The sequence below is a fragment of the Mustela lutreola genome, chromosome 6, assembly GCF_030435805.1.
Source record: "Mustela lutreola isolate mMusLut2 chromosome 6, mMusLut2.pri, whole genome shotgun sequence".
NCBI classification, from domain to species: Eukaryota; Metazoa; Chordata; class Mammalia; order Carnivora; family Mustelidae; genus Mustela; species Mustela lutreola.
Window position 1 is genome coordinate 38,712,711 of NC_081295.1, and position 144,179 is coordinate 38,856,889.

Genomic DNA, 144,179 nt, shown 5'->3' on the forward strand with positions numbered 1-144,179 from the left:
TTTCTTCTAATCCATTAACATGAAATATTTTCCATTTCTTTATGTCCTCTTCAATATCTTTCATAAATATTCTGTAGTTTTCAGAGTACACATCTGTTACCTTTTTCATTAGGCTTATTTCTAGGTATCTTATTGTTTTTGACCCAATTATAAATGGAATGTATTTCTTGGTTTCACTTTCTGCTGTTTCTTTATTTGTATAAAAAGATGCCACAGATTTATGTACATTGATCTGGTATCCTGTGATTTTACTGGATTGTGTATCAGTTTTAGCAATTTTTTCATGGGGTCTTTCAGGTTTTCTACATAGAGTATCATGTTGTCTGTGAATAGTGAAAGTGACTTCTTCCTTGATGATTGAGATGCCTTTTATTTATTTTTGTTGCCTGATTACTCAGGTTAGAACTTATAGTTGAATAACAGTGGTGAGAGTGGACATCTCCATCTTATTTCTGACCATAGAGGAGAAATTCTGTTTTTTTTTTTTTCAATGAGGATTACATTAGTTAAAGGTCTTTTATAGATGGCCTTTGTGAGGTTGAAACTGAAACATGTTCTTTCTATTCCTACTTGTTGCTGAAGGTTTTTATCAAGAATGGATGCTATATTTTGCCAAATACTTTTTCTGCATCTATTGAGAGGACCATATGGTTCTTAGCTTTTCTTTTGTTAATGTGGTTATCATGCTAATTTATTTGCAAATATTGAGCCCAGGAATAAATCACACTTGATCATGGTGAATGAATTTTTTAATGTACTGTTGGGTTCAATTTGCTAATATTTTGTTGAGAAAGGTTGCATCCTTGTTCATCAGGGATATTAGCCTATAATTCCCTTTTTTAGTGGGAGAGTTTTTGATGGGAGTTCTCTGTTCCTCCTAGTTTTGAATGTCTGTTTCCATTCCCAGGTTAGGGAAGTTTTCAGCTATAATTTCCTCCCACAAACCTTCTGCCCCATTTTCCTCCTCTTCTTCTGGGGCTTCTGTGATACAAATGTTATTACACTTTCTGGAATCGCTGAGTTCTTTAAGTCTACATTCATGATCTGATATTTTTCTGTCCTTTTCTTTTCAGCTTCATTATTTTCCATAATTTTATCTTCTATATCACTCATTCATTCCTCTGTTTCTTCCATCTTTGTGGTCATTATAACCAGTTGGTTTCACATCTCAGTTGTAGCATTTTGTATGTCAGCCTGACTGGTTTTTAGATCTTTTATCTCTGTAGTAAGTTACTCCTTTGTGTTTTATATGCTTTTCTCAAGTCCTGTTAGTATCCTTATAATTGTTGCTTTAAATTTTTGATCAAGCATATTACATATATCTCTTACAAGTAGATTTCTGACCATGACCTTTCCTTGTTCTTTCTTTTGAGATAAATCCCTCTGTCCTGGCATTTTGTCTAGGTCTCTATCATCTTCCCTATGTTAGGAAAGCCTTGTATGTTTCCTCTCCTGAGAGCAGTGACCTTACAAAGAAGAAGTCATATACTGTCCAAGGCCTGGCACTTGAGGAAAAATCTCTAGTGTATGCTATGTACACTTTGTTTTGGCTTCATTTCCCCATCAGGTCAGTCTTCTATAGAGTTTCTCTTTGCTTCAGTGAGTATTTGGACCTTGGCTAGAGTGTAGAGTTTTAACTTGGTGTGCTCTGATCTGTTAGTTAAAAGAACCCTGATGCTATTTCCACTACAGCTGAAGCTTTGCAGCACTCTATGGTCAATAAATGTGTGTGCTGGGGTGGCAGTTTATGCTAGTCTTCAGGGGGTGGGTCCCCCAAAGCATACTTTTCCCAAACATACTTACCTGAGAAATAGGAACCTGCAAAGCACAGATGGGAGGGGTTTGGTATGAGCCGTTTATGCTTCCGTTGGTGCTGTGCTGTTTACTGAAGTTAGTTTATGCTGAGGGGCAGAGGCAACCTGCTTGCTTCTTTGTTTCTGAAGAAGCAATGCCACTTCTCTCAGATACACTCCAAGAAGGGGAAATCATCTCTCCCAGTGTATCCCAGGGAATCCTCAGATCACACCATCTGCCCCCCTCGACTATCTGCCCTTTTTCTCCACTGCATCGCCCCTCAGGCTTCCACATCTGCTCTGCCACAGATGTCCAAAACTCCAGTCTTTGAGCCCTGTGGTTGTAATACTCATGAAAATCAAACCCTCTTATTTTCCCACTCAGTGGCCTTGGGGAAATGCTTTCCTTGTGTGATTCCCTGTGTGCTCCTTTCTCTCTCCTATCTCCCTTCCCTCTGCAGCACCCATGATCCACTTCTCCACCATCTTCAGCTCATCCTGTTTCGTGTATAGTTTTTAGAAAATAAGGATATTCTCTAACATCTCCTACATAACAATAAAAGTATAAAAATATAAAGTATAAAATATATAAAAATTAATATACAATTAATAGTGACAAAAAATTATAATCTAATTATAGCAAGTATACTCAGATTTAACCAACTCCCCACAAAGTCCTTTAGAGTATCTATTTGGGGGTTTAGGATCCAATCTGGGATTACTGGTTCCATTTAGTATCATATTACTATAACCTTTTATGTGGAATCATCCCATATCTCTCTTTGTCTTTAAAGACCTTGAGATTTTTGTCAAGAAACAAAAGTCACTTTAAAAGAAGTATTTACTCCAAAATTACACATTTTCTAATAAAACTAATATGTTACCCACGTGAATTTTGTGAAGAGGACTGAGTTAAGATTTTGAAAGAAAGAGATCATGGAGTTGAGTTTAAATTTTTATTTTATGATCTTCTAGATCCATTATGATTTGTCATTTAGAGTATGAGACCAATTTTGATTTCCATGTGAACACATGCTGTTTGTACTCAGTACATTGATAGCTTCCAGGGTGATACAGCATAAGAAAGGAGGAAGAAGAGAGAAGTGCAAGAGGAAGAGAAAAAAAGAAAACAAGAAAGGGCACCTGGGTGGCTCAATCAGTTAAGTGTTCGAGCCTTGATTTTGTCTCAGGTCCTAATCTCATGGGTTATAGGATTGAGCCCTGAGTTGGGCTCCATGCTCAGTAGGGAGTCTGCTTGAAGATTCTCTCCCTCTGACTCTCCCCACACTTGCTTTCTCTCTCTTTTTTTTTTTTTTTAAAGATTTTATTTATTTATTTGACAGAGAGAAATCACAAGTAGATGGAGAGGCAGGCAGAGAGAGAGAGAGAGAGAAAGGAAAGCAGGCTCCCTGAGCAGAGAGCCCGATGCGGGACTCGATCCCAGGACTCTGAGATCATGACCTGAGCCGAAGGCAGCGGCTTAACCCACTGAGCCACCCAGGCGCCCCGTTGCTTTCTCTCTTAAATAAATAAATATTTTCTTTCTAAAGAAGAAAACAAGGAGGAGGAAGAGAGAGAGAGGAGAAGAAATAATACAATTCAATTGACAATACCTCAGAAAGAGTTTTCATATTTATTTATCCAAGGGTTCTCTTAATGCTTTTCCACTGATAGAGATATATTCAACAAATATTCTGGACATTTTTCTTTTATTTTCCAAATAAGTAAATTAGTAAACTACAGTCCTCCAGGTCTCCCAAAAACACTGTAGGAAAGAATATTTCTCCCGTATTCCAGTTCAATTACTTTAAGAGTGTTTGTTACAATATTTCATGGCAAATGCAAGTGCCCTAGAGATTTAAAAACCTGTTGTGGAAAAAAATGGTGAGGGGGGCTTGGTTACTTTTCACAAATTTTGTGTAATACTAATGAAACTACAGCTGTGCTTTGAAAAATGTGAAGTCCCTATGCAACCATACCAGGTAAGACTGGTTTAAGAAACACTGGAACTTACAAAGATACAGGTTATTTATTAGAAAGCATTGCTGTTTGTGTATAAAAACATGTATATTAGAAAAATAATGCTGACATTATGCTAGTCACCTGGGATCATGGTAAAACATCTTAAACCAAATCAATTAAATTTATTTCAGTGACACAGTTCTTTGATTTCCACAAAAGATAATTAAAGCATTCTCTTTACTTTTGGGACAACAGAAAGAACAAAATATCTTTAATTATTTAAAGCTGGGGACACTTGTGTGGCTCAGTGGGTTGGGCCTCTGCCTTCAGCTCAGGTCATGATCTCAGGGTCCTGGGATGGAGCCCTGCATCAGGATCTCTGCTCAGCAGGGACCCTGTTTCTCTCTGCCTGCATCTCTGCCTGCTTGTGACCTCTCTCTGTCAAATAAATAAAATCTGTTAAAAAAATTGAAAACTGAATTATGAAATAATTTTAATTTTTCTCTCCCTTTTTTTTTCTCTCATTACACTATGAATCTTCTAGTAAGGTTCAAGACCAGGTCAGTGATTCATTTTTTTTTTTTTTTATTTCAAAGATTAAGCATCTTTCAATAATCATTGAGAAAAGTTAACTTTATTCTGAGAATTGTTCTGAAAAAAAAATTTCTACCTTGTTCTGCTTATATTTCTTAACTGTTTTAGGAGTTAACTTAGACACTGAATAGTCATTTTGTTAATATATGCGATTTCTCAGCTGAATATCTCTTGAGAATTGCACTTAAGATGCAGTAATTATTTTTGTCATTTTCATATAAATCAGTAAAACACATATTTAGTGTTACTGACATAGTGCTGCGGGCAATTAAAAAGACAAACACTGTTGATAGCTATATTTTAAAAATAATTTTTTAAAATCTGTACTGTTTACAAGGTTTGTCTGTGTTTCAAATATCCCTGATGTACAACTGTAAAAATATTGGCTCAAACCTCCTGGTGGATATAATGACCTCTCTCACCTTGTCAAAAGGGCAAACTTGTCAAGCTCACAGTAGTCAATACTCTGAAAAGCATCCCTTCAGCCCAGAAACATGGACCAAGCAAGGACTCCAGAGTGCAGGTACTGAGATGTGCAGGCTTGACAGAGACAAACAGTATTCGGACTCACCAGCTGATCAAGGACGAAGGGACATTCAGTTTCTGAAGCTGACGTCCACTTAGATTTCTCCTGTATCACTTAATGATGTGAACAGAGACTTAATTCTTTGAAGTCTCTGATTTAAGGAGCCGAAGAGCAAAGGAAGCCTTTTGCTTGATCTGATCCTTGTTATTAAAAGAAGCAGAGGAGATAAAACACTTTCTATTTTTATCCATTGATGTATTTTGAGGTCAGTATTTTAGTCTGTTCGTGCATATTTTGCCCTCTGCCCTTATTTCAAAGTTTTTACGCACTTCTGATTAGACTATCAATTAATTTGTTGATACATTCTTTAACTGATTACAGTTAACTATTGCCAATTTGAAAAAAAAAAACTTTCATTTCAATTGACTTATCATTCATTTTGCATTTCAGTTTGGAATTCTAAATGAAAACCTCAGAAAATTTACTGAAATTAATCTGTTTTGATATTCTTTCCTAAGTGTGTAGGAAACCTGGATTATCTTCCTCTTCAAGGATAGTCCATCCTCCAGTGTTTTTCAACAAAAATTAAGACTTTTTTTTTCTTTCTTACTCAGTTTTACTTTGTATCACCAAAGTTCTAGGTAGTATCAATTGGAAAGCCATTGTACATTATAGAATATCAATGACCTTCTGAAAATTTCTGCAAATACTCAAGGCAATAAAGGATTATGGCTTATGGTCCTCTTTGTCTTTGACTTACACTCCTACTTAATCATGTTAGTTTATAAATTTTATTGAAGTCCAGTACATTGTAGCTCTGTTCTTAAGGGTATCTACAGAAATGTAGTCTTCAAGCCTCTTCCACAAATATTTTACTCTGGCATGACCTTTGTATGAAGTACCTACATATCCCAAAGGTTTTGAAAATATATGGAGATTTACAATGTAAATATTCTAATAGAACTATGGTATTAATCATCATGTTTGAAACTACTGCATCCATAGTATTGTACTTCTCTGAAATTAATCCCCTCATCTTTCCCATTTTCCTCATGACTCTATTCTTTCTCCAAACTGCTATTAAATTTTTAATACAGAAAAATCATGGATTTCTATTTTCATATTTTGTTCTAAGCCTACTCATTTCAATTGGCATCTGAACTTCTATCCCAAATGGCTTATTATCATCAACATTTAAAAAAATGGCTTATTTTCTTAAATAAGAATATTTCCATCCTTGAAAACAAAATATATGTTAACTATGAAGAGGTTAAAACAAAACACACTTCACCATGTTTTACTACATATGGTCAGAGACCCTGATTACCAATATTTATATGATTATAGATATGTTACAGACTTTGTATTTAGGTTAGCTATAACAAAAGTTGAGCCTAAAAAGAAAATAGTACTTTATATTACTCCTTTTATCTTGCTTTTGAATTTCAGTCTTAAGGATAGCAGCAGCCTTCATTTCCTACGTTGTCATTGAGCTCCATTCTCTTGAGCTCACATACCAGCTTCAGTACCAGTATCAAAATCCTCCCTGGGAATAACAGTACAAATGGATTCTTACCTTTGGGAGGACTTGGTCTCTGTCATATATTTTTAAATCCAGTTAAATGTTGTCAGAAAAGCTGTAGATTCTGGAAGCAAACATGTCTTGTCGAAATGAAGACAATCAGTACCGATGATCTGCCTTTAAATGATACCTAATATACCCTTCACTCCTCCCCATGTTTTAATTATGCTGTTATTTCTTAGAGTATCATGTTTTCCATGAGTACCTAACTATTGCCACTACAACTGACACTATTCATATCTCAGATGTTATGAAGCAGTAACTACTGATAAACCATCTATATAGTGTAGACTATTTTTATGAACCCATTCTTGTTAATTTTCTTTATAAAGCTAAGGCATGTAACTAAGCTATTTTTCCATATCTTCACACTGGTCATGGTTCCCTTATAGCTAAAGATTAAGCGCTGAAGCCGATAGCTCACATTAACTGAGCATGTCAATCAACTGGAATGAAATTTATTTTGGCAATAGTTTCTACTTCTCTAGTTAATCGTCAACTTTTAGTTAAAAATTCCTGGAATTGGTGATATCATTTTTAAAAAATAATCTCCCCTAGATAGATCAATAGAACAACGTTGGGAAAATTTTTTAGCATTGAGGAATCTCACTTCCTTCATCTATAAACCTGGTATAATAAAGCAGGTTTCTAAGGACTGTATGTGAAATCATAACATATATGTAAAGCAAAGGTTACTAACTCAACTCTAGAAACTAGGTTGATCACATAAATTAACAAATCTAGATGAGTATAAAAGAGTAGGAATTTGTGGAACTTTTAGACACCTACCATAGACAAAGGTATCCAAACACAGAATTTGTCTTGGCTACACAAAATATTAAGGAAAAAAATCTGGCCACAAATTGCTTACTACTTGTAAAAATACTTAGTATGCAGGAGGTTCAGAAATGTTAGTTCTCTTTTTCACTTTCATTTTCTTCCTACCTTCTACTCTGACATATTAGTGACCTCAGGCTCATTAGTGGTAATCAAAGTGAAAAATAAAGATAACTAAAACACTTTCTATGTACTTAAAGATCACTGAACCTCCTGGGGAAACACATAGGAAGTAAAATATAACCAGGCAAGAACAATAATGGAAATGTTTCCCCAAAACATGACTGTTGGAGTTCGGGACATGCCATCCCAAAATATGCCACTTTGATTGTTTTGCGCTGTGGGCACTTGGAAACTGTAGATACACAGTGAGAGGCTTTCTCTGAATTCTTACCTGCCTAAAGACAGATCCTCCAAAAGAAACTCACTTGTCATAAATCTTGTCCCAAGGAGTTTCATCAACCAGGGAAGATTGACTCTTATCACAGGAAAGAAGACTAGAAGTCAACACTGCACCCAGACAACCTTTGTCATAAATATATGCATACCTCCCATCTATTCTTCTAAAGGCCCATTCATCTTTCCTAAAAAAGTTCTAAGAGGCCTGCATCCTCCTTCCCCTTTCCCTAATAAGGTAGTATTTAATCCTGAATTCTAAAGCCACACTTTTGAGTTACTATTTTCTCTGGGTTTTCTCTTGTACCTACATTAGGTACACACATTAATTATATTCTTTTTACTTTTCTCATTAATGCACCCTTTATGACAGGATATCTTGTAAGAATTCAGAAGGATAAAAGGAAAAACATTTTTCCCTTCTACAAAATATAAGCCAATTTTCTTTATATACAATGAAATCACCAAAGAAGCATTTCCCTTTTGGGGTCATCAGAGGTTTCATAGATGAGCTGGCATTTGAGTTGTATCTTATAATACAATAAGGTAGTCAGTGGGAAAAAAGAGGGGAGACAAGGATATTCCAAGTTACAGGAAATATTTGTGCAGAAATATAAAGAAATGGACATTCATGGCAATGATTCACCAACCTTAGAGTCCTGTACTCAACTAATTAGACAACCATAGCATGTATTCCACAGGGCCATAAAAATAAATAGATAATTAAAAAAAAAAAACCTAGATAAATGCTTACCTAGAGTCTTTAATTATTCAGCAATACTTTGAACTCCTAATGCTTTTACCAAAGATTTATTCCCAGCACCTAAAATAATTTGCATGGATATTTCATTATATTATGCACTAAATAAAAACTTAACCTCAGCATATTTTAATGGATTTCAACAATATAATCATTTGAGGATAATCCATAATTACTATTGGCATTCCTTATCTTCTCACTCGTGCCAGAGGGCACTAGCATTGAATGTTAGTTGTTTTACTCTTTTGGCTTCCTAATGGTTTGCTGAGTTGTGTCAGGGCCTTATTACCTCTGATCTGAACTGTTATAATATCTTGCTACTCTCAGCTTCTCTTCATCCTCAATCTACTCTGAGTAAATCTTTCCAGAACACAATTTTGATCCTATTACTTTTCTGCTCACAGCATTTAGTAATCCCCATAACCTACCAAATAATACAAATAATTAAAAAAATAAATCCTTGTTATTCAGCTTGGTTCAAACTGTCAATTGAGTCAATGTTTTGCAGGTCAAACAGAATAGGAGTGATAAGATATGAAGAAAACAGAACAAGTAGAGTGCTGATTTTAGAGTCCTAGCACCTTTTGGATATAAATTATAGTTCAATAACCACTTTTGTATGACTTCTTTGTTTGTTTGTTGTTTGTTTTAAGAGTTGCAAGGAGTTGTTGTAAAAATAAGAGATAATATAATAGATAGTCCAGTATTTATAGAAATGAACAGAACTGGATCTGGTTAAGATGACGAGTTCTGGCAGCATAAAAATAAGAATTTCAGATAAATTTGTTGAAGGAGGCAAGAAGACCCAGAAGTATACAAGGAGAGGGCATCCAGGAGGTAAACAGGGCAGGGATTAACAGGAGAACATAAAGTCAGGGGATTAATATCGGGCGGATATCATTGTAAGAAACAGGTTTAGTGAGTCCATTAGCAGGGAAAAACAAAAAAAAAAAGAGCCAGAGAAGAAATTGAGATCAGAAGTTTAATAGAACATAAAATGTCACCCTGTCTTAGCAAATGGAGTTTCCAGGGCGCAACTTAAGTATGAGGGTAAGACAGAATATGAAATCTAGGAATAAGATTCAGCTGATCCCAAGCCCCTAATGTGTGAATACATGCACCTTTGGAGCCAGATATGCTTCAGAGCTCAGAGATGGTGGAATCTACAGAGTAATCACATCTGGAATAAATAATATCACCCTGGGAATGGTATTTGGACTAGAGCAGATATAGGGACCTAATCTAGAATTCTATGTAATTTTCTTACTAAATTTGAACAGGACACACTAAGGTTTGTTAATGGTTGGGGGTTTATAATTATTCTTCTCATCTATGAAAGAGACTTCCATGGTAATAACATATTCTAGGTAGAGTCAAAAAGTCATATATATTCTCAAATATGGCACTATAAAGCAGTGGTCTATAGGCAAGAAGATAAATGTGTATCTAAGCTTCTAAACTCCAGATCAGTAATGGAAATAAAGAAACACACACTCCTCTCCCTTCTCCACAATTAAGAAGATTTAGACCAAATTTATTTAACAAAACCCTTATTATCATCTGGGAACTTTTATTAACTCCATTTTACAGATGGGGGGACTAAGAGAAACAAATTTAAGTAACTTACTTTAGGTTGTACTGATAGAAAGTGGTATAGGTAGGATTTGAACTTGGTAAGTTTGGCTCTAAGACTCCATTTTCTTTTTAAGATTTTTAAATTTATTTTAGAGAGAGAGTGAGTGAGTGGAGATGGAGAGCAAGAGAGACTCCCTAAGCAAACCCCCCGCTGAGTGCGGAGCCTGATCCAGGGCTTGATCTTACAACCCAAGAGATCATGACATGAGCTAAAATCAGGAGTCTGATGCTTAACTGATTGAGTTATGCAGGCACCCCTAAGATTTCATATTTTTTAATCAGTATGCCATCTTGGTTGTTTCTATGGTAGTTAATGATTAAATAGTGCCCATTAGAAGAAAAACGGATACCACTGAAAGCTAAATAAAAATAACTCCAAATGTATGTACTTTAGTTTTGTTAATATAATATGTATCATTTGTATAAAAAACCACCTCAAAACTTAGAAGACCTAGAACAGCTACTTATTTATCTCATGATCCTGTGTGTCAGCTGAGCCTGGATCAGTACAGCTGATCTCTGTGGAGTACTCTCAGCTAGATGGTCTAGATTATCCACACTCACAGATCTGGCAACTGACAGGCTCTTGGCCAGAATATCTTCATTCTCTTTCACATGGCTTCACATCCTACAATAGGTTAGCTGAGGTTTACTCACAGGATAGTTTAAAGATTCCAGCATGAATTCAGGATTGTGACACGAGAGAGCAAACCCCAAAATGAAAGTTTTATCATACTATATCAGAGGTTCTCAACCCAGGGACAATTCCTCCTACCTGAAGGTGATATTCCACAATGTCTAGAGAGACATTCTTGAATGACATAGTCAAATGGTTGCTGTTGGCATCTAGTGTGTGTGTGTATATATATATATATCTGTGTAGAGTATTTAAAATCTTGGTGAGAAAAACAATAATTGACAAATAGGTCAGTCCATGATAAAAACTGAGACTTTCATATAGTTCATTAGTGATATATCCATTATTATATTTCTCTCTCTCCATAAACAAAATTATTCCTAAAGGATAAATTAAAATCAACATGTCTTACTAAAAGATCAATATATCTGACCATATCATAAATAGAGACTTTCCTGAGGGAATTATTCCATTACATCCATTGTCTTTTGAAAGAATTCCTTAAATCTTTTTTTTTTAATTTTTTGTTTTTAAGAAGACATAGAGAAAGAATAAGGAGAATTAACTACTTCAACTATCTACTACTCTTTCAGACACTTTGAGCACAAAATTCAGGTGATTGGATTTTTAAAAAAATTTCACATTTGATGATTTAGTTATATTATGTAAGATACCTGGCAATAGTGACTTAATATTTTGTCAATCTGAATGTCAATATGAATATGTGAATTTTTATGTCAATTTTGTGAAAATTATGATAATTGATCCATGTCATTATTAATATAATATAGAGTTTACCTAAAAGCAACTAAAATTACAAAAATAATCACATGGACAAGCTATATAAAATTGTTGATAATTTAACCATTTTATGTCTGTACAAATTACAATAATATATGTTTCAAATTAACATCACTAACTAATTCAAAATAATCTGTATAATTTTAAAAATGTTTGGCAAATCTAAATATATTGCCTTAAAAATCTTGCTTCGTGATTTGGAGATCCTAAAATAACAGCTTTTAAAAATCTTTATCATGCCAAACATATGTGAACATGTCCCATGCAAATTAAGATTTAAAAAAAAAAGGCTAGACAGATATGACCAGAAAATTAAAAGTTAAAAAGCAGCTGTGGAAAACATCTCTAATTTTTTAGCTCATAAATTAAATACCATGGGTTCATAATCTGTACATGCCTGTAATTCATCAACAACATGTGCACATATGCCATTTTAATAAAGGATGAATTTGCTCATAGAAGTGTAAATATTACTTTTCTAGAAGAGATACAAGTTCCTCCTCAGAACATCTTTGACTCCAAATCTTAGTAAGAAGCAGAGCAGGGGGAAAAGGAGAGCCTCTGGGGCCACAAAGACAGACCTAACTTTTCATCTTTGTCCTGCTATTTATTAGCACTTGTCTAGAATTTAATTATTGATGAGTAAGTTCTTGGAGGCCTAGCTTACCATTTGTAAAATGGGATAATACTACTGTCTTGCATGCTGTTTATAAATGATGAAGAACATGGTATGTATAAAGCAATTTTAGCTGTGATAACTTCTCATATTTGTTCAATTAATACAATTACATCATTAATTTATATTATTTTTGCAAACATTTTTGCATTAGATGTCAATATATTTAAGGTGATTACATGGTGCTTTATCTCAGCTCTTTTCTAGCTCCCAATATTTCAAATTTTTTACCAAAAGTAGATAACAAGAAAAGTATTCTGGGCTTCACTGACTTTGGTTTTCCTAATCATGCTCACTCCTTTTGTTTTTCTCATCATTAACTTTTGTCTGCTCTAGATCTTCTTCCTGACTTTCCTATGCACATAACATATACTTTTTTTTTTTTTTTAAGATTTTATTCATTTATTTGACAGACAGATCACTAACAGGCAGAGAGGCAGGCAGAGAAGGAGGGGAAGCAGGCTCCCCGCTGAGCAGAGAGCATGATGCGGGGCTTGATCACAGCACCCCGAGACTATGACCCGAGCCCACGGCAGAGGCTTAACCCACTGAATCACCCAGGCGCCCCCATAACATACACTTTGATTAAAAATCCTAAACATTAGAAAGAATTCAATATCTTTAACTTATACCTTTAAAATGAAATGTTTACATTCGATAGTGGAAACCAAATCAGGAAAATTTATCTGGATCACCAAGTAGCCTGAGTTCCTGACTGAAATCTCATTTTGTATTTTGAGCACTTATCTCTAAAAAACAACACAGCTTTGGCCAGTGCTTGGAAAATATCTTCTCTGTTTCCCCAATGTCAGAGTAATTTTTAACTTTTCTCAGATGTGAGAGATAACCAAAATGATCTTAAATAAAATGCCATGTTCATTAATTCTGTCCCTAAGGAAAATATGATGCATAGCCAATATTCCTTTCATTGATTACTTATAGTGTGTTAAATAGTCACATTATAAAACTTGAAGGACAGAATTATAGATACTTGCAGACTACAAATAACTCCAAAATAAAATATTTCTGCACAAATCTTTGGTGACTGGCTATGGCAAGAAGGCAATATGAATTGATGGGCTCATTTATCTCCACCTCTTCTGAGACCACTTCATATTTTTCACCGACTACATTAATACATTCTGCATGTTTGACTATGAATAGTCACTGCTATGAGATACCTTTCAACAGCCCAGAACAGTTTAATATTATCAAGGTTACAGCTGTACTTGTTCATAAATAATTCATTTAAAATGCATTTTTTAATTAAAAAAATAGGTCATATGATTCATTTTGAAGTCCTGTGGGTCGTTGGAAGATCATCTGGGGATGATTCATTAATACCTTCTCTAGAATCTGCAGTCTGCTATCCCACATTTGTTCATAAATGAACTGAGTAATAAGCCTGTGATTCCCAGTCTTTCACTGCAAAATTCACAGAGGCACCTTTGACTAGCACCTCCATGGATTTAAAAACAATATGGGTTCATCATATTCCAATATGTGGAATACCAGCCATGTGGTACTTGGAAACCTTTGCCCATTTGTCAGGCTAAATTGTAGCTCAGATTTGGCAGCAAAGAAAATAGGGTATCATATTTTTACTTGCATATAACATTACTGGTAACTGTAAACTGACACAATAAAGTAGAAAATAGTTTAGGATATCTGTGGTTATACATATCTATTCCCGCACTTGAGGTCTTTGGGAGACATGATTTTAAAATGGAGCAGTTATTGAAAACCCTATATTCAACTCTGTTTTGAAGGATCACTGGCTGAATAATGGTCAGTAACCTGGCAGGTGAATGCGATTCTCCTAAATTTTGGCATTTGAGTACACACATAAACTATTTAGGAATCACTATAGTTCCACATCGCTCACTGCAGAACCAGTGGTATTCTAGTGGCATCGATGTTTGATGCACCTTTGAGAGCACAAGCCACTGGAGCAATTAGTTCACTGCCAGCAATTCTAAAGTCACAAGTTTGATCCCTATAAAAGCTTCTTTCCTTGTAGAGAAAGAGAAAGAGAAGCTTAGGTCAAGGCCATAGATACACACATAAATTTATCTTGCAAGGTAACCTGGCTTGGGTAATATGGTTTATATTATTTCACATGCATTTTCAAACTCTCCATTTTTACTGTTTTCTTTCTGTCTCAATATAGAAACATGTCCAAGAGTTGTTCATCTTGAAAATATAAAAATACAAATTCTCTTTTGACTTTATGTATACTAACTATACGATTATCCTTTCTTCTTAAGATAACACAAGATGGTCTCCACTTCTTTATTCTTCAGCTTATAGCAGTCAAACATCCATACCACATTGCTCCAAAGACATCCCACACTAAGGTCAATGACTGGTTTCACTGAACACTTGGTGGCATGGTCCCACTCGCAGCATTTGACACTGTGATACATATCCTCTTCTGTTTGTGTGACACCATTATCTCCTTCTACTTAAATGTCTGTGTTCCCAACACTTTGATTATTTTCCCTAGTCACTGTGTATCCCAGACAGATATCCATATTCAACTTTCTTCAGAAATAAAGAGTTGTTAAATCCCAAATATTCATTTCCAAACCATAGACTATGCTAAGATATCAATCCATTTATCCAATTGCTTACTTGCAGATCTCTACTTAGAAGCTGGATATACCTCAAACTCAATGCTTAAAGTAGACAGCATCATCATTTCCTTAATCTATTCTTCCTCCTTTCTAAGTAAATGCCATTATCCCTCATGTTTACCTGAACTACCGAGAAAGTGCAGCCATCTCTAGCTATTTTCTGACCACAGACTGCTTTCAGCCCTCAATAAATACAGATGAGTTAATTTTTCCTCCCAACAGTCCTTCTAAGTGATGAGGAATAGCACCCTCTTCTTGAGGCTCATGAGTGGCTTATAAAGTTAAGATTATGGGGAAAATTCCACAAGAGATAAACTTGATGGGTCCAAGAAATAATTTCATTTAATGAAGAACTATAGATTGGCCCACTTCTGCTGGGTGGACATTAATCTGAGAGCTAACTCCTGATCAAGGGAAAGACTCCATCAGGTACTTGTGACCAGAACAGCTAATACAGGTCTGGGCACAGGGTGAACAGTTGCAAATGATATTTCAATTTCCAAATGGCTTTGACAACTGAAACAAGACTTTTCAAAGAGATCATTTACCAAGATGTTGTCTGTATAACCCATCACTTCTAGTCTTGTCTCTAAGGACTATGAAACATGCTCAGCCCCTTTTCTCTGTTCCCTCTCTCCTCATCATAGTGTAAAACCAAAGCCAGGCAAAATGTGAACTTCCTTATGTTATCCTTCACTTTCCTTGTCTGATATGTGAATACAAAACTGTATATCTACTATAATTAGAGAAATGGGAAGAGCAGGAGGAAGAAAATCAGATAATATTTCAAAAGTAATTTTCTGCCACACTAGGAATGAGAATTACCCTAACCTTTCTACTCTGTATGCAATTGTTATTTCCTCCTTTTCTCTGCCAAGTGGTCATGATCTACCAACTTCTTTTTTTTTTTTTTTAAGATTTTATTTATTTATTTGACAGAGAGAAATCACAAGTAGGCAGAGAGGCATGCAGAGGGAGAGAGAGAGGAGGAAGCAGGCTCCCTGCTGAGCAGAGAGCCTGATGTGGGACTCGATCCCAGGACCCTGAGATCATGACCTGAGCCGAAGGCAGTGGCTTAACCCACTGAGCCACCCAGGTGCCCCCAACTTCTAGATCCCTCTGTCATCACTAACAATAGTTAACATCCAAATGTCATTGTCTATCTTACCCTTAACTCTTAATTTTATCCCAGGCAATGTCATTGTTCACATAAGTAGCTAATCCTAGGAAATTTCCTAATCTAAGACACAAAAAGGCAACTAAGAGAAATAATATAGTACAAAGAATGGTCAGGGGCATCTCCAATAGGGAAGGCCTAATGAGATCCAGAATTCTGCTCTTGAAATCGGCAACTCCAATCAGACCAGGGAGTTCTATCTATGCTAACAGGTTGCCCCAGGTGCTACTTCACCCATTCAGACTATAGAACGGAATAGTCAAAACCTTTGTTGATATAGCACTTAGTAAGTTTGAAAATAGAGAGTATTGCTGACATTCACATACAGGAAATGTTTTACTAAGGCTCTTGTGACTTCTGTCTCCACTTAGATTTCTATTACCAGCATATTTCTTTCATATGGCCATGGTCATTTTATTTTAGCAAAAACTCTCCTCCAATCTCCATTCACAATAGTAGCTCACCACCATCACTCTTTGACCTTCTCAAATCTCAAATGATATCATGATGTATCATAGTCTCTCCTCTGTTTCTCAAAATGAGTTGGTGGGTTTTTAAATTTATTTTTGTTTTTCAAATCTCTGCCAGTCTGCTTATACTTGTTAACAACCTCACCAACAATGAATTGGCAATCATGGAATATATCAACCAGATATTTGAAGATACTTCTGTAATGATATCCATGAAGTAGAAGGAAACGGCTTACCTCACCTCAAAAAGACTTAATAACTCAGTACATTTACAATACAACTTTGGTTTATATCTTTGCTACTTCTTTCTCAAAATGATACTCAGCAGAAACACAACCTGAAGAAATTACTAGCTACCAAAGGAGAACTTTTAGGCACATTTCAGATCACCAAGGACCAGGTCATAGACTGTATTAAACACCCCAAGCACGGTAAAACAAACTAGAAACATTTGATTATTCTGCATCACATTCATATAAATTGTCCATCCATAAAGAAGGACAGAGGAATTCAACTTTTCTGAACTGTGTAAGATACTAGTTGCATGACCTTATGACTCCAATTCTCTTCCATCATACACTGCACTCTACCATGTCTAAACCACTGAAAACACATAAATACAATTCAAGATTAACAAAATAAAAAGTCTAGTAAATTATACAGTTGAGCTAAGCAGTGCCACCTCCATCTCTGGTGTCTGCTCCATTGACTGACATACACAGGTTGTAACAAACTCTCAAGAATCTATCATTCAACCAAGGAATATGTAGGGACATACTTGTCTTTAAAAAAAAAAAAAAGAGAGAGAGAAGAAAAAATTAACTTTCAGAGGTGAGAGCCCCCAAAAGAGGATTTAGTGTCAAGTCTAAAATGATCACTTGAAACCCTGAGGCTATATGCCATCTGTAGCTAAGGAATCACTTAAAGGGCCAGTCAGGAAATGACACTGGGATTCACAGCCTTCTCTCTACTCTTACAGTCTTTGTCTCTGCTCTGATTTCACCAGTCTTTGTAACTTTGCCTTCTTGCCTAAAATTTTCCTTTTTATTTATATTACTCTTTATTTGATGACTTGTTTGGAAAGTCTGCATAGGTTGTGTTTTTATACTTTTCTAGTATTGCTTCTTGAATTTGAGCCAATCTGGCTAATGAGCAGGGTGTTCCATCTTCTTTTATTGTTCTAAGTGCATCTGCACATTTATCCACACAAGAAAAGACTCCACAATAGAGTACTATAGTTAAAGTTATTCAAATACCATGTTTCCTGACTAGATTTGAAAATTGAGTCCCTCACATTAAGTGATTGACCCATGATCACAACATTAAAAAGAAAAAAAAAAGACAAGAAAAGAAAAGTAATAGAAAAGGTACAGCTAGTATCATTCATAAAGCATGCTGATCTAAGGTTCTAAGTTTCAGAAAATATACTTATAAACTATGAGTAATATACAGATCTGTCCAATACTATCCTGTCTGATAAAAATCTCAATATGGGACTTGAGGATGATTATCAGATGGAAATAAACATGGACACATGTTAAATTTGAGTTTTAATCAAAACAGATAACGAGTGGAAATATCAGGAGGAAAAAGAATATCATTCCAAGAACTCTGAGAGTTTGACTTAAAAAGTCAGTATTACTGTAAAATCTAAAATATTTCCAAAACAAAACAAGAAAAGACCTAATGTATGTAATAAGGAAAACTTAACTGTTAAAGCTATACTGCTGTCATCAGCACGGTTTGAAGAGGCAACACTTGGTAGTATATACTCACTACTTCACACAGGACAGAATCTGGGACACAGGACAATCTTATTAACCTGGAAGATAAACTCTATTACTGAGCAGGGATTGCTCATTATACTTCTCCTTGACTTGGATGAAATAGATGTCAGAATTTTCCTCCAACCTGTCCTCTGAATCTAAACTCATGAGCAGACTTTCTGATATCTACTCTACTGTTCTTCATATCAAAACACCAATAAAGTGGGTGACTTCATTAGAAAGTAGACATAGTTGCACCTTTTTTATTTCTTTCAAAAAAATGTATGATTCATTGGACACACAGAAAATATCATTCTCAATGTCATACTTTGTATGTTATACCAGTCTTTGGAATTTAATAAATATGTGAGTCCAACCAACTCTATGACACTGAAAATATTACTTTTCTCAATATGCCAAGTGGAATATTAAAGATCTAAAACTGAAGTAACTTTTCTAAGAAGTCTTACTGCCTGGGTTAATGTAATTTGGGTTGCTTTTCTTAACAAATATGCCAATCTTGGGGCACACCTTTTCAAAAACAATATAGCAGACCTAGATTCAGTGGAATCCATTTGAAAAATATCTACCAAGTTAGTCAGTAATGGAACATTAATTGGTGAGTTCTAAAATAATTAAATATCGAATCACAAGAAAAAAAATAACAGTCATAGGAAAGAATACATCTGGAGGCTGGTATGGGATTCTAAAGTTATTAGTGTAACATTTAAAAGATAATTCAAGTTACTCTGATAGTTGCTTATGAATATAGCAGGGTCATCAATTGCTAAGGGGTTTTAATTTGCTTTATGTGAATCTAAAGGGACAAAGCCAAGAGTCATTAGAAAAGTAAATGGGGAATAGATTTTCCCTGCTTCAGTGAAATGGGCTGCCTTGTAGGATGATGAGTTCCCAAGATGTGAGCCAGAATTAAAGACTGCCTTCACAGATATTTTAAGGAATTCCTATATTGAATGAAAGTTGCACTACATGACTTCCAAGTGACATTCCAACTTGGAAGAGTCTATACTTAATGAGCTTAGTGGAAGATCCATTAAGGATCCTACATATTAGGATTCCTAGTCCAACCTTCTCTCTATTATGTTTTCTTCTTGTCATCAGCAGTTGTAGGTTTTTCCCTTTTTCTTTTTGTTTTTTTAGACTATGGAGGCCATCCTCATTTACCGGCTTGCTTGTTATATATTCTTTTACATAATTGTGTTCTGATTTGAGGTGCATGAAAAAAAGAAAAGAAAAGAAAAGGAGGACCTTCAATCAGGATTGAAAAAGAGCACCTTCAATCAGCATCAAATTGTTATTACCCACACAAAACAATCACTTGCATGCCAGATAAGGAAAATGCCTCCTGAGTATATCTTCTTTTCTTACTTCTATGCAGTAGTGTTCCATGGCTGGTAATTGCATGTTTGAAAACTAACTCACACAAAATATTAGATAGGCAATACTAACTGTTCATTCAAGGATTTTTTTATTAATCTGCCACAAGCAACTCCATTCCCTATATGGCAATTAGGGGATAAGGGGATAATTCATTAATCACACACTCTGGAGAAAATAGCTTATGTAGTCTGTTTTTGTATCGAACAAAGCAGCAAACACAAAAATGTTTATTGTAAAGTACACTTCCTCAAGAGAATGAAGAAAATGAGACATAAACTTAGCATTTTAATTTCTGTGGAATCCTCTTATATTTGAAACTGTCTTTATATTATCATCACTTCATGAAACACAAATCTTGAGTTCCCAAGTGATGGACTAATAGAGAGGGGGCACTAATCATGGAGGCACAGGCTATCAAAGAGTGAAAGCCAGGGTTGATGTGAACCAGTTAGCTGAAGTGAGTCATGCTAGTACTACATATCCAACACAATCCAGAAAGTGGAGAGCAGGAATTAAATCACAAAAACGTCTATGTGATCTGTGCATTTGTTAACAAATTATATCAGAATAAACCTTTCTTTTTAATAGGCAAGTGTGACATTTAACTATTTGATTCTAATGAAGAAAACATTTGTTGGTCTCTAAAGGTTATATGTATGTCTTGCCTTACGATTCAGTAGCTTTACAATATTTTTTAATGTTTATTTTAATCTCTATTTCATTAGGTTAATTTATACCATTGTGTTGCTGCCTGTGTTATTTTAAAATTCAAAAATAACATGCATTTCTTTAAATAGTATAATAAGGATTTCCTAAATTCCTTTTGATTTTGGATTAAAAATATCATTTATCGAAGTCTTATTTTGGTTAACATTTTATTATTATTATTATTAGGTTCAATTATCCAACATATAGTACATCATTAGTTTTTGATGTAGTGTTCAATGACTCATTAGTTGCATATAACACCCAGTGCTCATCATAACATGTAACAGTTTTATTTTCATATCCATGCTATCCCTCAAATTTGGGAAAATGCATTAATTACTTGACTTTAGCATTCAAAAACCTTTAGGGGCACCTAGGTGGCTCTGTGGGTTAAGCCTCTCCCTTCGGCTCAGGTCATGGTCTCAGGGTCATGGGATTGAGCCCTGCATCAGGCTCTCTGCTCAGTGGGAAGCCTGCTTCTCCTTCTCTCTCTGCCTGCTTCTTTGCTTATTTGTGATCTCTCTCTCTGTGTATCAAATAAATAAATTAAATCTTTAAAAAAAACAAACTATATATTAAGTAATTAGTTCTGCTGTTGTCAGAAGAACACACATATACACACGAGCTCACTAAAAACGAACAACAGAATCTCCTAAGTAATAATGACCACAGCTTTTGGGCTACTGTGAAATTTATAAAATAGGATTTATAGTTGTTTCCTCTATATTATTTTAAATAACCCAAAAGTGCTCCTTGCACTGTTTTGTCCTTCTTTTCATATTCCACTTCCAGCTTTGGAAAACGGAAACAACCTATCCCCTCCATTACAAGTGTCCACTTCCAGTTCCACAGCCACTGCCCCAGCCTCTGCTCCTCCAGCACTGAAGGCCAGGATGGACAGTCCCTGGACACTGTTTTGAGCTTTACTCTCCTCTTCCTGACTCCAGCCCTCTCCTGACACCCACTTTTGGTATTGGAGACCACCAAAGGCACCCACCATCTCGTTAATGTTCGGGTGTAGAGCAGCAAGGTGGCAAGACTGAAATGACAAATGTGATTGTGAATTGCACACTTTATCCTGTAGACTTCAAGGATCTATTGAAGGTTTTAAAGCAGGTGAGTTCATGATAAAAGTGGTATTTAGAAGGATGGAGTGCAGGAGGGATTGGCTGCGAAGATGAGCGTGTATAGGCAGAGATGCAAGCCCAAAATAAACCAATGCTGTGTGGAAAAGATATAGCAGGATAATGTGCTCTGCCCTGAAGTAGCTTATAATCGTATCTGGAAGGCAGAACTAAGGCATGTGAAATCATTTCTTCTGTTCTCCGGAGTTATCTGGACACCGTCACTATGAAATAGTAGTTCATCATATGACAAAAATGAGAACAATATACACACATGTTAATATTCTGAAGTGTGTGAATGAGAAGAATGCAACCTTGCTGAATGTTGGCTCTTTACCATAGATGCCAAATACAATGCAAAATAAACAAAGCCAAAGAACAAAAGACAGTAAAGCCTTTGAACAAGCCTGAAGCTCCATTATGGAATATTAGCCCTTTTACAAACCCAGGCATTTGTCTGGTGATTTCCTTCTGCATACGTTTGTTTAGGAGAAAGAAACAGGAAGCAGTTAGAGTTTAGGGTTACAAAAACAAGGCAAGGGGTTGATGCACAGAAGAGCCCATGTTGGATGGCGCTTCTGCTGACAGTGTTGTTGTCAGAATGTAAAGGATAACAGAGAAAATCAGCATGAGAAAAGCAGTCTTGTCCACAATGCTTTTATAGAAGAATAGCCCAGGTTTGTGAATAAGTGCTCTTTGTGTGTCTGTCTCAGCTATGCCTTGTCTGCTACCTAATTCAGCCCACATTTTACCTGCTGGCTGCCACCTTTTTCATACAGGCAAGTACTATTCCTTGGCAGTGCTCAGCTATGTCGCATTACCTAAGGCACCATTACGGTGTCAGTTTAGATGGTTAGAACAAAATGCTCAATAATCTAAAGTCACAGAGGGGTGGTTTAATCAGGCTGCTTGGCTTTGTACAGAAAACCTTTCCCGTGCAAGGCCTGGGGCTGTCCTTCATTCCCCGGTCCCTTAGGGACAGTGGAGTTATGCTCACACACCATCACTGCCTGGAAAGCCATTGAAAGAACCTGCTGTGACAAGAGGGTCATTTTAGGGATGTCATCCTGTGGGAAGCCCATATTATTTTTGCACTAGTCAAATTGTTTGGAGGTTTGTTTGTCTTTGTTCCCAATGCTTAGCTGTATCCTGTGTCCTACAATTTGAACAACTATTTGAATAATCTATTATAATGAGCCTGCTTCACACATAGAGGACACTGAAAAACTCTATAGCAGGTATATGCAATCACACCTGGTCCTGACCTTGTTTGGGATCCAGTATTTGTAGGTAAAGTCAAAAGGTAATATTCTTAATGACACTCTACAGGTGGCCAAAAAGCTCTATATGAGTGTTGCCCTATTTCTCACTGCCCTAAAGAATAAAAAGGTTTGCTACTAACATCCTTTAAAGACCCTTAGATTGGTTTAAAACTTGATGGTAGATTGACATCACACCCTGACTTGTACATTTCCACATGTAGGGACAGAAACACTGGATTGCCTCTTCGAGTCTGAAGTGTTCACAATTTGCACCAATGTAGTTTGCCAACATGGAGGCATGGTGGAAAAACTATTTTTCTATGAAAAGTCAATGATAAATTTTAATTATTTATGTGGCATATTTATATACTATTTATATACTATGTTTTGAAACATAGAGCCTTTATATAAACATATTAATCATGTGTATAAACTAATTATGAAATTAAAAGCTCATAGAATTCTACCTATTTTATTGAAGAAAAACAGAGTTTCAGATATATTTGAACTCAACTATAATGGTAATACAAGGCAGGCAAATAGAGTCTGCTATTTTAAACCAGATTTCATTGAATAAACACCACTTAATCTTAGAACAAAGCTAATAATCCTAGTGGATAAAAATGTAAAATATATGGAAATAAATTAGGCTATGAATTATTATTCATTTTTGTAATCAGAGAATATTGTATATAGACTGCCTTGTGCATTGTGATACCTTAATATGAAAGACCATCTAGCCTATAATACCGGAATATATAACAAATATTTTTTAAATGCATGGTTGAGTTTGAAAAATATGTTAGGGAAATCAACAGGGAACAGGAACTGCAATAAAACTCTAAGGAAGATGGAGAAAGGATTGTTAGTGTCAGTACCCTAAGATTAGAGCTGTTATCACAGAACCAGATAAAGGGGTGAGGGCTTAGGCAAGCAGAGTGAATTAGATCTAAAATCCACAAAAGAAGCTGAGAGTAACTGAGGGTCACTTCTGTAGAAACTTGTGGAGTAGAAAAGGGAAAAAAAGAAAAGAAAAGAAGAAGAAGAAGGAGGAGGAGGAGGAAGAGGAAGAGGAAGAGGAGGAGGGGCCAGCAGCAGAAGGAAATCTGTCTCTCTTGGGTTGGTCCTGCCATCCTTCAAACTTCCTTCAGAACTGCTCTCATACAGGATTTTATTGATGAAATACCTTTGTGGTTAGACCAAGAGTGAAAAGAGAAAAACCTTTGGAGGAGCTCTGAATTTGTTTCTGCCCAGTGTCCAAATACATTTATTCGTCGACTCTCGATTGCTATTACTGTAATTTTTCGGGCTGGGGTTAAGAAATAAGAAAATACATGAGCAATTTACCTTGAGCAAGTCAATCGAAACAGCTACCATGATATCATGGAAATTTCGTTTAATAGAATATTCATGTAGAGACTTCAAAATAAGACAGTGGAGGGGGGTGTCCAGCGGGGTTGGTCAAAAGAGTACACAGCTCAATTTCTTGTGAGTTGAAGTGCCACGTTGGGCATGGAGCTTGCTTAAAAATAAAATCTTTTAAAAAATAAAAGTAGAAAAGTAGATAGTACAGAGTAAGACTAGTCAGCTTCGAAAAAGTCCAATGAATCTTCAGTCTTTACAATTAAACACTCAGTAGGTGAATTAAAGAGCAGATTGGACACAGTTGAAGAAACTTTAGTAAATGGTAGAGAATTTATTTAAAAAACACAGAGATAAAAATGGGAATCTATGAAAAGTAGATTTTAAGTCATGAAAAATAAAATGACAAATTCCTGTAAAATTCTCCCAGAAACCCCAATAGAAGTAAATAGAAAATAGGGAAGAGGTAATACTTACAGTTATATTTCAGAATTGATGAAAGACCAGATTTCAGGATGAGTAACTCCCAATCAGGATAGAGACACTTGAACACAGAATAAAGACACTGAAGGACACTAAAAACAAAACAAGTTTGTAAGGGCAACATGCAAGAAAAATAATGTGGATCATCTATATGAGAAGATGATAGAATGGGTAAAAGCTAGAATAATATATTCAAATGACATATAAGCAAAGACTTAAACAGATGTGTGACTTAGAAACTTGAATTTCAGAGGGCAAGGTTAGGAGAACATTTTGGGTCAAGGCAATGAAGCTCTAAAGTTTCTAAGACAAGGGTATGCCTTGTTTGCTCATAGAAAAGGTGAGAGTAGCCAGAGCATGTAAAGACTGATAAAGAAGGTGAAATCAAAGAAGAAAGAGGCTCAGGTTATTTGGGGCCCTGTAGGCTAAGTAAAAACTTTCTCTTTACTTTTAGTGAAGTTCGAGCTATGGCAAGCCTTTGAGCAGAGAAGTGACATGATCTGATTTACCCCCTTGAAATAACTACAGTAAGAGTTTTGAGAACAATCTGTTACAAAACAAGGGTATAGTTAGGGAAACCAGGTAAGAGACTGTTGGAGCAATCCAGGCTTGGACTTTGGTATTGAAACAGTGGAAGTGGTAAAATGTGTTTGAATTCTGGGGCCATTTTGAAGGTGGAGTCAATAGGATTTCCTGATTGATCAGATACAGTATGGCTAAAAGAGAGGAGTCAAGGATAATTCAATGATTTGGGGCTCGAGGAGCTTAAAATATAAAATTGGCTTCAACTGTGATAAAGAGGCTGCGAGTGAAGCTCATTTGGAGAGAGAGTACTAGTTGGGTTTTAAGCATGTTTTGTTTGATAACATAGAATGGGACGCTTCACCAGCTCTTTATATCACTTAAACCTGGCCCCGTTTCTGTGAAGCCCCTTTCGTGAAAATCTTTTCAGTTACCTTATCTGATAGTTTTGTTTCCTGTTTCAATTATGAATGATATAATCATAAAGTGAAAAAACTGATTAATGTAACACTGCTTGGGTCCTTAATGCCAGAATCTTTTAAAGTGTATATTTTGGAATAAATGAATTTTCAGTACTATAAAAAAAATATTGACTAGATTTAATTAGCAGTATGCTACATGCATTTATCTTATATAAATTTCAAATAATGAAGATAACACTTTAATGAAATTACTTTCATGAAACTTTCACAAATAGTAAATGACTGAAGTTTCACATTTTTAATTCACAAGTCATGATCTACTATTTTAAGAATAATTATGAATAAACTATATGTGTATTTGGGATGTTTTGCTTTACTTTGTTTCTTTCCCAGACTGAAAGCCAACAATGGCTGATCCTGGCAGTTTAGGAATGTTATTGATCACATTCCTAAAAAAAGACAAAGGCTAAAGTACACATGATTATGTCCAAAATTATTATTGTCCAAAATTATTATTTTGACAAAGGGAGATTTTCACAACATGAAGCATTGGATGTTTGGGGAGAAATGGACGCAAAAATATAGAATTTATCAACCATCTCTAGAAAAATGAGAAACAAAACACGTTTAATCCTAATGGATGAATAGACTCTTCTGAGGGATAAAGTACAACTTTTATCTTCTTTTTAAAATTTTACCTGTGTACTAGTACCCACCTTCTGAGTTTTATCTTCCTCTCTCCTATGTATGGGACAAAGTGTGAAAGGGCAAGGAGAGTGCCCTGCCACATCACTGTTCTTCTAAACAAACAGATGCAGCTCATGTTCTCACACCTACTCAAGCAATGCCCCTTGTAGGTGTCATGCTCCACAACACATTTGCTTTCTAAAACTCAGAATAAATTAAAGAGAGAAAGAAATAAAAACCATACTTTTTAGAACTATGTTTATATTGAAATTTAAACACCCAACTGAAAGAGATTTACATAAAAGAATATGACCTACATGATATAATGTACATGAGTGAAAATTGCCTCTCAGTTCTTCATAAAATTTCAGCTTGACTGACAGGTACAACGTAAAAACAATATGCATTCTCTGCTTTCATTTACATTTTCACTCTCCCATGTCACATTGGATTATAAATTTTTTTTTAGTGTTTTATCACAGCAATAATCACATCAAAGCATATTAGCACTGTGTCCTTATGTGATATAAACAAATATGAGCCAGAACACCGAATTCTTGATTTAACCCTTGATCTAACATGGCTTAACATAATGATATTTTTTCCTCATTCATATGAAGAATGTAAATAGTGGTTTTGCACACCACATAAACACACACACACACACACCATATCACATAATGACAACTATTCACATAGATTAAGTCACAATTTGATCTCTAAGAATTGGGAACTAGTGTCTCTACTTAACAATATACATTTAATTCTAATATGTGAACTTATAAATATTTACTAAGTGCCTAAAACATACTGACAGGTACTAAATAGAGGATAGGTTTTTTATAGTACAGTTGGAAAGAAAAATACATAAATCATGAATGAGATATTTCCATATAGCATGTTAAGTGTTAAAATAGGTATAGACAGAGTGTGATAAAGGACCAGATAGGAGGCCTGCTTAGGTAAATCTGAAACTTCAAAGTAAGTCTCCTGAAAGAGATGATTTTATATTTTTTGCCAAACTGTCACACAAATTATACCTACAGTACTTTGGAACCCCCAAAATAACACTTTCTATTCTAGATTGTAATTTCCCAGTTTATAAAATTTGAAGTTTATTAAGTCTGATTCTTCATGAAAATTTATTCTTTCTTGAATATAATAACCTTAGAATTAATTGTAGAATTATTTTCAATGATTCATAACATAAACTGCTTTACCTTTATATTATTTTAGTGATGAGATACATTTTTTATGGCTAAAAGTGGATATGGTAATTTATGGTACATTTTTCTATTAGAATTGGGTACTTCAGCAAGGATTTCTATAAGGGCTATTAGAAAAACTAAGGTGAGAAAAATGGTAAGCCCCAAACTAGGGCAGTAAATGTAAATGGACAACCTGACTGAAGTAATCATTTGTGTTTACATGGGGATGTGAGGTGCAGGACCCTGGTGTGACTCCCATGATTCTGGCATGGTGAATAAAGCATGTGGAAGTGAGTAATGTGGATGAAAGAGTAGCTTGGGGCATGTTGAAGTGAAAGTCAAGTTGGTCTATCTAAATCATCTTATGACCTAAAGCTCAGAAAAAATCAGAGCTCAAGGAATATTTAAAGTTGGGGCACCTGGATAGTTCAGTCATTAAGCATCTGCCTTTGGCTCAGGTCCTGATCCTAGGGTCCTGGGATCAACCCCCACATCAGGCTCCCTACTCAATGGGAAGCCTGCTTCTCCCCCTCCCTCTCCCCTGGGTTAGTTCCCTTTCTCGTTGTGTCTCTCTCTGTCAAATCAATGAATAAAATCTTTAAAATATATATATTTAAGGTTATCTACATGCATGGGGAGCCTGGGTGGCTCAGTAGGTTAGGTGTCTGACTCTTGATTTCAGATCAGGTCATGATCTCAGTGTTCTGAGATCAAGCCAGCTCCAAGGCCAGTGCAGAGCCTGCTTAAAGATTGTCTTTCTCCCTCACCCTCTACTCCTCCACTCTCTCTCTTTCTCTTAAAAAAACTTATCTATATCCAGATAGGTAATAATTAAAACTATGAGGGACATGAAACCATCTATAGAGGATACACAGAAGCAATGCAAAAAGCCAAGGCAGAAGCCTAACGAACTAACAATATTTAAAAAGCAAGCAGAAAGTAGAGTATGTGTTCACAATGAGTGGAGAGAACAAGAGGAAAATAGTACAGAGAAACAAGGAAAAGCTGGAGAAAATATTGCCATGGAAGTCAAACGAATGAGAGTTTTCAGAAGAAAATCAGCACTATCCATTGCAGCAGAGATAACCAGCAACATTAAAGACAAGAAGGGACTATAAACTATCCCCTGAAACCTGGGGAATGCAGCCCAGACTCCAGCTACAGAGAATCAAAAAATAAAAATAAAAAATTGGACTAAATAAAACAAAATGAAGTCATCGGAAATTTGATGATACAGTGAAGATAGAGAGGGTAAATAGAATGGTTAATTTTAGTCACTAATTTTGCCTACTTTCAATGCACTGTAAACAAATAGATACAAGTAACAAGATTTCTTATGGAAGAATTAACGTCTTCTAAAAAAGCATGAGAGAATTTGAGAATTGAGGAAAACTCACACTGATAATGTGCCATGAAAATTGTGAAATATGAGCACAGTTCAGTGTACTTCTTAGGTATTGCTCCATTTGTTTCTCTGAAGATGTGTTTCTCACACATTACCACCAGTTTGAGAAACTGTTTTTAAATCTAAAAATCTGAAAAAGGAAGCTTCAGGAAAAAAAAAATCTCAAGGAAGGAAAAATCCCATTGTTTATTATCAGTGATGGTTGTAGACAACATCAACTCTTTAAATTGTTTTCAAGCATTTTGCTCCTCTTTGTTGTTTTTCTTTGTCAGTAGAATTGCCTTTCCAAGGGGACTATTTAAAAGAGTGAATGCAAGGACCAAAGAGAACACGTGTAGAAAGGCTAGTGCTGAGTGTAGTATAGTGAACAAGCTGCCACTTTGGATAAATATAAAGGTGTTCTTGTTCCATTTGATTTTTGGACATGAAATTCAGTGTTATTAAAAATGTTATTTTGTTACCTTAAGTAATGTTTTTCCAGACGCCTTAATGCTTCTCCAATTTAGTTTGTTTTACAACAAATGGAATTATTAGTTTAGGAGCAATGAATTTTAATAGCCTTAAAAAGTAGTATTTCTTAGAATAAAATCAAGTTGGATGTGATGCCATAATTCCCCTCCAAGAGCTGGTGCTAATGTATATAAAACATGAATTTACATAAGAGACAAATTACATGAAAGAAGAAATAAATCAGGTTAACATTAAAAAAAAATCTGCACCCCTACTTGGAGGGCTATGGAAAGATATGAGGGAATACAAGTAGCTATACAATAGCAAGTATAAATAATAGGAAGTAAAAAGCAGGGGGAAAAAGATGTCTATAAAATGTCATTGATAATTCAGAGACTTTTTAACTGGTATAATCCATTTACAGTTTCTTATACATAGCATAAATGGTAATCAGTTAAATGAAGAGATAAAAACATATGCCTTTTTTTTTTTTACTCCAGTTAATCCCTACTGATATCTTAAATAATCATTTAATTGCCAACAACTCTCAAACCTACATTCTCTATTCTCTACCTCTCCCTTGGCTATTTAACTCCTCTACTTGCCTGTCTCAAAGGTACTTCAGACTTCATCTAATAACAAACCCATGATCCTTTTGCATAAAACTGACTCTTGTATAAAAGCTCCCATTTTCGTGAATGGCATAACCATTTAATCTAGTTCACCCAAGATAGAAATCTGGGGTAATTTTTAACATCCTTCTTCCCTTTTCTATTATTACAAAGTATTATAGTAAAATGGGTATTTTATTTCAAAAGTTATTAATGTTCTGCATTTGTTTTTGATATACCCAAATAATCATTAATAAATTCTATTTCAATAGTCTCACGGCTCGCAGCCAAGCCTACAATTCTCAGTCTCTCTCTGTTCCATCTCTCCCTCACTTCTCCCTCCTTTCCTTCTAAATTCTTTTCATCCTCTCTTTCTTTCTTCTTTTTTTAATCTTTGTGGTGGCTGGAATCTTTTTAGTAGTTACATTTTTTTATGGATGGCTTATGGATCCATTCATTAATTTGTACATTCATTCAATACGTATGTATTATGCATCTACTTTGTTGATTGTGTTATGCGGGGGAATTCATGTCTCAACATAAATTACAATTCCCCAACATAATTAATTTCCAGCAATTGTGTGAGACCTTATTTTAAAATAATGATTGGACTGCCTTTCCAACGATGTGGATTCATTCATTCAACAGCCATAATGATAACAATTATGTGACCAATCCTGTATTGGGACTAGAATACAAAGATGAATACAACACAATTTATACTTCCACTATAATACAGAGAAGTAAAACAATAAAAAAAATGAAGAAACTTGGATGCTAACTATACTGTGATAAAATGGACAATGCAAATAGGAATCATAAATTCCCTGGAGAGTGAGTGTCTGGAAACACTTCATGGAAAAAAAAAAATGTTTTTCTCCTAAAGACTTGAATAATTATTCAGAAGATTTTCCCCTCTCTGGAATCCAATCACAATACTCTTCTTTTCAGAACTAACTGAGCATTCTATTCTGAAACCAGTAATTTAGTATAGGTATAAAGTGTTGTTGGAAGTCTCTCTTACATTATTTGGTGAGTCGGTTGAAGCAAAGGTCTTTACCTGGTTTCTGAAAGAGCTATGGTGATTCAGAAAATGGATACTAAATTTAACCTGTTGTGAACATTTTCTGTGACCATTACTACCAGTATGGGTAATTGTACAGTAATTGTAGTAATGTCATTATTGTTACCCAGAATTGGAATTACCCAAGCATAGAACTTAGTTGTTGTTGTTGTTTTCCCCCCTCTTCTAAGCCATTGTAGAAATCGGGGAAATTGTCAAATTATCATTATGGTCAGAAATATGGAAGTCGTATTGGGATAGGGAAAACATACCAAGAAAGCAAACTGAAAAGGAAAAACAAGGACCAATGTAAGTGGGTCTGGATATGAAGCCAATGTGGAAACCAAGATTAGAATATCCAAGACGAGTGTTGAGAAGGGCAGGGAAGTCACTTTAGATCAGAATGGTAGATTCAAAAGAAAACCACAAATTACTCATCAAAATAGAGGAAACACCTAAGCAACTTTTTCCCTAACTTTCTATAGAGGTTCATCATTGTGGAAGAAAAGCCATTTTCTTACCATTAGGTCTCAATAGGTCTCCTGAAATCAAATTAAATACTTCTGCTAGTCACAGTACTTCATAAAGTAGTTTGATATAACTAGACCAATTTTCAATTTTAGATATATAAACAATAAAAAGTATATATGATAGATCTAAATATTTACTTTTAAGTTAAAATTCAGTATTTTGAATACCCATCAATAATGTTGATATTTGTGAGTGGTTAAACTGGGGAGCAATATTAAAGGTCAGCCCATTCCCTTATTTTACTAATTGTATAACCTAGATCCAGAGAGGTAAAGTGCCAGGTGGGGGTCACACATGTAGCTAGTATTGAGACCAGGATTAAAACCTCAGTTCTGTATCTTCTATGTTTTTCTAATAAATTATTTATACATGAGTGTTTTAAGTACTTATGGACACAAGCATACTAACTACAGTAATATATGAATAACTGTGCTAAAGAGTAATTATAACAATGATTCAAATTAGTTTTAATTAATCTGTGTTAAAAAAATAAATGTCATTTCATGCTTTGCATGTACCCCAAAACCCAAGTGGGAATATGCATGCAAAAATGTAAGCTTTCATTCAATGACCATTCCAGAAACGATAATATTGCTTAATTCCATCTTAAACATTGCTTCAAACTACATATCTGTTTTATACAAACACCTCTCGAGAAATACCCTTAAACAATAAAAGTAAATAATTTTTCCATGATACAAAATTAAAAAAAAAAAAAAGACTAGGAAACGATGATGAAGAAGAAAGATCAATCTATCAAAGGAAAGCGTTGTGTCCCTCAGTTCCTCTGAGTCTGAAGGGAAGGAATGAATAAGTACAGAGGCCTTACAAAGGAGCCTCATCTCTTACCTCGCTGTCATCTCACACCTTCCTAGGATGGGACCCCCTCAGCTGCCAGCAGCTCTCGTGAAGGCAGACAAAGAGGGCAAAAGGATCAGCACCGCAGTGCTCCTCCTTGACAGGTGAATGTAAGTGGCACTTCTAATGCTGTTACTAATTTATTAAGTATTCCAAAGTTAGAATTTAATCAGAATATTTTTGTCACCTTATCCATCACTAACTTAGAAGAGATGGAATTTTCTTAAACAGCCGCGTAGTGCAGCGCCCTAGGCAGGCTTTTAGTCATTTCAGTTTGTCACAATGGACTAGTTCCATTTTAATGATTTAGTTAATTGTGTGACAAGCTATGAAAAATGGGAGTGACCCAATGCCTAGTCCAAGGAATATGCCAAGGTCTAGCGGCTAAGTTACTGAGAACCACTCTTCCTTTGCAAACAAGAGAAAGGAAAGAAAAGTTTCTACTTTTCCCTTTTTCCTTTGTAAATTTCAGATTTCATTTGTGAAGCCTTAGTCAAGTTAAAGAATAGCTGTTCATTTATATAAAGACAAGATGAACATAAAAAAGTCACATTAGCACTTTAAATGATCAAGTTAAATAAGACACAATTTAGGTGAAAAGATAATTAAGTGTTGAAAATGTAATGATCCATTTGACAGTGGGAGAATATAGATGCAGAGAATTCCAAATACAACCTCCCCATTTAAATATCACACTTAGCATTCCTCACAAGAGAATATATGCATCTGATAGTACTGCATTAACTTAATACTCAACCTATCACTTAATTAAGGCACTCTGACATTCCATAAAATATATACTTTATAATCAGGGTAGAGTAAGGGACAAGGATTTTTTTTTATAAAAATCATGCATCATAGAAACATCAATACAAAATATTAATAACTGTTTTTTCTTTACTCTGCTTTGATTTTCAACTGTCCTGTTAATTCTTTTTTGCAAAGCACTTAAAATTTTCACTCCATCTTGGCAGGAAAACAGAAAACAAAAAGAAATGACTCTAGAAATAACTCAAAACATATTTGATAAAATCTTCACATTTAAATCCAAATATCGTATTAATTTCGATGGCATTTTGAAAATAAGACATTCTGTAGAGTCAAAAGATCTAGGTTCAAATAATTGATTAAAGCAGCTTGTGAAATCTCCCTGAGCTGTGGTTTCTGCATCTGTCAAGTTGGACTAATATTATTTACTGTATGTGGTTATTGTGAAGGAAAAATGTTAATTTATGTAAAAGAATTGATATGGGTCTATATTAGTAAGGCTAGATGTTATGCTGGCAAAGACCAGGAAGTTAAACAGGCTAAAGGCAACCTGTCTGGCATATCAAAGGGGAGCAGCAGACAACCAAACATTACAAATACTGTATCGTAATCCATTCCAGGTAGGTATTATAAACTATGGAGTGCCCATCGAATGATTCATTGAAGATACTATTGCACCATTCAGGGGGAAAAATAGCACTCATCCTACAGAAACCTCAAACTATTGCTTATTTATTTATTTTTTTAAAGATTTTATTTATTTATTTGACAGAGAGAGAGGCAGAGAGGCAGGCAGAGAGAGAGAGAGGAGGAAGCAGGCTCCCCGCTGAGCAGAGAGCCCGATGCGGGGCTCCATCCCAGGACCCTGGGATCATGACCTGAGCCGAAGGCAGAGGCTTAACCCACTGAGCCACCTAGGCGCCCCACTATTACTTATTTTAAATAAAAACAAATTATGAGATACATTATTGAACCAGCAGGTAAATGGATTTGGTGAAACATCACATTTTTTGCTTCTCTATTTTTCTAATGTTGAGACAGTCTCTGTAATGTCCCAGCACTTTATCACCATGCTCTAAAGACTTTTAAATGGAATAAATGTGTATTGAGATTTAATGCTAAAATACAGACAGTGACCTGGTCACAAAAAACCAAATGCATAACAATTCTATGACAGCCCACACATCATCAGTTTGCACTGTATATTGTGCTCAGATTGTAGTGTTGTCTAAAAGGCAAAATCAAAAACAAAACTGAACAAGAGTCATAAAATATTCTTTACTATTACTGATTATTGATTACTTTTAGTATTTAATCAAATGATTCATATGAAAAGTAAAGTGGATGATGATACTTATTTATAGTTCCTTCTCTTTTTTATAATTAGAGCATTTATTCAAGTTATCAAATTTCATATACAAAATTTTTCTCTTAAAGAAAGCATAAAAATCACTATAGGAGACCAGACCTTCATTGTTTGACATTAAGCAATGTGGTTAGGTTAAAAAAATATTTGAAGCTATATTGCAAAGTGAATGTGCTCTAAAAAACAGATGTGTGTAACATCATTTTTATTTTTACAGTTTATAGGGTGCTTCTCATAGAATGAATTTAGCTGTGTATACATAATAAATTAATTCGTTAGAATATCCACATCTGCAAACAGAATCAGTTTTCCTGAGTGCTTACAAAGTCTCCAGCTCCACTATAAAAATTATGTTGAAAAGTAACTCATTAATTACTCTTAATATTTAAGCATTCTCCTTATAATCTATTTACAGCTGACTTCTCTTCCAAATTAATTCAAATGGCCAAGTGTGATCCATTACTTATTATCAATCAATCAACCTACTATATATCCAGAACCTTCCAGATGTGCTTGTTTATGCCTCATTTATACCTACTGACCAGGAATCGTGTCTTCATGTACCAATTGGAGCATTAATATATAATTATTAATGATATCTCCAGTTACTACTGCTTAAGCCCTGACATCCACTGAGGATTTCAGTCACCTTTAATGATAAGTTTATGGAATTTAGAGAAAGAAGTTTCTCTGTGGAGGATTTTGCATTTCAACTTTATTTATTTTTTAGGTAGACCATTAAGCTATTGGATAAAACATATCCTTTAGTATTTGTTTCTGGGAACCATATCTAAGCTGTTCCCATGTTATACCACTGATCTGTGTTCATGTCTTAGATGAGAGATCAGAGTAGGTAACATCCAAGACCTTCCCAGTTCAAAATATTTGACACTTAATCTGGGAGCAACCATCAAAGATCAAGTGGCACAGAAACTCTTCCCCAAATTCTAAAGGCCTAGATTCCTACTTCATCTCTCTTCTCTTCTTCAATCTTGTTATTACAAAACACTGACAGAGTGTTTGGAATCCCCAAACACCCAGAGATAGTTTCTCACTTGGTATCCCAGCTGACAGAATGAATTGTTTGGTAAAGGGAATGGCTATAAGAAAAGAAGTGAAGAAATTACGTAGGCCATCTGTTTCTTTTCCCTTAGTGACATGGCATCAAAGGAAGAGGTGGTAAATGACACTGCCAACACCATGATAGAATTTCCCCCCTCTGGTATGTTAGTTTGCTTCACGATGACTGCATATTATGTCCCCAGGTCTCAACCTCACAAAACAATGTTTCACAGAAAGAAAATTAAAACAAATAAAAATAATTAAAACTTTCAGGACTCAAAACTTGAGAGTGTATAGAATCAGCTGTGCAGATTGTAAAGAAAAAGAAAAAAAAAGTCATTCTAACATACAGCCTAAATTCTATTTTTTTCTGGGACAATGGAGAAAAATCAGAAAACTGTCAACAAGATGGAAATATAAGGAAGCTGTGAGTATCATATTGAGCAACTATCCCTTTTCCATATTACTATACACCCTCCTAAATGTTTTTAAGCCTCCGCCATCAGTCCTTACTCTTTTCCTCTACCTTGAGCCCCTTCTCCATACAGTTACCCAGTCACTTGTGTACTCAAAATTCCTGCCTTTCTCTCCCTCGCTCTCTTTTCTCCCCTTGTCTCTCTCTGTCCTCTCAGACTCTCCCTTCAAAACTACTTAGGGATGATTCATTTGCAGTATCTAACTCTTCTGAACACCTATCCATGAATGAATGACCTCATCCTTCCCTCGCCATAAATACAAATTTCTCCCTTTCTCATGGTTTCAGAATCTGCATGTCACTTGTGCTGATGTGCCAAAGAGGTGGAGTTTTTCTCCACAATAGTTAGAGAAATATTTAGGCTGAGCATTTCCCTGAAGAATGGATCAACATTATATCAATATTTCATGCATCTCATAGCCACCATCACAGGTGTGCATTCCCCTTCATGAAATTTTATTTTTATCTCTTCAACGTTTTAAGTATTTACTAGAAAAATTTGCTAGAAAATTACTAGAAAATTCAGTGTCTTTTGTGGCAATGAATAGGAAGATAAAAAGTAGTTACTTTCTTTCTAGTTCACAGTGTATCAAAAAAGTGAGAAACCTTCATGGAGACGTCAAGTAGTTGGTGGTGAAAATAGTGCATAAAGGCCAAACCCCAGAAAATCCAAATTTAAAAAGGAAAGAAAGGAAGGAAGAGCAAAAATAAAAAGATATGAGCTCATAAGCTAAAAAAAAAAAACTAGCTTCAGATCCTCTGCAGCTCACTGCTATTGCTTCCACATTCCTTTTCCATATTCTGCCAGCACTCTGGATCATTCCTTCTCCAAATTCTCCTATTATGTGGTTAGAGATGAGGACTGGGTAGTTTTGAATACAGATTTCCAAACTCTGTTGCCAAGAAGTCAACAGAGGAATATGTGTTTCCAGAATCCCCCGTTGGACTTTCTGATTCATAATCCTGCAGACCCATCATGAAACAGACCAGGTGATCCATGTAGCATCACGCATATAGAACTATACTTCAGTCGCACATGTGGGTAGGCACATTTAGGCTGTGCTGAGATCCAAACTCAGTATTTTGTCTCTGGGTTCCAAACAACCAACATCCAAATGACTTTTGAGAATTCAATTCATTGACAAACTTGGAAATTTTTCTCTGCTTGTATTCATTATAAAATTATCAAGAAGACTAATGAGGTAGTATATTTGGAAGAACTTTGAGAACCTACTTAAGAAAGCATTACATAAGTGAAATTATTGTAAAGAAGCAATGGTGGGAAATGTGTTGGCTGAGGAAATAATTGGCAATGGGGAGAGGCAACAATTCTTGCAGCTGGACAGAAAATGTTGTGAGGCAATACTGAGCCAGGTGAATGGGAAAAGGATTTAGTTTTATTGCAGGAGGATGACAAGTGCCAGCAACTTGGAAAGGAGTGGAAAATAGATTTGATTGTTTGGAAAACATTCTTTGAGAGTACCTGATGACATTTCCAGATTGTCAACTGGACACTGACCCTAACTTTCCCAAATGCCAGCTCTTTGCCCTTGAATTTGAATAGATATATGTTATTAAGGGGTATGCAAGTAGGTATTTACATTTTATGTGCATGTGTAAATTATTTATAAAAGCTAGAATCAGAATCATTTTTAAAATATCCAAAAAAGATGCAGAGTTCACAAAAAAATAATGCTGAGAGACCAATAAACATTAGACTAAGTAAAAGTGAAAATTTTAATTTGAATTAAATTTTCTTACTAATTAAAATTATATTGAATGGGGTTTTTTCTTAGACATTTTTAAAGGTTTAAATTGTTTAAAGCTGGTAACATAAATTGCTAACTGAAGTTTTATCTGCACCTGTGATATCTTACTTTTAATTAACAATGATATAACAACCACTGCAATATTCAGGTATCAAAAAAGGATATGGTCCATGGTCATTAAGTACAAATGAGAAGATTTCTCTCAGAAAATATAAAACACACAAAAAAATGTGGGCTTATTGGTAAAAAATGGAATGATGAGGAGATATATTCATTTGCCAATTTAATTTGTATTTATATGAAATAATACTACTCTCAGAATTTTTAAAAATTCCATTTTGTAACAACACATCAAAAGTTTTTTTAAGTTTCAATATTTGAGGATGGCATGGGAATGGAAACATTCTTCCTCACGCCCACTATCTCCCGGCTCCCATAATGCTTATAGTACTAACCTGCACAGTAGTCCAGCTGTCTTCCTAAAACTACCCTTGCATAGAAATTTCCTTTGTTTCTGTACTGTGCTGGACAATCTCCCTTTATTCTACATTATTCTCTGTTTTAACTGTTCGCCTCATATCAATGAAATAAAACTTGTGCAACCTCCTGGAGAAAGATGTATAAAATGTTAAAATATTAAGAATTTGTATGCATGGAATGTCTTTCTGCCATCACTCTTATTTCATCTTTTGGCATAATATAGAATTTTAAGTGAGAAATTTTCCTTAAAAGTTGAAAGCATAATTCCATTTTTTTCCCCAGATTTCAGTATTATATTTCATATATCTGATGTTCCTGTTTCCCAGATTTTTGCCTGCCCCACTTTTTCTCCTCCCTGGAAAATGTTGCCAACTTTCCTATATTCCTGGAATTTTGAATTTTAATGAAGTAAAGTATTTTAATGGATCTCCTAAATTGCTACTATGTTTATTATAAAATAATGTTACCTTTGGATGTACAAACCATGTCCTAACAATATGGATGATATTCATATATTGTTTCTTTGATAATTTCTCCCTTTTGGTTTTCTCTTTATTATTGGATTTCCTTTTAAAGTTTATACTTCTTGGACAGTTTCTTTACTGTCCTTATCTTTAAACTTCTGGGTTTTTTGTTACCATTTGTTTTGTTATTGTTGTTGTTACTTTTTATATATTTTTTTATATAATATTTCCTCAGCTTTTTTCCCCAAGCCTTCTTTAAATGTTTTGTATATACATATGTTAGGTATATGTACATGTATGCACATATATAAACAGATATATATGTTAGATATGTATATATATGCATGATAGAAATATATCCATTTAGTATGTACACTTGTGTTCTTAGACTTATGTATATATATATATATATATATATACACACACACAGTTATATATGAATTCCCTTTGGCCTATAAATGTCCCTTTTTATGGTGTCATGTTCTTATTTCATGTGTAATAAAATGGTAATTTTAATAATAACCAAAATCTATTCAACATTTAATGTTCCAGTTATGGTTTTAGGAACTTTGAAATAATTTCATCCTTTTCTTTCTATGAGATAGTTTTTTTTTTTTTCCTTCTGTTTTGTTCACTGCCTTTGTGTTCTAAAATGCATTTTAAAAAATCTTTTTCCTGGATACCTGGGTGGCTCAGTGGGTTAAGCCTCTGCCTTCGGCTCAGGTCATGATCTCAGGGTCCTCGGATCGAGTCCCACATTGGGCTCACTGCTCAGCAGGGAGCCTGCTTCCTCCTCTCTCTCTCTCTGCCTGCCTCTCTCCTTACTTGTGATCTCTCTCTGTCAAATAAATAAATAAATAAAATATTTTTCCTTTTTCTTTTATTTTTTTCATTCCCCAAATCTTCAGTGACACTTTGTATGAGTATTAAAAATTTGACTGGATACTACGTATGGAGCAGGGCTTGTCCACTGGTGAGCTAAGCAGAGAAATAGACTTCTCTTTGCAAGATGCCCGTTTTGACAGGCAGAATTATAGGAGGCCCTCCATGAATCTTTACTCCTTCGTGTTATTCCTGTATTTATGTTACATTATATTACAAAAAGGATATGCAGACGTAATTAAGGTAAAAACCCATTACTTTAAAGTGGGGAAATTAGAAAAAATAAATGCGGAAATCATCTAGGTGCATCTAACTTAATCTTATGAGCCCTTTAAAATCAGACCATTTCCTCCAGCTAGTGGCATAAAACGGGGTCAGAGAGATTTGAAGCATGAGAGGGATTTGCTAAGAAGGAACAGACCACGTGGAAAAGAATGGGGTGGACTCTAGAAGCTGATGGCAGCCTCCAGCTGACTGGCGCAGTCTCCAGCTGACACCTAGCAAAATTAGACGTCAGTTCTATTGTAAATAATGTTGCTAAGAACATAGGTGTGCAGATATCTGCTTGAGTCCTTGCTTTCACTTCTTTTGATATCTACTCAGAAAAGACTTTGAAGGATATTATGGTAGTTCTAGGTTTAATTTTGTGGGAACCACCATCTGGTTTTCTATAGGGGCTATGCCATTTTATCAAATTTATGTTGTTTTACAACACTAAGTTTCTGGTAATTTTTATTTAAGAACAGAAAATTAATATATTACCCTTCCACCAAGTGTTCATATCTATAGGATTTCCTGTTGTTGGGTGGGGGAATGGCTAGCCAATTTTTGCCAGAGAGTAATTAATTCCATGTTTAGAGAACAAAAGGTTTGACCAATGAGTAGAAAATGTAGACCATATCCTTTAATTCTTCCGTTTTCAATTTGGTTCATCTTCCCTAACATTTATCATAGCTAGTACTTCTCATTCCATTTATCCACAGAGCAAAACTTCAGTGTTTTTCTTGAATGTGAGGAGTAACTTTTAAGTTGTATGAGATGGGCAAGGATATATAGAGGGTTAATTGCTAATTATGAAGAAAATTTTTAGAAATTTAATGGTTGGCAGGTGTACATAATTGTGTTAATCATATTCGTTTATTACAAAACACTGTCATCTTTGGTCCATGCATGGGCCTCTTATCTAACTACGTATCTATCTTGAATAAGCATGCAAACATAAAAACCAAACCTTTGACAGTAACTTACATCTAACTGCATGTCCCTCCACCAACCCATTTCCTACTATTCCTTCATCTGAGGCTACTATTTCCTTAATTGCCATGTTCATAATTATTTCCACTATAGTCATTATAAATATCTGTATGTTTATAAATAAAAACATTTACATTTATACATATAAATATATGTATATCCAATTATAAATATATGTATATTTGTGTTTAAGTTTAATATCTTTATATGTACATATATGAGTGTGTATGTATATGTATTATGTACATGTGTTATATATTTGTGATTTATAGATTTTATATATATGTGAGAGTTTGGCAAACTTTTCCTGTAAAAAGACTGAATACAGCTTTGTGGGCCATTTGGTTTTTGTCCCAACAGCTCATTCTGCTATTGTGCTGCAAAAACAGCCACAGGTATAACATGTACTAACTAATGAGCTTGACTATGTTCCAATAAATCTTGTTATGGACACTGAAATATGTTTTTCAATGATTATCTGTATAAAAACCACTATTAGCTCAAGGAACAACCATAGAAAAACAGGTATATTTGGTCCTCAGGCCATAGTTTGCGACCCATGGTATACATATAATCCTACGTATATTTTTTAAGTTTATTTTTATTTTATAAGGAATGTTAAGCTCCTTGTAATCTTCTTATACTACTTTCCATGTACATATTAATAAAATGTATCCATATTTATCTATTTTAGGTACTTCATTTTGCTCAATGCTTATTTCATTTATGAGATCGTATCAGCATCCATTCACCCACATTTCTGTTGATGGGCAGTTAGGTTCCAAGCACCTGGCCCCTCAAATTTCTGAGCATCTTCTGGGTTCTGTAGAAGAAATTAGCTGCTGCTTGAAAACTTCTGCCTTGGAATCTAATGTGTTGGTTTATGTCACCTGCTGAGTCCATTCAGCTGCCATCTTCCAATGTTCCCTTGACATCACTTATCTACTGTTATCTCCTCTCCCATTCTCTTTCTATTTAGTTTTTAGGTATATTTTAGTTTCATTTCTGAGGAAAGAGAATACAGAGATAAACATTTTTTTCCATCATATTTAACTGTAATTTACTTGGATCCAGTCTTCATAGATGATTTCAGGAAAGATAAAAGGTAACCCAGAGGTTTCACTTCTGGCCTTCTGGCATGATGGAGTGAGGACATCGACAAAGTCTTTTCCCAAAAAGCAACTATGAAGGTAGGGAAAACTGTCAAAACAACAACAACAACAACAACAACAACAACAATCATCACCATCATTTCAGCCCTCTGAAAACCACAGGCATACAACAAGCTAAGGAGAGTTTATAAAATGAAAAATGTTAAACTTGGCATAGAAGCAGCAGGATTCTTGGTATCCTTCCCTAAGACTGCTACTGCTGTCCTGTTCCCCCATCCCCTATGCCTCCCTAGTTCTGTTGGTAAAGAAGTTCAATCAAAGTAGAACAGATCCAGCACCTTCAATCCCACCACAAGAAATCATTCAGTTGTTTTGGAGTCTTGTCATTTAAAGTGGAAAAGCCAACAATGGAAGACAGAAGCTCAGCTAGCTGTAGTTTACAGTACTATGTGAGCAAAGAACAGACCTGCAAACAAATGAGTGATTTAACTGGGAGTTCCAGAAGCTGTGACAACCATATAGACTTGATAAATTTCCTATCAATTTCAGGTTGATCGTAGTCTAATATACTGCAGAGATCAGAGTAGGTCAAAGTTACCCACACATTCTTGGCTGAAGGTACTTGAACATGCATACACACACGGGGTCCAGCAGTAAATAAAAGTGAGACAGATCCTCAAAAACACTCTGATCCTTGAATGTACTTCTCAATCTATTGGGTTGTTTTTGTCTGTTTGCTTGTATTTTTGTTTGATTATTTATTTATTTGTCTCCATTAAATCTGTGAAACATATCTCCTCTGAACTGTGTGGTCATTGATGTTTTTGCTTAGAGTTTATTTGTTTTCCTCTCTTGATTTAAGTTTTAAGCCCAGCTTCCCAAGGGCAACTTTTATGTCTGCATAGCTAAATGTTCAACCAATGATAGGTCATAGATTTTGGTCAAATATCTTGAGGAAGTAGGATTTCCACACTTCAACTCTCAAGTATTGGAGAAGTTACAGAGAAACTGAAGCCTTCATACACTGCTAGTGGAAAAACAAGATTGTACATCTGTTTGGAAAAACAATTGACAGTTCTCAAAAAGTTAAACATAAACTTAACATTCAACCCAACAATTCCACTGTTAAAAATCTACCCAAAGGAAACGAAAATATATGTCCATACAAAGATATGTATGTGAATATTCATGACAACTTTATTTATAGCAACCAGGAACTGGAAAAAAATCCAAACGTCCATTAAGTGGTAAATGAATAATCCAAAGGTAGCATATACATAGTATGGAATACTATTCAGCAATTAAAAGAATAAAATACGGTTATATGTTATAACATTAATAAACCTCAAAGATATAATGTTATGTAAAAGAGGTCAAATACAAAAGACTATTTGGTAATTTAGAGTCTTAGTGGAAGTATTTTCTTAAAATATGGTATTTACACAAAGGATACAAAAATATTAATTCAAAAGGATATATGCAACCCAATGTTTATAGCAGCAGCAACAACAATGGACAAATTATGGAAAGAGCCCAAATGCCCAACCACTGATGAATGGATAAAGACGATGTGGTATGTATGTACAATGGAGTATTATTCAGTCATTAAAAGAATGAAATCTTGCCATTTTCAACATCATGGATGCAACATCTAGGCCATATTATGCTAAGCAAAATAAGTCAGCCAGAGAAAGACAAAAATGATATAATTTCACTTGTATGTGGAATTTAAGAAACAAAACAAATGAACATGGGGGGAAAAGAGAGAGGCGAACCAAGAAGCTGATCTTAACTATAGAGAACAAACTGATGATTACCAGAGGGGAAGTGGGTAGGTGGAAGGGTTAAACAGATGTTAGATTAAGGAGGGTACTTATTGTGATGAACACTGGGTGTTGCAGGGTAAGTGATGAATGACTGAATTCTTCACCTGAAACTAATATTTTCCTATATGTTAGCTACCTGGAATTTAAATAAAAATTTGGAAAATTAAAAAATAATAATAAAATAAGATAATAAAATAAAAATCTGTTTTTAAAATCAAAGAAGAAAGGGTAAAAATTGACATTACATAGTATTTCCTACTTACTCAGTATAACTACAACTTACCACATTGTCTTTATTACAAAATTAGTGAATCATAGGGATACTATGAAAAATCTGACTTATTTTTTCCTTTTTGCTTTTTTACATCCAAACAACAAATGATTATGATAGAAAAAAATATTACAATGAAGAGATAGTGATATAAAATTAAATGACTCTGTTCCCTATAATGTTAAAACTATGTTAGAGAAGATGACAGAGACTCATTACCCTCACTGACCAAAGGTAGGGTACACTTGAGAAGGAAATACACAAAATTTAAAGATGAACAATCTGTTGGGCTCTCTGCTTGGCAGGGAGCCTGCTTCCCTCTCTCTCTCTCTCTGCCTGCCTCTCTGCTTACTTGTGATCTCTGTCTGTCAAATAAACAAATAAAATCTTTAAAAAAATAAAAAAAGATGAACAATCTACACAAATGAAGATGTATTTGGTCTCCACAGTGATAGTGAGCAGTGAAGGGAGAAAAAAATGTTAAAAGAGATTACATTGATGTCATACATGAGGAACACACGATAACAAGAAAAAAAAAAAAAACAGAACAAGAGGGGATCTAGAGGATAATGGTGGAAAGGGGAATATAAGCTTTTGACACATTAAGGATGTACATATATTTTAACTTTAAAACAAGAAGGAAATTATAGATTTTAAGATGCACATGAAAACGGAGAAGCTCTGTGTTGTCTATACTGTTTATTTATTAATGAAATTGTCACATATACATCTGTAACCTTTAAAATAAAGGATTCTAGAAAATTTCAGATTGTTACATTGAAGCAATTCAACCTAGGAGAGATTATCTTTGAAATTATACCTGTGAGTATGAAAATAGGAATATATCTGAGAACAAGGAGCATCAGTTACCTTAAAAATTATACCTAAACACTGAACCTTTCACCGTTATGTAAGTTTTAATTAATTAGTTAGGTATGCTTTTACTTTATAACGAACATAAATTCCAATTCGGGTTCAGGGCTAATTTAGAGCATCTGCTTCTTCCTGCGAGACAACACAGATTGGTTCACCTGTGATATGTGCATGAGACCTTAATCATGCTCAAGGAGGCTGCTTGTGAAAATAACTGACTCCATTCTTCAATTTGGCAGCAGTGGCTTATGGAATAAAGACACATGGCCATCCAATGAGCTTCCTCTGAGAGGTAAACTCTATGCCAAGAAAACTGTATCCAGCTTTGCTACAGAGATGTAGTGAGTAAACAATACAAACTGACTTGATTCATTTTGTTCTCCAAAAATACTGCCAGTCCAAAAGAAAGCCTTCTTTTTTCTTCTTTCTTTCGCTCCTTCACATCTATCTGAACTAGTATAAAGTCTTCAAATAAAGGATTATCTTTTCCATATGGCTACAAAGCATGTGAGGCTATGATTGGGAGGCAGACAAAATAAGCGACGGGGATTAAGGGGTACAAACTTTCAGCGTTAAAATAAATAGGTAATGGAGCTATAATGTACAGCATAGGGAATATAGTCAATAATACTGTAATAATTTCGTATGGTGATAGATGATAATCAATGTTATCATGGAGATCATTTCATAATGTATAAAATAATACATCACTATGATATACACCTAAAACTAATAGGATATTGTATGTCAATTATACTTTAAAAAAAGTATTCGATATTTGCCTGAACACATGTAAGAGTTTCATTCTCTAGACCATGCAACCAATTCCCCTTTGAGGATGATATTAGCTTCCTCTTGGTTCCTTGACATAATCTTACTAGTGTCAATGTGAAAACTTTCTCTATGTCTTCTGGAAGTAACTTTCTGAATCTCTTTGCCTCATTAACTCTTTTTCCCATTTCAAATGTCAACCAAATATTTTCTATTTTTTATCTCCTGTGCTTCTTAGATTATTTTTCATTCTGTTATACCTGTTTTTCACTATATACCTGTATTACTCTATCTGCAAGAACTTTGGAAAACCTGCTTTTGCAATAAAATAAATCAGTTCTATGAAGTAAACAAAGAAACAAACAAAAACTCCAGAATGTACCATTGATCATACCAACTCACAGATAGCTTAAATCAATGTGTGACCAATAGAGATGTGAAATTCAGTGAATCTTATTATATTCAAGACATGATTTGAGATTCTCCCAGTAGAAAGTAACTGACATGAGGTACATAGTTAAGAGATGGTTTTGACCCTTTACACTGATAGGAGTTTATAATAAGCTATAAGGCACACATACTTGTAAGCATATAGGATAAGTCATTCTGATAACTAGAAAGCAGATGCTCAAATATGTAGACTTACTAAACAATATTTAAATTTGTATATTAAGAGAAAGTTAAGATATATTATCATTTATAACTTTCTAATGAAAACCTTTTTGCTGATTATATATGTAAGATGTTAATTTCAAGTATGTGAGGAGAGTATGTATTTAGCATAGAAAACCTTGTAGTTAAATAGGTACTAGAAGTGCATTCCAATTCTATATTTTGCTATAACATTCACAGTCTGAGGAGCTGTTCCATCAGAAGACAACTCCCATTATGATGATGTGAAATGCTGCTCAGATTTATTTTTCAAAATATGTCAGTATTTCTTAACAGACACTCATGTACCTTGCTAATTACTGCTTCACAAACACGTGTTGTATACTTTGACGATCATAAAAGAAGTGCAAATATTTACTCATTTCAAGTGACATAGCCTCATAAAGGGATGAGAAATAAATTCTGGCATGGAGAATGAGAAACGGATGGTGGAAGAGAAGAAAGACAGAAAATTGCTACGAAGTTATAACGTGTCATTCTAATTAAGTACATTAAATGCGTTGTTTCTAGCATGCTGTAGCCCCAAGCATACCTCTGGCTTAATCCCTTCCAAAATGAAATATAAATGTATTTCAATCTAGTAAAGGAGGTTTTCTGTCATAGAAACTGTTTCTATTTTTTGAATAAGTTCAAAGGCTAAATTCACATTATAGAATGCCCAGGACAGTTAACCATGCTGGAAAACCACGACTCCATCAAAAAAGGGTATCTGTCATCTCGCATCACTATGAAATGAACAAAAGAATAAATAATACCCATGATCTGCTGATTCTAAACATGAAACAGTTTTAAACTTAAGCAGGCTTACTTGGTCGCATGCATTCCTGATAAGAAATTTTAAAATGCTAAATATCACTATACTTGGATGTACCTTTTAACTGGGCAGGGGAAATCCCCATGTTTTTACATTAGCTATGGTTCAAAAACGAATGTATGAAATATAGAAAATGCAGTAACAACAATCGGTGTTTTGCTTCTTGATCTTCCTCAAAAAGTATTATCAGAGAAAGTTACTTCAGGAAATATATGATATCACATTGTATATTTGCCTGCATTTAAGGGGAAAAAAATTAACAAGAAAAATTTGGGGGAGTTCATTTAAATTCCACTGGTGCTCATTATAGTCAAAGCATCATTTTCATGGAGTTACAACTAATCTAAATGCAATGCACACTTATTTTAACAAACTATGTATTAACTGATGCTTTCCTTCAAAATAATGCATATTAATTAAGACAAGCATTTCTAATATAGAGATAGGATTGGCATTATTTTTTACATGTGTTTTCTATTACAGGTGCAATGATGGTAAAACTTGATATCACTAAAGAACTTATTGCTTATAGGAGACTTTTCAAGCTACATGAAGATATCCAATATCAAGTAATCTTCCATTAACGAAGCAATTACTGGAACAGGCTTTCACTGGGATGCGGAGTCAAGCACACTGCTTACAGAACAACCCCTAACCAATATAAGGCCAGGGAATTAAAACAGGATGTGCTCTGAAAATGACATCTGAAGGATACTTAACTTGAGTGGCTCTTCGTCAAACTAAGATGCAATTAACTGTAATGGCGGAAAACTGCCTGATGTTTAGAGTATAGCACTGTCGATGTCCTACATGTAGTTTTATTTGATTAGTTCTATAAGAAACAAGAAGAGAGAAAGGGTTTGGTGCTGTAACCCACTATGTGTGAAAATGGTTACATGGAATAGAAACCTGAAGATAATGAATTAAAAATTGAAACCTTAATCTAATGCAAGGAAAAAGGAAAGCTTTTGAAAACACCATTACAAATTAATGGAGGAAAATATTCATTGCAAACAATAAGATTTGTCTAGTGTTGCAATGTTTGTCATGTGCTCTCCCATATAAAATCTGTTTATCTCCATATAAAGGCACACCTGGTGAGATTCCTCGTTCTTTGATAATTAAATCAATGGGACTCAACCCTCATTCAAGGCAAACTGCAGTCCTCACCAAGATCACTACAAATTCCCAGGTGGAAGGGGAGAGTTTAAGTTCTCTGGTCACTTATTTGACGTTCCAATTCCCTTTTCTTAAGTTATTTTTTTTTCAAACTTAAGAATTTACATCTAGATTTTGGGGCAAAGCAAAGGGCTTTGAATGAGACCAAGCTCCCTGTTTCAGAATCCCCCACTCTCCCACTACAGATACGCTCCCAGCCACTTCTCTTCGACCCATGTTGCTGATTTCCCAGTGTTCTTTAAGGCCCTCCTGTCACTTTTCCTTAGCTTGATACCCCCATCAACTCTGAGGCACACTTTGCATCCCCCAAATTTTATTAACTTGCTTTGCTACCTGTTCCGTTCGTTCTCAGTGGCACTGAGAGGGATTTGTGACCACTGGCAAAATGTATTTCCTTCTTCCTTCCTTCCTGCCTGCCTTCCTTTTGCCCTTCCTTCTTTCCTTCCTTCCCTCCCTGGCTTCCTTCCTTTCCTCCAAAAAAAAAAAAAAAAAAAAAAAAAACTAAAAAAAACTAAAAAAAAGGGGACACTTCAGTGGTTCAGTCGATTAAGTAACTGACTTGACTTAGGCTTAGGCTCAGGTCCTGATCTCAGGGTCCTGAGTTTGAGCCCTTCCTTTGGGTTCCATGTTGGATGTGAAGGCTGCTTAAGATTCTCTGTCCCTGACCCTTCCCCCACTCTCCGTCTCTGGGGAAAAGAAAGAAAGAAAGGAAGGAAGAAACAAAGGAAGGAAGGAAGGAAAGAAGGAAGGAAGGAAAAGAAAAAAGAGCCTGGAGATTTCCTTCATCAATTCTTTAGTGCTGGCTGGATTCTATTTTTGCTCATGGTTTATGTGTGTGTGCATACAGGGCGAGTCATGGGGAATAACATTCCGTATGTGATGTGTCCCTTCCATTGTTCTTCTTCCCCTGCAAGATGCTGTGGTTCTGCTGACACAGAGTTGCAGCAGGACTGGGAAGACAGGAACACAAAATGAGCTGAATGATTCCAAAGCTGTCTTGATGACTAAACATGCTTGCACCTCTTCTCGTTGAATGCAGATAATGCATGTGTTTTAATCCTTCCTGTATCCCTTTGGCTCTGTTCAGGAGGACAGAAAACATGATAGGTTTTCAAACTATAGAAAATTCAATTCAGGCAAAATTTGGATAATTTAGATATGCAAATAAAAAAAAAAACTGAGAATCCAATTGGACAATTTACTTATCTTTCTTTTTTTTAAAGATTTGTTTATTTGAGAGAAAGAGAGCATAAGCAGAGGGGCTGAGGGAAAGGAAGAGAGAATCTCAAGCACACTCTGCACTGAGCATGGAGCATGACATGGGGCTTGATCTCATGACTCTGAGATCACGACCTGAGGCAAAACCAAGAGTCCAGCACTTAATCAACTGACCACCCAGGTACCTTTCAGTTGGACAATTTAAAGCAAGAAGGCAATTGAGACTAACAAGAGTTGGAAGCTAGAATACTCGATGGTTAAAGGAAAAGTGGGAGGCAGTGGCGCAGCCAAATCTGGAAGCCAGGCCATGTGGTTAGGCTGCCCAAGTGGGATCTGGGCCATGAGGGAGGCAAAGCTCCTTCTGCAGGCTGCGTGGCAGAGCAATGATGAGAAGCTGTCTCCTGCCCTCCAGTCCTCCTCCCATATGCCTGCTATGGAACTAGTCAAAACCCATCGGTCAATGTTTTCCTAAAATACAAAGCAGAGCAAAAGGGTGGGGAATGGAGCAACATGCAAATAAAAGGCACGCGTGCCACAAACACCCACAGCTATTAAATACCACTACATTTGCCAGCTATAAAGCCAGTTAATGAATAACTCTACATCTCTGATATCTTAGAAAAGATGTCTAGGATATAGCAGTTATCTTCTATGATCACATTGATAGTAGTGATTAATAAGTTTATTAATATAAGTAATTAATAATTACCTATTACTTTTAAGTAAAGTAAAGGCAACTGTCAAAGCTTTTATGACCAGCATCTTGATTTTTCTATTTAACATTTCTTCTTCCTTAAGATTTGTTAGCTATGATCTGGTCTTATCATACCCTAGCTTTAAGGGCCTTTCTTTAAAGATAAGTGATGATTCATTTGGTGTGGTTCACCAGGGCGTCTCCCTCTCTTCTAAGAAATTTTCTCATCCTAAAACATGTCAGCATGAGTTTCTTGAAAACAGAAGCTGAGAGAAGGGATTTTCCAAAGATAGAGGAGAGTCTGGGAAGGACAGAAGGATGCCGGAGGAGCCATAAACACTTCCTTTGAAATGTTGCCTAAGGCAGATCGTGCCTTCCAAGACCAGACTAAAAAAGAAAAACTAGGCCCTTTTCTGAAGGTCTCAATAAGATCAAGAGTCATGGAGACCCTGTATTCAGAAACTGAAACCTACTTGCTAGGCACAGCCAAACCTGCTTGCGACACCGAATGACGCTGAAGCCATGTGATGTGGGATATGAGCTGCTCCTCCTGACAGATCCGCTCCCTGGGCTTGTAACACAGGGGTCTTATGAAATGACTTCCCTCTCTCTTCCCCTGTACTGGTTCTGACCAAATATGTTATGCTGGCTTAAGAGGCATTGGGCTTGTATTTATCAAATAAAAATGTCTACGGGGAATTTTGTTCCTGTATAGCCATAGACATTTCTTAAACTGTTCCCCAGTTGAGACAATTTTCAGAAGAGAGGCTACAGGAAAAATAAGAATTTAATAGGTTCCTTTGAATGGTTTTTAAATACGAAATATTTTCCTCATGAAAGAAGTTTTTATTAATTGAAACTGCTTAAAAGACATTCATTTTTTTTTTTTAATTTTGGTATGAAAAATCAGGTTTGAAATTGTTATGTAAACATGTCACTGAATCCAGCTGTGTTTGGAATCATATGTGTCTTAAGTGATGCAGGTGGAAAACATTTGGGTAAATATTAGTAATATTGAATGTACTTCAGCATTCTCTGCTTTTTTAAACTTCTGTGATATTTAAGATGGTAAATTTCTTCCCTTTTATTCTTTCTACTATTTCCTTTAAGTTTCTATGTATCTCAGTCTTCCCATTGTAAATAACTTCGTCAGCCTTGGTCAACGGACCATGGTTTCATTTGGGCAGCAGGATATATTATGATTGTTATATTGCTTTTCTGTAAAGAGGTTAAGATACGTTACTAAATCTAGAGATAATTTTCATAATTCTCAGTAGAGATTATATATGTATTCCAATCTAATCCTTAATACCACCAATAATCCCAGTGAAGTTTCCAAACTCGAAAATTTCAACTAGTGAATATTCATTTTCATTAAAGAAACAAAGGAAATAGAAAGTGCAATGCAACTTCACATTAAAACAAGTACTAGGGCTATGCCACATCTTGTAAACACCAACCTTGAACCTTGAAACAAAATAGATTATTAGGGATATGGTACTCAATATTTTGCTAACTAAATTTAGGAATTAACTCATTCTATGATTTGAGTCCAAATTCTGGAGTATATCAAAATAGCATATTTCCTCCGTCTGGTCTTAGTATCTATTTTTTTTTAATAATTCTTATTCTCAAATAAGAAACATACAAAACCTCATTAAACAAATGTGTAATTTACTAAATTATCAAAGGTAAATATTCTTGCAAACACCATTCACATTAAGGAATAAAACCTCTCCAGTTGCCCCAGGGGACCCTAAATAGCCACCAATTACAGCCCCTTCTCTCTCTACTGAGATACTTCCCTAGATTTTATTGTAACTACCTCCTACTTTATCACCAAACTGTGTTTTGATAGACATCAAAGTTTAGTTTAGATTAGTTTTCTTTTTTCTTCTAATTATTTTTGTTTTAATCTGTAGGATTCCCTCCATCACTTCTCTTTCCTGAAATCTATTTGTTAAAGAACCCAGGTTACCTATCCTATAATTTTCCATGGGCTGGATCTTGTTGATTGCATTCCTCTCTGTATTTTACTGTGTTCTACTACTTTGTCTCCAAATTTGTGATTGAATCTAGAGGATTATTCAGACTCAGGCTAGCATTTTTTTTTTTTTTTCAAATCAACTTTATAGCCAGTATTGTGTTCCTCATGAGATCATGGGAGGTATTTAATGACCAATTGTCTCTTCTGATAAAATTAGAAGTCCCTAATCCCTAAATCCTTTAATTAGAATTTGCAAAATGTTGAAATTGCAATTCTGTTGTTCTTTCTTCCTGTGTTTTTTTGTTTTCGTTTTTTTGAAATGTTCTTATGACACACTTTCCTTCATCTGCTATTTGGTTACCCAATTCTATAGTTCGTATAGGAAAAGTAGGATAAATGTTTGATTCTTTCCATATATATATATATATATATATATATATATGTTTATGTTTTGAAGTTGTGTTGGCTGTAATTCTCATATACTTTGGAACACAAATTCTATAACTCATCTTTAAATACCACAGCTGTGCCTTTCAAAAGAGAAAAATGCTTATTTCAGTTTTGGCCACATATCCGAGTTATTCAAAATTTTCATTCAAGATATTACACCCTGAGATATATAATGCTATCCACTTCTTTTAAAATACTACCTTCACCAAATGTAAAACGCCACCTTCACCTTCCACCAGAGTGGCCAGATAAGCACTCACTTTAATCCTCTGATTAATGGATATTCTATTATGCCTCGTACTTTCCTTCATGTTACCAATATTAAAATTTTCTTTTCTACTTCCAGTCATTAGGATGGAATTATATTAGAAGCTTAAAAAATTATCTGTTGTAACTAAATTAAGGGCTTATTTTTTCCTGAAGTCTTCACATTTTCATTTAAATCTCAAAATGGATTGTCCTCGAATTCCTGTGTGGATCAGACTGAACCCTTGACCAAGCTGATTGAATCTTACTCCTTCTGTTTTGTTTGGCTAGTTTATCTAATAGATCTCAGTGTCATAGAGAGATAAATAAGAAACTAGAAATGGGGGTCCTAAGAGACTGTGTGTGATTTCTTGGGGAAGATGATCCAATGTCTAGATTATAAATGGGATTAAGCTGTTCTAACAAAATGTGGGCTCAGAAATAAGTATGCCCATTTGGAGTGTAAAAACCTTAAAGCTGGAAGGTATGCAGTGCATGTCCCTTTAAGTAAAAGAACAAATTTTAACATTTTTCTTGGATAACTTTCCTCAAGTTTAGTGCCCTGGCTAACACGATGATAAGTTGACAGTGTCATTAGTACTAGACTCTCTTAAATATTTAAAATAATTAGTGGAACATTTTAATATAATTAATGTTTCTGAACATTAAAAAAAAAGAGGAGGAAATAAGGAGAGCAGGGATCAGATAATGCAGAGACTTATATTTTAATGATAACGTTATTTATTCTTAAAGCAATTCTTTTTATGCAGGGGAGATGATGATTACATTTCCTTCTGAGGATCACTGTAGCTATGGAAAAGGACCTAGAAGAATCAAGAATGATATGGGGAGAGATGCTAAGGAATGATGAAACAATCCAAGTTATAAACTATGATAAATTTCACAGAGTCAAAAAGAATGAAATTTATATATTAGAGAAATATTTAGTGTTCATTTTGCTCTGGCAAAATTAAAGGTTAAATTTGCAGTGTAATAAGAAGCTAAAGGTTATTTTTCTTCTACAGGATGGGGTCTTCACAATGACTTATTCAGGAAGTTGAGGATGGATCTCTCTCTCTCTCTCTTTCTCTCTCGTCTGTCTCGTGTTTTCCTCCTCCATCTTCACAGCTCCTGACAACTGTCTATGCCTTGTTATAATTCAAAACTTAGAATTTACATATACAAGGACACACAACACAAAACATTAATCTGTGTTTTGTTTGGTCTATAAATAACATGTATGTGGCAATATGACCAGATGTAGTGATGTAGACTATTCTTGGATTTTTTTTTTTTTCCTATTAAGGATCTGATCACTTAAGAAAGAATTGTGAATTTACCCTTTTACTCCACTTCATGAAAATTAGAACAACAAACACTTTTAAGACCTTATTTTGAATTAAGATTGTATAACCTGAGGTGCCTGGGTGGCTCAGTGGTTTAAGCCTCTGCCTTCAGCTCAGGTCTGAGCTGGGATCAAGCCACATATGGGGCTCTCTGCTCAGTAAGGAGTCTGTTTCCCCCTCTTTCTCTGCCTGACTCTCTGCCTACTTGTGATCTTTCTCTCTGCTCTAAATAAATAAATAAATAAATAAATAAGATTGTATATTCTGTATGTTTTCTCTTACTTAATCTTCATGATAATCCTACATATCTACTTTTGTAGATGGAAAAAAGTAAACTATAAAGAAACTCAAGTAACTTTTTAAAGATTCCCTTGCAAATAAAGAGTTGGGATTCAGACTAGATGTATCTAACTGTCCAATCCAATAGCCAAAAAACACCAGACAATATGTTACTATGCACTGTTCTTTGATATGTCGAAACGACATGTTTGTATTTTTTACTTACAGATGGACATGATGTGCTTATGTTTCACTTGTACTGATGATGAGATGTAAAAACCCACTTGCATTCACTGGCCTGGCCCCTTTTATTTATGTATTTATTAAGACAATCTTTTAGAGTAGTTTAAGGTTCACAGCAAACTGAAAAGAAACTATAGAGATTTCTCTGATACCCCTTGCCCCTGAACTTGAATAGTCTCTCTTTTATCAACACCCCCCCCCAAAAGGGTATATTTTTTATAATCGATGAACCTACCCACACTCATCATCATCACCTGGAGCCCATAGTTTACATTTGAATTCACTCTTGGTGTTGTGCATCATATGGGTCCAAACCAATGTAAAACGCAGTATAACCATCATTATGGTATCATGTAGAATATTTTCACTCCCCTAAAACACTTGGGCTCTGCTTGTTCATCCCTCCCCAAACTCCAACCTCTGACAACTACTGCCTTTTAACATCCCCATAGTTTTATCTTTTCTTGAATGTCATATAGATGGAATCATACAATATGTAGCCTTTTCATATTGGCTCTTATCTATTTAGTAATATGTGCTGAAGAGTCTTCCCCTGTCTTTTCATGGTTTGATAGTTCATTTCTCTTTAGCTTACAAATACATAAAATCATTATAGAATATTCTAATACATATTTTTCTCAACATAAAAACACAGAATATATAAACGATGTAGTAAATAAAGAAATGATTAAGAGTCACTTTTATCTCACTATGGAGTTAACATTTTTAATCATTACCTTTAATTTTTAACTTTTTTAAAAACAGTTTAACACAAGAGGTCCTGAAACAGACAAATATTTCTCTGCATCTCATATTCTACCCCAGAGGCATATCCTTTACAAACTTATAAGAGCCAAGAACATTTTCCAATAACGTAATCAACACTGGCTGCAAAAAAACAGAAACTTATTCAACTAGCTTAAGCAAAAGAAAATAATATTGGATGACAAGGGGGTCTAGTCTATCACCAAACCAATGTCAGAATCAGAGGATTAGTGACCCATAAGGGCCTGGAGTTAGAAACTGGAAAGTCTTTTGGAAGCCAGCCTGCATTAAACTCTTCTTCTTCTCCCTAATTCTCCCATTTTTCCTCTCTATCCCTGTCCTTTTTCCTCATTTATTGGTTTCTTATTTTAGCTTCGCATCCTTCATCTTTTCTCTCTCTTTTTTTAAGGTAGATTTATTTATTTGAGAGAGAGAGAGCAAGGGGGAGGGGCAGAGGGAGAGAGTCCTAGGCACACTTCCATTAAGCTGGGAGCCAGACCTGAGGCTCAATCCCATGACCCTGAGACTACAACCTAAACTGAAACCAAGAGTCAGTAGCTTAACCAAAGGAAATGTCCAGGTACCCACCCCCCATTTTTTTGGCAGATGGTTTGAAATATTTTTTTTTAAACTGTCTAATAATTTTAGAGGAACTATCCTGTCCCATTCTCAGTCCAGATGGTTCAATGGTCCTGACATCATTCCACTGTAGAGGTAGACATGTGACCTAGGCCTGATCAACAGATTACAGTAATTAGTTCAGCTATGAGTATGTGAAACATTGATTAAAATCACCAGATTTGGAGTATAATTGCTCCAGTTCAATCCCAGCTCCAACACTCACTAGCAGTAAAACCCTGTGCTAGTTGTTTCTCTTCCATGAGATTTAGAACAAAATCAAACAGTTAGTAAATGATAAATATATGTTAGTTATCATTTTCATTAATCTAATCAAGGACAGTCAGTGTTGGGATTATCTGCAGAACTACTGGATTATAATGGGACTACTGGAATTTTGGGCTGCTTGGTAGACCGAACATAAGCTTGGTATTCTTTGTGGCCATTTTGCCATCCTGTAGACACATTCAGCTTGAAAATTAAATTTATACCAAGATACTATGAGTCAGGAACGGATGGTATTACGTGAGAAACAAGGTCCAGCCCACTCGTCACTAGACTTCTCAGTGAGGTGAGACAACACTGTTTTGCTTAAGACAGATTTCTCTTTCTTGCAGTTATAGTGGCTAGTATTCTGGATTTCATTATCCAGATAATCATATAGATAATTATAAAAATAGATATTATGTACACTAGTTTGTCTGTGTAGGTCCACCCATGTACAGCTAATCCTTGAACACTGTAGGAGTTGGATGACCCTACCTCCTGTCCACATATAACTGACTCCCCAGAAACTTACCTACTAATAGCCTATTGCTGACCAGAGGCTTTAGAGATAACATAGCTGATTATCACATGTTTTCTATATGTCTTGCATTTTATATTCCTTTTCTATTATGTTCAGTTAGCCAGCATATAGTACATTACTAGTTTTTGATGTAATGTTCAACAATTCATTAGATGCTTATAACACCCAATGCTCATCTGAAAATACTTTCCTTAATATCCATTATCCAGTTACCTCATCCCCCCCTTCTGTAACCCTCAGTTTGTTTCCCAGAATCCAGTCTCAAATGGTGTCTCCCTTGCTCATTTCTTTCCATTTAGGTTTCCCTCCTTCCCCTGTGGTCTTCCACCCTATTCCTTATGTTCCTTATATGAATGAAACCATTTGATCATTGTCTTTCTCTGTTTGACTTATTTCACTTAGAATAATCACCTTCTTGCAAATAAAGTAAACTAGGGAAAGAAAATGCTATTAAAAAAGACATAAGAAAGAGAAAACACATTTACAATATTATATTTATTGAAAAAGAATCTGGGTATTTGCGGACCCACTCAGTTCAAACCTGTGTTGTTCAAGGGTCAACTGTAGTTACAATTTCAAAAAGTGAAACAGCGTATAAAATGGGAAGGCTCACAGAGGCACCTGGGTGGCTCAGTGTGTTAAGCCTCTGCCTTCATCTTAGGTCATGATCTCAGGGTCCTGGGATCAAGCCCCTCATTGGGCTCTCTGCTCAGCAGGGACCCTGCTTCCCCTTCTCTCTCTGTCTGCTGCTCTGCCTACTTATGATCTCTCTCTGTCAAATAAATAAATAGAATCTTTTTTTTTAGAATTTTTTTTTAAAGATTTTATTTGTTTATTTGACACAGAGAGATCACAAGTAGGCAGAGAGGCAGGCAGAGGGAGAGAGGAGGAAGCAAGCTCGCTGCCAAGCAGAGAGCCCAATGCAGGACTGGATCCCAGGACCTTGAGATCATGATCTGAGCTGAAGGCAGAGGCTTAACCCACTGAGCCACCCAGGTGCCCTAAATAAATAAAATATTACAAAAAAGAAAATGAGAAGCCTAACACCCAATTCCACCAAGACTCCTATTCCTAGTCTTTTATGGTTTCTAATCCAATTTTTCCATGATTATAATCTCTACTGTATTTCAAGCTTTTGTCACATTTGATTTAACTTTAGACATGTCTCTGATTCTCAATATCCATTATTGTTTTAAATAATTTAGTGGTAAACTTATATTTTCTGTTTTACACTTCTATTTCCTTAACCTATGATCTTTAGAGATTTTCTACTGACTTCATAGTATGTAAAATAAAGGAGTCGACATAGGTGTACATCCCTCATCCTTACTTCATTTTCCTATTCCTCTTATTTATGTAATCACATTGATGTTTTCAGAGTTGCTGAATCTGTTCGCTTTTCTTATTTTCCTACAGTTAAATCTTCAATGCACTGTGCCTATTGATTGATTGAATTGTGAAAGCTACTAACATTTATAAGTACACAAGTTTTTAATTGTACAGTAGTACAGCTGGAGCTTAGGAAAGGATTTAAAATCTCTACCCTAAACTTTGTTCTTCAAAGAATTGTCAAAGCATCAATGTCAGATGCCTTCTCCTTTCAAATGCTCATGAACTGTATCATATTCTAGTTTGTTTCTTATTAAGGTCATAATAGTTTTGTTTTTCTTAACTTTAATTTGCAATTCTGCCTTTTTGTTGTTGATAGGAAAGAACATGAAGAGCTAGCCTCTTAACAAAATATTTGTTGTTGTATTCCACTTTCCTATTAAAGGTATTTATTATCCATGAAGACTTCAACTTCCTGTTTTAAGTTAAGCAGTAATACTTCCTGGGACTATGTACAGCTATCTTCTTTGGATATCTTTTCATGGGAATAATGTTTCATATATTTCACATTATTCTTTATAATATTAATACAATATGCTATAGTATATATTTAATATTTTCATTAAATCCAAATGGATGCCAAGCTTTTATTACATATTAAAGTGTATGTATTGAAATGTTTTAATGTTACCTTGTTCTTCATTAATGAGAAATTCAGTGTAAACATCTACCTTCAGGAAACTTTTCCTTCAGACCTTTGAATGCCTTACTCCAATGTGTTTTCATATCTGGCATTTTTAATGCTAATTTAAAGCCAATAGGTTCTCTACTTATTACATGATTTGTTTATTTTATTTTTCTCTTTTGGTAGGCTTTTAGCTTCATTCTTGAAATTTTTGTTTTACCAACTAGTGAATATGTGTTTATTCATTCATCTAACTCATTAAGTACTGAGTTGTAAATAGTAATAGAAATCTTTAAATAACAATGAATGCCTTATTTATTTGTTTATTTACTTATTTAATTTATTAATTTATTTTTTTTGTAGGGTGAGGGTCAGTTTTCTTTCTTGGAATTCCCAAGTGGTTGTTTGACATTCTTATTCATTCCTTCCTTAATTCTTAAGTTTTTGTCTTGTTTCATACTTTTTAAAATAATTATTATAAATTTGTTCTTTCCCCTGTTCTGAGGAATCTCCACATTTTGATCTTCCAGATTACTTATTTGGCCTTCTGAAATTCCATTAGTTTTCATTTCTAGTGACTTGAAATAATTATCAGTTACATTTTAAATTTCCACTGACACCTCCTGGTCTGTTCTGCTTTGGCACCTTTCCCATAGGAGTGGCTATTTATTCTATGAATAAAATAGTCTGTTGAATTTTTATATATCATGAGAGACTATGAATAAAAATTTGTTTTTCTTATGTTTTTATTCTGACCCCAAATAATCACTTTCCTGTGAGAATATTCACTAGATCTATGTCTCTCCATTCTTCTCTTTTGCACTGTTTTCATTAAACAGTTAATGATGCTTCCTGAGTCATCCATGTCTATAAAATGGACTGGGTTTGCTGAAGAAAGGCTTTTTTTTTTTTTTTTTAAGATTTTATTTATTTATTTGACAGAGAGAGATCACAAGTAGGCAGAGAGGCAAGCAGAGAGAGAGAGAGGAGGAAGCAGGCTCCCTGCTGAGCAGAGAGCCCGATGTGGGACTCGATCCCAGGACCCTGAGATCATGACCTGAGCCGAAGGTAGCAGCTTAACCCACTGAGCTACGCAGGTGCCCTGAAGAAAGGCTTCTTTGGGCAGTTTTACTTCCTAAAGTTTTCTTCTCTGTAAAAGAAGGTTCAAAATGATTTGGGGGTCTGTTAAGGGGCTTTTGTGTGCATAATTCATTTTTAGAAAGTGAAGTTAGGGCGAGTGGAAGGCTATCTTGGACTTGCCCCTTCCTCAGCATCACAAATGAGAAACCGCAGAGGGCAGGAGGTAAGCACATTGGCTCTGGAACCAAGTCAGTTCAGTTCAAACCCTGGCTCTGCCACTGACAAGTTCCATGACTTGGTCTAACTTACTTATTCTCTCTGTGCCTCTTATCTGAAAAAGATAAATAATGTAATCTTCAACACAGTGTTGTTGTGAGTTACATGCAATACATTTAGACCAATATCTCGTATAGAGTAAGGGCTCAAAAATGGTCAGCTTGAAAATGAAAACATAGTGACAAATTTTATTTTAGTATAAAAATTATTTAGTATACTCTTTTCTTTTTGCTTTCTTTTCTTTGTTTTGGTCTGGTAGAGAGTTCTAAAATTATGCCAATCCCTTTACTGCTTCTCTTGAAGGCACACTCATTCTAAACCTCCCAGGAAAGTCAGCTATTATCTTCACAGCTATGCTCCAGGTGTAGCTTTAATGTTTCTATCGCCTGACTCTTTATATTGGCTGTGAAAGTGGGGAAAAGAAGAGAAGGAAGAAAGGCTGACTGGCCTAGTTGTTTCTTTCAATAGAAATGATAATTATGAATAGTAAATGCAGTTCCTAATTATCATTGATGGGACGCTTCCACAGTCTCTTATTTAGTATTTGAGTTTCCCTACTGTGCCCTTTGATGTGTCCAAGTCTTGCAATAGAAGAATGTCTCTTGTGTTTGCCGCCATTCTTTGCCTGAATTGTGTTTTTAGGTTACAGTGTACTTTATCTATCAATGCAAACCTATTCCCTGTCCTCATTTCACATATTAGACATACTATACAGTTAAGTATTACCACTGTTTCCCCATTCCATGGGTTCATCTGTCTCTGTATTTAATCTTAACTGTCATCTTGAGTATGAAGCAACAGTCAATTTCTGCATTCTGGAATTTCCAGACTAGGTTTGGTATCAATTAAATTCCTTACTTCATCTTTATGTATTATACATGTATTTGTGTACATCTACTCTTTGCTCCTAGTTTCCATTTTTGAATATTTTTAAAGCTTTTTTTAAAAGATTTGATTTATGTATTTGATAGAGATCACAAGTAGGCAGAGAGGCAGGCAGAGAGAGAAGAAGGGAAGCAGGCTCCCCGCCAAGCAGAGAGCCCGATGAGGGGCTCGATCCCAGGACCCTGGGACCATGACCTGAGCTGAAGGCAGAGGCTTTAACCCGCTGAGCCACCCAGGAGCCCCCATTTTTGCATTTTGAAATAAACATTAGCTTTTGTATTTTTAAAAATTAATTTTTATCTGAATAATGACTAAATAGGTATTAAAACATCTATCTATCTAAATGTGGCTGTACATTTTAATACCATTTAATATATTAATAATTCTTTGTATTAATAAAAGTTTTGAATGGAATACACTTTCACCAGGGACAATCTAACTTAATGTGCATTCCCTCTTGTTGTTATTAAATTTTAAAATGTTTTTTCCTGTGTAACGCCTCACAGACATTAAGGATTTAGATTCGTTCTCTTCTGTTAATAATAAAATCAGTCTACCTTGAGAAAAATGCATTCATTCATAGACCATATTAACTAATCAATAATTTATGGCCCTTGTTTACACATAAGATATTAAACATATACAATGTAAATCTTTAACTATGAACAAAGAAATGAATACATCTTGATTAAAAAAGACATGAAATTTAACTTTGGAAACATTTTCACTTCTAAGGTCAAAAGGTTGCTATAGCTTAAGTAAGGGAACAGATTTACCTCTGAAGAAAAAAGACCATTTACTGAGATGATCTAAATCATGTACTTTTTCAGCCTTCTGCTTCACAGTGTGGATTTTAAGTAAAACTTTCAGTGTGGTTGAGCTAGGAATGAAGAGAAATCAAGGCTCTCTAGTATGACAGTGATCCTGATGGCTGTAAATGATGGCAATGCTCCAATTTTTTAAATTGTTTCATTTAAAAACTAAGCATTGGATTCCACACTGTGTTATAAGATTCTCAGCCATCTTGGATTCAATTTAGAGGAAACATTTATGGAGCTTAAATTGTTCCTGGCAATTCTATGCTCTGTAACATTTTAAACAAATGTATTTTATACCAAACTCTCCCACATAGAGTGTAGATAAAGTCTAAAAATACACAATCAAATCCCGTTCATGAACTGGTTTTAGTTTTTGTTGGGTTCAGTTGTGTGCTCTCTTAGCAAGAGGAGAATCAAAACTGATAAAAAGTGAAATTTAAATTCTTAGCTTGTTGTGTCTCATATAAGATAACTATTTAAATCTAAAAACAAAAAATAATAAAATAAAATATAAATATAAAGTAAAAAAATAAAAATATCTGGAGAGCATGAAATTCAGATCCTGAGGCTGGATACCTAAGCTCCACTTTGCCTTTTATAATCAGATATAAAGTGAGTTTGAAAAGCCAGGATTTGATTCATCAACTGCTTTGTTTGCTCTCTTTATTTCCTTTATGGGTATAAATGTAATAAAATCAAGCAGCCATGTCTTAATTAAGGAAAACTGGTGCACTTTAATGTTGCACAGATTATTCTTGACCCGAGATTTGACTTGTTTTGTTGATTAGGAAACTTAACTGTCTTTTTTTTTTTTTAATTTTATTCTTTAGCTTTTACAGCATAATTACAAAATACCTATGGGGGCCATGGCATAGATGATGAATGTGTTTCCACTTCTTTCTACTTGTTAGGAGATTTGGGTGACAAAGCACTTCTGGAAGTGTTTCATGATCCCCAAATTTGATACTAAGTGGTATTTTAAAAGGTTATTCTGGGGATATTTGGTTGCTCCTGGGTTTATTTCAGTTTCCTTGAGGATCTTGGAGGAAATTAACTCTTCCACTTGAGGGCCTTCAAAGGTCTTCACATCCAGCCCCACTGTGCAGTGATTGGCAGGACCTCCAATTACCAGAATTTCACTAGTCAGGTGAAGAGTTACCTTTTATTATTACACTTTATGAGCTGACTGAATTAAGTTAAACCTGTACATCATTTTTCTTTCTGGAAATTAAAAAGATTTACACTCACTGTTTTGAACAAGTAGATTTTTGCTTGCAGCTGTCAAAACAAGCTGTCATTTCAATTATCTAGAGTGCCTATTAGTCAATTTTTAATAAAGTTTCCACTACCTTTTCCTGTTTTTTAATGAATGGTGTCCCTCACACACCTTTTAAATATATGTTCCATGGCCCCTATAGAATTCTGAAATTAAGTAGAAAATATTAAGTAATTTAATCATAAAATGCTTTAAGTTTTTTCATGGTTGCCTAGAGCACACTTTATTTTAGCAGTTTCATTTCCTTTACAGTTTCTCCTTCTTAGAAAACAATCAAGTAGCAACCATAAAGATTATAGCATTGATGAATTCAAGACACAGTTACCTCTTGTTCCATGGAGCAATATGTAAACAACTCATGTGTAATATATCTATTATCTACTTTCCTATCTATAATCTGTTTATCCTTTTATCTTCATATCTATTCAATTTATTTTCAAAGATAAAACTTTCTCTTCCACCTGACTGCAAACTCCAAAAAGTAAATTCCATGTACACAGGCAGCTGGAATATGAACAGGGGAACAAGACAGCTATCAGTTATCAGAGTAAAGCAAATATTGAAAATATGAAGGGAATGTTATGGTTTAGTGATGATGGAGGTGTCTAGAGTTTTTTCCTTGATGTCCAAAATAACAGCCTTAGAGTAATAATGATAACTCTTAATACCCTTCTCCACTACCTCCACCATTGAACTTCTGAATATGGTCTTGCTTGGTCAGAATCCAGAAGCAAAACAATGCTGAACCCAGAAATGAAAGGTATTGATGACTCTAGATGACTGAGTTGAAGGTATAAAAAAACAGAATTAAATGAGAAAATCAATCACAAATGCCTGACAAGTTATCTGTGTTTTACACACTACTTTATAACCAAGGTCTAAACATGCTTCTGGTTAGCACTATTGTGTCTCATGCCTGCCTTGCATGCAATGGGTATTTAGTAGCGATGTGTGAATTGAGTAAGTGAATGAGTAGTTAAACAGACCCTCTCTCTCTCTTTCCTTTTTTTGAGGAGGGGAGTATATAATAGGTATGTTGGGTTGCCAAATTGTCATTTTGTCATTTTTTAGTGTCATTTTGAGTTTGAATAAGAGTGACATTTTCCCAGATAAAGGAGAATACTTGCAAATGATTAACCATCTGTGCTTTGCAAGATCCACTCTGTATAGACACACAGACTTCAGTAACAAAAAGTGGGCAAGACCATGTCTTCTCCTTCCATTTCTGTCACTGGTTATGGGTCCTGGAAACTGCTAACTTGCATTCTAAATATGAATATTTTCTGAATTTATCTCAGAGGGAGACTGAGTATCAAAGCTTTGTTTTATTCATGAACTAAGCTTCCAATTACTTCCATGATGCTTACTATTCTCAAATGACTTAGAAGAGGTAAAATCTTTGTACTCATTAGTAAATTTGTGGCAATTTCCATCTTTCTTAATTTTTTCCAAAAATTTATCCCAAAAATATGACGTTTTGAGTCTTTTATCTCCATTTTAACCAATAATTTCTCCATAACTTTAAATTATGACATACTGATTTTATTATTTAGAAATTTATCTTAGACATATGAATGCATAGCAGTGAGAAGGGGTATGTCTTATTTATTTTATTCTTTTTTTTAACGTTTGGTTTGGAAAAATTCACAAATCCTATGGCATCATAATGCTTATAAAGCAAAATGTTTAAAATGAAATTTCTAGTGTTTCAATTACATTGAAGACCCCAAACAAAAGTTGCCACATTCTAATTTGAGGTGTAAAATCACTACATAGGATGTAAAAAAAGGAGAAATCAGAATATTAGGGGTTTTTCCTCTTAGCAGACTATTAATTTCAGTCTATAAAAAAGGTTGGAAAAACTGAAAAGGACTGGACATTTGGAGAAGATCTTTAAAAAGAGTCATTGGTCTTTTATCCATTTTGAGTTTATTTTTGTGTATGGTGTAAGAGAATGGTCGAGTTTCATTCTTCTACATATAGCTCTCCAGTTTTCCCAGCACCATTTATTGAAGAGACTGTCTTTTTTCCACTGGATATTTTTTCCTGTTTTGTCGAAGATTATTTGACCATAGAGTTGAGGGTCCATATCTGGGCTCTCTACTCTGTTCCACTGGTCTGTGTGTCTGTTTTTATGCCAGTACCATGCTGTCTGAGTGATCACAGCTTTGTAGTAAAGCTTGAAATCAGGTTACGTGATGCCCCCAGTTTTATTTTTGTTTTTCAACATTTCCTTAGTGATTCGGGGTCTCTTCTGATTCCATACAAATTTTTGGCTTATTTGCTCCAGCTCTTTGAAAAATACAGGTGGAATTTTGATTGGAATGGCATTAAAAGTATAGATTGCAGGGCGCCTCGGTGGCTCAGTGGGTTAAAGCCTCTGCCTTCAGCTCAGGTCATGTTCCCAGGGTCCTGGGATCAAGCCCCACATCAGGCTTTCTGCTCAGCAGGGAGCCTGCTTCCCTTCCTCTCTCTCTGCCTGCCTCTCTGCCTGCTTGTGATCTCTGTCTGTCAAATAAATAAATAAAATTTTTTAAAAAGAAGTATAGATTGCTCTAGGCAGTATATACTTTTTAACAATGTTTATTCTTCTGATCCAAGAGCATGGAATGGTCTTCCATCTTTTTGTGTCTTCTTCAATTACTTTCATGAGTGTTCTGTAGTTCCTCGAGTACAGATCCTTTACCTATTTGGTTAGGTTTATTCCCAGGTATCTTATTGGTTCTTGGTGCTATAGTAAATGGAATTGATTCTCTAATTGCCCTTTCTGTATTTTCATTGTTAGTGTATAAGAAAGCCATTGATTTCTGTACATTGACTTTGTATCCTGCCACATTGCAAAATTGTTGTATGAGTCTAATAGTTTGGGGGTAGCGTCTTTTGGGTTTTCCATATAAAGAATCATGTCATCTGAGAAGAGAGAGAGTTTGACTTCTTCATTGCCAATTTGGATACCTTTTATTTCTCTTTGTTGTCTGATTGCTGTTGCTAGGACTTCTAATACTATGTTGAACAAGAGTGGTGAGAGTAGGCATCCTTGTTGTGTTCCTGTTCTCAACGGGAAGGCTGCAAGCTTTTTCCCATTGAGGATGATATTTGCTGTGGGTCTTTCATAGATAGATTTGATGAAGTTCAGGAATGTTCCCTCTATCCCTATACTTTGAAGTGTTTTAATCAGGAATGGATGCTGGATTTTTTCAAATGCTTTTTCTGCATCAATTGAGAGGACCATGTGGTTCTTCTCTCTTCTCTTATTAATTTGTTCTATCACATTGATTGATTTGTGAATGTTGAACCATCCTTGTAGCCCAGGGATGAATCCCACCTGGTCATGGTGGATAATCTTTTTACTGTGCTGTTGGATCCTGTTTGCTAGGATCTTGTTGAGAATCTTAGCATCCACATTCATCAGTGATGTTGGTCTGAAATTCTCCTTTTTGATAGGGTCTTTGCCTGGTTTGGGGATCAAGGTAATGGTGGCTTCATAGAAAGAGTCTGGAAATTTTCCTTCTGCTTCAATTTTTTGAAACAGCTTCAGTAGAATAGGTGTTATTTCTTCTTTGAAAGTTTGGTAGAATTCCCCAGGGAATCCATCAGGTCCTGGGCTCTTGTTTTTTGGGAGGTTTTTGATCACTGCTTCAATCTTGTTACGAGATATCGGTCTATTCAGGTTGTCAATTTCTTCCTGGTTCAACTTTGGGAGTTTGTAGTTTTCCAGGAATGCATCCATTTCATCTAGGTTGCTTAGCTTATTGGCATATAACTGTTGATAATAACTTCTGATGATTGTTTCTACTTCCTTGGTGTTCATTGTGATCTCTCCCTTCTCATTCATAATTTTATTAATTTAAAAGAGAGAATTTTTTAAGAGAAAATTTCTTGCTCTCTTTTTCTTTTGGATGAATGTGGCCAATAGTTTATCAATCTTATTGATTCTTTTAAAAAACCAGCTTCTAGTTTCATTGATACATTCTACTGTATCTCTGGTTTCTACCTCATTGATCTCAGCTCTAATCTTGATTATTTCCCTTCTTATGTGTGATGTTGGTTTGATTTGTTGTTGATTCTCCAGTTCTTTAAGGTGTAGAGACAGCTGGTGTGTTCTGGATTTTTCAATTTTTTGAGGGAGGCTTGGATGGCTATGTATTTCCCCCTTAGGACTGCCTTTGCTGTATTCCATAGGTTTGGACCAAAGTGTTTTCATTCTCATTGATTTCCATGAATTGTTTCAGTTCTTCGTTGATCTCCTGGTTGATCCAAGCATTCTAAAGCAAGGTGGTCTTTAGCTTCCAGGTGTTTGAGTTCCTTCCGAACTTTTCCTTGTGATTGAGGTCCAGTTTCAAAGCATTATCATCTGAAAATGTGCAGGGAATAATCTCAGTCTTTTGGTATCAGTTGAGTCCTGATTTGTGACCCAGTATATGGTCTATTCTGGAGAACATTCCATGTGCACGTGAGACAGGAATCCATCAGAATCCTAGAGGAGAATATAGGCAGTAACCTCTTCGATATCAGTCACAGCAACTTCTTTCAAGATATGTCTCCAAAGGCAAAGGAAACAAAAGTGAAAATGAACTTTCGGGACTTCATCAAAATCAAAAGCTTCTGCACAGCAAAGGAAACAGTCAACAAAACAAAGAGGCAACCCACGGAATAGGAGAAGATATTTGCAAATGACAGTACAGACAAAAGGTTGATATCCAGGATCTATAAAGAACTCCTCAAACTCAACAAAACAGACAATCATTTTAAAAAATGGGCAGAAAATATGAACAGACACTTCTCCAATGAAGACATACAAGTGGCTATCAGACACATGAAAAAATGTTCATCATCACTAGCCATCAGGGAGATTCAAATTAAAACCACATTGAGATACCACCTTATACCACTTAGGCTGGCCAAAATTATCAAGACAGGAAATAACATGTATTGGAGGGGATGTGGAGAAAGGGAACCCTCTTACACTGTTGGTTTGAATGCAAGTTGGTGCAGCCAATTTGGAGAACAGTGTAGAGATTCCTTAAGAAATTAAAAATAGAACTTCCCTATGACCCTGCAATTGCACTACTGGGTATTTATCCCAAAGATACAGATGCAGTGAAAAGCAGGGCCATCTGTACCCCAATGTTTATAGCAGCAATGGCCATGGTCACCAAACTGTGGAAAGAACCAAGATGCCCTTCAACGGACAAATGGATAAGGAAGATGTGGTCCATAGACACTATGGAGTATTATGCCTCCATCAGAAAGGAAGAAAGGATAAATACCCAACTTTTGTAGCAACATGGACGGGACTAGAAGAGATTATGCTGAGTGAAATAAGTGAAGCAGAGAGAGTCAATTATCATATGGTTTCACTTATTTGTGGAGCATAACAAATAACATGGAGGACAAAGGGAGTTAGAGAGGAGAAGGGAGTTGAGGGAAATTGGAAGGGTAAATGAACCATGAGAGACTATGGACTCTGAAAAACAATCTGAGGGTTTTGAAGGGCAGGGGGTGGGAGGTTGGGGGAACCAGGTGGTGGGTATTGGAGAGGGCACAGATTGCATGGAGCACTGGGTGTAGTGCAAAAACAATGAATACTGTTACACTGAAAATAAATTAAAATTTTTTAATTAAAAAATAATAAAAAGAGTTATTGGTACCATACAGTCTTGAGGACTACAGCTTTGTAATACAGCTTGAAATCCAGAATCATGATGCATCCAATTTTATTTTTTCTTTTTTCAGAATTGTTTTGGGTATTTGGGGTCTTTGTGGTTTCATACAAATTTTAGGATTGTTTGTTCTAACTCTATGAAAAATGTTGGTGATATTTTGAGGGGGATCGCATTAAATGTGTAGATTGCTTTAGGTAATATAGACATTTTAACAATGTTTGTTTATCCAGTACATGAGCATAGAATGCTTTTCCATTTCTTTGTGTCCTCTTCAATTTCTTTCATAAGTATTCTATAGTTTTCAGAGTATAGATCTTTTACTACTTTAGTTAGATTTATTCCTAGGTATCTTATTGTTTTTGGTGCAATTGCAAAGATTCAATTCTTTGATTTCTCTTCCTGTTGTTTCTTTATTAGTGTATAGAAATGCAAAAGATTTCTGCACATTGATTTTATATTCTGCGACTTTCTGAATTCATGTCTGGGTTCTAGCAATTTTTTTGATGGACTTCTTTGGGTTTTCTACATAGAGTATCCTGTCATTGCAAAGAGTGAAGGTTTGACTTCTTACTCTCAACTCTGGATGGCTTTTATTTCTTTTTGTTGCCTGATTGCTGAAGCTAGAACTTCTAGTACTATATTAAATAGTAATTGTGAGAGTGGACATCCTTCTCTTTTTCCTGACCATAGGGGAAAGGCTCTCAGTTTTCTCTCATTGAGAATGATTTTAGCTGTGGGTCTTTTGTATATGGCCTTAAAGATGTTGAGATGTTCCCATCTATCCCTATGTGGATCAGGGTTTTTAATAGGAAAAGATGTTGCACTCTTTTAGATGCTTTTTCTTCATTTTTTGAGAGGATCATAGGGTTCTTATCCTTTTATTTAATGTGGTATATCACATTGATTGTTTTGTGAATATTGAACCACCCCTGAATTCCCAGAATAAACCCGCTTGATTGTCGTGAACAATTCTTTTAATGTCCTGTTAAATTCAATTTGCTAGTATTTTATGGAAAATTTTGTATCCATGCTCATCAGGGATATTGACTTGTAATTCTCCTTTGTAGTGGGGTCTTTTTCTTGTTTTGGAATTAAGGAATGCTTGCCTCATAGAAAGCATTTGGAAGTTTTCCTTCCATTTCTATTTTTTGGAACAGTTTGAGAAGAATAATTATTAACTCTTCTTTAACTATTTTGTAGAATTCCTCTGGGAAGCCATCTGGCCCTGGACTTCTGTTTGTTGGGAGATTTTGATTATTGATTCAATTTCTTTGCTGATTATGGGTCTGTTCAAGTTTTTATTTCTTCCTATTTCAGTTTTGGCAGGTTGTAAGTTTCTAGGAATTTGTCCATTTCTTCCAGGTTTCCCAGTTTGTAGGCATATAATTTTTCAGAGTATTCTTTTATCATTGTATTTCTGTGGTGTTGGTTGGGATCTCTCCTCTTTCATTCATGATTTTATCTATTTGGTTTCTTTCTCTTTTCTTTTTGATAAATCTGGCCACGGGTTTATCAATTTTATTAATTCTTTCAAAGAACAAGCTCTTGGTTTCATTAATCTGTTCCACTTTTTTTGCTGTTGTTGTTTCTATATCATTTATTTCTGATCTAATCTTTATTATTTTTCTTCTGCTGCTGGTTTTAGGCTTTATTTGCTATGCCCTCCTTCAGAAGTAAGGTTAGGTTGTGTATTTGAGATTTTTCTTGTTTCTTGTTTCTTAAGTTAAGCCTGTACTACAATATACATCCCTCTTAGAAGTGCTTTTGCTGCATCCCAAAGGTTTTGGACTGTTGTGCTTTCATTTTCATTTCCTTCCAGTTTTAAATTTTCTTTTTTGTTTTGTTTTGTTTTTTGGTTTTGGGTTTTTTTTTAATTTTTGTTTTTGTTTTTTTGTTAAATTTCCTGGTTGACCTATTCATTCTTTAGCAAGATGTCTTTTAACCACTATGTATTTAAGTTCGGGCACAAAAACAAACACAAAGATCAATGGAACAGAATAGAGAACCCAGTTGTGGACTAACAACTATATGCAGCTAATCTTCAATAGACAAGGAAAGAATATCCAATGGAAAAAAGGCTCTTCAACAAATTGTGCTGGAAAAACTGGACAGCAACATGCAGAAGAATGAAATTGGACCACTTTATTACACCCTACACAAAAATAAATTCTAAATGGATGAAAGACCCTAATATGAGACAGGAATCCATCAAAATCCTGGACAACACAGGCAGAGACCTCTTTAACGTTACCTGTCACAACTTCTTACTAGATATATGTCAGGAGGTAAGGAATACAAAAACAAAAATGAACTACTGGGACTTCATCAGGATAAAAATCTTCTGCTCAGCAAAGGAAAACAATGAACAAAATTAAAATGCAGTCTAGGGAATAGGAGAAGATATTTGCAAATGACATCTCCAATAAAGGGTTAGTATCCAAGATCTATAAAAAAATTATTAAACTCAACACCCAAAAAACAAATAACCCAGTTGAGAAATGGGGAGAAAACATGAATAGACAGTTTTTTCGAAGAATACATCCAGATAGCTAACATTCCATATGAATAGATGCTCAACATCAGACATCATCAGGAAAATACAAGCCAAAACCATAATGAGATACTGTCTCACATGCATTAGGATGGCTAAAATTAACAATACAGGAATCAACAGCTGTTGGCAAGGATGTAGAGAAAGGGGGACCCTCTTATACTACTGATGGGAAGGCAAGCTGATGCAGCCACTCTGGAGAGCAGTATGGAGAGTCCATAAATGTTAAAAATAGAACCATCCTACATTCTAGCAAATAAACTACTAAGTATTTACCCAAAGGATGCAAAAATATAGATTCAAAGGGATATATACATTCCAATATTTATAACAGCATTATCAACAACAGCCAAACTATGAAGAGACCCCAGATATCCATCAACTGATGAATGGATAAAGAAGATGTCGGGTGTGTGTGTGTGTGTGTGAGAGAGAGAGAGAGAGAATATTACTCAGCCTTTAAAAAAGAATGAAATCTTCACATTTGCAATGACATGGATGGGTCTGCAGTGTATTATACTAAGTGAAATAAGTAAGTCAGAGAAAGACAAATACCAAATGATCTCATTTATATATGGAATTTAAGAAAGAAAACAGATGAACATATGGGAAGGGAGAAAAGAAAATAAAAGGAGAGAGGGAAACAAGCCATAAGAGATGGTTAATGATGGTTAATGATAGAAACGTTGATGGAGGGAGGTGGGTGGGGGTGGATTAGATATGTGATGAATATAAAGGAGGGCACTTGTTATCATGAGCACTGAATTCTGTATGTAAGTGATGAATCACTGAATTCTAATCTAGAAACCAATATTTCACTGTTTGTTAAATATCTAAAATTTAAATTAAAAAAAGAAGAAAGAAAGAAAGAAAAGAAAGCACTATGAGTGTGCTGTGAGTCTCAACAACACCTCCAATGGACAGGGTTATGTGGAGGGCATTCTCATCTCAAGTCAAGAGATAGACTTTTAAAAGATCTCTCAGACGCATGACTTGTGTGTCCTGAAATTTTAGAGACACATGGCTTGGTACTTGTTTTATCCTTGAGAAATATAAATGGTGAGTACAATTGTAGAGAAAATTACAAACTGGAGTTGGGAAGATGGGGAAGAAGGCTAGGACTCTAGATGGGAAAAGCAAGTAGTAGACCTGATCCACTGCTTTCCTTACACTCAGAAGCCAGGCTACTTATAACCCTAATTGTAGGAGCAAATAATACTTGATTTCAGATTCATTTTGAAAATGTGCTTATTACCGCAAACCAGGAATAACTTTCCTAAACTGAATCAGTGTTTCTTATGACAAGTAACTGAAGGTATCAAAGCATGTGAGAGTTAGGGGTTACATGTGTCCCCAAAGTTTACATGTTGAAGTTCTAACTTCCAGGACTTCGTAATGTGACTATATTTGAAGGCAGGGCCTGTAAATAGGTAATTTAATAAAAATAAAGCCATTGAGGTGAGTTCTAAACCAATACAACTGGTGCTCTTATAAAAATAGGAGATTAGGACATGCAGAGAGAGATCCCAGAGAGATCCCAGACTCTAGAAACACCTTGATCTCAGACCTCTAGTAAGTTGAAGAAGTAAATTTCTATTGTTTCAGCTGTCCAGTCTGTGGTATTAGTTATGACAGATATAATAAACTAATACAGAATATGACCTAACATGTTGGATAGAGAAAAAGTCACTGCACAAACAATATCTAAAACTATAGTAGTGATTGATAAATACATACCATATAAAAATCATCCCATTTAAGTCTCATGGAATTATACATATTCAACATATGTATAATTTGAAATTATTTACTTAATAAGTTCTTAAATTAGTTTTATTGTCAAAACTTTTTTTTAATGATTTTATTTATTTGAGAGAGACATGAGTCAAGGACAGAGGCAGAGGGAGAGAAAGAAGCAGACTCCCTGCTCACCAGGGACTCCTACATGGGGCTCAATCCCAGGACCCTGAGATCATGACCCGAGCCAAAGGTCATGACTGAGCCATCCAGGTACCGCTCACCAAAACCTCTGATGACAACACATTAAATACAAAAATCTTGCGCAGTTTACTTGAGTAAGCTGAGGAGAATGTGTAGCAAAAATTAAAAACAAATAAATAAAAAATTACAGATTTTCTTAATTGTCCTGCCTGATTATCCTGGTAGACCTCTACTCCCTCCCCACCACAGCCCTTGGTAGACTTGTTAGAAACTGTAGAGCAAGGGGATAGAGGGGAAAAAAAGACTAGGTATTGGTGGTTGATAACTTTTTAGCATGCATATATATATATATATATATATATATATATATATACACTAATATATAACATATATAACTGGCATATCAATATAACACCAAAAGCATAAGCAAGAAAAGCAAAATCAGAGAAGTAGGACTACATTGAACTGAAAAGCTTCTGCAGAGTAACAGAAATAACTGATTGGGTGAAAAGGCAACCAGCACAATAGGAGAAAATATTTGTAATGTGTATATCCATTAATTTCCAAGACAGATAAGGAACTCCTACAGACTAATAACCTGATTAAAATATGGGGCAAAGGGCGTGCCTCGGTGGCTCAGTTGGTTAAGTATCCTACTCCTCGTTTCAGCTCAGGTCCTGATCTCAAGGTTGTGATCTCAGGGTCATCATACTGAACCCTAGGGTGAGCTCTGAGCTGCACAGAATCTGCTTAAGTTTTTCTTTCTCTCTCCCTCTGCCCCTCTACCCTCCTGCATGCATTCTAGCTCGCTCTCTCTTTCAAGTAAATAAATAAATCTTAAAAATTAAAAAAAAATTAAAAACTGGGCAAATGACCAAATAGACATTTCTCCAAAGAAGACATACACATGGATGATAGGTATTTAAAAAGATTCTCAACCTTACTAATCTTCAGGGAAATACAAATCAAAACCACATGAGATATCTTTAGGATGGTTGTTACTTAAAAAAAAAAAAAAAAAAGATAAAAAGTGTTGTAAGGATGTGAAGAACTTGGAACTATTTCAAGTAACTTTGTATATGGTGTGAGGTTTAAATTAAGGTCTAGGTATGAATGTATTACCTGTACATATCTAATTATTCCAGCACTACTTGTGGAAAAGGTTACCTTTCTTTTGTTGAATTGCTTTTGTGCCTTTGTTAAAAATCACTTGCTCATGTTTGTGTAAATGTATTACAGGATATCTATTCTGTTTCAATGATAGATTTATCTGTCCCTCAGCCAATTCTACAATCTTGATTACAATGGCTATGTAGTAAGTATTGTTATCAGGAAGACTGATTCCTTTCACTTTATTTTTTTTTCTTTTCAAAATTATTTTAGCTACTCTAGTTTCTTTACCTATCCATATAAAGATTAGAATAAGCTTGTCTACACCCACGCACACACACATAAAAATCATACTGGAATTTTTTTTTAAGTATTGTATTAAAGCATTGTATCAATTTGGGGATGATTGATAACTTTACTATGCTGAGGCTTCCTTCCAATTTATGAATATGGTCTTCCTTTTCATTTGTTTAAATATGCTTGATTTCCTCTACTAACTTTTTAGAAATGTATTGTTAGATTTATATGCATCTCATTCTGTTTAAGCAATGGTCAATGGCATTGTATTTTTAATCTTGTTATTCATACACTCATTGCTAGTATATTGAAATTCATTTGATTTTTGTATGTTTGTCTGGTACCCTACATCCTAGCTGAATTCATTTATTTGCTTTAAGAGGGGTTTTTGTTTCGCTTTTTTGGTTTGTTTTCTATAATACTTGAGATTCTTTACAAAGATAATCATCAATCATGTCATCTGCAAGGAGGGACAGTTTTATTTCAATCTTTCAGGTTCATATGCCTTCATTGCTTTATTTTACTGGCTAGAGCTTCCAGCACTAAGTTAAATAAGAGTGCTTATAGTGAAACTCTGTACCTAGTTTCCACTACTAGGAGAATAGAAGTTAGTCTTTCACTTTAAAATATAATGATAAGTATAGTTACTGAGTGTATAGTGCTGAAAACTCCCCCAATTTGGCAAAAGACATAAGCACACAGATTGAAGCAGCTGTGGTAATACCAAACAAGTTAATCCCAAAGAAACTCAAACTAAAACACATCATAGTCAAACTTCAAAAAGTAAAGACAAAGAAAAAGAATCTTGAAAACAGTGAAAGAAATGACACCTTACCTACCTATGGGGTAAGGGAGGTGGAGGAATGGCAGGATTGGCATTGTTCAAATAGCAGTGGATTTCTCAGCAGAAACCATAGAGGTCAAAAGAAAATAGCACGGCATTTTTCAAGTGCTGAAAGAAAATAACTATCGATACAAAATTCAGGAATCAAACTGAGGATTACAGAAGGGAAGGGGATGGGGGACTTGTGTGACCAGGTGATGGGTATTAAGGAGGGCATGTGTTGTGATGTGCACTGGGTGTTATATGCAACGATTCAACGAATCGTTGAACACTACATCAAAAAAGTAATGATGTAATATATATTGGCTAACAACAATAACAACATAGTAATAATAATAAATACAGAATCCTATATCCAATGAAAACTACACTTTATCAATAATGGGGAAGGCAAGTCATTCTCAGGTAAAGAAAAACTAGAAATCATAGATAGCAAATCTATCTGGAAGTAATGGTTTAAGGAAGTTCTCTAAACCATAGGATTATTTTCTTCATCTGAATAGTTATACACATTAGCAGACACTTCTGTTACCCCCATTTCTAGCTCTAGGCAATCACTCATCTACTTTTTTTCTCTATGGATTTGTCTATTCTGGACAGTTCATATGAATGGAATCATACAATATATGGTCTTTTGTGAGTGCCATCTTTCACTTAGCAAAATTATTTAAAAATTCAACCATGTTTTAGTGTATATCAGTATGTCATTTTTTTGCCATGTAATATTTAATTGCATTGACATATCATTTTTGTTTATTCCTTCGTGACTTGACAGGCATTTAGTTTGTTTCCACATTTTGGCCATTATGAATAACACTGCATAATGAACATTCATGTATTAATTTTTGTGTGTATATATTTCACACACTTACATTCCTCTCAGGAATATAACTGGAAAAGGATTGCTGGGTTATATGGTAACTCTGTGCTTAAAAATTTCAGGAACTGCCAAGTTCTCTTCCAAAGCAGCTGCTTCATTTCAAGCCATGTATGGGGGTTCCAATTTATCCATATCTTTGTCAACATCTGTTATCATCTGCCTTTTCTTTTTTTTTTTTTTTTTAACTATAGTTACCTTAGTGGGTGTGCAATGGCATCTCACTGCATTTTTTATTTTCATTTCCCCAATGACTAATGATGTTAATCATCTTTTCAGTTGCTTATTGGCCATTCGTTCAACTTTTTGGAGAAATGTCTATCCATATCCTTTGCCCATTTCTGAGTTCGGTTATTTGTGTTTTATTTTTGAGCAGCAGGGATTCTGAATATATTCTTGTTATGAGTCACTTATCAGAAATATGATTTGCAAATATTTTCTCCCATTCTGTAGATTTTTATATTGATCTTGCATACTGCAATCTTGTACATTTATCAGTTCTGATAGTTATTTTGAGGATACCTTAGGATTTTCTATATACAGCATCATAATATCTGCAAATAAAGATAATTTTACTTCTTTTTCAGTCTGAATGTGTTTTGTTATTATTGTCTAACTGCCTTCGCTAAAACCTTGGGAGCTATGTTGGATACAAATGATAATTACAGACACCATTTCTTTCTTTCTTTCTTTCTTGTATTTTTTTTTCCTCATTGCAGGGGGAAAACATTCATTCTTTCACCATTGAGTGTAATGTAAACTGTAGGGTTTTCATAGATGGCCTTTATTAGATCAAAAATCCTAGTTCTTTGAATTTTTTTTTTATCATGAAAGGGTATCTAATTTTGTAAAATACTTTTTTTCTGCATTCATTAAAAAGATCACATAGTTTTTGTCCTTTGTTCTATTGATATGGTGTATTATATTGGTCAATTTTTGGATGTTAAACAAACTTGCATTCCTACTCGGTCATGCTATATAATTCTTTTTATATGTTGTTGCATTCTGTATGCTAGTATTGTGTCAAGAATTTTTGCATATATATTCATAAGGGATAGAATTGTGTTGTTTCATTTCCATGTGATATCTTTATCTGGTTTTGATAAAAGATAATGCTGGCCTCATAGAATAAGTGGGAATGTATTTTCTTTATTTTTGGGGGGGAGAATTTATAAAGGGTTGAAATTAAATGTTCTTGAAGTGTTATAGATTTCATCAGTGAAATTTTCTTTATAGGAAATTTTGTATGTTGCTAATTCAAAACTTTCATTTGCTAGAGGTCTATTCAAAATTTTTTCACATTCTTCATTTTTACATTTGCTTTTTTTTTTTTTAAGTGTGTCATCTATAAACATGAGCTAGCTGGATTTTCTAAATCTATTCTAATTTTCTTGCATTTCAGTCTTTAATGGGCTTATTTAAGCCATTAATATTTCATTAATAATATATAGGATTTTACTATATTTTAAAGCATTTTGATATATTTTCCTTCTTTTTTTTTTTTCTTTCTTGCTTACTATAAGATTGATAAAAAATTTCTTTATTCTTTTCTATTCCCTCAGGGGCACTTGAGTGGCACAGTTGGTTAAGCATCCAACTCTTGGTTTTTGCCCAGGTTGTGATCATCTCAGGGTGGTGAGATCAAGTTTGGATGTCATGTTGGATTCCACACTCAGTGGGGAGTCAATTTGGGATTCTCTCTCCCTCTTTCTCTGACCCACCGAATCTGTCCAACTTAATATATGGAGATTTACATTTTTCTTTTATTAAACTGCTACATAATACTTTGTTGTTTGGAAATCATATAATTTTTTCTTACTAGACATTTTATTACTAAAAATATACACTTTAAAAAAAGTAACAAAGGCATAACATGAAAATAGAAGACTTTAGCTAAAAGAACACTCTTATTATGATTTAGAAAGCCCTTTATAATATGATTTCCATTTACCTCAGCCTAAGTGAGTGACAATCCAATATGATAGCTCTATGTTTTGATGAAATTATCAACCTCCTGAATCCAGGATGTGTCAGGTTCTCTCTTTCTCTGTGACCTTTGTACATTGTCCTCATTCTATTCCACCTATGACTAGCCTAATTTAACAAGCTTAATCCTAATCCTCTGATTCTCAATATAGATGTTATTTTCTCTAGAGAGGACATTCTGACTTTCTGAATACTTTCCAACTCTGAATTGCAGGCCCCTTCTAAGAGAACCTATATCAATGTCAACTTCATTACTGTACTTATATACTATAAGTAGAAATTTTCCTCCCCAGCTTAAACTTCAAACTACATGAGACAGAATAAGTCTGTTCAACTCACTATGGTATTCCAAAAGTTCAGCCCATGAAGTTCGTACAGAACAAATAATGGTTAAATAAATGAAAGAGGTCATTAATATCCCTTTCATTATTACATTTGGGGTTTCTGAATTGTATTTTCTCCAACCAATCAGCACAGTAATAGGAGCAAACATAAATCATAAAATTAATAATTCTGCTAAGATTACTTGAAATTATTTTAATTTTTGACTTCAAGTAGTAATCATTTTTAAAAATATTATTTATTTCCCCTTTCTAACTTACCCATTGTGAGAGCTTAACTTATTTGTATTATAGTTCTATATGGTTCCATTATGATGTTACAAGTCTAATAATACAATTGCATTTAGTTTATATATTTAGTTTATTTACTTAAAAAAAAAAGAAATGAAAGAAAAGTTTTGCCTTAGGGAAAATTTTCTGCATTATAAAATTCTTCCCAAAAACTTCTTCTGGGAAGAAGAAACTCATTAGACGATTTGCTAAATCTTCTCACTCCATTTAGGATTTTAAATTGAGGTGAACTACTTGAAGCTATTGTAGGACAGTTGGTTTTAGTTGACTAATTGCTGTTAACACTCCCAAGTCAGTTCTTTTTCTCCCTTTGGGGATATAAAAAATTTGTTTTTTGTCTTTTGTCTCTCCATTGAAGATATTATCATATTACTGTATTTACTCAGACACTGGAATTAATATTCTTAACCCCAAATTTTCTTAACCAAAACATTTGACTCAACACCAACTGCTCCCAATTCTCACCCTAAAATATATCCTAAATCCATTTTCTTTCTTCCAAACCACAAATGCACTTCAGTTCCCTGTCATCTCTTATTTGGACTCTTACAAAACTCAAGTAACTGACTTCTTTATTTCTGTTCTTTTCCTTATCTAAATTATGCTTCTACCACTAAATTTCTAAAACAAGGCAAAAATAAGTCTTATCATGACCCCCCTTCCCACAACACATACTTAAAAACCTGCAGTTGATTTCACTTAATCCTTTGCTAAAAGCTACTTGATTACACAGTCCAATAAGAAATATAATGTGAGACACAGGAGGGTATGTGCTATGGTGAGGGCTATGAAATATGTAAGTCTGATGATTCACAGACCCATACCCCTGGGGCAAATAATGCATTATATGTTAATTAAAATATGTAAATCAGAATGCTAATTTACTAATTTATGATAATAAGTGAAACCAAAGACCAAAAAAAAAAAAAAAGAAAGAAACCCAAACACAGATTTTAAACTTTCTAGTAGTTACATTAAAACGGTAAAATAAAATAGGTATAACATTAACAATACATTTTACTCAGCCCAATATATATAAAATGTTATTTTAACATCTAATCAATATTGAAAGCTAAATAGTGATTTATTTTACAATCATTGTTCAAGCTAAATCTCTGAAATCTGATGTATTTTAATTTAGAGCACATCTTATTTCCAATTAACATTGCTGCCTTAATAAATACTAGTGCTAAGCAGAACCAGTGATTTTGTTACTACTTTTGGATAGGTCAGCTGAGATCTAGGCTGGGTTCAATAATCACTAATTTTCTAAGGCAGATAATTCCCAGCAAGGCTGGCAGCCCAGGGGTAGCCCAAACTATTAAAAGTAGAAATATATATGGGAGCGCCTGGGTGGCTCAGTGGGTTAAAGCCTCTGCCTTTGGCTCAGGTCATGGTCCCAGGGTCCTGGGATGGAGCCCCACATTGGGCTCTCTGCTCAATAGGGAACCTGCTTCCTCCTCTCTCTCTCTCTGCCTGCTTCTCTGCCTACTTGTGATCTCTGTCTGTCAAATAAATAAATAAAATCTTTAAAAAAATACTATTTAAAAGTAGCAATATATGAATAAAATGTGTCTGTGGGACTCTTGAAATGATTAGAGTAAAACTTGAGGTATTTTCCATTTTACAACAGCCCCCAAATCTACAATGTACATATTCATTTCTGTGTTCAAGAGTTATGGATCAGGTTATCATCAAAATCAGGATCTACATGAAATGTTTCAGGGTGAGAAACATTTTCTCAACTAGTAGAGAACAGGAGGAGAGCTCTTCATTTTCTTAATATATCAAGGAGACATCAAGAAACAGAGAGCACAGAAGAAATTATGCCAGTCCATGAAGTGTGGTTCCATTAATAGTGTCACCTTTGCTTCTTCTCAAACATGGCTAAAGAAAGTTCAGTGTATCATTCACATCAGACCTTAAGCATTTTCTGTGTTTTAATATTCTCTCTAACTAATACTTGTACAATCTTCCCTAAATCCTTTAGTTTTCTCCAGTAGCTGCTACTCCTCTGCATTGAGAGTAGTAATCTTCCCATTCCATCACCCACTCTCTTAGCCAACCATCCACCTTTGAACAAGGGCAATGGTAACCGACGGTTCCAGGGTTCACATCTATACCCACCTCCACCAGAGAGGGATTGATGTACATACTTACTAGTCCTACATTCAAAAATCCCAGATGTTTTTCATTAGACCAGAGAAGTGAGGTCAGTGTAAACATTGCAGCTTTGGGGGTGATAAGGCAACATTTTCTAAATTGAAGAAAGATGCTTTCACAGAAGAAAGGGATGGAAATGCAATAATAAAATGAGTTCTGTTCCACAAGTAGAAAATTTACCTCTGCACCTATAAGCAGTTTAGACTGATGCTGCATCAATGCTCTTGGAGCAGCCTGTTCAGATCATGACTCTGTGATGTTTTCCCGACATTTTTACAGGCCATAAACTCCTCCTCTTCTAGTAAGTCGCGCAGCAGGTACCCATTGTTCATCAGACATTTGACAGTTGCTTGAAAGTCTCTCTATCTTTCATCTGTCACATTTATTTTCACTAATCTTCTAAATCCTAACTCTTCAATATCTCTTGAAATCATCTTCTTTCCTTTCACCACTATCCTCGTTTACACCATCATTTCTCTCCTGGACACCATGACACCTTCATTACTGGTTGTCCAGCTTCCACTCTTGGCTCCTTAGAGCTCTTTGTACTTCGAGTGACATTTTAAAAATGTACATCTGATCATTCTATCCCCCTTTGGTGCAATGGCTTCCTATTGCTTATCAGGAACAAGATCTCAAGAATTAAGATTAGAACACATATCCTTAACAAGTTCTTAAGGTATATGATTTGGCTACCTACTTAGCCTCATTTCTCACCATTCTCCTTCTAAAAATATATGGTTAAGTCAAATAGAATATATTTCAGTTCAATAAGTTTATACATTTTAAACTCAGGTCTTTTGAATGATATTCTTTATGCCTTGGACACTCTCCCTACTATTTCATTCCTATGTATCCTTCTGTCTCAATTTAGGCAGGCCTTCCTCCAGGTAACTTTATCCAGCCACCAAGATAAAGTTCATTCACATGTTAAATATTTCTGTGGTGTGCTGCATTTCTGTATAGTTGTCTAGAGCACTTGTAATTATTTGTTTACTATCTATGAATTCCTTGAGGGCATGGACCCTGTCTTTTCATCTCTCAAAGCCTGGTACAAATATCTGACCCATAAAAGGTGTTAATGAGCATTTGTGGCATAAATGCATGAATGGATGAATGAATGATCACATTGCAGCAATTTACTGTTTATAATTCTGTTACACATCACACCTCCTTTAACAGCAAGTCCCTGAAGGCTTTGTATCCCAGTGCCTAGTGTAGTGTGTGCTTTGTAACAAGCCCTAAAAATATGTTAATGAAAATAGAAGATGCTTGCCCATGCCAGATAATTTCAGTTCATCTTATTTAATTCATTGTTGTTCTTGCTGACAAGATCCTCTTGTAGATATTGAATTTCTGGGTCACCACCTTTCATTTATCAGTGTAAAATCAAACTAAATACCTCGGTCAACTTCCTGAAGAGAACCTTCGAGTTAACCTATAAAATTACTGATAAATATGGAACTACTGAGTTCTGCTCTAACTTTGTAGTATATAACTTTTTTCATCACAGGGTTTTGAAAACTAACAAGCCTAGACCCCATTGTTAAAAATAGCTACCTAGTGTGGCACTGCAAAGCTCAGCATTATTTCCAAACCTAGATCTGACAGCTAAGACATTCCATGAGGATATTATCTTGACAAAGAGCTCAAACCCCTGTCCCTATATATAATATTTCTAAAAATTCTTTAAGTAGTACCCAGATCACTCCTCTCTCTTTACAAAGGTCAGCCCTATAATTCTTCTCTTAAATTATCTCCCATTCCTTTACTGAGAATCTGATATGTAATAGGCCAAATGTGGTAGTTATTGAGGATACAGTAAAAAACAAGACATTGTCTATACTGGGTATATTATTAGCCCTTCTTATAGCAGAGTCATCATGAATCAACACACACTGGGGAACGCTGTGGCTCCATTCTTATGCTCCACATTGAGGAGCTAAAAAACATATTCTGAGTCATACTGTGTGCCACCAAGCAATGGACTAGACTCATTGTGGGGATGAGGAGTGTTCTAGGGTAAGGAAGAATGCTAGAGTAACAGATACTCCTGAAAGACACTTTAGAACTGAGAAAGAAATCCTGATGGCTAATTTTCAAACTACCCTATAAAATGTTCATATTAACTTGACCATAGAAAGAGAAAGTAATAAATCTTATAAAACAAATCATTCAAAGTATCATTTATAACACAAGTGAATAAAATGATTAAAAGAAGGTAATATGATTTATGTAAGATATATATGATATAAGTGTTTTAAGAGCTAATAAATTTAGTAAGTTTTCAGGATATATAATTGGTATACTAAAATCTGTTGCATTTCTATACATTAATAAAAAAACTATTAAAAAAGAGAAATTAAGAGAACAATCCCATTTAAAATTGCATCAAAAGGAATAAAATACCTAAGAATACATTTCACCAAGGAAGTGAAGGGCTGAGCATTGCACTGCATGTATGAGTGGACTTCTAAAACACCACAGAACCACACACACACTAAAGTAACAGAGTTCTTCCGTGTTCTTTATTTGCTATACTTAGTTCCTGTTGTCCAAATGGCTATTTAGTCCTTGGCCAAATTTCACTTTCTGAATTGCAGATATCTTTTTCCTTCACAGTCCTGATGGCTCTCTCTTAATACCTCATCACGGCTAAGCTTCTTAGAATTCAGAAAGACCTTCCTTCTCTACTTGATCGGGTGCTTAACCCTTTCTCTAAAATAACCTGTATTTATTTATTACCTATTTATTTATGAACTTACTAACTTGCTTATTTTGCACAACCAGTCACACTAATAATGGTTTTAACCTCTGAGTCAAAATCTCCACAACTCTTTAGTTGAGTGTATTAGTTTCCTAGGGCTGCCATGACTAACAGGAGGCTTAAAACAAACCAGGTGGCATAACACAAAATAAATATATTCTTAAAATTCTAGAGTCTGAAAATCTGAAATTAAGTTTTGGGCAGGGTCATGTTCCCTTTGAAGTCTATAGGGAAGACTCCTTCCTTGCCTTTTCCAGCTTCTGGTAGCCCCAGGCTTTCCTTGGCTTGTGGTAGCCCAACTCCAATCTCTGGCTCCATCTTTACATAGCTGTCATCTCTCTGTCACGGTTCACCCTAATCTATTATGATGTCATCTTAATTACCTCTCCAAAGATCTCATTTCCAAATAAGGTCACATTCTGAGGTCACAGGTAGACATGATTTTTTTTTTTTTAGGGTGTGTAGGGAGGAGACACTATTTGACTCACTACATGTGACACAAAATTCCTTTTATGATATAATTGTAGTCTGTCTACTTTTAAAATACCCTTTCAGGGGTGCCTGGGTGGCTTAGTCGGTTAGGTATCTGCCTTCAGCTCAGGTCATGATCTTGGGGTCCTGGGAACCAGCCCCGCATCTGGCTCCCTGCTCAGCAGTCAGTCTGCTTCTTACTCTCCCTCTATACCCCCGCTCATGTTTTATCTCTGTCTTGCTCTTTCTCTCTCTTAAGTAAATAACGAAATCTTTAAAATAAAACAAAATACCATTTCTGTAAATATTGGTTGCCTTCAATCTGCCAGAAAGACATAAAAATGATTCAGTGAAAGAAACAAGCTAGTATATTGCTCATTTGCTATTGTAGTGATTTTCTAGGAAAGATGTATGCTTTTGAAGTAGAAGTCATATTTACCCAGCGACAACCAAGGCAATTTTGGGGAATTTGTTTTTCTGTTCAAGAATTTACCTTCCAAATAATCACAGGGTAAACATAGTAGTAAATTTAATTAGCAATCTACATGTTATGTAGGTTAATGATGTATATAACAGACCATGTTTCTACTTCTAAGAAATAGTTTCAAAGGATTGCATTACTGATTTACAAAAAAAAAAAAGAAAAAAAAAGAAATGTAGAATAAAATACACATACAGCATATAAAATAATGTATTATAATTTTAGCTAAATAATTAACATGAGTTTTGTTGCTTTTTCAGGATTTATAAGGACTTTGAGTTGATAGTAAACATCCTAAGGTTAACCTGTTGTCTTCTTTTCTCCTGATAATTTTTTTTCTGTAGAAAACATAGAAATTTGAAATGTATTGAACTTAAGCACTTTCCCCAAATATTCTATCTTGTGCTTTATAAATGTATTTTGTTATCAATAATGACGATGATGGTTTCTTTCACTGAGAAGTACTTTAAAGGCAAGAGAAACTCCATAATACTCCCCCCTTGCCTAAATCTGATTTTATTCAAATTTACAAGTAAACTTTAACCAGAAGAAAGTTCTCTGAAAACAATACGAGCAGAGGGGTGCCTGGGTGGCTCAGTTGGTTAAGCATCTGCCTTCGGCTCAGGTCATGATCTCAGGGTCCTAACATCCAGCTCCACATCAGGCTCCCTGCTCAGCTGGGAGTCTGCTTCTCTGTCTCCTCTGCCCCTTCCCCAATCTCCCCTTCTCTCTCTCCCAACTCACATGCTTGCTCTCTCTGTGTATCAAATAAATAAACTAATAAAATCTTATAAATAAATAAATAAACAAATAAATAAGAGCAGCATAGTGGGGGGGGAGGCCTAAATACTCATTTTGAGTAAGTAATTGCAAAACACCAGGATATTAAAAATGGACTTCACATTGTTCTAGTGGGAGCCCAGAAAGGGTAAGTGACGATGAGTTAAGGGTTGCTATGTTCTGGTAGAGCTGAGCACTGTCGTTCATGGAAGGTAAGTGAAGGTTTTTTCTGCATCAGGGACAGGCAGCCCTGAGGAAGCTTCCTGGAGAAGGGAACACCTCAACTGAGACCTGACAGTTGAGTTTGGGATTTATGTGTAAAGAAGCACAGAGCGGCAATGGGAGATAGGCAAAACAGGAAGAATCAGAAGTGAAAGCAGAGAAGTTACAAAGTTACAAGGGCCTGATAATTCCATATCATTCTCTGACTTGTGTTTGATTGTTCCTGTGGCATTTCAAACAAGTAATAATATTCTATAATTTTTATAATGTTTTATAACATTTCGAGTACTGTGCCATATACTTCCCCAATGTTCTCTTATGCTTACTTTTGTAGTAGGTGGTCATGATAGCTATTATTATTCACATCTTCCAAATGGGTCAAGGAATTTGGACTTATAAATGTAAAGTAAGCTGCTCTGAATGGAACAATGGAGAAAAATTTCTTTTTTTTTTTTCTCTAGTTTTTTTTTTTTTTTTTCCATTTTGTTTTGTTTTGTTTATGGGTTCTTTTTACGGGCAAAACATAATAAAAATAAAAGGAAATAAGGTTCAAAACAAAAAACTTCTCTAACAAAATTGCTGAAATAACTGAAAAAGACTATGCAAGTCATAACTGTGATAATTTTTATTTCTTTGCATTTGTGGTCCAGTGTCATGACGATTGTGGAAACAACAGCTAAGCACATACTCTATTTTTCCTATCCTTGCCTTGTTTTGAACATTATATCATAGTTCCCAATCTGAGGAGGATGCCTCTTCCCTCAAAACACTGTATCAGGGACACCTGGGTGGCTCAGTTGGTTAAGCAGCTGCCTTTGGTTCAGGTGATGATCCCAGTGTCCTGGGATTGAGTCCCACTTCGGGCTCCTAGCTTGGCAGGAAGCCTGCTTCTCCCTCTGCCTCTGCCTGCCGCTCCCTCTGCCTCTGCCTGTGCTCGCTCGCGTGGTTTCTCTCTCTCTCTGACAAATAAATAAATAAAGTCTTTAAAACAAAACAAAACAAAACAAAAAACCTCTCTATCAGAATGTTCACAATATCAAGTCAAGGTAGAAGCTCCTGTGATACCTGGGGCAGCCTAAGGTCTTGCCTTACTTTGAATTGAAATTCAACTTAACTCAAAGCTAGAGCATGCAGTATGTAAAAGAGTTCTGTACTATCAAACAGTATGTGAATGGCCTCCAACTAGGCAATTTTTACCAATCTCAGTGATCCTGATAACACCCTTCTTTGAGGGCACCATGCCTTACATCATCAAATTTTAACTCCTAAATCAAAAAGTACGCTGTTTCAGTTAAAATTAATGAGTGTGATATACACTGATAGTAATACTTTATTTATAGAGAATTTTCTCTTCAGTGAGAGGTGGTAACCATTATTTTGAAAATTACGTATAAATAGGATCTGTATAATTAGCTTCAAAAATTGCTCAAACAATATCATTCAACCTCTTAATAAACTCAGTCAGAATATATATGAGATCCTCCACTGGTAACCATATTTGCAGATCAACCTGAGCAGATTCTTGGGATGCTCCTTTCAATTATCCATGTCTCTCTTGGGATTTCTCCAGAGCAGAATCAAGAGCTCATCCAAAAGCAAAGGCAGTATTTCTGTTTTTAGATTGATTCTTGGTGCCTAAGCAGGATATTGACTTTGTCTGCTGGAGTGGGCCACTAGCCAGTCCAATTCACTTAACCCCATCAAAGCTTAGAACCATTCAAGCCTGTTGCAAATTGGGACCAAATCTATTTTACTTAATTTGTTTTTTCCTGTGCTTGCACAGTGCCTGACATGTAGAAGGGACTTCAAAAATAATAGTTGAATAAATTGGTTAATAATCACGTTTAATCATTAAGTACTCAAAAAAAGAGTGGAGTGTTTTACTTTCTGCCTCCCTGGTTGCACCGCAAAGTTGTGCAGTGGAAATCTCACTCCTGTCTCAGTGAATTGATTGCATTCCTTCTCTTTGAATTGGGCAATTTGCCCATCTGGATGGAGTCTTTTCTTATTTGTAGTATTGCCCAGTGCACTTCCTTTCATCTTAGAACATTTTGTAGTTTTCTCTTGCAATTGGAAAATAGCTAATTAGAATTGAGATCTTTACTTCTCTATATGATGTAAGATCTATTTAAGCTTAGTGCTTGCCATTCCTTTGATGTTTTGATGATGCATATGGGAAGGACTCATACCACTCTTAGGAGTATATCCTGGGACAAGATGTAGAGAGGGCACTGATCCAGATGACTGCCTTTTAAGGGATGATTGGCTGTTGCTGAATATTTCAGCATATTAAAAAAATGAAAATAAGAACAGAGAATGAGACTTTATGGCATGTCCCTTCATAATAACCTTACTGCTTTTTTTTAGGATGTGTTTTTTTTTTTTTTTAATTATGAAGAGTCTGTGTGAAATAGGAGGGATTATAAGGAATATTTTAATGGGAGAAGTGTTTTGGAAATGTAATCCTTTGAAAATTTATTTCTGTGCTTGAGAGTTGCAAAAACTTTCTCCTTGCAGCTCAAAAGCATCAGGGGTCATAAGGTCTATAAGTCTTCTGCAAATGAGACTACTCTCTCTTTATTATGGTAGTCTGGTGACACGAGTGAAACAATGACTGTGTGAGCATGGGAGTTATTTGGGTCTGAAACTGGGATCAACACACATAGTTGCTGCAGATAGCTTTGAGGCAACTACATTTTTTAAAGTTGATTAAGTAGAGTAAAATTTTATCATGCTTCTATTTAGCTTATACAAAATCAACTATATAGTTCAGGAGATAGAGAAATAGCAATTCATGTTTATACAATGTGGTCAACTTCACTTACTTTCCTGATTTGAACATGGCAGGGAACATAGTACTTAACCACAACCCACCAGTCTCCATTCCCAATACCTGCCTAGACTGGGAACATCTTGCTAAACTGAGTACATTTGTAAAGTTTAAAATATGAGTGTATTTCTTTCAGAATGTCACCTAAGTGGAAGTCAGCTACTTCATCTATTACTCAACTGAACAGATCATTTGAGTGCCAGGGGAGAAACTCTCCTTGGACTTTGAGTGACTATGCTTTGGTCTTTAACGTGGTAGATTTGTTTAGCTTATTGTTTTTCTTACACATGGACTTCAAAATTTAACCACCACATAAAATCATACTACCTAGTCTTTCTTAAATAATTAGGTTCTTGAAGAGCCCACTGCTTGTACACACATCAGGAGGTAACTTTCTCGCCGCACTCAGTTAAATAGAGTGCCCTGGAGGGTGCAAATGGACAAAGCATAAACATCATAAATCTGCTTGACTCAATTAGAACAGTGATATCTGAAATATAACTTTAGAATTCATCCAGTTATTCATTACATATGTATTAACCATAAATTATGCATCAGACAATCTTTTGGACACTGAAAACATTAAACATTTTTTGAGGAGAACTGAGCAATCTTCTGATCATGTTCCCAACTTTCAAGTGACGTTCTGAGCCCACTTCCGTCAGTCATGCAGTTTTCCCATTGTATTGAAGAAAAACTATGTATTTTTTAAATTCTAACTCTAGTTCTCCTTTTAGATACACATATAATTTCCAATATCTTTTAATTTTTATAACCCTAAATCTTCAGAGAATGTTTTCTTGTTATTTCTCTGCTCTTCTCTCTTGACCTGAAAATCTTATCATGCTAAATATTTTCTTTTAGGAATACTTTATATTTCAGACCTTGCACTCTATACCCATCTCAATCAATACCTTCCTTAAAGTTTCTAATCACCCACCACCCTTAAATTCTGCACCCAGAGTTAAACTTATTGCACCTAAGATAAACTAAGAAAGTTGAATGAGATTCTCTTACCTCATGCCTAGGAAAATTTGGCCAAAATGTACTGTGGAGTCATAAGACTATATACACTGACTTGCTTCCAAAGAATTTGGAAATGACCCCAGGACCCTTCTAGGATATATTTATCACATTTCAATTATCTACATTTTACCTTGTTCTTTTTTGAAAATGCTTATTTTATAATATAAAACCTTTGTGTGTTAAATAACACAGATATTTGAAAGCAAATCTAATCAGGAATATGAGTTGCCATGTGTACTAATGATAACTACATAGGTACTAGAATTATGAAAATAAGTATTTCTATTAAGATTTGAACAGAAAAAAAAGAAGATTTGAACAGATGTTTAGGAAAAACACATATGTCTGTATGAATGATTTTTACAAAAGATTTTTGTAAAATAAGGCTTAAGATAATTTTCTTATAACATTGAATTTAATCTGAAAGAATTTAATAATAATTTTAAACTCAAATTTCCATAAGTATACCATAATTCCAATTAGTATGTTAATTATGTTATAAAAACTTGTATTAATATTTGTATATATTTGTAATCTGTGATTTTCCTGTTAGAAATTAAAATATTGGAAATTTCCTTTGAATTTAATAGAACATTTTATACTTGTTTCTTTATTGCTCAGAAATGAAATTAAAAGTTTTAAAATGCAACAGGAACTATCTTTCCACAACTATATTACTAAGGAAAAATTGTTCAGATTTATACATGAGAAAATGTTGCTCCTTTAATTGCTTGCATAGCATTATTTATTTTTATGCAATTACATTTTATAGACAATACCACATGCTTTGTCCACACAATGCCAAAACATCTGGATGAAAAGTGGAAAGTATAGTAACAAACCCAGATGGTTTGTAAGTACAAGGCCAAATATCCAGATGGTGTCAAGAAGGCAAAGCATGTGGTTGACAAATATCAAATCTTTCATTCAGATGTCATGGCATCACATAGACACAGTGTATCAGTAAATTCTTTTTAATGAAGGTGAAGAATGTGAAACAAACTAGAGGTCAAAAAGGAAAAAAAAGAGGATGAATTTATTTTTAAAAAATCACCATATTTAATATTAAATCAATTTTTAAGTTTTAACAAATGTAGTTAATAACTGATTTAAAATGTAACTTATTTAAAGAGAATCTAAGCAAAAAAAAAGTTTCAGTTTATTGCATTCACTTTTTAATTGCAATAATCTTTACTGAGTTTTTGATTTGAGAGATTTCCAATACAGCTCACATGTGCAATAAATGGACTCAATTAAAAATTGTGTTTGATTCTGATTAAAAGTTGCTTGATCTTTGTGTCACTATATACTGCAATCCAGAATTGCATCTAGCATGTCACATTCAATAAACAGACTTCTTTGCTATCTCTGAATAATTAACTTTATCTTTGTCACTGGGAACAAAAGTAATGAAAGCGGCATAGACGTTATTCATTTGTTCTTAGATTGAGAATCTTATTATTTTGAACTGTCTTCCCATAGTAACCTCTTGTTTGGTGTCATGAGGACTTTATATGAAGTTATTTCTGGCAGAAGATGTCATAGTTTCAGCATGATCTCTTTTTTCTTAAGCCCTGAAAGAGATATGAGAAAGATGGCCAATATGAATCTGAAGAAATATTATTTAAATAATAATTTGCTGAATGTATATTCCTTCTATAGCACTGAGATAGGTAAAATACAGAACCTCCTATTCCTCAAAAACTTTCTAGAATATGAAAACTTGTTCATCCCAAAGAACCCTAGTTTCATCAACATGGCTCCCTTGCATGGCTATACAGCCTTTGTATCTGTAGCTGAAAGTGTTGAATATGCATATCACTATTAACCTTGGAACTTTATAAATTCAGTGGGAAAACCGACTCCATTGATTTTTAACTATTGTGAATTAAACTGTGTTGACTCCCCACCCCCCAAAAAAAGAGATAGACTGAAATCCTAACCCCCAGAGCATGGCTTTGTCAACATCTTGCTTTCAGACTTTGGGCCCCCTGAACTGTGAAACAATACACTCTGTTGTTTTTAGCTACCTAGTCTGTGGGACTTTAACACTGAAGCCCTAGGAAACTAACAGTATGATTCTAGAGTCAGTGAGGGAAATGAAAATCTAATCATTTTTTCTCTTCAATCCTCTGATTTGATATGTTTTCAAACTTGAAGAAAAGGGGTAGCTTACCATTTTTAAGCACAGGTATCAGAAGTGAACTTCCTCTTTCCATTCCAGGACTTCTGAGAATTACATGACATGGGGTCAATATTTTTCCTTTCTTCCTATCTGTTGGCATATCCTGCTATTATTCTTAAAACCAACTATTGACCAAAACTGTTGATGATCTCCCAGCTGCCATCCAGTTCAGCATCTGATGCCAGGAATACTCTCCTAAGCTTACTTCCCCGGGCCCTGGACACATTCCTTATGTTCTGCCAATGTCTGGGAAAAATGAAATATGATATTTACCTGCCTATAAACACCCCCACTCTAGGATAATTTCCCAAATAAGAGATATCAGAAATCTGTTTCCTTTTTATTGCTAAAGTCTGTATTTGGGAATTTGTTCGAATAACTATTGTACAATGAAGAGGCTATGCTGAAGACATGGAGCATGCTGTGGGATATTACAAAAAAACAGTTACACAGAGCTACATTTATCCTCATGATCTGCTCTTCACTTTCCCTTCTACATTGTCATGAAGTTTCATTTATTAAAGCCACTCCTCTGAGTGTGACATAGAAGGTGGAAAATTTACTCCACAATAAAAAACAAAATAATGCATTATAATGCAGTAAATTAATATAGTGCATATAATGCAATCTAACAATACAATACAAAATACCTTATTTTCATTCAGCATTGGGAAAAAGATGGATGCATATCTTGTATGGACTATGTTACCACATATGTTGCTATTTCCTGGGAAGTTCAAGGGCAAAAAAACAGTCCTTGATGTTAAAAATTTCAGACCTTAAGGAAAAAGAGTTAAAGAGCCAACAGTTGTAAAGCAATCTGGCCAGTGGAATAGGTAGCTGCAAGGATGCCCTGAGGGCAAATATCTATGATAGTTTGAGATGAAAAGGCAAACATTCCTGTAATTAACTAGAGTAGGGGGATAGTATATTCAAGATGAATGGACAGTTAGGTGGAAAGGCATTGAGAAAAAGACCAGGAGTTGGTATATTCCTATTTCAGGTGTCAGTTCATCATGGTTTGACCCCATTCAGTTCAATAAACTTATTATCCCATCGTAAGACACAATCGATATGAAAGAAACAGTGTAAACCCTGTCACAGAGTTTCCTTTTTCATTCTGAGTATAAAATATACGCATTATGGTAAGAAATCAAAAGCACTCAGAGGCTTTAATAGAGGCATAACAGAGAAGATGATGCTTACAGAACAAAGATTAATAGATACTGGGTCAAGTGGAGGAAGAAGGAAGAACACTTCTGGCAAGAGAAAGCGCATTCATGAAAGCTCTGGAGAACTGGAGAGAGAAGTAAAAGAGGCTTACCTTTCAAGTACTGAACAATGATAAGGCTATTATGCATGAAGATGTGGTCTACTGGGGAATGGGAGGAGACAAAAACATTGCTAAAATGGTGAAAGAAAAAATTAGGAGGGTCCAGGGCTGAGCATAGTGAACAACAGAGAAATAGTATGGATCAAAGAAATGATACATTAATTTGGAAATAGTCATCCATTCATATACAATCTTTAGAGGAAAAAAAAAAAAAAACATTGAGATACAGAGAAATCCAAAGCAGGTTAATAAATTAAGGATTACTCTACCTGGGTGTAACTGATTGGTGAAGTCAGTATGAGAAATATCCTGAAACAAGCTGACACTGTGGGAAGGAGATAAGGACCTCATCTTCTGGAAAGAAAATCAGGGGAAGCAGTTTTGGTGAACTTCAGGAGGTTCTGGGTTTCCCTATGGCATGGCATGGCATGAACCCTGACAGGTTCCAGACAAGGATATGTTTGTCCTAGAAAATAATCCTGTTTAGAAAAAGCTCAGCTGATCTTGTCTTTGTTGGGGAGTGTTCTCTTGCAGTGAGTGTGTTAGGTCTATTAGAAAGTAGTGTGTTTTTACATCAGAGGCTTTGTACTTGAACATCACTGTATTATTAAAGCTAAGATAGAAATAAGCAAAGCCCAGAATTAGGGAGAGACCATTCTTTCCATTTTTGGCTCCAGACCCTCCATTAATTTGACTCCTGGAGATCAGAAACTTTGAGAGCCTTGAGAAGCTGAAATATATACTCACTATCATTCTCAAAATCAGCAACAGACAGTGGGCTTCTTCAAGTGATCATAAGTGTACGTTGAAGGGCAGATCATATCGAATATTGTCTGGGAATGGGAATGCACTAGATTCATCTGTAAGTCTTTTGTGCACATCTTTGGGGACATTTAGAAATATAATTGGAGTAGTGATTTTGCAGGACAGTTCCCATTTTTGTAGTGGTGAGGTGAGTGCTCAGAAGTAGAATCCAGAAATTGTTGTCAATATGATTATGTATAAAACTAGTACAAGGAGGACACTCAGATTACATACCTAAATAATGGTTCAAGGAAGACTGTGATAATGTACACTGTAAGGAAAATACTAAGGTACAAAGTTTGACTTTGTTTGCAATAATCTTAGAAAATATCAAGGAAAAGGTAAATTTAATTTGAGTTTTGAAGAATATGAAGAAGTTAATATTCAATGGTGGCACATAACAGAGAACAAGGCCAAAAAACCGCAAAACATTAAGGGATCCTGTTAAATTTGCATTTATGGGATTGTATGTCATGTGTCTATCTCTATGATATAATCAAAAGTATTAGTGTGAAGAAACTTCATTCCATTATTCATTCATTCACATATTCTTTTGAGGTATATTTATTAATTAGCTTAGTATGTGCAAGGACTATGATAACCATTGTATAAGCCACAAAATGGTGTGTACATTCAGGCATAGTCGTAAAGACCCAAGTTTATACATCTGAACTGTGATTCAGAAATATTAATCTGACAGTATGATATAGGATTGATATAATGAAGTAAAACCAATATTGAGGATACTAATTTTTTTTGTAGTAGTCAATAAAAGGAGAAACTGAAGAAGAAGCAGTGGAAATGGGGAGTAGTGGATGGAGGAAATACATTTGAGAGATGGATTAGAGAAACATTTTGTAAGTCTTAGCAAATTTTTATATACTCTGGAAAGGTGCGTTGATTCTAAAGTTTCAAGCCATAGAGGGTGGGAACACAAAGGTGAACCAAGCACACAATAAGGATAGTAGAAGATACTGGTTTAGGTGTAGGAGAGGATGTTAAGTATAAGTGTAGGTATGTTGAGTTTAAGGTACAGTTTTCATAAGAAAAGTTAAATTAGAAATCATCAAATTATAATAAATAATTAGTGATTAGTATGAGCATGCATAATAGAGAATTAAATAATTAAACCATGATAAAGAATGAGTTCCTCAGGACAAGAATTTGTTTTTACCTTAAAACTGAACCAAGCAAAACTTATACTAATCTATTGTTTCTGTGTATTAAACTAATAAATGCCCAATTATACAGAGTGTGAATTCATTTAGTTTATACCCCTAAGGTAAAAATCACTCTTCATTCTTACCTGGTTGAGCCCAGCAATGTTTACCAACTTCTTAATCACTGTAATAATTTCTTCATATTTAAAGAAAATGTGTTATGATTTAATCACATAAGCCACTCATTAGTTGATCTTGTTATATCTAAATTATTATTTTTAATAAAAATTACCCAAATTACAAATATTATATAATGGTGCTCTGTATATAATAAAATCATATGGTAAAAAATTAAAAACTAAAATCTGGAAAAGGAAATATAAAGAAAAATTTTATTTTAGTAACTCTAAAACAATTTATAGAAATTTAGACATTTAGACAAAACATTGTAGAATTCTACAATGCCAAAATCATTGCTCTCAGTTGACTGTCTAGTTAATGTAAACCCTAAGTGAGTGACTCTAGGTTCTTTTATATAAATCAAACTGACAGTCTGAAATGTAGTATTTCCCTGTGCACTTAACCAAGTCCAATGAGGTGAATCATTGGAAGGCACTTTACTCTCTGATTTGTGTAAATCCGTTAAAATAACACTAAGCCATATTTAGAAAAAGATGAAGAAAGTTCTAGAATTTTTCTAGGTAATTAGGATTGCATAGGTCAAAGTTCAAAGTTGTCTAGAATCATAATAACTCATTTTTTACTCTATTCTCTTTAAAAGCTATTTTGGAAAAAGTAATAGATGCTTTTCTTAAAAATAGAAAATGTCCTGGCTCTAAAATACTAGGAGGAAGTTTAGCATTATTAGTTTTATATATTATTCATCTATCTATTAAAACTTCTACTTGAGAAAACTTTAATTTCCTCTTTAATTCAAAGAAGACTGTGAAACATAAAAAGGGCAAAAGGTATCAGAGTAGTTTTCTTTATTTAAATATCCATAATGATAAGCAGAATATTAAAGATTTGAAAAGTATAATTAGGCCAAATGTCAAGTTCTATTTTATGTTAGAATAATGTGACTTTTGTAATGGAGTTCACCATGAGCTTCTTTGCTTTCAGAGATCTATATTTATTCTTTCTGTATTCAGGTAAAAACTTAGGTGCCTATTCCTCAGATGTGTGTTGCGGGGGTGGGCATGTTTATGTGTGTATTTTGTACCTAGTCATTAAATTAGCCACAGAAACCTTATTTTATACTCATAGAAAAGTCAACTGAGTCATTCTTTAAATAAATGTAATCAGTCTGCCTAGTACCCTGCTTCCTTTGTTCATTGGAAATGACACTGTAGCATGGAATCAGAAGCAAACATATTGAAATAGTCATGATTTCTTAAACCAGAGACAAAGGATAGAAAGGGCATACTGATGAAAACTGATTTATAGGACCTAATTTTCAGAATTCTTGAATATCATATACTGGTCTGCTAAAGAAATGTTTTTAATGTTGTCAGAGGGAAAACACATGTAACTTTAGTTATAGAAGTATAATATTAAGCAAATGGAGTTATTTGGAATAGCCATCACTATCAGGGTAAGGCCCAAAAGGTTACACTATAATGAGAAAAGCTAACAAAATAGCGTAGAATAACTGGGCACAGAAACTTTTTCTAAATACTTCTGATTCTTTTAAGTACTTCTAAAAGCAAGCCAGAAAGTAAAAATGAAAATGAAATGGGTCTTATATGCTAAGGTGAATGTTACTGAAGATACCCCCCACCCCTTAAAATTGTGTGTGTAATTTTGGCAAGAGAAGAGAAAATGAGGATTGTCAAGTTCAATACGGAAACTATTCTTTTATCAGAACTGGGACATCAACAAAATTGCAATATCACATCCCAGTCTGACACCATTTCTGCCCTACTCTATTTTGCCACTTGTTACCATCCTGCGCAGTAGATCTGGGGGCAAAAAAAAAAAGTAAGTGTTGGAAGCAATCAGTCAATTAATCACTTGTTGACAATTTTGGTAAAAAAACAGTTGGTGAAACTCTTTCAGGATTTCATCAGATTGCAATTGCAAATACCAAGGAAGAGCCATTTAACTGTTGATGGTGTCGGTGGAGACCTAAAAGTATCAGTTATGATAGACATATATACTCTGGGGTGAGACTGGGAGGGAACATTTACTGTGAACTTCAATCCCATGGACTAGAGGTTTTATACAGAACTGTGGATTCATTAATTTTATAAAATTACATTATGAAGGGATAACAAGGTTGTTTTTTAAAAAAATATATTTCTGGATTAGCACCAGGCACTTGGCAGGTGTTAAATTAACATATATTAAATTATTAATTAAATCAATATAATCAAAAATAATTTTTATTTGTGTAATTTAAAAGTGATTCTTAAGCTAAATCAGAAATAGTAACAAATAAGGTAGTAAGGAACACCACTTGCAGCAAGTTTCCTGGGAAGAAAGTAGGACATGATAAATTAGATATCATGTATTGATGGTAAGCAAGGTATCCCTGAACAAGCAAATGTAGAATTACAAATCAATAAATTTTTAGAGTAAGTAGAAACATATGTAAGACGAGTTTCTCTGAACACAAGAGGCAGTGAGGTGGTTTGGAGTGAGGGAGTCAGATTTGAAGACCTAGTAGAGCAAAACTGTAACGGACAGGCCAGGCTTGACAATAGGCCTTGACTAGGCCTTAACCCATGCTGGGGGAAAAAAGGGAAGTGGATCCCACCAATATCCCCCAGAGGAAAGGATATAGAAAAGGAGTTTAAAATTTGGGAGTTGTTTTTCCAAAGACATTTTACCTTGTTAGGTCAGGACTTTATGCAAAGCACAAGGTAGAAGCTCAATAAGAAAATTCCTTGAGCTCCCTCCAACAGGACACTCAGAATTCAGGAAAGACCCAATCACAGCATGCGGCTCCTATGAGGTTAGACACAAGACCTTGTCCTCCCTGGAGAAAGGTGTATGCCTGACTTCGGATCACAAGTCAGTCTGGGAATTGACAGAGCTGTTCATGGAAGGAGCACCATGGTAGCAAGAGATGGTGCAGCAGCAGCATCACTACATTTGGGAGGCAGCAACTTGTAAGGGAGAAGAAATAATGTCTGTCAAGGAACTGGAAGCTCTAGGATTCAAGCTGAAGACCTTGGGGGACATTTAATATTCATACTAGTAAACAATAATATTAGATAAAGTATGTGTGTCCCTTTCCTCACCAGCACCCATCCCGGATGGTGGTATTCAAGCTGGTATTCTTGTGGGAAACGAACTATGCAGAATTGCAGTTTGTGTCTTGGGGAGTTGTGGATTTCAACATGACCCTGACAGATACTTGGTCAGGTTTGTCCCTTTCATTGTGTTACCTAAATCTTACTGAAATTCTATATCCACAATAATGGCTGGGGGGAAGCTTTGGCTAATGCATAGCTCTGGCTTGAGATCACAATGAGAATGAGTCTGTCCACCCTAACTGGTTGAAACAAAAGTGTATTTCTTTCATTACTTCTCCTTTCTAGCAATCTATAGATTTCAGTATTTTGGAAATAATTCTTTTTGTATTTATGTAAAACTTAGATATGAAAAACAACTTAAAAGGAAAAAAATGACATTCCAGAAGTTATTTCTACCAAGGCACTCCCACTACAGTATTTACTAATTCACAGTCTTTAATAATAACTACTTTCAAAGAGGAAAAATTAAAATACCTTTATGTTATTAAATATATACAAAAAAATAATAAAGCTGGAAAGGAATCTGAAAAACTGTCTAGTCCTTCTAACTTTGCCACATTAAAACCAGCCCCAAAAGATGGTGATTTACCACATGGTACTTGACTTCCAGAGAAAAAGTTTCCAAAGCCTCTGCAGACTCATGTGGACAATGTACAACAACCCTTTCACTTCCTCCCTTTGTACAATACTAAATATTTTATTCCATGGATTGTCCTTCCATTTCATAAAGTGTATAGAATTATAAACATATTTTTATAGTTCATAAGGTACTGCATGTCACTTATCTCACCAACCTGCTAAGAGTTCTACAAATTATCTTTTATCATCCCCATTTTATGTATGAAAGGATTAAAAAATTGAGTGATTTTCCCATGATCCCATAGATTGTAGGGGGTAGAAACATGATTCCAGTTGAGGTCATTGTATTTTAAATCTGTTGGTCTTGACTATAATAAATTTGTTCTGTTTTTCTGTGGACACAGAGAAAATTTAGATCATGACTTCATTGATCCTGGGACCCGGGGTTATTTTACTTTATATCTTATTTTATTTTATTTTATTTTATGTATTGTTTTAGTCTGGGTTTGATCTCAGTACTCTAAGATCATAACCTGAGCTGACATCAAAAGTCAGACACTTAACCTACTGAGTCACTCAGGTGCCCCAAACTTAGGGTTACTTTAAATGGGACAGTAGAGCCAGAAACTTAGTCTTCCAAAACCAAGGGAACTATGGCCCATTTATTTAAAGAATAAATGCACAAAAATTAAAACTGAAATCACAAAACCACAATGGTGAAGGTCCTCCAATCCCTTGAAATAGAAACAATTTTTAAAGTCCTTGATATTGTCTATTTATTTAATGAATGCTCTCTGTCTCTATTTTCTACATATATATAAATTCAGTGACCAACCTCTTTCCAGTCCACCATGCTTCTTGTTCTAGTTGAATTGTCCAGTAGGACAATTCTTGTCCACTAGACCTAATCTGATGGCCTTTTGTGGCATTTTCTTAGGGTTCTTCTAAATTCCTGGTTTTCCTTGATAATTTATGATTGTGGGGTGCTAAAAGAGATAAGGTTCAAATAAAATCAGAGCTGTATCAGTACTACGTGTATGGCTTATTTTCAGGGTATCATCAGGTCAAAGCTTTTGTTGGTTCAATTGACCACTAAGACCTGTACTGTTTATACCATTCATGTCATTTGAATGAACAGCAAAAATTTATTAGTTATTTTGAATTCAAACTATTCAACTTGAAGATAATGTCACTAATATCAATGTAGATATATAATAAATTCATACAAACATATGCACCAGCTTACCCATAGGAAACAGTAGGCTGAATGTCAGAGAAAAGCTAAAAATTACCCATCAGAAGGCAACAGAAGCACAGACTGAATGGTAGGAAGTGGGTATGGGGGTTTATTTGGTGGGAATAAATGATAGATCTTATATATAGCAATCACTCAGCGCTCAGCCTTATGGAGCAATTTAAAAGGAGAGCTTGTCTGGTGGCTCTGCTGACTTGATTCAGCGTGAACTATGGTAGCAGGAGTCAGAGCGAGAACTTCAAACCCAATCAAATACCCAGTAGCTTTCACTGTATCTAAAGTAAGTCCAAGATAAGATAGTTTTACTGGGACACAGGATAACTTTCAGATCAATTTCTTTCCTCTTTAAGATCCGTACCTCCACAAGATTAGCATAAATGGCACAATGCAGTTTTCTTCATCAGAATGAGATGTTCCTAATAATATATTTCCAATTTAACAGTAAACTTCCAATTTAGCTACAATATGAAGCTTATAATTAAAAGCAACTTCTGATACTCTTACACTATTCAACTGTCCTTATAAGTACAAGTTAATTATAATAATGTGAATTGAAAGTGAAAGATAATCTAATCAACAGATTTTAAGTGATGAGTTAATCGCAAATTCCCAGAAATCCCCTGCACACACCAATTATGATAATGCCACCTAAGTACAAAATACATATATACTAATATGTCTATATTGTTTTTAAATATTTGCTTTATAATTACAGTAATGACCTAGGAGTGAGATATTGCCTGAGGGTTAATGACTAGCACGGGACCTACATTTAGCATTAACCCCAAATAAATTCCCTGTACTTCCATAATTATTTCAAAAACTTCACTAACATATATAGATTATAAATAAAACCTTTAACGGGTCAATGTCTGGTTTTCTCTTGAATATTGCCAACTGTATTAATTATCTGAAAGAATTGCCAAAGACAAATTATGAAACTTTGTGAATAAAATGTTTTGCAAAGATGAGAAATACTGGAGGCATCTTGTAACTGTTCTCCCAAAACTTGAATATAAACCTGAATATAACAATAGTCAAGGCAAAATGGTAAAATAGACAAACACTTGAGACAAACAATTGAGAAGCAAATTAGTAAACTAGAAAAAAGTTCTCTGGAAATCACTCAGAATAAAGCACCATAAATATAAGACAGATATAAGATAGAAGAATGAGAAAATAGAGTTCTAAGAGGATGTATGGAAGAATAGAGAAAAAAAGAATAGAGAAAAACGGTATTTGATAAGAAATTGCTGAGAACTTTCTAGGAGTAATCATTGAAAAGAAAGGTAAGAAATTACAGAAGCAAATGGAGTCCTGAGAGGGTAAATAGAAACAAATCTATACTCAAATACTTGTTTTGAAGTTGGAGAACACCAAAGTCAAGGGGAAAAAAAGAAAAATCGTGGGTCACTAAAGAATGTCCCATTGACTCCACAGGCATGGCAATTGGAATAATGGCATAATTTTCAGCAGCAATAATAGCAAAGGACAATGAAAAATACCTTCAGTGTTTTGAAACATTAAAGATCAACCAGACAAAACATTAATTAACAATAATTGTAATATATTCATTTTCAAACAAAAAATTGGCATTTTACTAGTCTTGCACCCTCTCTGAAAGAATTGTTAAGGAAAACTAAAAACCAGAAAAAAGAGATGGTATAGAGTAAATAGATAAGCATTGCTTAGTAAAACCAGTCACCAAATTAAAATATAATAACAATAATAATAATAATTTATAGTTATAAAATGTATATTATGGTAAGAAATACTTACCTCAAGATTTTCCCTCCAAAATTTTGAAGTACACAGATTTTATTAACTATGGGCACGATGTTGTACTGCAAATCTCTAGAATTTATCTATCTTGTACAGCTGAAACTTAACACACCTTGAATAATAACTCCCTCTTGTTCCCTTCCCCCAGGTCTGGCAAACACCATTTTACTCGTTTTTTTATGAGTTTGACTAATTTATAGATTTCACGTAAGTGGTATCATGCAGTATTTGTCCTACAGTGACTTGCTTATTTCACTTAGCATAATATCACCCAGGTTTTTGTTTGTTTGTTTTTTTAAGATTTTATTTATTTATTTATTGGACAGGCAGAGAGAGATCACAGTAGGCAGAGAGGCAGGCAGAGAGAGAGAGGAGGAAGCAGTCTCCCCGCAAGCAGAGAGCCCGATGAGGGGCTCGATCCTAGGACCCAGGGATCATGACCTGAGCCGAAGGCAGAGGCTTAATTAGCTGAGCCACCCAGGCACCCCTATCACCCAGGTTTACCCATGTGTCACATATTACATGATTTTCCTTTATTTTAAGGCTGAATGATAGTTTGTTGTATGTATATAACACATTTTCTTTATCCATTCATCTGCAATAAACATTTCCATTGCTTCCATGTCTTGACTATCGTAAATAGTGCTGCAATGAACATGGGGAGCAAATATCCTTGCAAGACTTGAGTTTCAATTTGGGACAAGCGGTATACACCAGAAATGGGATTTCTGGATCATAAGGATGCTTTATTTTTTATTTTTTTAAGGAATCTACATACAGTTTTCAATAGAATTTGCACCATTTTATATTTCCAACAATGCACAAGGGTTCTAATTCCCCTGTATCTCCACCAACACTAACCTTTTTTTTTTTTTGATACAGCTATATTAAAAGTGTGATGTGACATTTCATTGTGTTGTTGATTTACATTTCCCTTTGGAGAAATATCTATTCAAGTTCTTTGCCCACTTTTTAACTGAGTTTTTCAGATACATGGTTTGCAAATATTTTCTCCCATTCCTTACATTGCATATTCACCTTGTTCATTGTTTTCTTTGCTTTTCAGTTTGATGTAGGAGTTTCAAAAATAAGATAGAAGAAAAATTCTACTGGAAACGGAGGGTGGATAGTGGATTTTGGAAGTGAGATATATTCTACCTCTCTTATGAAGCTCATACATGAAAGAAATATAGCCACTAAAGGGATAAAATTGAAAGACAAAACTTTCAAACCAGTAAAGGAGAAAATGAATAATAAAAATATAATTATTCATACCAACAGATACTAGAAAACAGTAAATGGAGAAAGAAAAAGTATAATAATCAATAAACAGATTATTATTAAAGGTGACAGAAAGAAGTAAAATATCATAAAAATCATAATACATTAATACAGTAAGTGACAAAAGGAGATGCTTATGGAACATGCTCGTGAAGTCAGAAATCAAGGGCAGATGATGCTTTGGTCCATGCTACTTAAAATGAGCCACTTCACTGATGGTCAGCATATTAGGGAATCAATCATGGCTCCAAATTGGAACTCATTTAGTAACGGCTGAGATTTTCTTAAAGGAGGAGTCCCTATTGAAGGAAGTTCTTCAAGTCTGGGTTGGACAAATTCTCAGGAGTAGATATAGGTTTCATGTGTTGATCTTAAAGTGTTCTTTTCAATACTAAGTTCCTATCATGACAAGGTTTTTCACGGGTATAAAGCCAAAAGCTTTTGAACATGGAATATTTTTCTCAGTTTGAAGCAGCATCAAGAAAGTACTTTGAGGGTTTGTTTTACTCATTACTCATCATGGTGTCCCAAGGCCTTAACAGTGTCTTGATACTTAACACAACCTCAATAAATAGTACTTGAATTGAAATGAAGACTGGCAGATTTAATAAAGTCTTAGGAAAATAATAAAAAGGTAAAAAGGATAAAAAAAATATAGTCTATGATAGTAGCAATAGGAACAAAGTTATTAAACTTTGTAAAATCTCGTACAGTGGGAAATATGTGCATACAGAAAGTCATGAATATTTTTTCAAAATGTATCAGAAAGAGCAATTTTTATCTGATGCATTTGGGTATAACCAACTATGATAGGACATGATTCTTAAAACTGAAGGTATTGTGTCCAGCAATTATTAACTTTTTTCAAAGAAAGAATTATTAAAATTGATATTTCCCCATCTCAAGGGAATTTGCAAGGAAGCACATATTTTATAACCAAACTATACTCAGATTAACAAACTTTTTGAGTTTTCTACCCAGACAGTGGACTGGAGACTTTTGTTTTATTTTTCTACCTGGAAGGGACCAAATAACTTTCATTAAAGGGAATACACTGTAACTATATTAATTGAAATAAACATCCTTCCTGGCAGGATTTGGGTATATGATATGGGGTTTTCCCACGTGTATTTTGCAAAATCCTTTTCTAAACTATAAATCATTTTTGTTTTACTGAAATAAAATAGAACAATATTTACCAGAAATGACTTTATTTCACCCAGCTCACAGCACTAGATGAGTTGCATTTTGACTTTTCATCAGATTTGAATTAATTGCCATTTCTTTTAATTTGTGGAGGACACCATTTAATTTGTAGAACCCTCACAACCCTACACTCCTCCCTTCTCAGTAGAGATGGGAAAGAGGATGGTTCTGTGTGTCAGTTCCTGTGAAAGTACAATGATTGGTACTTACCTATCGCATAGGAAACGTCAAAGCAATATAGACTTAATTTCAGTTTCAAGCTGCTAAAACTCTACTGGGATCATTTAAAGCCTAATCCGATCTTTCCAATCTGAGGTGCATCAGTTCTAACAAATTTTAAAATGTTTATTTATAAAGTATGCTTCCCACAGAAAGTATTTAAGACCACTTCTCAGGTCTGCCTGTACTAGTGTTTCACAAGCATGCCTGATCAATCTAGTCAGCTGGAGATCTTGCAAAAATTCAGATTTGTGGACACATCCCAGGAGATGAAGATGTGGCGATCTGGGGGAGACTCAGGAATCTGTGCTTTTAAGTCTCCTCAATTGACTTTTAAAATCAGACAAGGTTTAGAAACACTGATTCACTACCTGTCACTCCTTCAGCACTTTCTCTGTGCACCATATGGTATTCTGCGCCCTTAAAGGAGCTTAACGCACTCTGAAACATGAGCTCATACCCTCCTACCACCAAGAGAAGCCCCAGAGCCCTGTGACCCTGCCCAGAAGTTCAAAGAGATCAATCGCAGGATTTGTTTTGGCTTCTTTTAGCCAAAATTTATCCAATAATGGTATTGAAAACATCTGCTTTTTTTTGAGGCAAAATGGATGTAATAAAATAAGTTCTTCATTGCAGATGAACCACCATGTGGAGACATGAGAAAGGAAACTTATAACCTGTAAGGAACAACTATTACAGCCTCAGTAATCACTCTTGTGTTTCAAGTTGGCCAGCTCAGGAAGAGCACTGCAGTCCCGAGCCTGCTGGTAAGGACTTGCCTCGAGAAGGCAGGTCACTTTTGCCTGGTTTTAATATCACTTTTGGATTAATATCTCTGCTTGCTCAATAATGCAACTTACTGCCCTATATTGTCTTGTCGTATAGTACCCCCTCACTAAGTGCTTTTTGAAAGAAAGAGGGGAATGAACAAATGGGTGCTCTAGAAAAACAAAACTGGTAGTTTGCATTAAACATGTTTTAAAAATTTCCCCATAAGGGGGCACCTCTGTGGCTCAGTCAGTTGAGCATCCAACTCTTGATCTTGGCTCAGATCATAAATAAATAAATCTTTTTTTTTTTTTAATACTCCAGTTGGTCTTTATTTTGTTTTGTTTCATTTTAAGGTTTTATTCATTTATTTAACAGAGAGAGAAATCACAAGTAGGCAGAGAGGTAGGCAGAGAGAGAGAGAGAAGCAGGATCCCCACTGAGCAGAGAGCCTAATGCGGGACTCAATCCCAGGACCCTGAGATCATGACCAAATCTGAAGGCAGAAGCTTAACCAACGGAGCCACCCAAGCACCCCCTCCCTGTTGGTTTTAATTAAGCTCTTGCTGAGTTATGAACTCAAAGAGATTTTTATAAGAAGAAAAAATATTTTAAAGCCTTCCTACAGGTTTTTCATACTCTTAATGGATAAAATCAGAGTTCTGAAGATGATAATGCACATACTCAAATGATGGCTTATGAAATCAGCCTGCATCTACCTGAGATGAAAAGAAGATTGTAAGATAAAAATAATGGCCTGTGCTCTTATTATGAAGAGCAGAGATGTTAGCCCTTTTAGCAAAAGAAAAAAAAAAAAGAAAGAAAGAAAAATACAGAATTTTTCTTATGAGAGAATTGTTTTTATGGTAGGGAAGTATTTATTGAGCATGTGTCTCTCTTCAGAGATCAGTCTATAAGGTCTGCCATTGCAGGTTTATAAACCTTACTCTCTTTCCCTTTAAAATATAGGTTCTTTTCAAGAAAGTCTCTTATTTACTCCAGAAAAAAAAAAAAAAATCAATACAATTATAGAGAAAAAGAGTCATTCTTATTTTCATGTGGTTTTCAAAGCTACAGATGTTGCAACTAAACTAAATACATTATATACCATATTTCAAGATAGAAATCATGATAACCAAAATGGTACATTTGTAAGCTTGAATTTAGAAAATCGGTAATGTAGAAATATAATTAGTCTTTTGGCTGGTATCTTACCAGTAATAATTAATATAGAATGGCTCATCTACAGTGGCATTTCTTTTTTCTGCCAAATACAAGAATTTTTCAAAATGCTTAGTAGGAATTCAGCAAACCACATTATTCTGTCTTTATATACAAAATTGATGTTTCAACATTAAAATTCCATGTATAGGTTTGCTAATTTTTCCTCAAGAATATCATAATGAAACTGACAAACTACCATTGTTATGTCAATCACTGTGTGACATCCATTCCATGACAAAAATGCACTGTAAAAAATACCTAGAACAAACTAAACGTGATCATAGCTGCTCAGTCCCAACATACTAGAATTAGGTGATGTATTTTGAAGCTAGAAAAAAATTCAGAGGCATACAATTTAATAATCAGAAGAGATGTAGGAACAGTTTAAAAACAATTAAGACAGGGATGCCTGGGTGGCTCAGTGGGTTAAAGCCTCTGCCTTCAGCTTAAGTCATGATCCTAGGGTTCTGGGATTGAGCCCTGCATCAGGCTCTCTGCTGGGCAGGGAGCCTGCTTCCCCCTCTCTCTCTGCCTGCCTTTCTGCCTACTTGTGATCTTTCTCTCTCTGTCAAATAAATAAATAAAACCTTTAAAAATTAAAAAAAAATAATTAAGACAAAACAGTATTTTTTGCTAAATGAGTTAAATATCTCAAGTTTTCAGGAGGTGAGTGGCATAATTGAGAAATAGGAGGAGATTTTAAAAAATCAAGTGGGCATTGACAGGTCCTTCGCAGACTTTCTCTGCCACTGACACACTGGATAGACTGAAGGACTGGCCTGACAAGATTCTCTTCATCTTGTTCCTGCTCATTTAATCTATCCTCAAGCAGCAAAAAATGGATGCAAGCCTTGCCAATTAACATTAAGCAGTTAGCACCTCACATTCATTTTAACCAAATATGCAGGGGAATAGTGAAGAGTTTAGAATCAAGTTTGGGGATTACGTGAAAATACTGGTACATGAAAACCAGGTACAGATTGTATTTGTTTCCTTTCTTTTTTCTTTTTCTTTTTTTCTTTTTAGTGGGTTAACTTGCTGGAGGTAGGTCTGCTCAGGCTAGGGCAGAAAACAAATGACTCACAGAAGTGTTCTCAGAAAGTACAGAGGTTTCCTCAAGCTCTGAGCTAACATCTCACACTGAAAGAAAAAGATAGGGAATTGCCTGGTCACTTGGGTGCCTTTTCCCTGCGCTTGTCTGAGGGCATGTTTTCCTTTGATAATAGACTCTCCTAAATAAAGTCATTGAAATGGTGGGACAGGGAATACTGTGGCTCTACCAGTTTTGAGAGGCTTTGAAATTCAATGTGATATCCTTTATGTTGGAGAGTGGCCCAAGATCAAGGGCAATCAATCCTGATGCTTTCAAATTTATAGATACTGTGGCTGGAGGGACTGCGAAAGATTTATCCTTCTGGAATATTTCATGTCTGTTCTCTCTTCCACTTCATCTCTGGGTCCACATCCTAGTGGAATAGTAGAGAGAATATTTGCAGATGGGTATCAGCTGCTGAGTCTAATTAGCAGCTATTCAATAATACAGATTCCAAGTAAGCAAAACAGAACAAAAGGAGAAATTTCTTCACTTCTGGTCTACCAATATTTCTTTTTATTATAACCTTTGTTATTTCATCCCCTGGAGTTAGTAATATATACTTCACCTCCATCTTATTATAAAATCACACCACAGAGAATCTAGGTCATATTTGTTATTATTAATATACAGTAAAAATGCCAAGCATTTTCTGTTTGACCTTTTGCAACTCTCGCTCTGCCATCCTTCTTGCCTCTGTTCTGTCTCCTTCAGGTTGTCCCAAATGTGGGAAGTAAAAATTTCTCTCTCCCTTGTTAAAATTAACTCTTCCTTCTTCTCTAATTCTTAACTGACCTTGGACAGTTTTTTCTTATTTAAGAGAACGAACACACACCAGTTTCAGGCCGATGTAGTCTTAGCCTTTTTTATTCATTGCTGCTGCTACTTCATGTAAATTATTTCTTTCTACCTAGGAAAAGGGACTTCCTCTGACTGGACCTTTCTCTCAATGTCCCTCACTTTTTCTTCTTCTCCCCACTTCTTCTGCCCTCTTTGCACTCATGGTTCCTTCTCTCCACCAAATTTTCTTTTAAAAATACCTTCTCATAATCTAGAGTGGGATGCTATTTATTCTCATAATTTTAAAAAATGGAAATCTGTACATTTTCAACTTCTCTTAAAATAGATATTCTAACAAGAGGCAATAAACCTAGTAAAATAAAGAAGTTTTAATATATGAAATAAAAAAAATCCTTCACTTAATAGAAGCACTTTTTTGGTAATTCATAATAATACCAAATGCATAATAACTCCCAAAATTCATCTTAAAAAAAATCGATATCTGAGTATATTACATATTATATCAGGTAATGTTACTTTGACTGATTGGCTAATTGATCTTTGGTAATATGTAATAGTAGTCATAATTATAAGAAATAATAAAAAAAATCAAACCCAGTGGAAAACAACCAACCAACTAAATAATACATCAAAAAGAGAAGTAATAATATTCATTTGTATTATCTTTGCACTTATCAATAATATATTTTGGAAGCAAATCAAAATTTTCTCATGAAGGTGAAGATCTGTCTTGGTGACTCATAACAGTCATTAATATTGGAATAAAATATAATAATAGTTAAGGATTCTTTTTTTTGTTCAGTAGAAATGAGTAGAACAAAAAATACAAGTCTATATTGTTTTCTTAGTTGCTATCAATATAGTCAATTGTTAAGATTATACAGAAAGAATTATACAAAAAAGAGAAAAGGTTATATAAAAAGATTATACAAAAAGAATTTTCTTATAAATATACACTGATAAATGAATTCATAGAATGAATTAGAGCTCTAGGAGAAAGAATCTATAAGATATTATAATAAAATCACCTAAGTTCTATAAATTCTAGCTAAAGAATAAGTAGTTTGCCTTTTCTTTTTTTAAAGATTTTATTTATTTGAGAGAAAGAGAGAGGGAGAGAAAGACGGACAGCCTGAGCAGGGGGAGAGGCAGAGGAACAGAGAGAAACAGATTCTCTGCTGAGCAAGGGAGCCTGAGGACCTGGGACCTGGGGCTTGATCCAGGACCCTGGGCTCATGACCTAAGCCAAAGGCAGATGCTTAACCGACTGAGCCACCCAGGTGCCCCAGAACAAGTAGTTTGCTTTTGATAAAAAGAACGAATTATTGCTTTTCTACTCACATTGACTCAGGAGAAGTAGCAGGAAAGAGAAATAGTAGGAGAAGTAGTAGGAAAGGAGAAATCATATAGCCATATAGTTTAACAGAAAAACAGAAGCTAATGGGTATCAAATTGAACTAGTTGTCCCCATAGTAATACATGGGTCTGTTTATGCTTTTATTTACATATGTATATATATGTAATATATATTATTACATAGTAATAATGACTGGGTTGGTTTACACATCTTATAAAACTAGTGATATTTTTTTCATGTGTCGGTAATCTAGGGGGGAGTCAGAATTTCAAGTTACTGACCATCTTACCAGGAGAATTTCTAACACAGACATACATATTAGCAGAATATGACTGTCGATAGCACACAGCTTATGCTCATTTTACAAGTGTAAGATAATAATGTGAATTATAATATATATATATATATGTGTCAGTTATGGGCTGCTTCTTGTGTTTTCAATAAGTGAGAGTCCTAAATAAGCTACTGTGAAAAAGGATATCTTGGAGGGCACCTGGGTGGCTCAGTGGGTTAAGGCTCTCCCTTCAGCTCAGGTCACGATCTCAGGGTCCTGGGATCGAGCCCTGCATCGGACTCTCTGCTCAGCAGGGAGCCTGCTTCTCCCTCTCTCTCTGCCTGCCTCTCTGCCTACTTGTGATCTCTCTCTATGTTGAATAAATAAAAATCTTTAAAAAAAACAAGGGATATTTTGGAGTCATGATGAGGTTAGGAGAAATCTATATAGAATGGCAGAATTTAGGAAATTTTGCTGACTTAATGAATAAGTAGGAACAATAGTACATACCCAGTATCTTCTGTCATATAGGAATGACTAAATTCCTGAACGAATTTGTCTGGCCTTGACCAATGGAAAATGCAAATAAAATTGGAATTTGATTCCAGAATACCATTTCAATCCCCAACACTTTTTCTGCCATTTAGAGGCAAATTGTATAACTTACAAAGTCTCAGTTTCTCAATTCTTCAAATGGACAAGGTAACATTTGCAACCTATCAAAAGAGCTTAGAAAGGTTTAATGAGGTGACATATCTAAAATGTTATCTAGGGAAAAGAAATGTTATATATATATATATATTTTATCTCTGCAGATAATGCCTCAGCTTGACTGGAGGGGGAAAAAAAAACCACAAGATATCATTGTATTATGATAAAGCAATGAACTACCACCTGCAGGAAATTGGCTTCATGAAAAGCAATGACAAAGAGCACATCAGGATTACATGAAATCAATCAGAGACAGGCAGGAAGAACACAAGCCAGATGAAGTGGAGTCTTTTATGGCAGGCAGGAGAATATATCAAAGCCAACCTTGCTAATTTCAAAAAGCCCACTCCCTTCTCTAGAGGTGAGAACATTACTTCAGACAGCATGCTGGCTCTGCTGGACTTCTGTGAAGATGCTATAACTCCATTTGTAGGTTTCTTAAAGAATGATTTAGGAATGAAAAGGGCCAGCAAACCTGAGCACTGTTAATTTAGTTCACCAGTAGGAGAGGATTGAGTGCACAGTTTTCCACATTTATTTCTCCATCAGGAACTTGTTATTTGCACCAGCTGGACCCTCATTTGTGTATTTTAATTCTGAGCTACTCGTCATTTAAATGCTGCTTTGCAAATAAAATGCTAAGTAATTTTTTTTTTCCTTAAAGAGAGATATTTTTGCAAAGTGAAACAAAATCAAACAAGCCAGTTAAAAGTAGATGCTGTTTATCCTTGAATGGCAAAATGAAAGTTAGGAGGAGGAACGATGGTCAAAATGATGGGTGTGATGGATCACAGATCATGGAGAGAGCTCGATGCAGGCAAATATTTTTCAAAGGAAGAGCAGATGCTGCAAAAAGATGTGTGTAAGTGCTAGAAATTCATGGGTAAGCTGTACAGAATTCAAGAACTCCAAGCTGTCTGAGAATAAGTGGAAAGAGCATCTTGAGAAGCCTCATGGTGCTTGCTCAATGTTCATGGGCCATGGACAATAGCATGGGGAATAGGCACATATAAATAGTTGTATGTATGTATAAGACTCGATATAATTGGAAGTCCCATAGACATAAGGATCACTTCTCAGCTTTAAGTGGTTGTAATCTATAATGTTGGTAAAGAAGCTAAAACTGCCTACTAGAGAGATGATATTTTTCACCCAAGAATGACCAAATCTACTCCTTGAATGTACACCAGAGAGAGAATAAATGAACTAAATACATTAATTGCATTTTATTGGTGACTTCTGTTTGAACCCTGGCTAGTAATAAATGTACTTTGAGTTAATGGGAAAATTAATGGAAAGTTTAAGGTAAAGATCATTTTAATTAATTCACTTAGTTATAAAAGTTGGACCTAGCGGCTCAGGTCCTGATCTGAGGGTCTTGGGATGAAACACCAAGTCAGGCTCCCTGTTCAGCGGGGTGTCTGCTTCTCCCTCTTCCTTTGCTCCTCCCCACTGCTCATACACATCCTCTCTATCAAATAAATAAAATACTTTTAAAAAAATTGGGCCTAAACATTATGTGTTCTCAACAGCCCCATTTCTGAAACTGAATAAACTGAAAATAAAATGTATTTGTAAAGCTAGAGTTACTGATTTCTGGGAATATCCAAAGCATGAGTTTCTCAGTGTTCTCTTTTTGCATTACATTGATTAGAACTATTTTTTTTTTCAGAAAAGATGTCCATAACAGACTATAAAACAAAATTACTTCATGTTTTCTATCACCTTACTTTATTTAGACACTTGATTCAAAAGAGAGCTAGAATATAACTTACAAACCATCTTTTCTATTGTTTTCAATCTAAGTTCCAAATGGTCGATGAGCTGGGCTAAGATAGATACTCTTGCTTCAAATAATAGTCTTTTCCAAATATGCAAAGGAAAAAAATAAATAAGTGGTTTTGATTTTGTCTTTTCACCCATATTTATTTTCTTAAACACTCAATACTTGCTATCATGTGCCTTTTAGTAATACTGGTAAACAACAAATGAACAAGCAGCAAAATATAATAGTACAACTCTACCAAAATGAGTATGTATTTCAATATTGTGATGACTTGCTTGAAGATTTGCTTGCTTGTGGCAGTTACTTAAACTTCCTGACCTATAATAGAGTCATGTTGTCTACTGAAAAAAATAAATAAATAAATAAATTGAGCTCCTATTTAGTGGTGTTAAATTTAATATATTTCCAAAGCATAAATTTCCTTAGGCAACAACATGGTTTTCAAGTGTCCTAGCACTCAGATGCATATAAAGGCCTTGGATATGGTCTAATGATGAGTTCTATTTATGTCACAGAGGTAGTAAATAGCAAAAAAGTACTAAAATCCTGATCCTCTGATTTGAGTTCAGAATTTTTCTATGCGTTTAGTTATTTGAGTGCCCAGAATTTCATTTTCCTGAGGAAAGGGAACAGCAGGATTTCAGAACAAAGTATGTGTGATGGGCAGGACCACACGCATACTTCATTGCTTTGTTGTGCATAGCAGATATTGAGTTTTTACAGATGAAAATTTGTGGCAATGGTGTGTCAAGAAAGTCCCTCAGTGACATTTTTCTAATAGCATTTGCTGACTTTGTGTCTCTGTGTCACATTTTGGTAATTCTTGCAATATATCTAACTTTGTCATTATTATTGGTTTATTATGGTGATCTGTGATCATGGTCCTTGATGTTACTACTGTAAGTGTTTTGGGGTGCTATAAACAACACCCAAGTAAGACAGTGAAATTAATCAATAAGTGCTGTGTGTGTTCTGACTGTTCCACAGACCAGCCACTCTTCCCATATCTCTCCTTCTCCTCAGGCCTCCCTGTTCCCTGAGACACAAAAATATTGAAATTAGGCTAATTAATAATCCTATGATGAGTGTAAGAGCTCCAGTGAAAGGAAGACAGTTTCCTGTCTTTCACTTTAAATTAAAAGCTGGAAATAATTAAGCTTAGAGAGGCCCGCATGTCAAAAAGTAAGACAGGCCCAAAGCTAGTCCTCTTGCACCACTTAGCCAAGTTGTGAAGGTAGAAGAAAAGTTCTTGAAGGAAATTAAAAGTGCTAGTCCAGTGAATACATGAATGATAAGAAAGCTAAACAGCCTTAGTGCTGATATGGAGAAAGTTTTAGTGGTCTGAGTAGAAGATCAAACCAGTCACAACCTTCCCTTCAGCCAAAACCTAACCGAGAGAAAAGCACTAACTCTCTTCAGTTCTGTGAAGGCTGAGAGAGGGAAGGAAGCTGCAGAAGAAATGTCTGAGGCTGGCAGAGACTGGTTCATGAGACCAGAGGAAAGAAACCATCCCCATATCATAAGCGTGCAAGGTGAAGCAGCACTTGCTGATGTAGAAGCTGCTGTAAATTATTCAGAAAATCTAGCTCAGATAACCAGTGAAGGTGGCTGTGCTAAACAACAGATTTTCAGTGTAGACAAAACAGCCTTCCATTGGAAGGAGATGCCATCTAGAATTTTCGTAGCTGAAGAGGAGGAGTCAATGCCTGGCTTCAAAGCTTCAAAGGACAGGCTGACTCTTTTGTTTGGGAAGAATGCAGCTGGTGACTTTAAGTTGAAGCCAATGCTCACTTGCCACTCTGAAAATCCTAGGGCTTTTAAGAATGATGTGAAATCTATTCTTCCCATGCTCTATAAATGGAATGATAAACCTGGATGACAGCACATCTGTTTACAACATGGTTTTCCGAATATGTTAAACCCACTGTGGAGACTTACTGCTCAGAAAAAAGATTCCTTTAAAATATTACTGCTCATTGACAATGCACCTGATCACCCAAGAGCTTTGATGGAAATGTACAATGAGATTCATGTTGCTTTCATGCCTGCTAACACAAAATCTATTCTGTAGCCCATGGATCAAAGAGTAATTTCAACTTTCAAGTCTTATTATTTAAGAAATCCATTTCATAAGGCTATAGCTGTCATACATAATGATTCCTCTGATGAATCTGAGCAAAGTAAATTGAAAACCTTCTGGAAAGGATTCACCATTCTAGATCCATTAAGAACATTTCTGATTCATAGGGAAAGGTCAAAATATCAACATGAACAGGAGTTTGAAGAAGCGGATTCTAACTCTAATGGAGGACTTTGCGATGTCCAAGACTTCAGTGGAGGAAGTAACTGCATATGTGGTAGAAACAGCAAAAGAAATTGAATCAGAAGCCTGGGCACGTGATGGAATTATTACCATGTCATGATCAAACCTGAACATATGAGAAGTGGCTTCTTACAAACAAAGAGGTTGGTTCCCTGAGATGGAATCTGTGCCTGGTGAAGATGCTGTGAAGATTGTTGAAATGAGAACATAGATGTAGAATATTACATGACTTTAGTTGGCAGGGTTTGAGAAGACGGACTTCAATTTTGAAAGAGGTTCTACCATGGGTAAAATGCTATCAAACAGTATCAGTGCTACAGTGAAATTGTTCATGAAAGGAGAGGGCAATCAATGCAGCAAATGTGATCATTGTCTTGTTTTAGAAATTGCCACAGCCTGGCCAACATTCAGCAGCTCTCATGCTGATCACTCAGCCATCAACAGGGAGGCAAGACCCTCCACCAGCAAAAAGACTGACTCACTGAAAACTTAGATTGAAGTTAGCATTTTTTTAGCAATATTTTTAAATTGAGGTATATACGTTGTTTTTTTAGACATAATGCTGTTGCACATTTAGTTGGCTACGGTATACTGTAAACTTAACTTTTATATGCACTGGGTAACCTAAAAAATTATTTGAGACACTTTGTTGTGATAGTCGCTTTTTGTTCCAAACCCACAATATCTCTGAGGTTATGCCTGTAGATCAAACATTACTTGGGTGCTTCTATGAGAGGTTTTTTGGATGAGACTAGCATTTAAATTGGTAGACTGAGTAAACCATATTACCTTCCATAATGGGGCTGAACTGTATCTATCAGTTTAAGGCCTGAATAGAACAAAAAGCCTGACCTTTCCCTGAGTAAGGATTATTCTTGCCTGATGGCCTTCAAACTGAGACATTAGCTTCTGTGTGTCTGCAAACTCAAATTGAAAGATCGGCTCTTCTTGGTTCTCTTCTTGGTTCTTCTGGCTTTTGAACTAAAACTATGCCATTGACGTTCCTGGATAGCTAACCTCCTAAGTCACTGGCAGATCTTAGACTTACAGCCTCAATAACCACATAGCTTATATATATATATATATATATATATATATATATATATATATATTTGAAATATATGTATATATATAAACAATAAAAGGAAAAACGGTATATGGTATACACATTTTTCTTCTCATTGGTTAAGGTACTCCAGAGAAACATAACCAATATGATATTTTTATGTACAAATATTCTGAACATTAAAATATGTTTTGACTTAAATTTTCATTTTTTCCACAAAACGTAAGTTATAGTATACAATTTGAGTATCTATGTTTATATGTTTATTTTATAAATGTACATCTGTCAACATTATTAGCAGTGATCTGGCCTAAGACCAAAAAAAAAAGTTCCCATTTTGTTTTGTTATCGTTTTGTTATCACAGTAAGGAGCCTATTTTTGGTAGGATGGATTCGCTATTTTTTTCCCTTGCCGTAAGATCTAAATGATTATTTTTATAGATAATAAAATTTCTCCATGTCCATAAAGTTGCATATACCACCACATCATCCCTTCCCAAACACTTAATTTTGAGTTCCTGATTAACTCAGTTTTTTTTGTTAAATTCTAATTCCAGAAGTATTGTTGTTAGGTGCATTCAAATATTTCTGAAGGAGTAGCTATGAAAATAACAAATAAATATTTTATCTTTTTTAAAATGAAGTTTTCAACAGTTCAAAAATGGTCAGTGATTTCTGAGGGCCTTCCCACTAATCATATATACCTTCAATAATGGAGGCTTGTGAGGAACATCTTGGGTTGCCTGAATGGTTTCTGTCCACATAATCTGTCTTCTCAGAAAAAACACAGCGGTAAGAGTCTGAAAAACAGGGCACCCCGGTGGCTCAGTTGCTTAAGCATCTGCCTTCGGTTCAGATCATGATCCCAGGGTTCTGAGACCAAGTCCCAAATCGGGCTCCCTGCTCCGCAGAGAATCTGCTCAAAGGGAATCTGTTCCTTCCTCTCCCCCACCAACCCAACTCATACTTGTTCACACTCTCATTCTTTCTTGCAAAAATAGATACAATCTTTTTAAAAAAGAGTTTGGAAAACACAACTGGGAAGTCACAAAAAAGTAATAGCAGGTACACGAAACATGAAGAATGGAGAGTAGAGACAACAGAGTTCAACAGATTGCATGTATCAACTAACAGAACATTGAAGGGTTGAGAAGGCTATTCAGGAAATATATAAACTTTATTAAATGTTAATCAAAGTGTTATTATATGTATGCTTCCTGAAATAAGGGATCAGTATTGCATAATCCTTAAGAACATTACCTCTGGATCATTTCTGGTGATTAATTTTATGTGTGAATTTGACTAGGCCACAGAGTGCTCAGATATTCAGCCAAACGTAATATGTTTTGTGTGATTCTGTGAGAATATTTTGGGGTAATATTAACACGTAAATCCATGGACTTCGAGTAAAGCTGATTGTTCTTCATGCTGTGTGGGTGGACCATATCCAATAAGTTGAAGGTCTGAATAGAACAAAATAATTGCGCTCCCTGAGCAAGAGGTTTCTCCAGCAATTTCCCTTCAAATTTTCCCTGCAACATCAGCTCTTCATGCTTCTTCAACAGACTGCCTTCAGATTTGAATGAATACCCTGTCTTTCCTAGATCACCAGCTTTGGATCACCAGTTTTGGACTGGGACTGCAGTATTAGCTTTCTCTGGTCTCCAGCCTGCTGGCTCACCCTGCAGATTTTGACTTGCCAGCCTCCATAATCACATGAGCCAATTATTTATAATAAATCCACAGCTAACACAACTTTTAATGCTTACAGATTGAATACCTTATCCATAAGATCAAAACAAAGATATCCACTCTTAGCACTTCTATTCAAAATTGTACTGGGGGTTCTACCCAGTTCAATAAGGAAAGAAAGATATAAAGGCATCCAGATTAGAAAAAAGAAGAAGAAGAAGAGGAAGTAAAATTGTTTTAATTTGCAGCTATTATGTTTGTCTATGTAGACAATGAGATGAAAGCTACAAAAAACTACACACTAATTTGTAAGTTTAGTAAGGTTGCAACTACATGATTACTATATAATAATCAGTGGTTGACAATCAGAAATTTAAATTTGAACTGTCATCCATAATAATATCAAAATATATGAAGTAAGATAAATCTAACATAAAAAACCTTTACACTTTAAACAACAAAACATTGTTGAAAGAAATTAGAGAACAATATAAATGAAAGTTAAGCCATGCTTATGGTTCAGAACACTCAATATTGTAAAGACATTAATTTTTCCTGATTTACTTTATAGATTTCATACAATAAAATCAAACACCCAGGTGGATTTTTTTTTGTATATTGTGTGACAAATATTGTAAAATCTATGAAAAATGCAAAAGGTCCTGGAATAGCCAAAACACCTTTGAAAGAGAACAAACTTGGAAGAATAACATTAGTTGATTTAAACATTTACTATAAAATGATAGTAATCAAAACAATGTGACATCAATCTAAAGACAAGTAGATACATGCAAATGAGGATCCAGAAATTCATACATGAACGACTAATTTTCTACAGAAACACAAAGGAAATCAAGTTGAGAAAGAATACTCTTTTCAACAAATGGTGCTGAAAGAATTAGATATTCACTCTGCCACAGATAAAAACTGGCTCAAAATGTATCTTAGAGCTAAATGTAAAACCTGAAACTATAAAAATTTAAAATAAAAGCATATGAGAAAACCTTAAGACCTTGGCTTAAATGAAGACTTCTTACACATGACACCAAAGAACAATCTATAAAAGATTTAATTGATAAATTGGCTTTATTGAAATGAAAAATGTCTATTCTTTGAAATAGACTGCTAATAAAATGAAAATCAAAACTATAGTGATTGAGAGAGAGTATTTGAAAATCATAGATCTGAGTTTAGATACCAGAATCTATGAAGAATTGTCAAAACTCAGTATTACAAAAGCATACAAACAAACGAACAAACAAAAAATGGCAAGGATTTGGGCACTTCACCAAAGAAGATATACTATTGACAAAAAGCCTGTGAAACAAATGTACAACATTATTATTAAATGCTCATAAAACCACAAAGAAATCCTAGGACATATCTATTAGATTAGCTAAAAGTAAGAAGACTACCGTATCTAATGTTAATAAAGGAACTGGAACTCTCATATAATGCTGGTGGGGAGAGTAAAATGGCACCACCGCTTTTGTAAACAGTTTAACAGACTCCTAGAATGTTAAGCATGTACCTATCATATGATCCAGCCATTCATTCCTAGATATTTGCTTAAAAGAAATAAAATCATGTGTTCATAAAAGGACTTGTACACAAATATATATAGCAGTGTTATTTACAGTAGCAAAAAAACTGGAATCTCCAAAATACCATCAACAAACCAATAGGTGAACAAATGCTGAACCAGCCATATAACACGATACTAGTGACAAATATAAAGAAATGAACTATCAATACATACAACATCATGGAAGAATCTCAGAATACTTGTGCTAAATAAAAGAAGCAAGACAAAAGGGGCATACTATCAGGATGCACTTAGTTAGAGCTCTAGAAAATGAAAGCAGATGTAACAGTAATAAGCAAATGAGATTATCGGAGCCCAAGGGTGAGGCAGGGGTTAATGAGGGGTAGAGTAAGGGATGACAATCAGACATTTGGAAACTTTTGGGAGTGGTGAATACTTGCCTTATCTTGATTGTGTTGTTATCTTCCCAGGGACCTTCATATGTCAAAATTTATCAAATTGTACCTTATTTATTTATTTATTTGATGGAGAGAGAGATCATAAGTAAGCAGAGAGAAAGGCAGAGAGGGAGAGAGGGAAGTAGGCTCCCCGCTGAGCAGAGAGCCCAATGGAAGACCCTGAGACCAAGACCTGAGCCGAAAGCAGAGGCTTAATCACTGAGCCACCCAGGCACCTCTAAATTGTACCTTTTAAATATGCAGTTTATTTTATGTCAATTATACTTTAATATACGTATATATCTGTCAAAATAATAATAACAACAACAACGACGACGACTCTGGTGCCAGAGTGCTTTCATAGTTACTAGCATGATACCCAAACAAGTTATCTAATCTCTCCATGTCTGCAAAATCAGAAGCCAGTTACCTTGTGGGCAATTCACATACAGTGTTTAGAACACTGGGGCTAATATTAGAGGCCATTTCAGTACTCCCTGTCATTACTTATGTTGTATGTACTTCAAATAATTGAAATATCATACTTCCTTCAGTACATTATTCTAGGTGTTATAAGGGGAATGCAAAAGAAATTTTTATAAAAGTAGACTTATTAAAAAAAAAAAAAAACCTTCTTGAGAAAAATATCCAAAGATGTATGCTCACACATAACCACATACATTGTATTTACATAAATATAAAATGCAAAAAAGAAATTTAAAGTCCTGTAGTTCGGATATGATTTTTTAAAAGCTAAAATATAAGCTAATACATTTAAAATTATCTTTGAAACAATTTGAGTAATCAATTTTGATGCATTCTATTACAGCCTAGTCACAAAAGTAAAAGAACTAGTGATAGTGTTGATTTTTTAAAAAGAAATTAATAAGGGCACCTTCGTGGCTCAGTCAGTTAAGCATCTGTCTTTAGCTCTTGTCATGGCTCTGGGTCCTGAGTCCTGGGTCCTGGGATGCAGCAGGGCAGTGAGCTCCAGGCTCAGCAGGGAGTCTGCTTCTTCCTCTCTGTCCCTTCCCCCCACTTGGGCTTGAGAGCTCTTGCTCATGCTCTGTCTCAAATAAATACATAAAATCTTAAAAAAAAAAAAAAGAAAGAAAGAAATGAATGAAATAGTTCAGACTTTCAATGAAACCATTTGAATGCATATTTTCAGTTTTAGGGTTGCAGAAATAAACTCTTCTAAATTTTATCTGAAGCAAATATAAAAATAATCTGAATAAAATCTTTTATTATGACCTAATAACAGCCAGTATTTCTAGGCCCATAAGCCAGATTTTCATTGCCAGTGTATTTAACTTGTACATTTTTTCTAAAGTGTCAATTTTCAAAGTTTTATATTGGAACTTATACATAGTTATAGTGATCATGTCATCTTTTTCCTCCTTCCTCTTCTGCATTCAGCCTTCTGTTTTCCATCCCATTTTCTCCCTTCAATCTCTCCCTTTCTCTCAGTGTCATCCCAGCGGTATCACTTCTCAGCCTAGAGCATTTCCCCCCTTTCTTGTGTAAAAGAAAAACAAGAGGGACCTGATTTGTGGAATCAGCTAAATTAATTCCATTGTGTGCCTCAGTTAGGAGACTGAAACAACTCTTTTTAAAATGTGCTTTGGAACATTCTAAATGATGGGGCAGTAATACTGTTTTCTTTCTTCATAAACATTTTGCCATTAGTTAATTCTGTTCACTTCCCTCCTGCTCAGCATTCTTAAGAGTTTTCAACAAGATGGGGAAAAAAATCATCAGCTGTCTACTTAAGGTATAGAAACACAAAAGCGGGGGAAAAAAACCCCTCTACTTGTCAGCCTCCCTTAAGACTAAGCAACACCACTGCAATATAATCCCCACCAAAAATAGATGTCTTAGATTGACAGTGGAATGTTGCTCTTTCCAGGGATTGGAGAGTGTGCAACAGTTACCTTTTGACATTCCTCCCTGAGTATCTATTCTAAAACATCCCGCAGTGAGAAGGTACTGAATTAATCTCTGAGATTATCTGATAAAATGCAATAACATCAGAACATTTCTTACTAAAATTGTTTTCTTTAGAACAACGATTCTTTCAGTTGTAATGAAAAATTAGATTTCTTTGGAGTATTCCTCTGGGTAATTATTGAACATTTTCATCTTGTGGAAATGACTTTAGCCTGGCATGTAGTAGTCATTTAATACGTGTTTACTAAAATGTTAAGAGAATAGGGTGTATTTAATTTAAAGGGTGTTTTGATTAAATACTAAAGCTTTGGAAGCTGAGGTATGTTTTTAATGGCCTTCATCTATCTGTCACAGAAACCATGAGTATAACAAATATTAATTACTAATAGGTCATTTTATACTTTTAATTATAACCTATTTCCTGAAAATGGGTATTCAGGAGCCTAACAAGAGCGATAGATGATGATAGATGGACAGATAGGCAGATACACAGACAGACAGATAGATAAAACTTTATAAACAGATTTAACCACAAATAGAAATTGCAGGGTAGTATTTATACTTGGTCAGTTCTCAGGAGTATTAGGAAAGTGGCCATGTTTGCATCTAATTTTACTGAGCACAACAACTCCTCATTCTTTCAGTAAAATGATATTGACATTTAAATAGTTTCTGCAAACTTGAAAAATTATCAAACATGTTTGGTTTTCAAATAACAAGAAAGAATCACCTGTTATCTCTGACTTACAATTTACAAAGTCTTTACAAATAATGCTCGCTAATCAACACAACAATAGCGTGGATGGGAAGTGTGTTGAAAAGGATAATGGAAACACTAAGCCCTGATTGTTCTATTAAAATTGAAACAATTCATCACTTAGCATCATTAGGCACCCATAACATGGACTGTGTAAAGAACTTTCAGGGTTTTCAGATTTCCTCAGTCCACTAAAGCACTGGTTAACAAAAGTGGTACATCTGCATTAAAATATAGATATTGGTGGCTGAAGAGGATTAGCAATTTGTTAATTAGTCACATTTTAAAAATCATTAAAATAATATATCAAGCAAAATTAAATTATAGTGAATGGACCATATGGATTTTTTTCTATTTAATGTATTTCATTATGCCACTGATAAATGGCATATAATTTGTAACACTGTCATTTAATAATTAAAATGACTTTTATTATTTTGTTTACTGGATTCTCATTTCAAGAGACTGTAATTTTGCCTTGTGATTAGTAACAAATCTCACTCAGCAGCGCCTTCTAATAGAACTCAGCATGGACAATTTTCCACGCAGATTCAATCTCTGCCTGAATCATACTAATCTTTTGATTGGGCTCAAGGAAAGGTTTGGATCCCTGTAGAGTTCCTGATGCACTGACTATTCATAAAAATAATAACAAGGTGCCAAGCGGTCAGAAATGTCGCCTTGCACCTGCTCTTTGCCCTTAGTGAAACAGGCCACTAGAGGAGCCTTGTTGATCTTCACTGGGACTAGATCTGATGTATTGACAATCTGGGGATTAAAGGGCTTTTGAGAGGTTTGTGCCTTAAGCAGTGGTGAGAGAACTTTTGAATGGTCATATAAATCATGATTCTGTCTTTAAAGGAAGTATAGGAAAAGTTTACTTACTCTTTAGGCAAATTAAACACACATATATGTGGAGAATAGCTGCAGTAAATAGAGAAATGCAGGGTCTTTGCGTATTTTGTATTTGGAAAAGCATGGAACAGATTTTTTGAGTGCAAATGTTTTTTGGTAGTTGAGTAAGCTTTTGAAGAAGTGTCAATACTTACTAGTCCCAAAGGAATGATTTAAACCCTATGAAGAGTCACCATGCTGGTCTTAAAAAATAATTAGTGTATACAGTAGGCTTCTTTATAATTAGACAAAGTTACTGGTTTTCCCATATATGAAATATTAGATACTTTTAAATATCAACATATCAATAATTTAATATTTAGATTGTCTAGGAAGATTTGTTAGACCATAGTCAGAAGATCATTAGAACACTAGCCTCTTGTTGGCAAAATTAACACCAAGATTAGAAGGAATCATTTACTTTAGGAAAGCTGCATTGTTCATCCAGGCAATTCAACAAGAATAATTTAAGAGGCAAGAAAATAGTCATGAGGACAACTATTATTCTGATCACCAATTCCAGTGTTGCAGAACCTAGACTGGATCCGGGCCACACTTGGCACTGGCCAAGCGGCGCTCGGAGACTTTGGAGGATTGGAGGTGGGCTCAGAGGATGTTGTTCTCCAAAGGTCTGAGCCCTGAGCACAAGCAGGGAGGAGGATTTATACCCTTCTACTTCCACATACTTGGTACTTTTGGTGTACGTGGGAAATGGGGTAGGAAAGAAGAACCTGGAAGGGCTTTGAGACAGCGACTGCAATTCCCTTGCTGGTTTGGTTGGCCATCTTAGAGGAAAGTTCCAATGTGGAGGTTTCCCTCCACAGTAAGAAACAATTCTGTGACACCAGCTGGATGTCATACAATTCAACTCAATGATGACACTGTCCAGAGATAGCAGCGGCTTCCACTACAAGATTCACTGGGATCCTACAAGACTGCCTCCCACGCCTATACCTCAGACAGCAAACACGAGCGCAGACTGTCCACTGGGCCTCTGACTGATGAAGTCCCAGAACCTAAGTCAGGTTCGGTGGGGTGAGGAGGTTCGGAGCCGACGACTAAAGAAAGAATTCTTAAGACGTCGTTGGTGCAACATGGTGGTTTATTAAAGCACGGGGACAGGACCCGTGGGCAGGAAGAGCTGCTGCCCTGGGTTGTGAGGGTAGGCATGTTATATACCCCACGGTTGGGGGGAGGTGATGAAGGGATGGGAGATTTCAACAGAGTTCTCACATGTTAGGGAGGGCCTACAAGGTGTGGCGGGGGGGGGGGGAGTCCTTGCCCTTATGGCCTGATCAATGTCGTCTTTAGGTCAGGCATTAACATCAAGATTGTTGGGAGATTCTTGGTGGGGTATTATGATCCTGCTATCATTTACATTCCCTTCTACCTCAGCCTCCTCCAGTTTATGGTGAGGAGGGAGACCTTAGGGCTTCAGGAACCAAGAGTTATTTGCCTCTGGAAATCTATGCTATTGATAAGGTAACCTCCCTGTTTAGGTCTCTAGGACATCTGTAGAGCAAGGGAGATTTCTGTTCTGCAGGATTGTGATCCCTGCAAGTTAACTATTTATCATTTTATGGCAGTTAGGGGTGCCTGAGGAATGCTACACATATGGAGGGGAGTGGGTGAAGAGGGGGTGCAAGGCGCCGGCTTTTGCTTTGTCCTCAGCCAGCCTCCTGCTCCCTCATCATGACCACTGACTACCTATGAGAGATTCTAAAGATCCCCTTCATGGATTTGATTAATTTGCTAGAATGGCTCAGAACTCAGAGAAATATTTCACTTACGAGATTACCAGTTTATGACTAAAAGATAAAAATCAGGAACAGCCAGATGGAAGAGATACATAGGACAAGGTATCAGGAAAAGGCAAGGAGCTTCCATGCTCTCTGAGTGCACCATTCTCCCAGCACCAATATGTGGTCACCAATTTGGAAGCTCACTAAACCTTGACCTTCTTGTTTTTGTTTGTTTGTTTGTTTTTTAAGATTTTATATATTTATTTGACAGAGAGAGATCATAAGTACGCAGAGAGGCAGGCAGAAAGAGAAAGAGGGGAAAGCAGGCTCCTTGCTGAGAAGAGAGCCTGATGCGGGGCTTGATCCCAGGACCCTGAGATCATGACCTGAGCTGAAGGCAGAGGCTTAACCACTGAGCCACCCAGGTGCCCCCCCCTTCTTGGTTTTTAATGGAGGCTGCATTATGCAGGCCTGATTGATTTTGAGGTCATAGGCATTAGTGATCAAACTCAATCTCTAGCCCCTCTGCCAACCTTGGAGGTCATGGTTGGGGTTAAAGGTTTCAACCTTATAATCATCTGGTCACTTTTCCTGGCAACCAGCCCCCATCCTCAGTTTACCTCAGTGCTTTTCCCACCCAAGTTGTCTCATTAACAACATAAAAGACACCTTTGTGGTTCTCATCACTTAAGAAATTCCAGGGGTTTTTGGAGCTTTGTGCCGGAAACAAAACAAAAAGGAGTTATATAGTTCTTATTGTAAATTACAATATCACTGGATGCAAAAGACATGTCCCCCAGATTTAGGTCACCTGAAATTGGTCTAGGGTTCATGCATAACACATTTTCACATTTTTCCAAGTCATTATTCACATATTTTTTCCAATATTCATTTTGGTTTTCAAGTACATTTTTAATTGCTTTTAACCCTCCTAAAAGAGGAAATGGAAGAATCAGTTTCATTAATCATAGAGCATATTGGTGTTTCATAGCCACACTGTTACTTTTGAGAATGTTTTAAAAAATAGACTGAGTCTTATTCATATGGACAATGATTTTGTTAAATCATGGTAAGAACCATAAAGTGTTCACTATATTCCTTTAATGTAAAAAATTCACTTTTTTTTCAATCCTATGATAAGTGTATGGTAATATTTCTTGTCAGTGTTTTATTTTAAGAATGACTTCAAAAATATAGTTATCAAACTACTTTTATAGAGGAAAATGTGATTTTTATGCCTGGGAGTATGGCATCTTGGATGTAGCCTGAATGGCAATCTTGAATGAAACAACTAAAATGCCAGTCAAAATATTATGTGAAAAAATATTGTCAAACATTGCAAGTGAAAAGAGTAACTTGGAGCAGTAAGCAATTTTTTTTTTTTTTTTGAATAGTAAGCAATTTTTAAAACCAGTTTACATCTGGAGGTTTATAGGTCACTCTTGAATATTTGTGTTAGTGACTGCATGGGGCATAGAAAACAGAAGATAAAGCCTAAGGCTTACCTGTGCTACACAAAAGAGACATTAGAGTGACTTCTCTGCATCTATTTGGTCAGGGTTGGGACTGAGCAAGCAAGACACCGCTCTTAAGGAGGCATTTAGTTTCAGAGTTTTTTGAAGAGTTCTTACATTTTGCTCCTAAGGTATCAAGGTTGTCTCAACTTGCTTCAGACCCTGATCTTCATTCAAAGCGGAGGAAGAAAATATCTCTGCAAGAGAATATACAAGCCTGCCAACTTACAGGATTATATTGGGAATCCCCACCAACCATGAAATAAACAATTTCATTCCTACTTTAATTTAAAATGGTTCTGGGTAGGCATTGCATCAAGTGATTGTTGAAACAAATGCATGCCTTCTCTACAGAAATTCAACACCAACGCAGATGAAGTCCAAAGAAAACAAGTAGCTCAAGATTAAAGAGCATAAAACGTGCAAGGCAATAATTCCCCATAAGAGAAAACCAGTAGAAACAACTAACAGCAGATTCAGGCTATTAAATACCACAGATAATTGACATTGTCAAACATAAAAAATAAGCACCCAAACAGTTTGATTTGAAAAAGAACTAAGTAAAAACCTTAATTTTTTTAAAGAAAATTTCCATTAAAATATGATGGATTCATTAACCAAGAGATGATTTAGTGATAAGAACACAGATGGAAAATAGTCCTCAAAATGAGCAGAAAGAGAAAAGAAACAAAGTGATTTTAGTAAAATAAAGGTTAGGAAACATGCATACATTAGAATGTATGAATAGTTCAAGTCCTGAAGTTGGATCATAGAACTTCAATGAGAATATTTAAGGAAATTAAAAAAGAAATTATCAGAATTTTTTATAGCAAACTCAAAATTAGAATACTCAAAAAATTCAGTCATTATAATAATAAAAAGTGCACACTTTACACATGTTGATGGAAACGTACAATGTCAAAAAAAAAGGAAACTGTCTTAAAAATATATTCATGAGGATGGACTATGTAGAGAAACACCATCAGGCTAGTAGTGACTCAAAAATAGTGAAAAGGGAAGATTGAAACAGTGAAATATCTTCTGAAATACATTTAGTGAAAATAATTTCAACCCAGGATTCTATACCCAATGAAATTATCTTTCAATAACAAGAGCAGAATAATTTTGTGATAAGGATGAAATACTTTTGTAAGCAAATTCTTGCTTGAAAATGTTTGAGTGCTTGAAATGCTTGCTAAAGCAAATTCTAAACCATATAATTTAGGTAGAAGAAAATGGTTTTTGATCTTCAGGGGTGCCTGGGTGGTTCAGTCCATTAAGCTGCTGACTCTTGATTTCGACTCAGGTCATGATCTCAGCATATTGCTACTGAGCCCCAGGGTACTGTGCTCTGCCCTCAGCAGGAAGTCTGCTTCAGGATTCTTTTATCTGTTCTTCCCCCTGCTTGCTTGGTTTCTCTCTCTAAAATAAATAAATTTGGAAAAAAAAAAACCCACTATCTTCAACTTCATTATTAATCAGAGAAAACTCTAACACCAAATTAAGGTATTGTTTCATACCGAATAAGTTAACAATATGTAATACTGCTGAAAATGTAGAGCAAAAGAAGTCAACAACTATAGCTAGCAAGGGTAGAAGATAGTCCATGTACTCTGTGAATGTCATTAACTAGAAATTTTGACAATTCTATAAACTAGAGAAATTCTTGCCCATGTGTTCAGGGTATATACACACATACATACATATGTTTATTTATGCTCATAGCAGCATTGTTCACAATAGCAACAGAATGGAAATAACCCCAAAGTCCATCCAGAATACAATGGATCAATAGGTCAACACCATGAAATATTATAAGGCAATGAAGGTAAATGAAGTACAACTACATGCATCAACATGTCTAAATCTCCAAAACTACTGTTGAGTAAATGGCAAATCACAGGTGAATGAATGCAAAATAATTCCATTGTATTAATTTCAAAAATAGGAAAAAGTAAATGATATATTATTTAGGTCTACATAGTCTGTAGATCTGTAAAGAGTAAGGGAGTGATTAAAATGAAGGTCTGGATAGTGGTTACCTCTTGGGGCATGAGTATGGTCATTGGGAAAGAGAAAGATGTAATTATTTTAAGCACACACAGTTATCCCAGGTAATATTAACCTCCAATGCTTAAGCCAGGTGGTAAGGTCCTATCTATGTTTATTGAAAAATTTAACTATTGGTGCATATATGTGTTTTGCTGTATTTGGTATAATAATAAATTTCAAAATAACTATAAAATTTTTTTGGAAGAATACATTCTTACTTAAGGGAAAATTCCACATTTTTGTTCCACATCTCACTTGCCTAGAAAAGCCTGAGTTCAAAAGCTAAGTGAAAACAGAGCTACTTACCTGTAAACAAAATAAAGCACTACCATCTGCCAAAGAACTTTGTTTATAGAATTTATTGCCTACAAAAAAAAAGGAAGCAAAGGAGAGAGGCCCATTAAGTAAGGTCCCTAACTCTAATGATGTCATAGGTTCTGAGGTGATATTGAATTAAAACGGCACTTGGAAGTCTCTAAATCAAAGCAGCTGGTTTGGAAACGTCTTCAAGCCTTTAAAGGTACTCACCACTCCACCATGTTAGCCTTTGGTTATGGCAAACTGACTCCTTACTACTTTACTAGGAAGAGCTAGAGTAGGGGGAACTTATTAGGAAAACAGCATATAATCTAATAATAAAATTGTCATTGTTAAATTCAGAGTAGATTACATGTTAGGTGAAACAATTTAACCAAAATACTATGGAAACTGGATATCATACATCTCTTTGAGGCAATACAGCATAATAGTTACATATGTGGGGATTGGAAATAAACTAATTTTACTCAAAGCCCAGCCCTACTACTTGGAAAAGCCATTTAATTTTTAGGTTCATTAATTTTAAAGCTTATAAGGGATAATGTAGATAAGATTAACATGGTGATATCTGACACATAAAATCATTCAATGAATGGTTAACCATTTGGTTATGTATTTCTTTCCTTTTATTATCATCATAGGATAACAGGCACAGTTCTCCTCTAGGGATAAATCGTCCATCTATCAATGAGAATGTGTTTAATCCATAAGGTTTTTTTTTTTAACTAATGTTCAGTGGATACTAATAACACTGAGAAAATCAACATTCTATGAAGGAGTAGGGGCACCAATTTACAACAGATGCTACAAACTGTTTAGGGATTGAATTTAGCATTTTGGGTTTAGATCTTACTGTGCTTTAAAAATTCAGTTCACATTTCAGCATTGAGATATTTTATATGCTTTCTTAAAATATGGAAGTTTATTTTTTCCTTTTAAATTTAGAAGGACTGGCTGGAATATATCCTCTCATTTTCCAGTTGGCAATAATGGGCTAAAACTTACTAGCAACTATACCTTTCAGTTGCCTACAGTTCACCAGATGCCCCACCACTCTCTCCTGCTTCTCAGGATCTTCAGCTGGTCTTGCTAGTAGACATCCCTGCCTGGTCCCCAGAACCATCTGGGTTTAAAGCTGGGGACATGGGGAGGAATCAGCAAAGAAAGGCTGAGTTCATTCTGAAGCAGAGGTCTTTTAGAATAAAAAGACAAAAGATAAAAATAAAACAAAAAACTTTTAAAAAATTAATATTTTCTTAGATCCCCAAATGTAATAAAATCACTACTTTCCTCACTCTGCATAAGCTTACTTCATCTTTAAGCAGTGGCATTACCCGTAACATTTTAAATCTTAAAAGAACAGTGATCCTATTGTTTATTATAATAGTTATTATTTTTCTAATAGTTGTTAATGCTAACTACTATTTATATTACTGAATTTTGTTTTCTATAAATTTTTATTACAAATGTAGATAGTTGACTCTCATGTCAAGTAGGTATGTATATACTTGCTTCAATCTAAGTGTCTCTTACAATCCAACATGCTTCCCACTTTTTCAAAACCTGCTCTTCACCCAATTTATTTTATTTCAGTAAGAAAATTTCAGTTCTATTAGTTGATCGGGCTAAATTCCTTTGTCCTATCCCTATGTTCTCTCTTCCTCTCACACGCTACACCAAACCAATCAGATCTGTTTTCCTTCTACTCCTCTACTACCTCTACTCCTTCCACTCACTCCAAGCCCTGAGCACCTTGAACCTACAAACCTGAACTAGTGTAATGACCTAGCAGGTCACCCGTCGTTCAATCTTAACCCCACTAAAAGATGTTTTACAACAGTTTAATTGTATCCCTTCTACATGAAATAGTCTAAAAGGCTTCTTGTCAATGTACCAAAAATCTGACCCTGACCCCCTTCCTGTCCTCAACCCACCCTCATTTATTAGAGCGCTTCTCTCCCTTTACTCCTTAGATTCTCACAAACTGGTCTCAGTTCCACTCAGTAACAGATATTGTCCTTTTCAGGGCCTTTGTCCACGCTGAGGCCGAAGATGCTTTTGCCCCTTCCAGCTTCTTCAGCTCTGCACAGAGGTCATCTCTTTAGAGAAGCTGTTCCTGACTATCCTGAACACTGACCCTCATCCACATGGTTACCTGCTTTAGGCTTCTTCATAGTGCTATCACCAACTAATATGTTCAATCTACTCCACATTTTTGTTTTTATTGTGATCACCCTCCACTGCAAAGTAAACTCCATGTAGATGTGGTCTTTGTTTTGTCCATTTTGAAACTTGGAGTTCCCCCCCCCAGTGCCTCCCAGATATTTGAGGTGCAATGAACTATTTGACAAGAGAATAAGCGGAAGTATAATGAAGTATAAAGGGAAAATTGTTTAAATTTCACAGCTACTATAGGAAATACTATTATGGATTTCTAAATACCCTTTTGCCAATAATTCAATGAACACCAAAGTGAAAAAAACACATACATCTTAGTTTAAGGTAAGTTAAATTTAAATGGGACTGATATCTTGACCTTAAAAATATGATTCATGAAATGACTAATGATGAGAAGCTTCTATTTGTGAGTCCATGTGTTTAAAAAAGAGACAAGATATTGACCAGAATGCTAACTTCTACTTTCTACTGGAGTTCTTGTTGTTGTTGTTGTTGCTGTTTTTTGGTTTTGTTTTGTTTTGTAGATTTTATTTATTTTTTTCAAGAGAAAGAAAGAGCATGAGCAAGGGGTGAGACAGAGGGAGAAGTAGGCTCCCCACTGAGCAGGGAACCTGATACCAGGCTTGATCCCAGGGAACCTGATACCAGCTTGATCCCAGGGCCTCCAGATCATGACCTGAGCCAAGGCAGACGCTTAAGGAACTGAACCACCGAGGACCCCCTCCACTGGAGTTTGTTTGCCATTCTATTTAGATCAAACTGAGAGAGTCAAGTTAAGATTAGTGGCTTCACATAAATTTGAGAGTGACTTAACCAGCTTTCTATCTAATGAAATGAATTGTACCTAGTGGAAGGAAGGGGGTTTGACTTTTTTTTTTTTTTAAGATTTTATTTATTTATTTGACAGAGAGAGAGATCAGAAGTAGACAGAGAGGCAGCCAGAGAGAGAAGGGGAAGCAGGATCCCTGCTAAGCAGAGAGCCTAATGTGGGGCTCGATCCCAGGTCCCTGGGATCATGACCTGAGCAGAAGGCAAAGGCTTTAACCCACTGAGCCACCTAGGTGCCCCAGGGGGGTTGACTTTTAAGTAAAGGTTATTTGAGGAGGGAGGTGGCCCAGTTCCCTGTAGCCTTCTCCAGCCCAGGTTCATCAATGTACCAGGAATACGCCTCCCACTCAGCAATCTCTGATCCAAGCAGGGCTCCCAGTTTCCTTCTCTGGGGAATTTTAAATTGAGCTAAGATATTTTAGTTTATTCTGGCCCAGCTTTGAGAAAGGAGAAGTAAACTGAAAACAGTAGAGTGATGATCTTCTGCTTATCAGGGAGAATGAGAAGCAGAGGAATTTGTTCTTTAGGAAGAGAAAAAAATAAAGCAGATGAGAAACAGCAAGAGATGAAAAATAAAGAAAACAAAATGCCTATCTTCCTGATGATATTTTCCCATTCCTACTAAGTGTCTGAGCTTCATTTCTGTACTTAGGTTCTAGGAGACAACTTGTAGCTTCATAATTCTTAAAATTTTTTTACATTTTATTCACTTGTTTGTTTTGCTTAAGCTACTGCCACTGTTTTAAAATTTGAAAATTTTTGATTAGTATGTGGAAATCCAAATGAACACCAATCTCCATTTAGCAAATTTTTCCTTTAACCAACAATGTATACCTTAATTATTAAATTAGAATAATCTGTTTGCTTGCTGTACAGAAAGTTCTAAGACTAAAATACACTGTTTCCTAAAAAAATTATTGGTAGGAGATATTTTCCCTACCCATCTAGAAGTTTGACTAGCAAGGAAAGGTCATTTTTGAGTTCGTTTCCAATAAAATGTACAAATAGTGAATGCTGAGTTTACGTACAAATTTTACTTACAAGTATTATTTGCATCCATAATCACACTGTTTTTTTGTTTTTGTTTTTGTTTTTTTTCACTGTGCCACAGGACAGAAAATTGAACCTTATTATGTCATGAGTTTCAAATTCTCTAGAAGTACATTTTGGTTGGAGAGTGCCTGAATGTTAACATAATATGTTCTGGTTGAGAAAAGCCAACATTAGGCTGAATAAAGAGGTCAAAGCTGCTTTATTGCTCAGCAGCCAACATCTCTAGAGAACTACAATATATGCAGTATGACTTGGGACTTGTCAGAAACGTTAAGAATATCAAAATGATTTCATTTCTGATTTTTTTCTCTTTCAGTATCCAGTTTTATTGTAAAAAAAAAATTAAACTTATTCCCAATTACTTACTCTGACATTTGTAGGAAAATTATCCTGCTTCTTTAGATTACATAGCCATAAATTAGCCTTATCGAACAAAGTAAGTCTCCTCTTAATTGCTTCATATTTTAAGAAGTGGAAAATAAAGAAATATCAGCAGTCTTCCCTATCACATGAAATCATATTATTTGACCCCAGAAAAGAAATATTACCTATTTTACACTACGTCTGATCAACAAAATTCATATATTTGCCAAATATATGAAACAATGATACATTTTCTATATTATTCATTTTATGTACCTCTGTCAGCAATTCATAAACAGCAAATAACACAACTGATATTCACGAAATGTAACAGCATTACACATAAACAGGTAGTGATGCTTAGATATGTATTTCTTATTTCTTCTTAGCCTTAATCTGTAATTCTGGAATGGGCACAGTTTACTGATCTAGCATGCGGTTTCTGTGTCATGTGACTCTATGGCCTCATTGGTAATCACTGCTTCTCTGAAACTCTATACAGTTACATCATCCCTGTGGAGTCTAGAATAATACAGTATTCTTGTATGGAAATGAGAGGACTTGAAGAGCTCATCCAAGAGCCACATGAACTTGAGAGCCTTTGAACAAGTACCATTACTCCATAGGAATTGTAAGACGGTGGGATAGCCAGCACTTGTATGTTATTTTTTAAAGTGTGGTCACAGAGATTAAGCTAGAATCTCTTAATCAATAACAAGCAAAAAGCTCTGTAAAAGAACGGTTAACAAACCGTTTTGTCAAAGAAACTATCTTATCTTCTAAACATTGTGTCATCTGGCAAAAAGATTATCCATTATGGAAGTTCCCACTCTGCTCTTTTGGTAGAACCCAGATTGTATATGTGACTGCCTAGGTGGTGAGAACTTTAAGTCTATTTTTCCTAAGCAACACTTCCATGCCCGCTCTCTTGTCTTTATTTTGTATACTTGAGGAAAACCTAGAACTAAAGGATTATGAGTCTTCCAAATCTCTAGGCCCTCCTTAGAGAGCAGATCTTTCCAGAGCTTTAATCAGGCTGTGGAGTCTCTGGGTCCACTGAGTCCAGGGGAGAACTAAAGTTTTGACATGGGTCTGGCCAACACACATACAATGAACCTTAGAAACTGATTCGTCACTGGCTCAGTTCATTACAGAAAAGAAGATCGAACAGCTTTTGGTGAAGATTCCAAAATTTAAAGAACCATAATCCCTCAAACTGAGAAATAACGTCGACTGCCTATACCTCATCGTGATCTGTATCCATCTGCCAAATGTGGAAACCAGCTGTCCAGAGCAAGGCGGGAGTGTGGGGTAGTGAGGGGACTGTGTATGGAAGATACCGTGTTCTTCCAGGGATGCCAGTCCTCCCAGAGCCAAAGTTAGCCCCTGCAGCCATGATGGCAGGAAGCCACAGTGCTGGGATGACAGCTGCAGCAACATAAAGTGTCTGATTGCACTCCCGGATGAACAGCGCTTCCTTGTTCTTAATGACACCAGATGGTACAGCCCACCCGGGGACACTCAGGATGCTGGGTTTGTAAGTGTGGTGACCTTAGGAGGAAAAGGGGGAAAACAGAGAAGACAGAGAGTGCTGGGGAGAGCCTGGAAGAAAGTGTGTGCAGAGGGCTAAGGGAAAGGTGGGTTTTCCCAATTGCGGAGATGAGATTCTAACCCAAGTTTTCTTTCTTCCATTTTGGAGTTCTTTGAACTCTACCACTACATGGTTCATTTGTTTATTAATACAAGTTTGGAAACTATTAATGTATGGATTACTGTAAGGGCTGGTGAGCAAAACAGTGACAAAACAGAGACAGACAGGCAGGTATTGCAAATACATATTTTTAAGCAAAATTGGAAAATTCTCAAGGTAAAAATATTTTTAAAAACTGTGAATTTTAAAGAGAAAACTCTAAATCTGTGCTATAAAGACCCAGTACATAGAACTGTTATTCAGTGAAATATGTAGTATCTTTTTTTTCTCTTTTTCTTTTAAACTGTTTGTCTCCTCATTCTGCCCCAGATCATTTTACCAGATTATTTTTTTAAGGAGAAGGGAAGCACCAAATAAATAAATAAATATAAAATAACAACAACAATAACAATAATACGATGTTTTCCAGCATTTGGGCACATGGGCATTTCAAAATTTATCTGAGAATTAATCCACCCTACACCAGATGGTTTCATGATTAAGTTTGTCTTTGAATTTCCCTTTTAAACCTACAAGTGACTAAAAAGGCAATGTAAGTGATCATTGCATATGAAAGATCAATGAGAAAGAAGTTACTCACTAACCAGTCTCCCCACTGTGGCTCATATCTGAAATGACAGTTCTTTAACAACCCTAAGGCAGCTTTCCCACACTTTCCATTTAGCAGTGCTTGCTCCTAGATTAAAGATGTGAAATGGTGTGATTTAAAAAAAAAAAAAAATGCTATGTTTTAAAATGTCTGGTGGGTAAAAGGGCCACAAAATCCAACTATTCCCCTTTATGGTATCATTCTTATTGTAGGTGCTTGATGAATTTATGTTGGGAGTGTTGACCTTTACCTCATTACCATACCTCCTATCTACCCCACAGTAGACATTTTATAAATGGCTAAAGTTATAGAGCAACACATCAGGAGAAAGGAAAATACTAACAAGCTATATTCAGTGAATGGAGGTTTTTCTTGTTTGTTCTGGATTGTTTTTGTTTTGTTTTGTTTTGTTTTGTTTAAGTCCTCATTGACTTTTTTTTTGGCCAAACTCTAATTTCAATATTGTGGAGAGAAAAAAGGAGAAAAGTCATATTTTACACTACTGTACCAGGGAACAATCTTTACTTAGAATTTAATCTTCTGTCATAATATATTATGAAAGCACACACATGGATGGCTTCATAATTATAACATTCAGAGCTGTAAATGCTACACTGAAGATTGCAAATCTACTTTCATTATAACCACTTGTTTTCAATCACCAATAGCATTTGAAAAATTGTCCTTGGGATTAAAATTCTCATGATCTAAAAAATAAAGGAAGGTGTGATGAATTTGTATGTCAGAGTGGAAGAATTTGAGGGGTGGATGTTATTTTGTTACTAATAGTATCCTTATTGAATATGATGCTTTACCCTCTATGGCTCTATCTGAAAATCTCCAGTGTAGACTGTGGCCATCCATGACAGCATCAAGCCCGTCATCTGAATAATTCATGAACCTAGTCTACTATGAAGAAGACAGGTATAATTTTCTACTGAATGATATGAATTGTTTGTTGTTTAAGCACTATAAGTGTATCAGATCATTTTTAATCTTTTCCACTTTCTCAATAGTCATTTAAATGGTAAAAGTCAAATAATTATAAGCTTGAATAAAAAATATGTGAAACTTTTATAGTAATACATGTTGTCATCTGTGAGATAATGTTTAATTTTAATATTCTAGTCCTCTGATTTGAAAAAGTCAAGGGATGATTATTAGGATGTAGCACACATTTTAATGATCAACATATGCATGAATGAAAAATGGCTTTAAGAGGCATTAGGAAAAATGTAAAATATAAGGGTATAAAGATGCAAGATGTAAAATGCTAGAAAAGGATGCACATAGAGTAATCTTATAAAGTTTATAAAAAGCTTTGAATTTTTTTTGAATAACTTTTCAATCTTCCTAGAATATCTCTGAGTGAAAAAAGTGACAGATATATTTCAACTTTATGGAAAAGATACAGTATAATCATAATATAGTCCATCTAACTTGAATAAAACTCCACTGATTTCAGGGAAATTAGAAATGTAATTAAAATCACATTCTACACTTAAAATAAGTAAAAACTTTAGTAGTCTGGGAAATACCAGTCTACAAAATTTTTATATAAATTAATATTTGTAAGGAAAATGTACATTACTCTAACTAGATTCCTTTTTGTTAAGATTTTATTTATTTGACAGATATAGATTACAAGTAGGCAGAGAGGCAGGCAGAGAGAGAGGAGGAAGCAGGTTCCCCTCGGAGTAGAGAGCCTGATGTGGGGCTCGATCCCAGGACCCTGGGATCATGACCTGAGCCGAAGGCTGAGGCTTTAACCCACTGAGACACCCAGGTGCCCCCTCTAACTAAATTCTTGACATAGTTGTTCTTGCACTCCAGTTTGAAAGGTTAAACACAGGAAGTTTCATATATATATATATGACATATACATATATATGTATATGTCATATATATATGACATATATATTTCTTTATATATATTTCTTTATAAATATTTTTAATACATAGAATATATAGAATATATATATAGAATCTATATATATATAGAATATATACAATATATATAATATATAATATATATATATATATATATTTCTTTTTCCTTTTCAGTTAGTATTAGGACTTAGGACTAATACCTTAATCCACTTAGGCTGCTATAATAAAATAACTCACTCCAGGTGGCTTTCTGGTGCCTTTTTTAATAAGGGCACTAATCCCTTTCATGAGGGCTCCATCCACATGAGCTAATCATCTCCCAAAGTCACTATCCCATCTTGGGAATTAGGTTTTCAACATATGTATACTAGAGGTTAACACACATTTCATCTATAGCAACTAATGTGTATCCCTACAACATTTAATATCTGTGCAATTTAATACTTGCAAGTCTTTTGATCATATTCAAGGAATTATGTGTTGCATATATATTGTGTATTTAAATCCTAGAAGTTTTCAACATCTTGGTAGAAACACATCCAACACAGCATCTCAAAATCTTTTACTTTCAAATTCTAACTCAATTACTCTCCACTGAACTCCTATTACCCACTCCTACTGAAAATTTCCTCAACACAGTCATAGTCTGGAAATATTCTTCACCTGAAATATTAAGTGTTACATAGGTCATTCTTTCACCGGAATTTTTAACCTTCAATTCCTTATTACTACTTCACCTCTTCTGCTGAAAGAAAAGCTCTTCAGTTCTTCAACTCTTTGTTTGTTTTGCCCTCTCAGTCTATCGCATTTATCATTTAACTGTCATCCATCTTTAAACTAAAACCTGCAATGCATTCGCATAGCCTCTTTACTGCCAGTATCCTTAACTCCTTCGCCTTCTTGATCTTCTGCAAAGTCAGGGTCTCAAACAATCCAACCATCCACCTTTCCCACTCCTATAGCCAAACTACACAATGTTATGGCATGATATTTCATGACCTGTAAGTGGTCACTAGCAATATGGAATCCTAGCTGGGTCTTCATTAGCTCTGAGTTCTTTAGACCTCACACTGGGCAATTTCATCTCCTATATCCCAAACTATTGCAACCATTAATCATTTCTCCATCATCAAATTATTCAATCGTTTCTATCCCTAAGTCTCTTCCCTATGGCTTAACACTTGCTCTTATCTTCAGTAGTTTTAAGAAAATTTAAGCTATTGGAGTTATATCAAATATAAAACTACAAAGTATTCTTCAATCAGTAAGATCCATACTTCTTTCTTATGAGTCTCAGAGAAAAAGAAGTCTGTCTTATTATTCAAGAACAATTCTTAGATGTCATGTTCCTGGTCTCCCATAAGCCTTGTTTTATCACCTTATCACTTATGTAATTTCAACTTCTTGCTCTCAAGGTAGTATAAGTTCCTTTTCCCTCAGTGCATATAAATAGAAAAGCATTTGTATTGTTTCTATCAATTTCTTATTTTTAAAGTCAAGCTTTTTGGGGTGCTGGGTGGCTCAGTCATTAAACATTTGCCTTCCGCTCAGGTCATGATCCCACAGTCCTGGGATCAAGCCCCACATTGGGCTCCCTGCTCAGTGGGAAGACTGCTTCCCCCTCTCCCACTCCCTCTGCTTGTGTTCCCTCTCTCTCTCCGTGTCTCTCTCTGTCAAAAAAAAAAAAAAAAAAAAAAAAAATCTAGCTCTTTGAGTACTACCCATTTACTACTTCAACACATATTTGTCTTGCACTCATGAACATCTGGTCATTCCAAGGACCTCGGGAAAGTTAATCTACTCTCTCTCTTAGTTAACTCCCTGTGACTTAAGTCTTTCTCAAAGTTCTTCCTTCCCTGTAAGTTTCTTCTGTGTTTACTACCTCGAAGTTTATGTGACTTTAGCATCCTCTTTTTATGCCTATACATTCAAATCAAGTGTCTCTCAGGATTCCGTACTTGATTCTCCTGCTACATTGTATTTTCACTAAAAGATGATTTTCATTATTATGGTTTTTAATATCTGATAATATTCTGTGACCATCAAATGCATATCATAAAATAAGATCTGGTTTCCAGGCTTATAAATTCTACTGCTTTTCCACCGAAGCAAAGACACTTCAAGTGCTAAATGAAAAAACTTGCTAAAGATAAAACTAAGCTCTTTCCATCCTTCCCCTCTCATAACTACCCTTGACACATCAAAATATGCTCTTCTTTTTTAATCCTTTATTTATCTAAAATGATGACACTAGAGACTTTTCAGTGAGATGTATCCTTGGATCCTTCACTGGTATTCACAGCTTCAGATTAATTATTAAGAGTGTCATTTTTTAATATGAATTAAATTTCTCATTCTCTGATAGCTAGCTGCTATTTCCTTATTTAACTATTAGCATCTCTCACCTTAACAACTGAAATAACATCCTACCTTATCTCTTGTCTTTGAATCTTCTCTCCAAGTCCATTTCCCACATGACCAAAAAAGTTAACAATTCTTTTAATGTTCACTTAATTAGGAAAGCAACTGTGACTATTTCAATTCAATTCTTCTTCTGATAATCACTATGAATACAAAGAAAAATAATGTATATACCTGCTTACTGATTTATTGTTTTAAGATGTATATATTAATTTTTTGCTTTTATAAATGAAAAAGTTAACAAAATCATATTACATAATTTCATTTCTCACATTCAACTCCTAATTTTTCTGTTGTATTATTCGTTTTAGTTCATCATAGTGTTATCTCTAAACGTAAATTTATAAACATAAACAACATAACTATATGCTTTAATTTAGTGAGTCATTAAGTTTTAGTTACATTAACTTGTGTCTTTCTCCTTAAAATCCCTGCTGTGTATCATAAGGAAATTGGCACATCTGTCTTCTACTTCTGTTTTTACCTTGTACTTTCTTATCTCAGTCAGTATACCATTTTTTTTAACATTCTCAGAGGTCTTCATATTTGATTTATTTTCTATGACTCTCATCTATTATTTTATGCCTTTTCTCTTGGTTCCTTCTAAAATTATAGATAGTAAACAGTATGTAATGTATTATATACACTATCTCAAGTAGTACTTTGGCACAACATGAAGTAAATGTAATCCCATAACCCTAAAATTGTGCTACATGAAAAGAATATTTAAACATTAAGTTTCAACATAGATTTTTTTAAATCTACCCCACCCACTACTCAAAATTATGTCATTTTTTGTGCTGCATAAAATTGGAATCATGTACAGATTTTTGTTAATCTTTAAATTTAAACCGCCTTCTTCTCATTACTAAAACCTTCCAGATTATTAATTATACTGTTGTATAACTAAACACATTTTCTTCTTGAAGACATTTTTCATGGACTCCTCTGACTTCCTCCTATAATTGATATCAAATGCATTTTATGTAAATATTAAAGTTAACTCACTGGTATTTCTTTGCACTTCAGAATTATTTTTATTATTTCCTGAATATAGATTATTTTTTTCTTTGATTTTTGCTGTTGCTATTGGAATTTTGGCATAGTTCTTCCCCATGAGCATTCTCTATAAAAGGAAAATGCAAAATATAAAACTCCGCATGCTTTCTTTTGTACAGTTTTGTGATGTCACACTAGATTAATAGGTTTGTGTCTTAGACCAGTTTTCCAGAAAACAGAGCCTGAGGCAAGACTTAAGTGCAAATACAATCCCAGGCAGCAAGAATAGGGTGAGGAATGAAAAACAAATCTATATGCGTCATAACTAGCAGCAAAAGCTTTGCATGTGCATCAAACTGTGACCCAAAACAGATCACCGGAAGAAAGAAGGAGGACAATGTCATTTTCAGGCTCTTCCTCCTGTCTCCTTTCTCCAATTAGTGAAAATTTGCCCTGAGGGAAAAATCATTCATTTGTACTTGTAGGTTCCATGACAAAGTTCCTTAGGCAACAGCTGAGGAAAGCAGACATTTTGCCTTTATTCAAGTCTGAAAGTGAGGGGCATGCTAAAATTCTAGACATGCCTGCCTGATTGGCTGGCTTAGATTACTGTGGATGCTCATATTGTCTGTGACAGCCACGATGGCTACAAATGGTTCTAAAGAATCTAAGGAAACTTATGCAGTGTTCTTACCAGAGCTGGGAATAAAATTCTAGGTTTAGAAACTTCTCCCTTAAAATATTAATATTTCTTTCATTGTCATCTTGCATTTTCAATAACCAGTGAAAAGCTTGGTGTCTACATCATTTTGATTTTCTGGAAGCTTTTTGGGTTTCTGCATTGTATTTGGAATTCTCTACTATCATCAGATGTATCAAGGCATGTATTCTTTCTGCTCACCATGCTTGGCATAGTGATTTTTACCAATCTGTATGTCTATGCCTTTTATTTGTTCAGGATTTTTTTCTTCTAATATGTACATAATCTTTTATCTGTCCATTTTTCCTGTTTTTTTTTTCACTTAATATATCCTATTAATATATTTTGTATTTTCTGATTTTATTCTAAATGTCTCTTCAAACTTTTGTCATTCTCTTTATCATTTTGATCTCTATTTGTAATTATTTATTTTACTCTACTTTAGAGATTATTAATTTGCTATTCAGCTTGGTTTATTCGTCATTTCTTTTTACTTTTAAATTGTTTTACTAATTTCCAAAAAACATTTTCATTGTATCTGATTCATTTGATGGCTTCTATTAAGTTATTTAATTGCATGAAAGTAATATTCTCTTAAATATTTCAAAAATACTCATATGAATTGTGTTCTAATGTTTATTCTTTTTCTTGTATTATTTTTTATTTCTTCTGACATGAGTTCTCTTTGTTGAGTTAGACTTTTTTTTCATGCTATTTTATTTTTCTCAGATAGTGGAGTATCCCTAGCTAATAGTTCAGCTTACCCAAATATCTTTGAATTAGTTTAAGAAGCTAGGATCTAAGGTGTTATTATCAGTATTATCTATTCTTTCTTTCTTTCCTTCTTCATTTTTTTTCTTCTTCATATTTTAAACTCAGAAGTTGTTTTCTTTTGTTAAATTTTTTCATGGGAGAGCATGCTCTAGGATTGGTGCATTTAGATGGGTCTTATAGCCAGAAAGTTCTCCCTTTAGCAGACATGGTTAAAGATTAGCCATCCAGGGGCACCTGGGTGGCTCAGTGTGTTAAGCCGCTGCCTTCGGCTCAGGTCATGATCTCAGGGTCCTGGGATAGAGTTCCGCACTGGGGTCTCTGCTCAGCAGGGAGCCTGCTTTCCTTTCTCTCTCTCTCTCTCTCTGCCTGCCTCTCCATCTACTTGTGATCTCTCTCTGTCAAATAAATAAATAAAGTCTTAAAAAAAAAAAGAATTAGCCATCCATATTCATATCACTTCACAAATGCCAAATTAATCAGGACTCTGTTTTTCTGGAAATGAAGAATTTAAATACTTTTCAGGTGGTGGTACTTCTGATGTTTTCTTATTGGGTTTGTGACAAAGATTCAAGACAAGATAGAGTGGGCTCCTTAAATCAGACCAAATACTCCATCAGGGGCTTCCCAAAGGCTATTATTTAACTTTGTTTTAAAATTAGTTTTCATGGCATTAGTTGGGAGCAGGGAGACTGACAGGCCCAGCTATTCTGTGAAGGGCTCTTTCATGAAACTGATAATGTCCCTACCCCATTACCAACCTAGTCTTTCTATAAATATGATCTCTCTGCCCATCAGAAATTACTTAAATTTCCCTTTTACCATTATATTATTTTTTTTTGTTTTTAGTATTGTTATGATTTCACTACTTTTTGCTTATATTTGCAATATTGTTTAGTGAGATTTTGGACGGAAAGGAAGTCTATTTATTTGCTCAGTGTGCTATATTGAATTGAAAATAGAATTAGTTTTCCTAAAAATTCACACAACTGATCAGATTGTTATTTCCCCTAAAACTGAAGGCCACACATACAGATAATTTGCATCTTATTTACTTCTCCAACCTCATTTCCTCCATTTCCCTTTCTACCTGACTGACCAGGCTCCCTATTACTTAAGCCTTTATACAACTAGATGGATGATCTCACTCAGCTAACTACTGTTTTGGCACTCTGAGAACACTGGGAACTCCAGGAAAAAAAAAAAAAAAAAAGATTCAAACCCAAAGATTTGTATTGTACCGTGTGTCTGTTGGTAAGTAGATAAAAACAGCTAAG

The 144,179-nt window shown here is 35.1% G+C and overlaps 1 pseudogene; it reads left to right on the forward strand.

The window, feature by feature from the left end:
- The first annotated feature begins 21,401 nt into the window (after positions 1–21,401).
- LOC131834570 (tigger transposable element-derived protein 1-like) lies at positions 21,402–115,916 on the forward strand (annotated as a pseudogene).
- The last annotated feature ends 28,263 nt before the right edge of the window (positions 115,917–144,179 follow it).